Source organism: Onychomys torridus, chromosome X, assembly GCF_903995425.1.
Source record: "Onychomys torridus chromosome X, mOncTor1.1, whole genome shotgun sequence".
Taxonomy (NCBI): Eukaryota; Metazoa; Chordata; class Mammalia; order Rodentia; family Cricetidae; genus Onychomys; species Onychomys torridus.
This window is the reverse complement of record NC_050466.1, coordinates 117,967,025-118,111,203: the sequence shown is the minus strand read 5'-3', so window position 1 is coordinate 118,111,203 and position 144,179 is coordinate 117,967,025. Positions and strand designations below refer to the sequence as shown.

At 40.6% G+C, this 144,179-nt stretch overlaps 2 protein-coding genes and 1 pseudogene across 2 annotated transcripts; 1 reads left to right on the top strand and 2 right to left on the bottom strand.

Annotated features, from left to right (window-relative positions):
• Nucleotides 1-1,520: 1,520 nt before the first annotated feature.
• LOC118573636 (leucine-rich repeat-containing protein 14-like) lies at nt 1,521-4,264 on the top strand. Its single transcript, XM_036173912.1, has 3 exons — nt 1,521-1,810; nt 2,276-2,857; nt 3,751-4,264. The coding sequence occupies exons 1-3, from the start codon at nt 1,521-1,523 to the stop codon at nt 4,262-4,264; spliced, it is 1,386 nt and encodes a 461-aa protein (XP_036029805.1).
• A 33,099-nt stretch (nt 4,265-37,363) lies between these two features.
• LOC118574784 (protein sel-1 homolog 2-like) lies at nt 37,364-120,651 on the bottom strand. The gene is given in 20 exon segments (XM_036175663.1): nt 37,364-37,492; nt 38,212-38,346; nt 46,660-46,832; nt 49,527-49,601; nt 49,714-49,879; nt 50,966-51,114; nt 53,742-53,806; nt 53,808-53,821; nt 54,329-54,391; nt 58,754-58,831; nt 60,426-60,494; nt 70,348-70,489; nt 72,234-72,319; nt 72,406-72,465; nt 72,888-72,934; nt 80,028-80,030; nt 81,841-81,952; nt 81,954-82,008; nt 86,884-86,986; nt 120,570-120,651. Coding segments are annotated over 20 exon segments (1,806 nt in total).
• Nucleotides 120,652-120,701: 50 nt separating this feature from the next.
• LOC118574481 lies at nt 120,702-122,100 on the bottom strand (annotated as a pseudogene).
• Nucleotides 122,101-144,179: the final 22,079 nt, after the last annotated feature.

The following is a 144,179-nucleotide window of genomic DNA, read 5'->3' as shown; positions in this document are numbered from 1 at the left end:
GCCTCAAGAAAATGTACCACTTCTTTGTTCTTAAGTATGATAATTTTATCTTAGTCATCAAGTCATTTATCCAAGGACAATGCCATAATGTGTGTGAGATGCTGTAGCAAAGTACCGTATTAGGTAGATGATGAGCAAAATTAATTTTGTTTTCTTATGGTTTTAATGTTTTTGCTTGGAATTTTTCATTATTTGGCTTAATCATATTGTTTTAGAAGCTATCTAATTTAATCATGCTGTTCTGTTTATCAGTGTTGTGTAGGTCTTTCAGAGGGTTTGTTGTTGTTCCCGAAGTAGAAGAAAAATTTAGGGGCTTTCTGACACTTCCATGTGTTACAAGATTTTTAACCAACACCCCTCATTTTTATTCTTTTCCCACCATTAACAAATGTTCTTGAATGTTTCTCCTAACCACATCAATGTATTCTTCCCAAAGTTGGTGTCTTTTAAGATTGCAGTTTTAAACTAACCTCCATATCAATTATTTGATACTACTTTGATATTCATTGTTTATAACACATATTCATAATACATCCTGATGAGACTAAATTGTGATGTGTCCATACCAACCTCTAACTTACATGAATTGTTTACAACTGTGCTTTGCCACCCCAACCCTGGCGCTGATCCCAGACCCCAGAAGTCAGTACTCCATTATCAGACTATTTCTTACTTTCCACATGTGAGACAATACACAGCTTTGAATGGAACTGTTTTAAAGTCTTTGTCCTAAACTGTACCATAGTCTTTTGATTTTATGTTTTCTTTTTCATTTTCAGGCTTAATTCATGACTAGATTTTCCGTATAAGCTCAAGGTCAACTTTAAGTTTTCTTAACCATCTTCCTTCGTGTCTATCTTGTGCAGTTTTGGTGTCTTTTTCTGTCACAAATACAGTGATAGGAGTGAGACAAATCAAGGGCTAGAATGTAATTCTTTTTCTCTTTAATCACAATTAATTTGGTGTTTTAATATTTTATTTTTTATCACTTTTTTGTAGATTTACCTTTTTTCATTATTGAGGGAAAATACTAGAAGTCATGTAACTAAGTCACCCAAATTGTTTTCTGCTTACATACTACACATTTCTTTTCTTTCTTTTTTTGTGGAGAGGGTTTCTTTGTGTAGCTTTGGAGCCTATCCTGGAACTTGCTCTGTAGAATAGACTGGCCTCAAACTTATAGAAATCCACCTGCCTCTGCATCCTGAATGCTGGGATTAAAGGCGTATACCACCACTGCCCAGCCTCCTACCCATTTCTCATGGTGTTTTATCAGTATACCTTCTATATATACATGGGAGGGGGAATAGTAACACACACACACAAACACACACACACACACACCTTTATACACTCACAAGTCAATTTCTAATCTGTGTACATAGTAGATGTATCTAGTGTTGACTATCTGGTTCATTTATTATTTAAATTTCTACTTTGCTGGTGCTGGTTGTGAAGAAGAGACTGTATGTTTTCCCAGAACTTCTAAATGTTTCTCCTTCTGATTCAGGTTCACAAAGATGGATGCAAAGAACCCAAAGACTCTGTTGGATCTCGCTATACAGAGTCTGCTGAGAAATGAGTCTGTAGCAATCCAAGCTCTGCAGGATATGCCAAGAGACTTGTTTGTTCCCCTGTTCATTGCTGCCTTCGAGGGTGGGCATAAGAATGTATTGAGTGAGATGGTGAAAGTGTGGCCCTTTCACTGTCTCCATATTGGGTCATTAACTGTACAGAAGCCTCAACATGAACTCCTGAAAGCCATGATTGAGAATCTTCCAGTGCGTCCTTCAAAGAACTCTGCTTCTAGGTAAGATTGTGTAAGAGAAACCTGGAAAGACAGAAGAGGTTGTACCACAGCCTGCTACTCTCCCAGAAGGAGTAACAAGTAAATGCTGAAGATTCATGTGTGAGGCTGTTGCCCGCAAACTTGGTAACACATTAAAGACTGATAGTATTCAATGTTAATTATAAAATCTGTTACTGATTATATTCAATGTTCATTATGAAATCTGTTACTGGGGTTCTATTGATGGGTTTATGTAACAGGTGTTACATAAGAGAAAGACAGGAGCTTTAAGACTGGAGGGAGTCTAAGGTGTATAAAGGATTGGGGGGAGGAGGCTGAAATTTCATGAGAAACATTTGTTGATAGTTAATACAAGGAGTGTCAGCTATGATAAAATAATTAGTTCCTAGATGTCATTGTTGATTCTACTTGGTTTCATTATTGTTGGCTCTTTCTCAGGTATTCTATCTCCTCTTACCCCTACAGGATACCTAAACTGAGGATCCTAGATTTAAGGCAAGACAACGACTGTAAGACCACATGTCCTGTAGTCAGAACCAAGGAACCTTTCTGTTTTCATTCTTGTGCTTATTCTGAAAGCTCTATCCTGAAAATAGAAGGGCAGAATCATTTTGTAAATTCAGAGTCCATGATACAGTTCCCCAGGCCTGTAGAGTTACTAGTGGACCTTTCCCTAGATGGCTCCTTAGTGGAAAAGGAATTTTTGGTTTTGCTTATAAGTAAAATTAGGGAGAGTATAGGGTCTTTGCACATATGCTGTCGAGATTTGCAAGTTGATAAACTGAGTGACAGCAAATGCACCCTGAGTATTCTTGATCTCAACTGTGTTGGTCAGTTGTCAATTCATAGGGGTTCACTGAGTGATATCACCAATGTCCTGTCTCAGATGGACCACCTAGACAGCCTCAGTCTGTCTAAAGTCACTTTTAGATCTCTGAGTGGGAAAGTCTTTAAAAATTTCCTTGGTCACTTGCGACGTATGAACAACCTTAAGGAAGTCAGCCTGTCTTCATTCTGTCTCACAGGGCATCTGGACAGAGTGCTGAGGTAAGAGTTTGGGGTAGGGCCCTGGGTTTCCTGATAGCCTGTTGAGACAGCAAATAAAACATTCTTGGGTGTTCCTAAACTCCTGAAAAGCTTTTGTGCTTCCCACTTTGTCACTTCTGGGAATTTGAAAGTGGAGAAAGAATTACAAAAATTAAGCAGCCAGCAATGTACAGACAAGTGCAGAAATTAAAGGTGAAAAACACTACCCTTCTAGGTATGAAGAGGAAGAGGGATTGAGATGGGGGAAGATGTTTTGCTATAGTGTTGATGCACCTAATCAAAGATGCCCATAGTTCACAATGTCAGATCACTTTACTGATATGTGATCTCCAAGGCATAGACCATGAAAGTAGAGGTTGGTATTTAGGGACTGACCAAAGGGAATTTTCAGTTGCCTGCTCTTTCTGATCCCTCTCCACTAAAAAGGGAAACTGAATTCTACAATGGATAATGTTGTATATGAAGTGCTTTCAGTTTTTTTATTTAGTATTTATTTAGTATTTCTTAAAATTATCTATTATAATGCACTGTACACATTCTTAAGATTAAAAGAAATTGTATCTCAGTGTTGAAAACAAAACTTTCAGCCAGATATGGTGGCATGAGATATTAACTTCAGCTCTCAGGAGGCAAAGACAGGCAGATTCTGTGAGTTCAAGGCCAGTATATCCTCCATAGTGAGTTTCAGAACAACCCCGGCTAGATAGTAAGATCCTGTCTGAAAACAATTCTCAGAGGCACAAAACTGTTAAGTGAACTAAAGCTCACATTAACACATTAATACCCAATAACAATGCATGTTAAAAGTAGTTTATTCTAGATATAAAGTTGTGGATTTCCTTATTCAGACTTCATTCCTAAGAAGTTTTTTTTGTTTTGTTTTCTCCCTACAGAGTCCTGCCACCTGGACTGCATTTCTTGTATCTGTCATTCTGTGATCTTTCCTACAGAGACTTCAGGTTTATGGCCCAGAGCTCTCAGGCCTTCCGCCTGAAGATGTTGAATCTTAGCAACAACCCAATGTATTGGGATGATTTTGAGCCTTTTCAAACTCTTCTGGTAAATCTTTCTGGTACTCTTCGACATCTAGAGATAAATCATTGCCTTATAAATGATACTGCAATCTCTGTTCTTATCCCTGCCCTGATTCGTTGTACTCAACTCCGTGTCCTGTGCTTTGCTTCTAACCCCATCACAATGCCTATGCTTGTGACTATGATGAATAATTTAACACCCTTGAAGAATCTAAAATACGTGATTTATCCCATCCCTGTACATTGCTATGCAGTATGGCCTTTTCAGGGCAGTATAGACCGAAGGAAGCTTGCTCTTGTACAACTACAACTGAAGGTGATGCTAGAGCTTGCAGAGAGGGCTGACATGACCTGGATCACTTACTTAGAATAAATTTCACAGTCCAACACAGTTTCAACCCGATATGTACTACTTAAGTACTAAATGTTATTTCCTGGACACCCACACACAATATATAAGGTTCTTTACATTGTAGGAAATTACACATAGTGAACATAGGCATGTAACTGATTCCTACACAGAATAATTTAGAAAAGATAGAGGACTTTAAGAGTTCCAGTGTATCACTTGTCTACTATTGATATGTTTCATTTTACTGACCACAGTGATGTGCATTGCCTGTAATACAGGATGATCAAGTCCTAGTTTGCTCATCTCTGCCAACACTGTTTGGTTTGCTTGTTGGTACATCTCACAAATCAGAACAATGACAACCTTTCCCGCCTATATTTGTGGAAAGGGTGGTGGTTTTTGAAGACAGTGTTTTCATCCCCTAAGTTACTTTAGGCTGGTTTTGGTTGCTTTTGGGAATCTGTCAGGATTTAATAGTGAGGCCAGGAAAGAAAGATAGCAGAGGCTCTGAGGTTTCAATAGACCTTTCAAGAACATAAATATACTTTCCTGCTTCCTTGATGTAGGCCTGTTCTAAAGTTTCCACTACTTCTCATGAAGTCTTCAGCTGGCTATCCAGTCTTTGTCAGATGATTTTTTTTTTAGGTGGGATTTAGGGTCCTTGCCATAATATTCCCCTGCTTCCTTTAGTTCTCTTACTCCCAATTCTGTTAATCCTGTCATTTCCTTAGCTGTATAAATCATTCCCTATATATATTTTGATTCTTTTTCCATTAGATGTGCCCCATTTGGTATGATACATATTAGCCATGTGTGAGTACTAAGTCCAACTTATTTTATATTCCAGAACATAACATAATTATAAATTCAGTTTGTATATCCTAGACTTACTTAGAAAAGAGGATGTAAATTCTATAGTTAATAATTTATACAGGGCTAAGGAAATGCCTCAATCGTCTAGTTGCTTACCACACAAGCCCGCCTGTGCTCAGATCTGAGCATTGCATTTGTGTAAAAAGCTGAGCATCCAAGTGCACAATTGTCACTCCAGTGTGAAAATGTGGAGGAAGGAAGAGCCTTGGGACCATGTGGCCAGACATTCTAGCAAATTAGGGATACGAGGTTCAGTGAGAGATCCTGCCTCAGAAGATACATGTAGAAGAAAAAAAAACAGATACTGACTTTTAGCATATATGTGAGCATGTGCATGAGCATACACACACACACACACACATACACACACACACACACACACAGAGAGAGAGAGAGAGAGAGAGAGAGAGAGAGAGAGAGAGAGAGAATCAAGTGCACGCACCTCCTCCCACACATGAACATGGACAGTTAAAATATTTTACTCATATTGTTAATTTCTGGAAACAGCATTCTGCATCACAAAGACATGGTAAAGATATAAAATTAGGATTTGTTCCTTCCACATGTTGAAATGCCAAAACGACTATATTTCACTGACTCACTAACAGAAAGAGTAGACTGTAAGTAATCATTTACACATAATGTTTTCTTACTGAAATAAATCAGTAAAAGGAATGGATTAGATCCTTATATTGTTGTCTTTTTTAAGTGAGGTCATACTTGGTTTCAGTCTGACCATAGATAATTGAATTTTGTTTTCGGTAGTGATACTGGTAAATATATCAAACCATATTTTACAGACATTAGTATAATAGGAAAACTGTTCAAGATAGTTAACATTTGGTTTTTAGTATGTTTTTGGTAGTAACATTGTATTTCCAAGTTAGTAAGAAAAAGCATATTAAAGTATACTGAAATTTATGTGTCATTTCTTTTGTGATGCATTTCAAATTTGTTAATATTTTCCATAATGCTTGATTCATCATATAATGCACAAAATTTCAAAGAACTACTAAAATGTAAGTGCAGTGAGTGATTTACCTACATTGTTTCTAAGTTAAAAATTGTGGAGTTTTTGACACTTTGTATTAAATAATATACTAAAATTAGTTTTGCCTGTTTCTTTGAACTTTCTTTTTTGGTTTTCCTTATGGCTCTTACTATATATTCTCTGAGTAAGCTGGGATCTGGTGCTGTCAGAAGTACAGTTCTGACCGGTGTGTTACAGTGGCAGAATACTGGGAAGATGCAACTGGATCAATATTGGCATATTTGCTCTTTCCTCCATCCTTCCTCAGGTGCCATGTTTCTGTCAGAGACACTGCACCCTGAGGTGAACCTAGACCCTACAATAAGAGAGAATTTGGAACTCAATATTGTCATACTGACAGTGTGAATGATATTCTTGGAAATTCCTAGTGCAAGAAAGTGCTCTGGATACTTTGTTTTCAATAGATTTGAAAACTAACCTAAGGGAGTGTACTATGTTGCTTCTACATGGCTGTGGTAAAAACTGTCCAAAAGCAGCTGAGGGAGGAGAAGGTTTGTTTGACTTACATGTCCCAGTCTCAGTCTGTCACTGGGGAAGTCGGGGCAGGAACTTGAACAGGAGCAGAGGCAGAAAAGGTTCTTAGTGGCTTTCTGTGGCTTACTGAGCTACCTGTTTTATACAGCCCAGGACCAGTTGCCCAGGAGGCTCTGTCCACACTGGTCTGGGCCCTACCTCATCAACCATTAATCAAGAAAATGCCCCACATACTTGCCTACAGGTCAGTCTGATGGAGACAGTTCTTCATCTATGGTTCCCTCATCCTCCATGACTTTAGTTTGTGTCAAGTTAACAAAAAACTAACCAGTGCAGTTGACCCTGTTTACTTGACAAAAACATAACTACAGAATGGTACCTTTCCTTGTTTATCCCCAATAGCTCATGTGAATATCACAGTATAAAAGAGTATGACCTTAAAAATACCACAGCCTTTAATTTTTTCAGTTCATTAACAGTCCAAGATCTCTTTAAAACTTAAAAGTTTCTTAACTGTGATTTCCTGTAAAATTAAAAATAAGTTTATGAAAATTCCATAATTAAACCTATTATTTTGTGGGATGATTTTGGCCCTGCACCTCGCCTGGCCTGGGTAATGCAGTAGAGTGTACCCTGTTGACAGGGGCATTGGTGAGACACCCCAAGAACAAGAGCATGGGAGATCTTGCCCTACCCCTCATCTGCCATAAGATGGTGTGTGAGAGTGAGAGATGCCTTCCCCTCCACACTGCCCCGCACCACCTATGCCAGGAGGGAGAGCTGGCCCTAAGATCATAAGAGCAGGAGAGCTGTCCCTAACCCTCACCAGCTGTAACACTAGGGAGGGTACCCCTGCACCTGCCTGGGCAACACAGTAGAGCTGTCCCTGATGGTGTAGGTGTGGGACAGCCGATCCTGGGAACATGAAAGCAGAACTGGTCCTGCCCCTCACTCCTTCCTGAATAGGGTGAACCAGCTGGGGCAATGGCAGAGAGCTCACCCTGGTGGTGAGGACAGGGGAGAGCTGGCAGGCTGATCAACACGGTAACCATCATAGCCCAGAAACAGGGCTATGACTTAGCCCACCCCAACATCCACCTCATCTATGATCTGCTGGAGCACATGAAGGAGCCAGACCTGCAGATCCAAAGCTGCCGTATCTTTATGGCACAGGGCGAGAATATCCAAGAGGATTATCTGTGAGATCACTTACTAATGGGGAGGATAGGTAGTAATTCATTGAGCAGTTCATACAACATATTTTTAATATATCAAAACACAAGCACTCATGAGTTACTGAGAAATCATGAGAATATTAAATGGAAAAGAATAGCTTTCATGGAAGTTCTTTGCTGTAGTTCTACTAGTGGGAAATAGTGTGTATATGTGGGAAGATGTAATGTTTGTGGGATACACTAATGTATAAGAAGAGTGCACCATTCTATGAGAAAGAGACACCTTTGACTCATGAGAAAGGAACTGGACCCTGAGAAAATTATTTCCCTCTATAACATCATTTTCTCTAGTTTTTAAATTTCTGCCTTGAAGACACCAGTAATTTCATAATTTAAAAAATCACAGAAGATAATTTTGAGCAAATTGACACAAGTATTTTGGATATACAGATCTTCGGAAAAGCATGCATTGTATTCATTGTCGTGGAGGAACAAAGTAGGTAACAGCGATGTTTTGTTAGTTTGAGTGTACATGTCCAGTGTGAGTGAGGATTTGCTTGTGTCTCCTCCAGCATTATATATTCCCAGGTGCAGTTTTTCCCTCATTGCAAAAGTACCCGGGATTATCTATTTAAGTTAGATATTCTAGGAATGGATAAACATAAAGCGATCACATCCAGTGATTAAAATATTCATAAAGCTCAGACTGATACCATCCCTTCAAGTTCCTATTCTTGGTCTCACTTTCCAGACTACAGAGTAAGCTGTTCAGACTCTCAGAGGGAAAATCCTGACTGTGGCCACTAGGAGGCACCACAGCTGTTCCCTTTTGAGTTGTTCCCAGTTAAATCTCTTAAATGTTCACTGTAACAGTGCTTCTATGTGGCACATCTCCACGCATGCACGCACATTTAGACAGTTCTGTTTGCTGTTGACCCCAAATCTGCATTCCACTCAGGTTCATCTTTTCCTGCCTTGGTGCAGATTGAGCTCTGCACACTGTAGAGATTTCTCTCCTGAATTAGAGTATCAGTTCTCCAACATAACATCCCTTCACAGGCCTCTCCAAATGTGTCCAGTTACTGAAGTCCCTCTCTCTGTCTGCTCTGCACACAGCTGCCAGGTCCTGAACCAGTATCTCCATCTGCTTCCACTCACCCCTGCCTTCCCTGGCACATGCTGGTGATTCCCACCAAACTCCAGAACTACCTGACGTTTTGTAATATGGACACTTGCAGTATACTAGTGTGTCTCTACCATGTACTCTGGAATGAAGCTTGGATATTCTCCAATGGTCTATTTGTTGAATCTTTGTTGTCAAGGCAACACTATTGGGAGGAGGTAAGACTTTTAATAAGCAAGACTTTGGGGGAGACCCTATGCCATTGGGATCGTACCTCTGAAGGGATGGATAAAGGAAACCCAGGCCTGTCTCTTTGAGCCTATGCTTCCTGACCATGAGAGGGCTGGTTTTGATCTACCATGCACTCAACCAAATGGGACTGCCTCACTACAGGTCAAAAGCAACAGAGTCAAACTGTCCAGGACGGGAGGTTTTCACACTACAAGCAAAACAGCTTTTTGTTGTATAAGCCAATAGTCTAAGATATTTGTTACTCTAATGGAAACCTGAAGTACATGGTCTTCCCTTACACCTATCAGGATTTTCAGAATAATTAAATTTTTACTTAGGTGCACAAACTGAATTTTCTAGACAGTGTCTCCCTGTGCCCTCAATGGCCTGGAACATCTGTAGATATCAGGTTGGCCTTGAAGTCACAGATATCTGCTTATTCACATATTGTGGGTGTTAAGAAGTCAGGACAGGAGCTTGAGCAGGGCAGTAACCTGACTGAAGTCAGGGCAGGAACTCAAGCAGGACATTAACCTGGAAGCAGACACAGAAACAAAGAGCATGGAGGAAGCTTTCTTATTAGATCTGTGCTGTGGCTGTCTCATTAGGCTTTCTTATACCACAGAGAACCTCCTGCCTAGGGGTGGCATCCCCAGAGTGAGCAGGGCACTTCTCCATCAATCAGTAATCAGGAAAATGCCTCCACAGAGTAGCCTACATTCAGAAGGAGGAACTTTCTCAGTTGAAATTCCATGGCACAGATAAATAGAGCTCATGCTAAGAAGACACACATAAACTTACACTCAACATCTCTTTATGTTTTCTTACATATTTATGTTGTGCTTCCTCCACATGCACACATGTGCAGTGGTCTGAGGAAACTAGCAGGAGCTGGTTCTGTCTTTATAACATATGGGTCCAGAGGATTGTCAGGCTGGGTGGCAGGTGACTTCACACACTGAGCAGACAACACTGGCCACTTTCTGAAAGCTTTTAAGAAGTTGAGAATGACTTCATTTGTAAGACAGTAGACATATCTGGTTTGTGAATGGATAGTAAAATCCAAATTCTGTATGGTGAATTAGATAATCAACTTCTATTTTCATTTGTTATAGATCATGTAGTCGCCTGCTTTGTAAACATAAAGTAACTGTGGATTTTCTTTCTCAGCCTAAACTTCCAGAATTAACTGTTGAAAGTGCTGAGTCCTGAGTGTTCCACCAGGGGGCTCAAAGGGATCATTTCAATATTCACATTTCAGTTGGGCCTGACTGAGAGGAAGACCTTGGAAAGGGGGAAAGAACAGACTAGCAACAATCCTAGAATCACACCTATCATTTATTTTGACTAGGCATGTCAGGAATACTTTGAACAGGCCAGTCAGGGTAATTTCAGAGTGACATAAGCTTTGAAAATGTGAGCTTTAAAAAATTTGTATTTTTATTATTTCTTTTTAAGTTTTCACTTGCAAGGGAGGTATGCTACATGGGTAAAGAGCAGATACAGAGGGACTGGGAAATGAGTGGAATTGGAGTGCATGTTTTGAAATGATCAAAGAATCAATAAAAAGTGTTTTAAAATGTAATATAATGGAGGCAGGAGACATGGCCTGCTAGCAAGAAGCCTGCCAAAGGCCATACAGATTGTAAATAATATAAGCCTCTGTGTGTATACTTGAGTTGGGCCAGAGCAGCTGTGGGACTGCAGGTGAGCGATATTAGTCTGACTGCGGGGACCTGGCAGGACAGGAGGAACCTTTGGACTACACTTAGTGGTTAAGAGAGTACCAACTGTTCTCCGAGAGAACTAGGGTTTGATGCTCAGCACCCACATAGGAACTCACAGCCATCTGCAACTCTACTTGTAAGGAGCTGACACCTTCTCCTGGCCTCTAAGGGCACTTGGGTCACATGGTGCAAAACATACATGAGAGCAAACACCTACACACATATAAATAAATACATCTAGAAAAATGCACTAAAATGATGAGGCTGTACATACACTAGTCATTTATTTATAGGAATTCTAGAGACAAATTGTGTTTCAGGTTAGTGGCTCATCTTGATGGCTTAAGCAAGAGTTAATACTAAGTGGCTGGTTCCAGATAATCACTATGTGATAATTGATGTGGATACCTTCCCAGAAAGCCACTAATAGGTAAGATCATCCTTCTTGAGTGTCTTAGGAAGTCCTCGAAGCAAAAGGTGTGGTGGATCTCATTGACTGGAATGACTAAATTTGTATGCATCTCCCAGATGAGCTGTTGAAGACCATATCAAGCCATCATGTTTGTGTGGTCTTCTGATGTGATTCTCTGTGATATCCTGAGGCCAGACACTCCTTCCCACAGTTGTTAAACCTCTGTTCACTAGAGTTACCCAGAATTGGCTGGAAAGAGCAGTTACCTCTTCTCCTTGGTATCCAGGGAACGAACATATGGACAAATCTCTAATATGTCTATTACTTTGGCCATTAGCTTTGCAGCCTGCATCAAGCCAGTTAACAGACAGAAATTAATACACAAAAGCCATGATTAGTCTATGAGCCTATGGGGGCCATTCTAATTCAAACTACCACACCATTCCTCTCAATCTATCCATTATTCCCTAAACCCCCAACTTTGTGGGTTTTTTTCACCAACCCAGTTCAATTTGTGCTGCCCATAAATTCCTGGATGTGTGGCCTTCCACTGGAACATGAACATGCTGGACTTACCAGGGTCAACAGTCTTTTTGTTAATACAATATATTTTGATCATATTATTTCCCCTCCCCCAACTTCTTCAGTGTCTTTCTCTTAGAAATATACCTATATTATCATTCATTGTTACCTGCTTTTTCCCTGTGTTAGAGGAAGAAATGCCCTGTCCCTTCCTAAACTGTGTTTAGAATCATTGCAGGGAAGTTAAGTTCTATATTGTTTGCACAGGCATTTGTTAAAATAAGGAGATGCATACTGTGATGGTTCACATATTAGAATTATTGGGCCCTAGTTGGTGGAACTGTTTGGGAAGGATTAGAGGGTATGGCCTTTTCAGAGGAGGTGTGTCACTGCGATGCGATTGGGAGTTTCAAAGGGCCAGGCCATTCCCAGAAAGCTTTCTCTCTGCCTCATGCTTATGGATTTTTATGTGCATTCTCAGCTAATGCTCCAGTGACATACCATATCTGCTTCCATGCTGCCATGCTCTCCACCATGATGGCCATAGACTCTAACCCTCTGACAGTGCATGTCCCAAATTAAACATATTCTTTCTTTTTTTTTTTTTTTTTTTTTTTTGGTTTTTTGAGACAGGGTTTCTCGAGACAGGGTTTCTCTGTGTAGCTTTGTGCCTTTCCTGGATCTCGCTCTGTAGACCAGGCTGGCCTCGAACTCACAAAGATCTGCCTGGCTCTGCCACCAATGCCCGGCTATGTATTCTTTTATACATTGCCTTCGTCATAGTGTTTTGTCATGACAATAGGAAAGTAACTAACACACACACACACACACACACACACACACACACACTCACACACTTACACACACACACACACACACACACACGAATATATTCAGGTCAGGTTATTACCTCTTTTAGTGTGCATTTATTCTCTATAAAGATTAAAAGAAGCTGTGGAGGTTGGGAATTTAGCTCAGTGGTAGCGTGCTTGCCTAGCAAATGCAAGGCCCTGGGTTCGATCCTCAGCTCACACACACAAAAAAAGAAGCTGTGGGTAGCTTTCTTTGAATAGTGCTTTATCCATAGTTGGTCCATAGTTGGTAATCAGTGGGAAGAACTAGTCAAATTTGTGTTGTGTGTGTATGAGGGAGGAGATAAGAAACGTCATGGGGCTCAAAGGTTGCTATTAAACTGGATCTAGAGAAGTTAGTTCCAGGTTGTCATTAAATACCACTTGCATAAAGAATTTGATAAAGTAACTAAGAAGTTGGAAAATGTTAATAACCATACAATGCCAAAGAATGAGATTATACAAAATTTTCCTGTGTGTTGCTTATTTTTCTACAGTGAACAGTACTTTTGGGGTGGAGTTAAAGGAGGTGTCACAAGGTAATTTGGGTTATAAAGAAAAATTGCCATGATTTTTTTCTTGGTGGGATCCTCTTTGTCATAAATGAAATCTCAAGGCTCCCAGCCAGTGTTTTCTTTATAAGACTAAAGTTGTTAGTGTTGCAAGTGATTTGCTTTATATAAGTGAAGGAACCGTGGCCAAGAAAGGTTTAATGACTTCTTTAGAACACACAGATAGGACCAATCGTAGCAAAACTGGGACCAGGATCCAGATTTCCTTATGTACAAAGCACTATTGTTAATTTTGGTGTGCTTTGCAAACAATGTGGATATGGTTAGATATAAAAACAAATCTTAATCATGTACAAAACAGTAGAGGACAGGGTTGTCAAACATGATAATATTTTGGATGGAATGTAAATTTTAGGTGTCTGGATAAAGCTCTCAGTGAAAATTGGTAGCAAGAATAACACAGTAGGGAGTGATGATTAATGGAGGTTCCTTATTTGCTAATGATTCATTTGAGCTGAAGAAGCAATGTGATGTTGTAGAGGTGTTCATTTGAGATGGAGGCTCTGCTGAACAATGGGGGAAGCCTGCTAATTCCTGATAGTGCCATTCCCACCCAACAAGCCTTTCATTTTCATATCAGGAAATGGGGTGATTGAGAAAACGGAACATAGCAAGGTTTAATTATGCTGCCCAGGAGAGGATTTTTTTCTTGTTTTATTTTGCTTTTTAATAGTTAATTGGATGATGTCTGCTGAAATGGTCTGTGGACTGAAAGTTTTAAGATTAAATGAGTCCATTTGTTCACATTCAGAGAGCAGTTATAGAAAAATGAATGTGTGTTATTCTGGCAATACAAATATTATATTTTACTAAAGAGAAATCATTAACTCATATAAAATCAAATCTTTAATTTAAAAGGTTTTTGAGAAATGTTTTTGTGATTTAATATCTGCAATATTGGCACAAAAAATTTTCTATCATAAAACATGGCAGCTGTTACATGAAAAAGATCACATATTTAACTGAAATATCATTTCTTTAAAAGTGATTTTGATGAATATTATTAACTGAGAAAAGCTAAAATGAAAAGACTGTATACTGTGTGATTCCAAATATATGATATTCTGAAAAAGGCAAAGCTGTGGAGATAGTAAAAAAGATCAGTAGTGGGTGTGGTGATGAGTAGACAGAACACAGAGCAGCAGAAATACTTTCTATGGTACTGTAATGATGGATACCTATCATTATACTTTGCTAAAACCTGTAGGATGAGCATCACCAAGTGTGAGCCTTAGTGAAAATGATGGTAGTTTTATCAGCTGCAACAAATGCACCTCTCTGGTATGGGATGTTGGGAGCTGGGGAGGTTGTGCTCCTGAGGGTAGAGCATTGAGTATACGGGAAATGTTTTTATCTGGGCAATATTTCCATGAATTGAAAGTTACTCTGAAGAGTCGATTTTCTTTCAAAAGAAAAATAAATGAAATTAAATACACAAAAATGAATTGGAAATTGAACATTGCAAATACTCTAAGTATGTTAACACATTAAATTCATTGTCCAATCAATTTTTCAGCATTCACAAAGGTGTGGCAAACCATGCTCCATTTGTCCTCTAACTTCTACTTGATCTATAGGGATAGGACACAAATAGAAGGGTATCAGAGACCATCAGATTTAGGAGAGCTAGAATACACTCAGGATTTCAAATGTGATGCTTATTCACTGTTAGACATCATCCATGGTGTTTTTTTCCTTGCAGGTAGTATAGTTGAGAGTGAATAGTAGCCCCATATCCAAATATGTGTTCCCTCTCTGTCTTCCTTTTTTGTAAAACTTACAGCATTATTTCAAGGTTGACTTGATCATAGTGCTGCAGTCACACTTCTGTCTTCTGAGTTGGCAGTCACTGAAGCTGCAGCTACTCTCTCTCTTCTGGGACCACTTAGACAGAATTGGCAATCCATCTGAGGCAATTGATTCTTTGTTTTTAGTATGTGGAGCTACTTCTGGCAGGGGAGGAAGGTGGAATAAGAGATCCATGTTTCCTGTTGCTTCATATACTACCAAATCACCAGTGTTTGTATGAATAATCACCAAATGGAACAATAATAAAGGAGTAGGCTATGAAAATACCTTCTGCTAGTCATTATTTGAAACTTCAATATTGTCATGGATGACATTTTACTGCTTTTATGAAGTGTCCCAGAGCTATAAGACTAAATATATTTTATCTATAATCATTGCAGACTCCTAAAACATGGAACTGCACAATTATTTTATAGAGTCTCACATTTATATTGTTATTTAGGGCAGAGAGAGTTACTCTCTAGAGTAACTAAAATGGCTTTGGGGGTTATAATATTTATAAAATATAGTCCCATGTCTGAATCCCTTACTTTTTGTTCTAAATATTCTTAGTCATCAACTGTATTTTACTAACTCTTGCATAAAATGCTATTTTAGGGTCATTTTAGAGTATCTGTTTTGCATAATGTGTTATAATCATGCTTTAGTTTTGCCCAATACTAATAGTTGTTATTTGAGGTGACTGTTTCAAATTAACCCAGTGGCTATGGTGGGACACTTTGTACAGCCTTGGTGCAGGGGGAGGGGCTTGGACCTGCCTCAACTGAATGTACCAGGCTCTACTGATTCCCCATGGGAGACCTTGCCTTGCAGGAGGTGGGAATGAGGGGGTGGGTTGGGGTTTAAGGCTGGGGGGTGGGAGGAGGAAGGACAGGGGAATCTGTGATTGATATGTAAAATGAATAGAAAGTCTCTTAATTAAAAAAAAGGAGAAAAAATTGATGTTAGATGCTTTTAAAGAGGTTTTGATTCAGGCATTAAGTGATTTTTTTTTTTAAATTATTAACTAGACATGGTGGCATACACCTTTAATCCCAGCACTCAGGAAACAGAAGTAGTTGTATCTTTGTGAGCTCTAGTATAGTAGGTCAGGGCCATAGGGTCGAGGAAATTGGCTCAAACCAGTTGCCAAGGCATGCACATAACATACTTTCTTATGAGCCAACTTGAAGTCTGCCTGAGGGCCTAGCAACAGGCGCTGTCAGAGTTCCTGATTGTGCCCAGCCAATGAGGGATGACCATGCAATGCCACCAGACTGGGACAGTTTGGGTGCTGGGAGGAGGGTATATAAGGCCTTCTCTATTATTGAATAAATGAGTTTGTTGTTTGCCTTCAACTGACTCCTGATGTCTGTGTGGTTGACACCACACCTTTTCACCCCTTCCCCCAAGGGAGCCATTAGGATCCAGCAACACTCTAGGTTGGCCTAATCTACAGAGTGAGTTCCAGGCCAGGCAAGGCTATGTAGTGACACCTTGATAAAAATAAAAAAATATTTTATTAAAGCTAGACCTGGTGGCATAATCATAATCCCAGTACCTTAGGAAGTAAAGACAGAGGAATCAGTAGTTCAAGGTCATCCTCCATTACACAGTGAGTAGCAAGTTCAAGGCTAGCCTATATTGTTTATGAGACCTTGTGTCAAAACAAACAGAAAAAGAAGAGTTATTTCAGCTCTCTCATCTGAAGACCTTCAAATGCTGAGGTGCCAAAAGATGCTTTAAATTGCAATTGAGGAGTCCTCTTCCTCTTTCATCTTCTAGAATAGATTCCAATTCACAGATTGAGGCTGTTCTTTTTACTTCTGCCTTTTCTTCTATTCTTTGGGCAATCTTGGTGACATTGGTGAATTGGTAAAGTCATTTCTTATGTTCTGGAATTGAATGTTCTACTTCAGATACTTGAGAATTGAATGGCTTCTGCCAGCGCTGTGACAGCAGCACACAGCCACCTAAGTGGACTTTGCTGTGGAGACTTCAATTCAACACGGGCACTTGCATCATCCCGTTGCAGTTAATTGAAAGGTGTTTTGTGTCTTTCCACTATTTAAATGATCCACTTGATCATCTCTGCTATTCTTTACAGACAAAACAGATGTTGTCCCTTAATTCCAGAGAACTTCTTGTGCTTTAGATTAGGGGACTAACATTAGAATTAAACAGATATTCAGTCCCCATTAAGAAATGGTGTATGGATCTGCCCCGGAACTCCCATCTGGACCAGAGGTGAGTGCCTGGGGTTATAGTCAGAGAGGGTCCCACCCCTGGGCACCTTCCTGGGAGGACCTGCCCAAAGTGGCCCCAGTTTCTGGCCAATCTGCGGGCCCTGTGGGAAGGCTCCTCTTTTCCAAAACTGCAGGCAGACCCTGCAGTCTCCACACCTTGCCACCATACCCATTTGCCAGAGACCCCAGCTACTTCTTCAGACTCAGAGACCAGTCCCCAGCTCCCATCCACCCCGGAACTCCCATCTGGACCAGAGAGACCCTCTGGTGGACACTACAACCTCAATGCCTTGCCCCCACACCCATCTGCTGGAGACCCCACCACTTCCGGAGACTTAGAGACCAGTATCCAGCATTCCATCCTGCCCTGGAACTCCAATCTTGACCAGAGCTTCCATCCTGTCCTGGAACTCCCATCTGGACAAGAAGAGCTCCCATCTGGACAAGATAAGGAGATCCTAGGGACTTCCTGAGACTCAGAGTCCAGCCCCCAGCTCCCATCCGGCCAGCACTCTCATCTGGCCCAGTGCTCCCATCCGGCCCAGAGCTTCCATCTGGACCAGAGAGAGGCTCCCTAAATTTGTCAGCTCTGTCTGGACCAAATACACTGATAAGAACAAAAATGAACCCACAAGGAGATGGGCAGACTCCAAGGCAAAAGTACATACAACAAAATAAAGAGCAATACAGCATCACCAGAACCTAGCCCTTTTCCAACAGCTAGACCTGAACATCACAGAATGGAAGAAGAAGAAGAAAACATCCTTATAAGTAACATCATGAAGAGGCTAGAGCCTTATGTAGAAGAAATCAAAAATAAAGTGGAGGAACAAACAAAAAATGGGAAGAACGTTTAAAAAAAAACTAGAGGAAAGGACAATTAAAGTGGAAGAAAACAATAAGTCCCTGAAAGAAAATCAGGAAAAAACAAGGGAAACAATCCAAGACCTGAAGAGGGAAATAGACAAAATGAAGAAGACACTAGCAGAAGGAATGCTGGAAATAGAAAATCTGAGTAAACAAACAGGAACTTCAGATGCAAGTATAACCAACAGAATGCATGAAATGGAAGAGAGGATCTCTGGTGTTGAAGATACAGTAGAAGAAATAGATTCATCAGTCAAAGAAAACACTAAAATCAACAAAGTCATGACCCAAAATGTCCAAGAAATTTGGGACACCATGAAAAGACCAAACCTATGATAGAGGAAGGAGAAGAATACCAACTCAAAGGCATAGAAAATATATTTAACAAGATCATAGAAGAAAACTTTCCCAACTTAAAGAAGGAAATGCCTATGAAGATACAAGAAGCCTATAGAACACCAAACAGACTAGACCCCCCAAAAAGTCCCCTCGCCACATAATAATTAAACAACTAAATGTACAGAATAAAGAAAGAATATTAAGGGCAGCAAAGGAAAAAGGCCAAGTGACTTATAAAGGCAAACCCATCAGAATAACACCCGAATTCTCGATGGAGACTTTGAAAGCCAGAAGGACCTGGACAGATATAATGCTGACACTAATAGACCATGGATGCTAGCCTAGACTAATATTCCCAGCAAAACTTTCAATCATCATAGATGGAGTGAACAAGACCTTCCAAGACAAAACCAGATTTAAACAAAACTTATCCACAAACCCAGACCTACAGAAACCACTAGAAGGAAAATTCCAACCTAAGGAAGGCAGATACACCCATGAAAACACAGGCAATAGATAACACCACAGCAGTAAACCCCAAAGAAGAGAAGTACACACACACTACCACCAAAAAATAAAAATAACAACAGGAAAGAACAATCACTGGTCATTAATATCCCTTAATATCAATGGACTTAATTCACCTATAAAAAGACACAGACTAACAGAATGGATACGAAAACAGGACCCATCTTTCTGCTGCATACAAGAAACACACCTCAAATTCAAAGACAGACACCTCCTAAGAATAAAAGGCTGGGAAAAGACTTTCCAAACAAATGGTCTTAAGAAGCATGCTGGTATAGCCATCCTAATACCCAGCAAAATAAACTTTGAACTAAAATCAATCAAAAGAGATGATGAGGACATTACACACTCATCACAGGAAAGATCCACCAAGATGAAGTTTCAATTCTGCACATTTATGCCCCAAACACACGGGCACCCACATATGTAAAAGAAACATTACTAAAGCTTAAATCACATATAAAACCCCACACATTAATAATGGGAGACTTCAACACCCCACTTTCACCTCTGGACAGATCGGCCAAAGTGAAACTTAACAGAGACATAATGGTCTTAACTGATGCTATGGCTCAAATGGAGTTAATTGATATCTACAGAACATTCCACCCGAACAAAAAAGAATATACCTTCTTCTCAGCACCCCATGGAACCTTCTCTAAAATCGACCACATACTTGGCCACAAAGCAAATCTCAACAGATACAAAAAAATTGGAATAACCTCCTGTGTTCTGTCGGACCACCATGGTTTAGAGTTAGATTTCAACAACAGAAAAACTACAGAAATCCTGGAATCTCATGGAAACTGAATAATGCTCAACTGAATCACCAATGGGTTAAGGTAGAAATAAAGAAATTAAAGACTTCCTAGAGATCATTGAAAATGAATACACCACATACCCAAACTTATGGAACACTATGAAAGCAATGCTAAGAAGGAAATTCATAGCACTAAATGCCCACATAAAGAAGCTGGAGAAATCTCACACTAGTGACTTGACAGCACATCTGAAAGCCCTTGAACAGGAAGAAGCAAAGTCTCCCAGAAGGAACAGACGCCAGGAAATTATCAAATTGAGAGCATAAATCAATAATTGAGAACAGTACAAAGGATTAATTAAACAAAGAGTTGGTTCTTTGAGAAGATCAACAAGATAGACAAGCCCTTATCCAAACTAACCAAAAGACAGAGAGAGAGCATCCAAATTAACAAAATCAGAAATGAAAAGGGGGACATAACAACAGACAATGAGGAAATCCTAAGAAACATCAGGTCATACTTCAAAAACCTCTACTCCACAAAACTGGAAAAGCTAAAAGAAATGGATAATTTTCTGGATTGGTACCACATACCTAAGTTAAATCAAGACCAGATAAACCATTTAAATAGTCCAATAACCCCTAAGGAAATAGAATCAGTCATTAACAGTCTCCCAACCAAAAACAGCCCAGGACCAGATGGTTTTACTGCATAATTCTACCAGATCTTCAAAGAAGACTGAATACCAATACTCTTTAAATTGTTCCACACAATAGAAGCAGAAGGTATATTACCAAACTCCTTCTATGAGGCTACAATTACCCTGATTCCTAAACCAAACAAAGATGCAACAAAGAAAGAGAACTACAGACCATTCTCCCTCATGAACATTGATGCAAAAATACTCAATACAATACTGGCAAACAGACTCCAAGAACACATCAAAACAATTATCCACCATGATCAAGTAAGCTTCATCCCAGTGATGCAAGGGTGATTCAACATAAGAAAGTCCTTCAATGTAATACACCATATGAATAAATTCAAAGAAAAAAACCACATGATCATCTCACTAGATGCACAAAAGGCATTTGACAAAATCCAACACCCCTTCATGATAAAGGTCTTGGAGCAATCATGAATACAGGGAATATACCTAAACATAATAAAGGCAATCTACAGCAAGCCAACAGCCAACATGAAATTAAATGGAGATAAACTCAAAGCAATACCACTAACATCAGGAACAAGGCAAGGCTGTCTCCTCTCCCCATACTTATTCAATATAGTACTTGAAGTTCTAGCCAGAGCTATAATACAACATAAGGAGATTAAGGGGATACAAATTGGAAAGGAAGAAGTCAAGCTTTCCCTATTTGCAGATGACAAGATAGTAGACATGAGTGACCCCAAAAATTCAACCAAAGAACTGATACAGCTAATAAAAACCTTCAGCAACATAGCAGGATACAAGATCAACTCAGAAAAATCAGTAGCCCTCCTATATACAATAGACAAACAGGCTGAGAAGGAAATCAGAGATACGTCACCCTTTACAATAGCCACAAATGATATAAAATACCTTGGGGTTACTCTAACTGAGCATGTGAAGGACTTATATGACAAGAACTTTAAGTCCCTGAAAAAAGAAATTGAAGAAGATGTCAGAAAATGGAAAGACCTGCCATGCTCATGGATAGGCAGGATTAACATAGTAAAAATGGCGATCTTACCAAAAGCAATCTACAGATTCAACGCAATCCCCATCAAATTCCCAACACAGTTCTTCACAGATCTGGAAAGAATAATACTCAACTTCATATGGAAAAACAAAAAACCCAGGATAGACAAAAGAATCCTGTACAATAAAACAACCTCTGGAGGCATCACAATCCCCAACCTCAAGCTCTACTATAGAGCTACCTTAATAAAAACAGCTTGGTACTGGCATAAAAACAAACATGTGGGCCAATGGAATCGAACTGAAGACCCTGACATTAACCTGCACACCTATGAACATATAATTTTTGACAAAGAAGCCAAAACTGTACAATGGAAAAAAGAAAGCATCTTCAACAAATAGTGCTGGCATAACTGGATGTCAATGTGTAGAAGGCTGCAAATAGATCCATATCTGTCACTGTGCACAAAACTTAAGTCCAAGTGGATCAAAGACCTCAACATAAATCCAGTTACTCTGAACCTGATAGAAGAGAAAGTAGGAAGTACTCTTGAAAGCATTCCCACCGGAGATCACTTTCTAAATATAACAGCAGTAGCACAGACACTGCGAGAAACAATCAATCAATGGGACCTGTTGAAACTGAGAAGCTTTTGTAGAGCAAAGGACAAGGTCAACAAGACAAAGTGACAGCCTACAGAATGGGAAAAGGTCTTCACCAACCCCACATCTGACAGAGGGCTGATATCCAGAATATATAAAGAACTCAAGAAATTAGACATCAAAATGCCCAACAGTCCAATTAAGAAATGGGATATAGAACTAAACAGAGAATTCTCCACAGAGGAAGTTCAAATGGCTGAAAGACATTTAAGGAATTGCTCAGCATCCCTAATTATCCAGGAAATGCAAATCAAAATGACTCTGAGATACCACCTTACACCTGTCAAAATGGCTAAGATCGAAAACACAGAAGACAGCTTATGCTGGAGAGGATGTGGAGCAAGGGGAACTCTCCTCCACTGCTGGTGGGAATGCAAGCTTGTACAGCCACTTTGTAAATCAATATGGCGCTTCCTTAGAAAATTGGGAATCCATGTCCCCCAAGACCGAACTATAGCACTCTTGAGCATATACCCAAGGAATGCTCAATCATACCACAAGGGCATTAGCTCAGCTGTGTTCATATCAGCATTGTTTGTAATAGCCAGAACCTGGAAACAACCTAGATGCCCTTCAACTGAAGAATGGATAAAGAAAATATGGTACATATACACAATGGAGTACTACTCAGCAGAGAAAAACAATGACATCATGAGGTTTGCAGGCAAATGGATGGATCTAGAAAAAATCCTGAGTGAGGTAACCCAGACTCAGAAGGACAAACATGGTATGTACTCACTCATAGGAGGATACTAGATGTAAAACAAAGATAACTAGACTGCTACACAACTCCAGGGAGGCTACCTCATAAACGGGACCCTAGGAAAGACACAGGGATCACCCAATGACAGAGAAATGGATGAGATCTACATGAACAACCTGGAAAAGAGTGGGAGAAATGAAGGGCAAGGTTTGAGGGAAGGGAGGCTTGGGGGAACAGGAGATCCCAGCTGGATCAGGAACAGAAAGGGAGAACAAGGAATGGTTGACCATGATGGATGAGGACCACATGAGAACAGGAGTGGGCAGAGTGCTGGAGAGGTCCCCTGAGGTCCACAGTGATGCATCCTCTGTAGACTGCTGGCACTGGTTGAGAGAAAGCCTGATCTGACCTAGTCTGGTGATCAGATTGCCAAACACCCTGATGGTCGGGCTGGAACTCTTGTCCAGTGACTGATGGAAGTGGATGCAGAGATCCTCAGCCAGGCCCCAGGTGGAGCTCCATGTGTCCAGTTGTCGAGAAGGAGGAGGGACGGTGGGAGCGTGAATTGTTGAGCCCAGGATTGGAAAAAGCATGGGGATGAAAGGCCAGACGAATGGAAGCACATGAATTGTGAACCAAAGGCTGTGGAGCCCCCAGCTGGATCAGGCCCTCTGGATAAGTGAGACACTTGAATAGCTTGATCTGTTTGGGAGGCATCCAGGCAGTGGGACCCGGCCCTGTCCTTAGTGCATGAGCTGGCTGTTTGGAACCTTGGGCTTACACAGGGACACATGCTCAGTCTGGAAGGAGGGGACTGGACCTGCCTGTACTGAATCCACCAGGTTTAAATGAATCCCCAGGGGAGTCTTGGCCCTGGAAGACATGGGAATGGAGGGGAGGGGCTGGGGGAATGTGGACATGGGAGGGTGGAGGACTGGGGAACCCATGGCTGATGTGTAAAATTAAAACACAAATATAATTTTTAAAAAAGGAAAAAAAAAGATTTGTTTCATGGTATCAAAAAGCAATATAGATGCTCAGTAAAAACAAATCCAGACAAAAAATCCTCTGAATGGGTTACAGTGTGTTAAAAATATACATAGGCTCAGGAGTGAGAAGGGGAGGAATGTGTACAGTCATAGATTACCTTTAAAAGTTTCTATATATTTAAAGTATTGTGTTAATGCAGCTCATTAAAAATTTAATACATAAAAAAACAAAACAAAACAAAAAAAGAAAAATGTAATACTTAATTAAGAAATACAGAATAATAGTCATCTATAATAATCAAACTTAGTCATGTTAGATATGTTTTCAAGGTTATACATAGATAGATATATTTAGATAGATAGATGGCCTTCAAACACTTCAAAGACCTACAGAATATGTCATTTAATATGTTTAAGAACTTAAGGCTTTTTATGACAGTGAGACACATCTGCTCCTGACAGCATCAGTTTACTTCAGAGTAGATGATGAGCATCAAAGAAAATCCACGTGGAGTTTACTTTCCTTGTGGCAAAAGTTAGCCACTGGGCAAGAAACTGCTCTTGCTTCAATTGCTGACAGTATGCTGTCCAAACTGGACCAATAGGATGCAAAACAGCAATTGCCAAACTTTGTCAAGATAAGGTAGGACAGTCCTTCAAAATTTCCTATTTCTCAGAAATCTCTGTCAGATATACTAGGCCTGTAGGCCAAAGTTGGATGTCCCAATGTTACAGAAGAACCTAGCGTGACTGTCCAGGCAGCCAGATGTCCCTGTCACTAGCTAACATTTCACCCTTCTAGGGTCTTTGACAGAATTGAAGGCTAAATAGTCATCAAAGGTTTTCCTTAGTTATGATAAAAGGTAAATTAAGTATAAAATTTTAGAGTCACAAAGATAAGATAAATTCTCTAAATTTGCCAAATACAAATGGACTGGATATTGTAACTGTAATTCTTACTTAATAACTGTTTTGTTGTATATAGTTTTACTATGTTAAAGTTAAAATCTTCCTTTTTAAAAAAATTAGACAAAAAGGGGGGAAATGTGGAATATTTCTTTACACATATGAATATATGTTGCTATAATTGGTTTAATAAAGAAGCTAACTGGTTAGTAGTTGGACAGGATAAGGTTAGGAGAAGAACCAAACAGAGAATGCTGGGAAGAAAAAAATGGGTGCAGTCAGAGGAGTATTGAGCAGATGCTGAGAGAAGCAAGATGGTATACTGTAATGAGAAAAGGTACTAGGGTACTAGGCCATGTGACAAAGCATAGATAAGAAATATGAGTTAATTTAAATGTAAGAGTTAGCTAGTAACAAGCCCAAGCTATTGGCCAAGCATTTATAATTCATATTAACTCTCCATGTTGGTTATTTGGCTACTGGGGCAGGAAAACTCCACTTACAGATCACAATCAAAACTGCACACCCCATTCTAAATTATGAGCAAATCACGTGGAAAAATGATGCCTTTCTTCCTTCCTCCTTTTATTTTTCTTCTTTTGTATCTTAGTCATTTACACTACAATGACTCAAAATGTGATTCCTTTTTAAGAACAGGATTTTCCAAAGAAAGTTGTAAAGTTTAATTTTTGCTCATTTTAATACTTTTGAAAGTGCAAAAGTGAAAACAGAGGAGATAACAGTGAATACTATTTTCGATGGCAACATGAGAGGAGGATAGACTAAGATTAGGAAACGGTTCCACATTCCTTTAAACCTAGCCCTTCAGAGGCTGAGGCATAGACCACTAGGTCAGCTTGGGATACAAAGCTATAGCCTACCTTAAAAATGAAAACAAGGGAAACAAGAAAGAAAAAAGAGAATGAGAAAGGGCAGTGGTAAGGTTGCTATCCACTCTTTGAGTCAGGGAGTCCTTATCTGGAGGATGATCAGGTTGAATTCTGGTTTTCCCAGAGGAGCCAGTGAAGCTCAAGATCCAGAAAGCTGGAGGCTTCAGGTGTGTTGTGCTTCTAGAGAGGCCAGCCAGCACTTGTTGTTTCCCTTGTCACTGCCGCTGGAATCAATATTTTTAGTTTCATGTTTTTTTCTTGTTGGTAACATACTATTGTTAGGATGGCACATTTATTTTTAATGTGGGTTGATACTTTTTCTTAAAAATTTTTCTTAAAATGTGTCTAGAGGAGGTGAATACTTTTCTATGTCAATCATTAATAAGCAAAATAACTCTGGGAAAATAATTTCTTCTGGCCAAGCAAGGAATGAAGGGAAGACATAATTGGTGGGGAAACTTGTGATTCCTCAGTAAGCAAAACTTAGCATGATACCCCAGTCTCCCTCCCCCACCCAGCCTCTGTTTTATTTCTGACCCTTCCCCCTCTCCAATGAGTTACTTATAAGTTACAAAAAGAAAAATGAATTCTTGATACCTTACACTCCTTTTGTAAATGAAATTGTGTTGTCTAGTTCTGTATTTGTGAACCATTATAAACTTACAGTTAGGCTTTTCTTTTCCTTTTTTTTCTGTTTTTGGTTTTTTTGAGGCAGAGTTTCTCTGTGTAGCTTTGGAGCCTATCCTGGAACTCCATCTGTAGACCAGGCTGGCCTCGAACTCACAGAGATCTGCCTGCCTCTGTCTTCCGAGTGGTGGATTAAAGGCATGTGCCACCACTGCCTAGCTACAGTTAGGTTTTCATCTGGGACACAAACACACAGTCTTTGGTCTTCAACAGAGTTTTCTTTCCACCTACACTTTGAGTAGGGAAGCCTTCATTCAGAGGTGAAGCTTTACCCTTGCACAGTGTTTGTGGCTTTGTAAACTCATCCAACAGTCTCATTTTCCTAAGCAAACTGGAAAATGGAGAGGCCAAATGACCCAAACCATAACATTGTTCTTGTTTCCAAGGTCAGAGCTACTCAGTACTGCTCAGCCACAGCTCACATCTCAGTCCAAAATTATCAAGGACTTCTGGGCAATGCAACAGACTCGAGTCTTGGTTTTTGAGGCTTAAGTCAGAATTAAGGAAAGGAGCCAAATACCCCCAATTTGTAATCTGGGAGTCCGAATGTTCTGGGCTAGAGTTGGTGATGAGTGGCAGGGTATTATGTCCTGAAGTTGGTGGGTGCTACCAAATGTTTTTGGAAGTTTCTGATCATTGTTGCATTTTCCACTGTGATAAGACAGATAGACCTCTCTATAGTGATATTAGAGACACAGTTAATGTTGAGGCTCATGATCATAATAATATGTGGGTAGGAGAAGCAATTTCAAGAGGTTTGAGGAATGTCAGATGTTTTGAATGTGAAAAACAAGGACATTTGAAAAGGGACTATACACAGGGAACTTCTAGAAACAATGTTTCTTTAAGGAACAATGGCAACAGAATGCCCCTTCCTTCTGGAGTATGTAGAAGGTGTGGTAAGGGAAGACACTGGACCAATGAATGTAGATACAAAGGGACAGACAAGGTAATACTTTGCCTCAGTCTTTGGGAAAATCCCAGAGGGGCCTCAGGCAGGCCCCTACAGTGAATCCAGTTCAGACCTTTCCTGCAATTGTAGAGGAGACCCCTACTCAGAGCAGTTAAATGACCAAATGCCTATTGGAATAAACCAGGCTACTCAGAGTAATGGAACAACTGAGACAGAGAGAACAGAAAATTCAGGAGAAACCATAAAGAAAATTTTTTGGCAAACTTCTATAAATGAACAAAGACAAAAATTAACAATAAAAATAAATGGTGTTTTGTTGTCTGGTCTGGTAGACACAGATGCTGATGTGACCATAATTGCACCAGAATTTTGGCATCCATCTTGGCCTCTTCAGGAGGTAAATGTTCAACTGTTAGGAATTGGTGAAATGCCCCCCGTCTCAGTAACTTAGCCTAAGAAACGGCCTTGAGAGAGATAATTGGGAAAGTAACCTTGAGTCAAAGCAGGAGATATCAAACACCCGGCCTTGGGAGGAAAAAACCTTGAGTCAGAACAAGATATCTATAATTGGCTACCTGGCCTTGGAGAACAAACAGCTGCACATTTCTGAACATTAAAGATAGTCCCCAAGTTCACCCCGGCCTTATTTGAATTAACCAATGAGAACCCTGTAACTATGCTTCTCGCTTCTGTAATCGCGCTTCTGCTCCTAGGATCCTATAAGAAGTCCCCCTTCCCCTAGGAAGGCGCACAAGTCTTCCCAGAGACTTTGTCGCCCCAGGTACCTACGCATTTGAATAAACCCTCTTGCTGTTTGCATCTGATCCATGGTTTCGGCGTGTTCCTTGGGTTTGGGGTCTCTCCTGAGGGAAGATCTCCTGTGGGGGTCTTTCATTGGAACATTATCTCAAGTGAAACAGAGTGCAAGATGGCTTGAATGTATAGGCCCAGAAGGACAGAGTGGCAGATTAAAACCATATGTGGCTAACATAGCTATGAACCTGTGGGGTCGAGACCTGTTACAACAATGGAATACTCAGATTAACATCCCTCCAACCTCAGAAATAAATCATAAACTAGCACATGTTTCTGAGAGAAATATTAGAAGGTATTATTCTAATAAGTGGTCAACAGCCATCCATAATATACAAGAACAGGGCACAAAAACTGATCATCTTCCAAAGACACCAACAGCTCTACCTTTAAAATGGTTAACAGACAAGCCTGTATGGGTTCATCAATGGCCTTTAACAACAGAGAAACTCCATGCTTTAGAAGAGCTGGTAGAAGAACAGTTAAATGCTCAGCATATTGAAGAATCTACTAGCCCATGCAATTCTCCTGTATTTGTTATTAAAAAGAAATCTGGTAAATGGAGAATGGTAACCGACCTTAGAGCAATTAACAAAGTAATTCAGCCAATGGGCTCTCTACAATCTGGAATACCTTTACCTACTCTGTTACCTAAAGGATGACCTCTCATAGTTATCAATTTAAAAGACTGTTTCTTTTCAATATCCTTACAAGAAAAAGACAGAAAGATTTGCTTTCACGGTGCCTACTTACAATAATTCTCAACCGGTTAGAAGATTTCAATGGAGAGTCCTCCCACAGGGAATGTTGAATAGTCCAACCATGTGCCAATATTTTGTACAACAGCCCTTGGAAATGATACGTAAAAAATTCCCTAAATCTATAATTTATCATTATATGGATGATATTTTACTAGCTGACTCAAATGTACATACTTTAGAAAGAATGTTTGAAAAAGTAAAGAAAATATTGCCTTGCTTGGAATTACAAATTGCTCCTGAAAAGATACAAAGAGGAGATTCTATTAATTATTTAGGATATAAAATAGAGCTACAAAAAATTAGACCTCAAAAGGTGCAAATTAGGAGAGATCACCTACAGACTCTTAATGACTTTCAAAGATTATTTGGGGACATTTCTCATTCACGAACTATTGTTGAGGTAAAAAGTGATGAACTGAATAATTTGTTCAAAACCTTAGAAGGTGACAAGGACTTAAATAGTCCAAGAGAATTATCACCTGAAGCTGAGAAAGAATTGGCCTTGGTAGAAAAAAAAAGTACATGAAGGACATGTGGATCTTATTGATCCAAAGCTGGATTGCATTTTGGTTATTTTACCTTCTAGGCATTCTCCTACAGGAATATTAATGCAGAGAGAAGATATTATATTGGAATGGATATTTTTAACAAATAAACTAAATAAAAAATTAAAAAGTTATGTGGAAAAAATCTCTGACTTAATTTTGAAAGGAAAATTGAGACTTCATCAATTAGCAGGAATAGACCCAGCAGAAATTGTTGTACCTTTAACTAAAGAGGACATTGAAAAATTATGGACAGAAAGTGAACTTTGGTAAAGAGCTTGCAGTAATTTTTTGGGGGGAGAAATTAACAGCAAATATCCTAAAAGCAATAGAATTGATCTTATAAAGAGAGCTGATTGGATCTTGCCTCGAATTGTCCGTGAAAAACCCATATCTGGAGTTCAGACATTTTATACAGATGCCAACAAACAAGGAAAGGCAGGTTACAAATCGAAAATTTAAGTAAAGTGGTTCAAAGTCCTTATAATTCAGTTCAAAAATCGGAATTGTATGCTATTCTGTTGGTATTAATGGATTTTTCAGAACCTCTCAACATAGTTACTGACTCTCAGTATGCTGAAAGAGTGGTATTACATATTGAGACTGCAGAATTTATCCCTGATGCTTCAGAATTAACTTCACCATTTATTCAATTACAAGATACAATCAGGGAAAGGAGTCATCCTTTATATATAACTCATATCCGATCCCATACTGGTCTGCCAGGCCCTCTAGTACAAGGTAATGATAAGACTGATAAATTATTGATAGGAAATGTACTGGAGGCCTCAGAATTTCATAAGAAACATCATGTCAATAGTAAAGGTTTAAAAAAGGATTTTTCCATACCCTGGCAACAAGCCAAGGAAATTATAAAGAAATGTCCTACTTGTTCCTTCTATAATCAGACACCATTACGAGCAGGATGTAACCCAAAGGGTACTGAGAGGAATGAAATCTGGCAGATGGATGTGTTTCACTTTGCAGAATTTGGAAAATTGAAATATGTACACCATACTATTGATACTTATTCAGGATTTCAATGGGTGACTGCTTTGAGTTCTGAAAAAGAAGTTATGGCCATCATGGGTATACCTGCGCAAATTAAAACTGACAATGCTCCAGCATATGTCTCTATTAAAATGAAACAGTTTTTTTGCTTATTATGATATAAAGCACATTACAGGTATACCACATAATCCTACAGGCCAAGCAGTTATAGAAAGATCCAACAGAACTCTAAAGGACATGTTAAATAAACAGAAAGGGGTAACAAAAACCCCCAGAAATAGACTGCACTATGCTCTATTAACTTTGAATTTTCTCAATGCTAATGAGAAAGGAACAACAGCTGCAGAGAGACATTGGTTAATAGAAAAAAAAACTACAGAATTAAATTAGCCTATATACTTCAAGGATGTGCTGACCTCAGAATGGAAACCAGGGTATGTGTTAAGTTGGGGACGAGGTTTTGCTTTTGTTTCTGCAGGAGACGATAAGCTGTGGGTACCATCAAAATTGATAAAGGTTCAATTTGAACAAGAGAGACCTCTTAATTAGAGGAGGTGATATTCCATCAACCAACATGACCATCCAGTTTAAACTCACACTTATACCATTAATACATGCCTTTACATTTAATGAGATGTAACTTGCCAAAAGGGAACCTCCCCAAAATTAGTCTTGGGGAAGGGTTTTTGTTTTTGTCTTTTAGGAGAATGAAGGCTAAGGAATCTGAAGAACACTGGACAAATGAGACAACTGAAGAAAAAGGACAAATCATCTGTCCCAGGAAAAAGAGTAAAATGCCCTATTGGTATATCATCTACAAAATTTCACAAATCTTCCTAAATGTTTGTTTCTGCTCTTCTCTAAAAAATTAATACTCTTAGTCTTCTTATAGTCCCAGTTCAATAAAAGTTTAAAGCTGACTTTGGAGTTGGAGAATGGCTCTCTCCTCCTTTAAACTCAAGCATGTTGTTAAAAGGAAAAGGAAAACTCCCTGTATCATACCAGAAGAAAGAGCCATCTTCTGACATGGGACAGGAGAAAAACCAAATTAATTACTATTCTCAATTCTTTGATTCCATTCTGATTCTTTAAACTTTTCTTAAAGTATGAATTTTATATCAAAATTCAAAATTTTATATCAAAGTTTAAAACTTTGTTAAGATAATAATGGTCATATAGAGTACTAATTAATTCTAGAGAAAAGGCTTTGATTAGCTGCCTATACATGTCTTTATGTTCGAGTCTCTTTTCAGTTTTCTGCAGGAAATCACGGCCAGGCCTAACATCAACTGAAATCTCTAGGAAGAAGATGGGGCCCCACAACGACAATTCCATGTGGAAAATAATATCACTAAGCTGACAAACATCATCTACAGATCAGCTTCGGACTACAAAGTGCTTAGAGCAATTCTGAGATGGCTAGCTGAGATGATCCAGTTTCAAAGACTACTTGAATAAGGACTTGAGATAAACCCTGAAATTTGGCATTATGGATAACAAAGAATATAGTTATCTTTCCTAGGATTTGTCAATTAACCCAAAATTTTTCTTTTCAGAATAAAGACAACTTCACCCATACCTAGCAGGAAGCAATTTTAAGAATATGACGCCCACATTCTCAAAGGGGTGATGTGGGGTGGGTGGTATTTTGGTCTTTTTATGGGTTTTGGATCTGGGATAGTTTTCATTGTTTAGGAGGGTTGGTTACAAGTTGTTGTTAAGGGTTAGGAAAAAAAATTGTTGTTAAGGGTTAGGAAAAGGGCTAGGCAAATGTGCTTGTTAAAAAAAAAAGAAAAAGACAATTACTAGTTTTAAATACTTTACATTGAATTGGATTGTTTTATATTGTATACAAATTATTATTATTATTGAGATTGAGATTGTTAGAATATGCCATATACATATTTCTAATCTTGCTTGAGATATTGTATTTATACCATTCATTTAACAATGTAATGCAATTTGCTAATCCTTGAACGTTAGTATTACCAACTATTAGGATAGATAGAAATGAAAGTTAGTGGTTAGACATTACAATTGAACTTATAGTCATATTAGGTGTGCTTTCAAGATCAAACAGATGTATTTTAGATAGATAGGTCATCTTCAAACCCTTCAGAGATCTACAGAATATGGCATTTAAAATGTTTTAATAACTTAGGAATTTTTCTTTTTTGCTATGACTATGATACATGTCGGCTCCTGGCAGTACCAATCTACTTCAGAGAAAATATGGGCGTTGAAGAAACTGCATATGGAGTTAACTTTCATTGTGGCAAAAGTTAGCCACTGGACAACAAAGTATCCTCGAATCAACTGCTGACAAACAGGACAGACAGGACATGAAACCAAGGACTACCAATTCTTGCCAAAACAAGTGTGGTTGTGGCTTTAACAAAAGGCATCTTCTGAAGCCAGGACAATATGGCACCATCCCTGAAATGAGTGACCTTTGCACTCTGTAAAAGGTACCGTGCCCTTTTCTTTGAAGGCAGCTGAACAGGGAGTGGGCCAATGGCTTCTGATGTGCAATGGAACAGCAAAGGCAACAGTTATTCTTGAAGAGTAACTAAGCTCACCCTTCTCAATAGTAGACTGGCATTTAATAGAGGGATGCAGAGAAGAACGGGATGCTGAGATGAAGCCACATATACACAGTCAAGAAAAATGGACAGCTGAATTGAAGAAAAAACATCAATAATTTCCAGAATTTAAAATCCTGAATCATGACATGACACTAATGGAATTCAGGTGTTTCTGGCACATGGACTGCTCTCACCAAATGTGAGGTCAAACTGTTGACCTTATATACATCCTAGTTCACAAATGAGTCTGTCAGATACGCTAAGCTTATAGGCTGAAGATGATGCCCCAACACTGCGGAGAAACCTCGGGTGACTGTCCAGGCAGCTGGCTGTTTCTGTCAACTTACATTTTTTTTTTTTTGGAAGCTGCTTGCATGCACTTCCTGTTTTTATTTTTTATTAGGTAGTATTATTTCCTTCTTGGGTCTCTGAGGGAGTTGAAGATCAGTTAGTTATGGTTATAATTATCTTTGTTAAGGATTTCAGAAAAACTCACTAAGAGCTGTAAGTGTATAAATTTGAAAGACGTTATATGACAGTTCCATTAGCAATATAAGTTAGGATCGAAAGTGAATCAGGTACATTTTGGACTTACCAAAATAGGATAGATAATGGAATTATTTTCTCTGAATTTGTCAAATGCAAATGGACTAGACATTGTTTAGGTATTTATTGTTTGTATACATGGTATATATAGTTCTTGTACTTTTGTGTATAGTTTTTCTTATATTAGTTATAACTTTTTCCTTTTTTATTAAAATAGAAAAGGGGAAATACAGTGATATTTTATTTGTATTGAAATGTGATTTTATTTGTATGTTAATAAAGTTGCCTTGAGGTCAGAGCAAGCCAGACAAGAAGCTGGGTGGTGGTGGTGCACGCCTTTAATCCCAGCACTTGAGAGGCAGTGCTAGGTAGATCTCTGTGTGTTCAAGGACACAGCCAACATGGCAGACACACACATTTAATCTCAATACCAACCATAGAAGACCTGGAGGTCTGTACAGACAGGCAGTGATGAGGAGGTCATGTGGCTGGGTTTACAACCAATGAGAAAACAGAACAGAAAGTCTATAAAAAAGACAGGACACACAGAAGTAGGTCTCTTGCGGAGAGGAAGAACAGCAGAAGCAGTGAAGGGTAAGGATTTCCGCTCTTGCACTGACCTCGTGGTTTTTAACTCTGCAATTGGTTCTGTGTTTCTTATTTAACAAGATGGTTATATGTACACCTCTCCCCTAAACTTCAGCTAAGTGAGAAAAGTCCTAAGGGAATCACTGAGGATGTTTAATCTGCCAACTTTATGTTAGAAAACAAAAACAAAACAGAAGAATGCTTAACAGTCTGTAGAAAAAAGAGCTGACAATGTTCCCCTTTGGAGTAAGCTTTCTTGAGGTGGTGGTGGGTATCTGGATCTGCGGTATAACATTTGGAACATAGAGGTCATAATGGATTTGGATGTGACACAGCCTAATGATAGGGAGAGGTGAGGCGTGTGCTAGAGGACAGAACAAAAGAAAATGAAAGCAATCAAGAGAAACCAGAATGCCCTTGGAGTCAAATGCCTGTCTACCAGCAGCAGGGGTAAGGATGCAAACTCCTCCTTTCAGCAAAGAAGCAGGATGAATAACAACATGGAAAGATCAGTAGCTTTTCTAAATACTAGTAACAAATGCTCTAAGAAAGAAATTGGGAAGACACTTCCATTCACAGTATCCCTAAACAATTAAAATCGGAACAACCCTAACCACGGTGGTGAAAGACCTGTATTACACTGACTCCTTGTCTTGGTCTCTGCTTTGGGGAGATGGGAAACAGAAGCTAACGGGGTGGGCCTGGCCATTCGCCACACTCCTGTCCCCCTCTGTCAAGGTTCCAAGCTATAGAAGACTAGCCGCATTTTGTTCTAGACACATTGTTCACATTGGTCAGTCCATTCTGCTGAACCCTCCAGAGATAGAACTTGCTCTCTGGGTAGCACCAGAATACAACAATTCTCCTTTAAACACCCTCTGCTAATGGCTGTGAGGGGTATGGGAGCCCACAAAGGTTTCCTAGTGAGATCTGAGCTTGCTTTACCCAGTAGGGCTGTATTAAGGGGTGGCTTGACCATGTGTGTGGTTACCAGGTGATTGGAAGGGTTTGCACTTGGCTGTGCTAGGGGGAGGTCTTTTGCCTCACCCCTTGGCATTCCTATAAAAAACCCTTTAGAAGAGACAGAAGGGCCGGTGGAGGGGGCTGATAGATATTGATCTGGGCCCTCCCAAAGCTATCCTATGTTTCTGTTTGTTTCTCTCTTCACTATATTTCTATCTAATGTTTTTTTAAACCTCTCTCCTCAAGAGTACCCCGGGGGGAATGTGGGAGCTGGTCTCCCACAGAGGAAATTAAGGAAACATGGGAAAGGAAAGGCTCACTCTCACCAGCTGAAAAAATCAAGACTGTCGACACAATTAGCAACATGTTCTCTGAAGATTTCCTATGTGTGGATGATATTATTCTCATGTAGAGATACTTAACATTAATAACATTAAAATAGCAATCAGCCATGCTAAGGCCCTAGTGTGTGTGACATTTACTCCTTTTCTGATATTTTCAAGGAATCTCACAAGACTTTTGTTTACAATAAAAATACCCTTTCCTTTGAACCCAATGATCTAGGATATCCTTATCAGTAGTAATCCTATCCAACACACCCCAAGAAGGATCCCATGATCCCCTTCAAGCCCTTAGTCACCCTTCAAATATGGGAATTCAGAATCCACCAAAATCATTTATGGGTCTATGTAAAAACAATGAAAGGCAACTCAAGAGGAAGCTCACATCCACCCTCTTAACTCTTGCATTTAAATTTATGTGAAAAATCTATTTTAATAAATTCCAACTCTGCTGCATACTGTCTCATCCTGAAATCCTTTTCTATGAAGTTAGGAATCCTGGTAGCAACTGAATGGAGGTCTCATAACTCCTGAGGCTGCAGGTGGCAGCAGCATAGAGCTGGGTCTCAGGCCCTACGGCTATTGATTTGCACTATCTGGAAAAGAAAGCTGATCATTGTTCTACGTGTCCATAAAACAGGAAGAAAAAAACATTCACTTCACAGACTGTCTGGGAGGATGAAGGCAACTAACACAAGAAAATCCTAGTCACACTGTGGGGGCACTGACAGTTGAGTCTTCTCTCTCCATACACCATACATTGCAAGCTTCCTGAGGACGAAGACCAGAGAGAACTCATACTGATTTCTCATGTTCTTGGCAGGGTACCTGGGACACAGTCAGTGCTCAGTGGATCATTGGATTGGAGGAGTGAGAAGCACAGAAAGCAGCTGTCCTGCCTCCATCCCCTCAGCCTTTCAGTGCTTTGAAAGTAAACCTGTTGACTCTGACTTCCCGCAACCTGTTTGCCCAAGGCAGCGGTTCTAACCTGTGGGTTGAGACCCTTTGGGGGATAGAATGACCCTTCACAGGGGTCACCTATCAGATATACTATATATCAGATATTTACAATTCATAACAGTAGCAAAATTACAGTTATGAAGTAGCAACAAAATAATTTTCTGGTTTTGTGGGGGCGGGAGGTCACCGCAACATGTAGAACTGTACTAAAAGGTCAAAGCATTAGGAAGGTTGAGAACCACTGGCCCAAGGGCTTTGTCTAGGGCACCACCTGTCTGTGTGGGAGCTTTGTGTCCCCCAAAGAACTCATCAGTAATGACATCTGTAAATTCCCCATGTCAACTGTCTAAGATAGGTAATGTCCCCTTGTCCTGTAGATCAGGAAACTAAAGCTAAAGATTTCAAAAGTAGCTAGAAAGTCACAGAGCTAGGATTCAAGCCCAGCCTTCAGCAGAGGTCATGGCCTTCTCCTCACCCACCAACCCCCTGCTTGGTCTTAGGCCCCTGGCTTGCCTGTTGGGAGCCAAAGAAGTGAGACATTTCCATTGGTGCCCAGGAAGCCGACGCCCTCTTCCATTTCTGCCACACTTCCCCTTCCCAGGCACGGCCTGCTGTGGAGTACAGTTGTTCATTAGAACTTCAGTTTGCTCCCAAGATCATCCCCATGGAATCTATTTGTGTAGTGTCTACCTGTCACCGTCTCAGGCATCTGTATTCCCACCTTCCCCGAAGTCACCCTTCTCTTTACTTCAGTATGTGTTCTAGAGGCAAGACACCCAGCCTGCTCTCTCAAAAGGGGAGGACACCTTTGTAACCACACGAAGATGGTGACCTTTATGGAGGTCAGAACTAGATGACCAAGATGACAACTTTGTGGCAAGTCTTAGATGACTTGTCCTCAGCATCCCGCTATGGTCCCCTTAACTAAGCAGGAAGTCTGGAGTTGTTTCTCTGGGGCAGTTCTTAAGCTTTATCCACTCTCCATCAAGCCTGTGGGAAATCTGCGGCAGCTCTTGATTTGGATGAGGAAATTCTTTATTGGGTGAGGATAGCTTGACATAAACCTGTGAAGATCAGCATGGCAATGATTAGGCCAATCACAAATAAATCCCAGTATGGTCCGACAGTGTTTTCCAGTTTCAGCCATTTCCATCTTATGGTGAACTGCTGGCAAGAGGCATCCAGTCAAAAAAAAGGAAACAATCCCAGCACCTCACTGTAGTCAGAACCACTTCCCCTCACAAACCTACCACTACCACCCTACCCTCAAGCCATCTCCCGGCTCCCTTCCATCTTAGAAGATGTGATCTATTTCAGGGTGGAGCCCATACACAGGCTGAATTACCACCATTAAAATAACCACAAAGATGCATAAAATGTATCTGGACAAGATGGTGGCACTTGTCTGTAGTCCCTGCACTGGGAAGGTTGAGGCAGAAGGGTCTCAAATCGGAGGAAAACCTGGGTTACATGGTGGCTTCCAGGTCAGCCTTGATGATATCATAAGGCCCTGTCTAAAAAAAATTAATTTCTACTCTTAAGAAATACAGCTCTCTGTGGCATCACTTGCAGCCTGCCATATGCTTACCAGTCTCAGATTTTGATGGCAAGAGCCATGTTTTGAACAAGTAGATATAGTACATCCCTGCTTACTCTGAACATGGAGTGTGCAGAAAGAGTGTCTGCTGAATTAATTCACTGGTTGTACTACATAGTGTCAACACATACTCAACAAGCAGAATTGCTGTATTGCTGTGTGGTAAATACATGACTTTGCATTCTACTTATCAAAGAAAAGTTAACTAAAAAAAAAAAAAAAAAGACTCCCTTGATAAGCCTCATCACTTTGTCCCAGAGTGTCTTATTCAAAATCTATTTGAGACAAACATATTAAAAAACAGAATATCTCGGAGCAAATGCATAGTTTCCAGTTTCAAAAGGGCAAAGAACACAGGAATGTGAGCATCTGGGCTTGTCTGAGCAGCCATGTCATACAATCTTCTGGCCAGGTGAATATCCTAGAAAGGAAGCAGTCCATCCCCATCAGGTACAGATACGTGAGAACCAGAAACTGTTGTTAGAAATGCCACAATTTCTGTTTGGTAGGCAGAATGGGTCCACAAAATTCTCCACACCCTCATCATGCCTGAGCAGGAGAGGGAAATAAATTAAAAGTATGGGAGGAACTCAATTTGCCATACTGGATGGTGGGATGTGGGAGTCACATGGGAAGAATCAGAAGCAGCTCAATGAGCCAACAAGGCAACAGGGGGTTTGGTCTTAACACTTCAGGGAACTTAATTCACTAACAATCTGAATAAGATTGAAAATGCATTCCTCCTCACTGCCTCCAGTATGGAATTATTAGCCTTGACTTTAGTCATATGAGATCATAAGCAGAGTCAGGCCATTTAGACTGTTGATCTAAAGAGACCATGAGAAACTAAATGTGCTGTTTTTAGAAAGGACATTTGTGATAGAAAACTAACATAGGCCTCAAAATCCTTTCTTATTATTATCCTGGGTTAGTTAGCTCCTACTTGTGAGCAAAGAACTTTAGGTAATTGTAAGTACAGATCCCTGAAATAAGTGTAGTTAGCTAAATAATAATCACATATCTCCATAGTATGAATCATGGAATGTGGTTATCTATATCTCTCCAGGCTCTTGATAGTCTTGGACTATCTGTTCAAAACTAAGTTTAATAAGATGCTTACTGCACAGTAGGGTTTCAATAATTCTTACAGAATGAATGGGTAGGCTATTTTATCTCCCAGGTTGGAATCTGATTCCTGAATGATATGTTACCGTATTCTTTTGGGGCTTTTTCCTCATTGAATATGCCAAGGTAGAAAATTATTTTCTTTATTTTCCAACTACTTATGACTTATGTTTTATTTTTATTTTGTTTGCTTAACATCGATGAAAAGGCTTCTAAAGAGTATTCCTTTAAAACATTTTTTTTTGGTTTTTTCAAGACAGGGTTTCTCTGTGTAGCTTTGTGCCTTTCCTGGAACTCACTCTGTAGCCCAGGCTGGCCTTGAACTCACAGAGATCCCAAGTGCTGGGATTAAAGGTGTGCACCACCACCGCTTGGATCCTTTAAAACATTTTTACATTTATTTTGTGTGTATGCATACGTGCATGCATGCATGTATGTGTGTGTGTGTGTTTGTATGTATATGTGGTGTGTGGTGTGTATATATGTGGTGTGGGTGTGTGGTGTGTATATGTGGTATATGTGTGTATGTGTATGTGGTGTGTGTGTATGTATGTGTGTGTGGTGTATGTGTGTGTGTGTGTGTGGTGTGTGTATGTGTGGTGCATGTGTGTGTGTGGTGTATGTATGTGTGGTGTATGTGTGTGTGTGGTGTATGTGTGTGTGTGTGGTGTGTATATGTGGTGTGTGGTGTATGTGTGTGTATGTGGTGTGTTTGTATGTGTATTGTGTGTGTGTGGTGTGTGTATGTGTGTGTGTGTGTGTGATGTGTATGTGTGGTGTATGTGTGTGTGTATGTGGTGTGTGTGTATGAGTATTGTATGTGTGGTATATGTGTATTGTGTGTGGTGTGTGTATGTAAGTGTGTGTGTGGTGTATGTGTGTGTGGTGTGTGTGTGTATGTGTGGTGTGTGTATTTGTGTGTATGCATGTGTGTGTGTGGTGTGTGTGTATGTGTGTGAATGTATATGTGGTGTATGTGTGTGTGTATGTGGTGTGTGTGTATGTGTATTGTATGTGTGGTATATGTGTATGTGTGTGTGGTGTGTGTATGTAAGTGTGTGTGTGGTGTATGTGTGTGTGTGTGTGTGTGCGTGTGTGTGTGTGGTGTATGTGTGTATGTGTGTATACTATAGTTCTCAAGTGGAGGCCAGAGGCAACTTCCAGGACTCTCCTTCCCTCACGTGTGTGTCACACATTGAACTAGATGTCTTTCTGTACGCTGTGAATATGTGTGGTTCCCACTGGATAGTAAGTAAAACTGCATTGGCCTATGACAGGGCAGGATGGAGCCAGGTGGGGAAAATGCAAAAGAGATAGTGAGGGAAGAAGGGTGGAGTCCAGGAGCAACAAGATGCCAGCAGACCGGTAATGCCACGGCCATGTGGCAACGTGTAGATTAATAGGAATGGGTTAAGATGAAAGAGCTAGCTAGGAAGAAGCTGAAGCCATGGGCCATGCAGTTTGTAATTAATGTAAACCTCTCAGTAATTATTTTATAAGCAGCTGTGGGACCTGCAGATGGGAGAGATTCCTCTGGACTGCTGGGCAAGGCGGGACCAGAGAAACTTCTGGCTACAGCGATCAGGCTTGGTGGCCAGCTCCTTTACCCACTGAGCTGTCTCCCTGGCTCGGGAGTATTACTTTTAAAGTGTCTTTCCCAGAACTGTGTTTTTGTTGGGCATCTATGGATTATGGAGAGTTTTTTCTTTTTTCCCCAGAAATTCACTTTGTTTTTGGTTCTGGGGATTGAATTCAACACCTCATACATGCTAGGCTACCAAGCTGCATCCTCAAACCCAGGTGTCTTGTTTAGGTTTCAATGACCCTCGGGGCCTCTGCTAACCCTTTTTTTTCCATGTGAAGTCCCTTTGGCTGTGTTCTGCTGATCATTTGTTCCTCTCTCTGCATTCCTTCCCTCCCTCCCTGACCCCCTACCGAAGCAGGGTCTTACTCTATGACCCATTCTTGGCCTTGAACTCACAGTCTTCCCAGACAGCAGCCTCCTGAAGGCTGGGATCACAGGTATGTGCCACCACATCTGGCTCGTTCCTCAAAGACTTCTAAAGCTTCGAGGTCCGCTAAATAAATTTGTTGGAAGGAAAAAAAATGCTCACCTAAAGTACTTAAAATTCAAGATATTGGGACAAATCTTCCTAGCAAGAGAGAAAAATAAACATTGTAAACTGTAGTCTATGTCTTTAATTACAGTCTATTCAGTGTGTGTTCATAGGCCAGTGGGGTGCACCTTCTAAAGCCGTATCAGCCCACATGTGGAAGGCATATTGACTCCAATGACATGGAGCTGGGCAGCTTTTGTCAATAATCGAGGTGTTCACTTACTGTTTTTTGGTTTTATCATTATTATGATTTGTGTGTTTGTGAAAGTATGTGTCATGTGTGAAGGCATGTGTGGAGTCATGACAACTGGTATTGGATCGCCTTACATTTTAACGTGAGTTCCATGTTGCCAGACACAGCAAGTGCATTTACCAACTGAGCCACCTCATTGGCCCTTGTTTTTGATTTTTGAGATAGGAGTTCATGTAGCCCAGGCTGGCCTCGAACTCACTACATAACTGAGGATGACCTTGAAGTCCTGATCTTTCTGCTTCTTACCTCCCAAGTGCTGGAATTACCTGTCTGTGATTCTTAAACTAATCATCATTAATTTAATTAATGATTAATTAAATTAATCATTATTAGTTTATTTCTTGAGGCATAGGAGTCTCCATTCATTTATGTGATCTGGAGTTTAAAAATGGCAAGAAGTGCCTATAAGTAAGATGGGCATACATGCTTTGTTCAACAGACTTTGAAGTTCGGAGAGGGGTGAGATGGGATATGAAAAATCTTCCTTTAAAATTCCAGAAAAAGAAATTTTTGCATGCTTCTAGCTTATAAGGGCAACTCAAATAAAGGAATTTTCATTGCTAAACTCTGGAAATGACTCCTCATTCCTTGAATTTACTTAGCAAAAGGTTCACACCACTTTTTTTTGATACATATTGTTCTGAGGATATCCAGGACTCAGTAAACAAGTCCATCGAATACCTAATCAGCTTAGACATAACTTGTACTCTGTACATGAGAGAGTTTACTTTAAAGTCAGTGGTTCAGGTTAGGTGAACTAATCTCTGACTCTTCTCAAAGAAGATGTTCTAACTAAAATATCAGGTGTGCCACAGTACTGCTTAATGTGCTCATATGTTCAAAATGGCTTCTTACGGGCCCAAGAGGCAGACTTCTCTGACAAGGAAGCATGCTATACAGGTTCTTCACGCCCAAATATTTTAATAACACCAAAGATTTCCTATACTAAAATAGACCATGAGAATAGAAAAGTGGTTGCTTGAGTAATTTATTTTCATTTTCTTATGATTGTATCTCTCAGAAATTAGGGGAAACTGATATTACAAAACTGAATAGGAAAAAATCACCATAAACCCTCCAGTGCAGCGGGAACTACTGATAATATTTTATACATATTCTTCCAGCAGATGATATGCTTTTCCCAGAGGGCATTGTAATCTCTTTGAAGATTATTTTGTTTTGTCCCTAACCCCACTACTTCATAATGTGAACAATCACCTGGTAAATATATAGATGAGCGAATGAAAATCAGGTCATAACATGGCATTCTAGAAGTAGGTATCTTTTAAACCTGGGAATATATTGAAAGAGTTGAGGGGGGAGGAATATATTGCTTAGAATATATTTCGAAGGAAAATGGTATATGAGGCTGTTGTTATCAAGAACAGTTAAGTCAAAGAAGGCACTGAATTTAAAGAAAGAAGTCTAGGATTTATAATGCCAGTAAGGTATTTTCAGATTGTGTGTTTGTCTCTCTGCATTGCCTTTGGGGAACAGTAAAGGAGTTACACTTTATCCACAATAACATAGTAATGGTAGATGAATTAAGTATTCCTTAAGGTAATGCTAACACTTGTAACAAATACACCCGCCAAATTCAGGGACATAATACTGAAATGTTTGTTTTTACCTTTAGTCAACACTTTTAACATGAATGTTCCTGGGTGGTGGAGGATTTTCTTCACTGGTAATTAAGGGACTCTTTCCATTAAGTGGTTCTGCATTTCCCCAGAGCCTCTGCTTTCTGTTGTGTTCCATCAACAAAGTGCAAAGTGACTAGGAAGAAGCTCCATTTACTTACTGCCTGCCTTAGCACAAGTGGCACCTTTCACTTAAGCTGTTGAGGAGGGGGACACATGGATGCAAAGGATGTTGGAGAAAGTACTCTAACAAGGCAGGCGTTCCTCCAAAATTATTCTAAAGACCAGAGATTATAATCTCTAGTAGGCAGAGTTATTTCTGGTAGAAACGTAATGGGAGAACATCAGAATTGAAGGCACCACGTAGCCTTTGCAACAGACCAACACGATAAAAAATTCAGATCTGATCCAGAGTAGAGACACTTGGAATAGCCAGTAGGAATGGACAGCAGGCTTTGTTCTTGGTTAAGCTTCTGAAATAATTTAAAAATATAAACTGCAAAAGAGTCTCATAGTAATTTTTCAGCTGAATGCTTGCGTTTTTTAAGTTCCTACCCTCAGTTAATTTTACTAACCTTCCAGCAAAACAGCCACCATCTTCATCAGGGGAGCTGAGTCTGCTGGCGGACGATCCTTGTATCTGGGCTTGTATTGTTGATACTCCCTCACAGCAGGAGTTGGGGAGGCTCATTGGGCCTTCAATTTCTTATCCAGCTGCTTCTCACAGCCCTTTGTAAGTCTGTCCTATTTGCACGTGGCCACAGGGAGGCGCTAGAGTATACAGGCTTGGGAAGCTCAGGGGAAGGGGTCCATCTTTTCAGCTATGGAGAAGCCAATGTCCATACTGGATAAAAACTTGCCAACGTGGCTGCTTTGGGGTCACCCACTGTCCTGTCAGTAACTCATGACTCATGTTCTGTAAGTAAAGCCCTCCCCCCGCCCCATTAGTTTCCCAGGGTGAACTTTGGAGGAACCTCATCTCTGGCAGAGAAGGGATTTGGGAAACGAGGTGTTGTTCTATCTTCCTACAGCGATGCAGTGAGTCCCGACCCCGAGTTTATTATCAAGCAGCCCAATGAACTGAGGGGCTTCTCAGTGAGGCTGTTAGGATAAGTTGTCTGCGTTACCTTAGGTCCAGCTCCAGCGTATGTTCCCAAAGACAAAAGAGGGCACCAGAGGCTTGTATTTTGACACTGACTCCACAAGAGTTGATGGATACCTCACTTTCATTCCTTGAATTCAAAGTTTTACCAAACATGGTTCCATCAACCTTCTTATATTCTCAGAGACCCTCTGGAAGTGACTCATTTTTCTCACTGGTTTGCATGAAGATTTAGGGTAATAAGAACTGGGAAGTGCCGCACTGAAGAAATGCGACAGTATGTGATGATAAACACTAGAAATGCCACGCTCCTAACACCTTTGTAACAAGTTTGGGGCCTGAACTTGTTGGGATGCTTATTTTTGAAAATTAGAGTCACTTCATTAATTTGCCTGAGATGATAAAAGTTTGCCCTAAACACTTGATTATTTTTTCTAATTGCTAACTGAAGAGATTAGGAGGACAGAACAGAGTGATCTCTCATCAGCAAACTCGAAAGTCCAGACGGAGGTCAAGCGAAGCTCCTGATTTCTTTCTTTTTTTCTCTGTGGTTTTTATTTGTGCCCCATCCCCACCCCTACCCCACCCACCTCTGGTTTTTAATGGAGATGCTTTCTGTCAAAACAACAACCAGAGGAACAAACGAAGATCCATAAGACCTCCAGTGAGGAAAGTTGATCAGTCTGATCACAGTGAGCCACCTGCGAGGGGACCCTGGCAGGAAAGACCAGAAAAGGGCCTGGAGAGAAGAGCCTGTGGCTCTATTTCTAGTGTGGAAGTGGTGTCCCAACAGCTGCTATCAGAACAGTGAAGAAAGTGCACAGCACAGAGGTTCACTGGGAGCTCTGGGGGGAACCAAAGCCTCTGGGTGAAAGCTGGGCCCTGGACAGTATCTTGTTCTTTCCTGCCATCTTGGCCGCCTGTCATGAGAGGATGCTCCATTCTGCCTCTGGGGGCGCAGGAGAAAATGGTCTCACTGTGGTGAGGAGGTGGCTGTTAAGAGAGAGTCCTGTTTTGAATCACCCTAGGTAGGAGAGCTAACTTAGTGAACACACTAGGTGGGGTCATCTGTACACTTTCTGTAAACAAGGCCTTTCTTGGGTTTTGGTGTTTTCTAGGAGGAATTATGAATAAAAGCTGAGATCATATTGAAACCGTAGCAGCTGTTCAAATTCACTTCTGATCTAGATGACATCATTCCACATACTGTTTAACTCCAAGGCCCTTTCACACAGGATGGTTCATTTCCTTCTCTAAACTGGGGGATAGGCCAGGTATCATTAGTTCTGTTTCACTGATGTGGATGGCAGTGGGAAGTGGGAGGTCAACGAATGACATCCGGAGAAATCCCCAACTGAGCCACTTGCTCCTGTGTGTTTTACAAACAGGTAGCTCATGTCTGCTAGGAATGGGAAACTGGGCTGGATTTGGAGTTGGCAGGAGTTTGGAGGCTGGTGAAAAATGATCAGGCAAAAGCAGGCTGCAGGGAGGTCAAGACAGTGGTGTCTGCATCACTCGGCAGTCAGGCCTACAAAGCATTTGGCTGTCGAAAGCAGGGCTGGGCAGTCCTCAGGGAACTCCCTACCAGTGATTCACAATCACTAGTCCTGCTGGACCAAACAAGAAAACACAGAGAGCCAGTAGTGTTTCACCCTAGAAATATTTAGGAATAGAAACACCGTGGAGAGAAACATGCTTTGTTACTAAGAATGACTTTTGTCAGTCCCATTTTTTTTTCCTGAAAATGTTTGGGATCAGATATGCTTTGCATAAAATTCTGGATCCACCACTAAAGAAATTCTGCAAGCTTGGCCAAATGACTTTATATACGAAGTGTAGATTCCTGATGCACACAAGGGCAGAGTGCTTACCTCAGTATCTCTGTCTGTCTGTGTGTCTGTCTATCACACCTAACCAAAACTGGTTAATATTGGCATTTAACATACTAGCCTCCTCCATTAAGACTTATAACACATCTCTGCCTGATTGCACCCACCGACTCAAGGGTTTTCCCCAGTAGCATTGTACTGTTAGCTCGCTTTCATTTATGAATATGCCTTAAGCCAGATGTGGTCTCTATAGTCTCTTAGTTCTCTTTAGAGTGCCCAGTATGATGTTATGGAGATAATGGCTGCCTTCAGAGATGTTTCTGGATTAATAAATGCCACCTTAATCTATATATTGGGCCTCACTCCACCTTGCTGTTGTTACTGAAAGTTTAGGAGTTGGTGGAGATGTCAATGCATAAGTCATGTCAGTGAAACAGTGGAGAGGAATGTATGAACTAGATTGGTCCAAATTAGATTTCTTCCACTCATTAGTTATGTACTTGGTATAAATGAGGATATGAAGGTAATAGGGTAGTTATATATGTTAGCATGGGGGAGAGGGATTCTTTTCTTTCTTCTACATTGATGACATCAATGAAATTCCAAACATTTATAACTTTCCTCTTCTCACACAGCTGTCATTACTAGCTTGGAACCAATGCAGTTACCTTCGCCATACCCAAGCCATGTTCATACATATAGGCCAGATTGAACATGGCTTGAGCACTGTGATGCTTGTCCGCTGCGATGCTGTAGTGTGTGGCTGCTGTTCCATAGTCTTTCTTAGTCCCATAACCATAGTAATGGTAATCTCCAATTTTGACTCTAGCAAAAGCATTCCCTGCGAGAAATAGCAGAAGGAGAGAAGAGTAACCCAAGTGATTCATGTATAGTCCTCAGTAAATCAACCTAATAAGCTGTAAAAACACCGAATACATACACTTATATACATGTATATAATGAAATATTCAAAATCTCACAGTTCAGATTACATATACTACATGAAACACAAGACACAAGACTCGAGGCTAAGTAGTCTTCATTGTAGGCTAATACTCATGATTATAATGTTCTGAAAGAAATGATGAACTACACAAATTTATATTTAGAGACAGGATGATGACTCTTGGAAAACTGGATCCTATCTTTGCTGCCCTTGGAACCCTTTCTAAAACTCTGCTCCCATGTGACAGTGGCCCCATCAGGGCAAGGCAAGAACTCCAAGGCTCTTAATTACTGAAATTGTTCTGGAGCCTAGTCTGGCACTTGATAAACATTTATGGAATGATCATGCTAGGATATTTTTAGAAAATGCCTTACCAAGAGGTAATTTAGGATATTACTTTCTAGTAAACATGGATATGTAGATATATCAAGGAAAGAGTAAATCACATTACTTTTAAAGATTTGTGGCATCGTTACTTTGAAGGCCACTTAGAAATGGGTTCTAAGTGTGTGTATGTATCTCAGGAGATGGCGATGCTTCTATTTCCTAAAAGAATGTCAGTTGAAAGGATGAGGGAAAATTCATGTTGGACATTTGTCTCAGCTGTGGCCAGTGTTTCACAACATCCAGGCTTTCTTGGAAAATGGGAACTATGTATATTAGGGTCTAAGACATGTCTTGAGATACAGGACTTCTTCAGAAATTCTTTCTCAATTTGGCCCAGTACAGTGGATTTTTTTTTATAGTTATACCTTTGGGTAACAAAGTTCCTCTAAACTTCTAGTGTCCCCTGTTAAAGCACACATACTTCAAAGACATGTGACACCACAAGCCATCTTTGTTTGCATCTGGGCAGAGGTGACATTTTGAAAGTTTCAAGCTGATGAAGACATTAGGTTTCAGATTTTGCTTCCCACATAATTAACACAAAATCTATAGGCAAGTAGGAGCAAGGGCTGATGGGGACGGCACTCAGACAAGGGTAATTATAGAGGCCACTCCAACTCTAATTATGTTCAAAGTTATTATCCTGACCACAACGTTCCTTCTTGGCCATAGTCACAAACGGACGGGACACTTGTGTATTCTTAAGCTTTTCAGTTAAGAGCATGATCCCTCAAGAAACTGAGAATGGAGGACAGTGAACAAGCCTGTCCTCAGAGCAACAGTACCCTAACGAGTGTCTGTGGCAATTCCAACAGGCTCCTGGTTAGATCTGTTGACTAGAGAGAGATTTCTACTGCAATTCCACAGATGCAAGGTGGTTCTGAGCCCTGATGTCTCAGTACCCTCTTCATATGAACCAGCTGCTAAAAAAGCATTAGTGACTAATTGGAAGTTTTCATTATTAGATTTCCTACCTCTTGGGAGCCAGTCAGCAGCCATAACTTTGAGATGGGTATGTCTGACCTTTTTGCCACGATGATTTTGAGCAACCTGGCACAACCTGGCAAGCGTGTGTGTGTGTGTGCGCGCGCGCTTATTCTATTGAATATTAGTGTCTCCTCATTTTCAGCTTCTCTTTTTTTGGGTCCAATTTCCACACCATTTCCTGGCTCGAAATAAATGTGTATTTGTTGCAACTGAGCTGATTTGCCATGGGTGAGAGTTTGCTGGCATTGTTTTCTCACTCCAAATAAGGTCTTTATTGCATTTTACAAAATATAGAATTTCTCACTAAAATTGCATTGGTGGCTTGTTGCTGTCTAACCAGCTCAGCTGGGTCTGTGAAGGCACCACTGTGGGGTTTTCCCCTCTGCTTCCTTTTAGCATCAGCTGAGAATAATTTTTTATCCTATCATTTCCTGTTAAAAGGGACGATTCAGCCTTAACAGGAGATGATTTCAGGAAACCTAATTGGAAATCAAATTGCTCTCGTATCTCTGGAGCTCCTCACACATCCGAATGCCAACAGGGACAGCTGTGCACCATCTCTCTGGTTTTAATACTATAATTTTTTTGGGGGGATGGGAAGGGCCACGGTGATTCAAATGCCACCTGGCAGTACTGTTCTGAGCAATGATGGTGTGCATTCCTTACCACATGTGAAACCAATGGGTAGGAAGGCCTTGAGGATGCTGAGAAAGGAGCTTCCCACTTTTTTTCTTTCTTTCTTTTATATTTTAATGTGTTCTTGGTGAGAGTAAAGATCTGAAGTGTGTTGTCAACAGCTCTGTCTCACTTTAGAAGAGAAAAGTCAAACATAGTTGACACAAAATTAATTTTGCCTACAGACTCATAGAGACACAGGTCACATCTCAGGTTAGCTCAGTAAACAACTCAGCAAATGAATGACTAAAGCCGGATGAAGAAAATTGTTTTCTTGAGTAAAATTATCATGTTTCAAACAACAGTTCTGGTACCATGGAGACAGAGACAAATTCCTAGGGCTTGCTAAACTGAGGGACTTTGAGACTAATGAAGAAAATGAATTCTCAGAAATGACCTCTACCAGCAGTATAATTTGAAGTGCCCTCGGCTTGACACCCTGGTACCTCTGTATCTGTGCCCAACAACACAACTGAAGCATATCGGATGAATAGTCATGGATATGGTCCAATTATGTGCCTATTTTGATCTGTTTTATACCTTGAATGGCGGCTCGGTTCCATAGTAGAAGTGCCATTGGATACATCTTCTCTTTTCCCAGAATTTTAGCCTTTTCTAAAAGAAAAAGAAAAAAAAAGAACTATTCCATTTAAAAAGGCTTAAATGAGGACATAGTAAGCCATTTTTGCATATGTATGGTTGGGGAATTTTGAAAATTGTATCTTACTAGATTCCAAAATGAATGCTGAATTGCTTTGAGCTACTTCGTATCCCATTTCTGCAAGTAGTGCATACTGAATAAGAGAAGAGTCTACATCGCCATCCTTATAGGCAAAGTACGCTGTCAGGAATTTCTCAGCCCAGTGGCCTAGTTCACAGACACCTTTATAGAGCTGAAGATGGAAAGAGAGATCAAACAGGCTAGTTAGCTTCATCCCACACAGTGATCTGTGATACTCATCTCCAGCTTACTCTGGCTGAGCAGGCAAGAACTTTTTCTAAGATTGCCTGGCTTTTGAAAATTATTTAGAGTGAAGAATTAATACATCTATAGGCACACAGATTCTCAGGGTAGTTTTGTCTTTAGCAAATTGCTCTCTGGCTCCTTTTAATTTGTGTAATAAACTTTCCTGGCTTGGAGGCTATCTGATGGATAAGAATATCAGTTTGGAGGGCTTTGCTGATGATAGTGTCATTTTACAGGCACTGATGCTCTGCATGGAAGAGGCTACAGCTGGTGTGGAAATGAGAAGGAAGGGGAAGTCAGTGCCTGAGGGTATAGGTGACATAATGGAGAGGGAGGTGTGCAGAGCTCCATGGGGACAAATGTCAACTTAGCTGAATAGCCCTTATGTAACCAAAAGAGGTTAGCCATACATAATTCATTAGGAAGTTGGCAAAGGAACAAATCTAAAGATAGATTATTAGCTGGCAGCTTTGGAGACGAGTTTCATAGGGACCAGATTGCAATGTAGAGGTATTTATACTGGTGCAGCAGACATATTTAATAAATCAATGAAGGGCATTATGGTCCTAAAAGCATTCTTTTAAAAAGTACATTACTGGCTCAGGTGGAAAGAACCCACTTTCTCAATTGTCACCCAAATCATCAAAAATATAAAGACCTGTTTTCTGGGAAGGAGTGGGCTATATTTTCTAGGCTAAATCAAGCCTGCCTTTCCCAAGTAGTGACTCCCAGTCTCACTGGGAGTGCCAGGTTGCTCTGGTGGTTTGACTGAAGGCTGAAATAGAGCTTCTAAACTGAATCCAGGGGCTAACTCTGACTGTGCTGAGGAGCCAAACTCTAGAGAGGAAGGGGTCATTGCTCTCCTTCTCTCTCCCAATTTAAGTTACATTCCTGTTTTTCCTTCTGTCAGGTGGTAGTGTTCATTGCCAACTGCAAGAAAAGAGTGCTAAAACAAAGACAATGCCCTACTCTGTGTAACTAATGGAAGAGCTGTAAAGAACCCCGGGTTTACCTCCACGGCTGTTCTGCATGATCTTAGCACCCCTGTTCCAGATGCGTACATCTCGGCTAGGTAATAAATGGCAAGAGGCTGTCCACTCTGAGAGGCCAAATAAAAATATTTGAAGGCAAGTTTATAATCCTTCCATACTCCAGAGCCAGCTGCAAATTAAAATTCCTTTAAGTCACTCACTTAAAAAATGTTCTCTGGATATAATTGTCATAGTGATACCCACAAGTCTAAACAGGATGGGAAAAGACCAAGAACTGTAAGTAAAACTACATTAGGTTCACTATTTTTGGGACAAGTGGCCGAGTTACTCCATAACCCAGTCAGAAAATTAAGAAAGAAGGACTGTTCAGTTTCATGTGCATAAGGAGACCAAGAAGTGTGTGATTATGAGAGTTTCTCTTTGATCGTACTATTACTCTTTCTCTGTCTCTGTCTGTCTGTCTGTCTCTGTTTCTGTCTGTCTCTTTCTCTAACACACACACACACACACACACACACACACACACACACACACACACACACACACTACATGTAGATCTTACCCAGCCACAAACACGGAACAGGCAAATCCCAGGTCCAGGAAGAACAGCCCTGTCTGAGCTCATAATTGGAGGAAGGAGAGGCAGAGGCATTTGGTGCTGGGCAGTCAGTAGATCTCTAACAGGAGAGGTTCTTGGCTCAGTTGTCTTATTACTCTTATTAATCTCTTTCTGAGTCATTCCCATCTAGGGACTTCACTTGCAAAAAAGAAGGACCTTTCCCTGGATCAGCTTTACATTCCCTTCCAGCTCAAAAGTTTTTTGGCTTTCAACAGCCGTGCCACACAGGAACTAAGCTGGAGCCATGGCTCAGCCTGGCATGGTGGCACACACCTGAAATCACAACACTCTGGATACTATGGAAAGAGGGCCAGTGTGTCTAAGGTAGCTCAGACTACATAGTGAGTCTCTATGTCTAAACTGATAAGTAAATAAATAAAACTTGAAAAAAATTAAAAAGAGCAAAACTTCTGGTGACAGATCACTTGGAATTGAATCCCAGCCTGTCTGTGTAGTCTTGGATAAGATGTGTGGCCTTGGTATGACTCATTCTGTTCAGCTGTAAGCTGTGGGGTACCCATATGTTAAGAGAATACAATGAACTGGAACATGTAAAGCCATTACTATTACTTTTTTCCTAGATGCTCGAGCAATAGGACAGATCTAAACTGAGGGCTTGGAGTGAATTAGGAGAACACAGTGTCAAACATATAATACAAAATAGGCCCTCTAGAGCTGGACCACAGTGGCAAATGTCAGCAGACTTCTTGACTAGATTTGATTTACTTGAGAGAGTTGGCTGTTGTCCAGGCTCCATCTCGGCCATGATGGACTTGATGAAGGCATGTTCAGATGTCTGTGATTTGTCCTGACCACTCACTCTTTCAAAAAATGTCCATCACTGTCTGAGGCCCCTTCCCCTAACTACCTTGCTTTTGATCTAAGAAGGCAGTAATTTTTGCCTGTGAACTAACTGAGGGCAAATCCACCTTATCTTCCCTTACTTGTCCCTCCTTACCATCCTACCCCAAGTTTATGTACCTGTATTTTCACTTGCCTTCCAGTGCTGCAAGATGAGAAATCCCACTTCTCGATCAAGATGCTGAGGCCTCCACCTACCTGGGATCAATACAATCTTAACGCCACCAACTTTTCCCAGAACCTCCTCTTAATCAATTATAATTATTTTCATGTCCCTCATCATGTTATAAAAATTCCTTCTTTTATGTTGTTCCCTTAAGTTCCTTTTCCCTCTTAGAGATACATTTTGGAAATAATAATTTTCTTCTTTCTCACCTTGCATTCACACCCTAACCCCGCTGTCAACCAGTCCTCATTCCAATAAATACAATAATATCACCAAGATTCTCCATATTGACCAAGCAATAAGGATACTGAATCATTTTTCTTTCCTTCCCTCCTCATTCCTCTCTCTTCCTTCTTTCCTCTCCCTCCTGTGTTTTCACTTCCTTCTCCTCTTCTCTCTGCTCTTCCCCCAACTCTCTTCCTCTGCTTCCACTACTCTATCATCAGACTTTGTGCTACATTATCAGTAAAATGTACACAGTATCTGCAAAGTTCTGTCTTTTCACCCTTTTGGATCCCTGTCAACCCTTCTCCCCTTCCAGGATTTTGTTCTCTTTGACAACCATGCTTTTTTGGCTTATCCTTTCAAGATGCCAAAAGGGATCACCAGATTTATGAGCATAGCCATATCTCCCTTTTCTCACAGTCTTTCTTTTTCCTTTGCAAGCTCAACTACTCTTAACTTACACCTATACGTTTATGTCTCAAATCTTTCTCCTCAGCCTTGACCTCTCTTGTGAGTGCCATCGTTACTTCTGCATGTGTATGTATGCTGCTATCACAAGAACCTCAAAGTTATATATATAATTTTATGTGCATTGATGTGAAGGTGTCAGGTCCCCTGGAACTGGAGTTATGACAGGTGTGAGCTGCCATGTGGGTGCTGGGAATTGAATCCAGGAATTGAGCCATCTCTCCAGCCCTCGAACCTCAAAGTTAACCTAGTCAAATGTGGGCATCCTGCTTCTGTATCTCCTAAGCCTTTCAACTAATGTCCAAGTCTTTAGGTTTCTTTAAAGCTTTCTTTAAACTGATGCCTTAATGTTCTTTGTAAGCCACTCACAGCAACCATTTGATGCTTGTTATATGAGGAGAAGATTTACTAATGCATCCATCCTTCTAAGTAAAGTAGCTGTATTTGTGGTACCTACAGCAGTACATGTAGCCTAGCTGGAACTGTGCATTAGGCCATCCCTTCTCTGCAGCTTTCTGGAAGTGCTTCACCATAATTCTGCAAGATAATTGCACTTATTACTCAAAGTTATATGCATAACTCCATGGTAACAACCACTTTCCAGCTTAAGAGTACTGTCAGTGTCCTATAGGCTAGTTAAAATAGCACCAGAAATATAATACATTTTCATTATTATATTAGATTCCATAAAGAAATCATTATGTTATTTCATTATAAATTGTATTTTTCTATATTGGTAGTTGGTTTTTTTAGGTGAGGGAAGGTCACTCAGAAGACATATTAAGCTAAGAAGATAAATTTCTCTATCAGTCAAATCTTCAGGAGGCAGCTGTTTCGACACAACGTGGATGCTATTCTTGTCACAGGTTAGTTCCTCTGTCTCTTTGGCAAAGATGTTACTGAATCATTTCATTCTCTGTCAGATACACTAGTTTGTCTAATAAACAATAAAAACGAATTCCTGTACACGAATGCATAACCATTAATGTTAACTGCGAAAAAGCTAGAAATATGTTGAAGGGATGGCAATGTTATTGAACTTACCACAGGAACACCTTTTCCATGAAAGTAAAGGAGACCAAGTCCATGAAGACCAATTGCATTGCCCTAGAAGAATTGTAAAAATCTGTGATAAGGACAATTACTGCAAAATCAATTCAAGTATTTCAAATGCACCCAGTAAGAAATGGCCAAGGCCATCATTGAGGAGGATGGCAAGTCATTCGGCCTCTCTAGGCCCTTTCACACCTTCCTTTAGTCACCCCTTTGACTAGAACACAACAGAAGGAAATGGAAGTTAGGTTTTTATTTCATCCTTTCATTGAGTACTTAGTACTTGCTTTGTGGGTGATTCCATAAGAGGCACTGGGCAGAGTAAAGGTAAACTCTGCCTTGGAGGTCATGGACTCCTGGGTTCTGAGCCATATCAAAGAAGTGAGTCACCTTTCTTTCCCCTTCCTTCCTTCCTTCCTTCCTTCCTTCCTTCCTTCCTTCCTTCCTTCCCTCCTTCCTTCCTTCCTTCCTTTCCCTCATTTCAGTTGGTTTTGTTTGTTTTAGAGTTCTTACCAAATAGCCCAGGCTGTACTCAAACCTACAATCATCCTGCTTCAGTGTCCCAAGTGCTAGGATTATAGGCCAACACCGCCAAGCCCTGTTATGTGAGTCTTATTCCTTAGTCATGCTGAATGTAGTAAGTCTTGAAGTAAAATAAGTTGAGAATGTTGTGGACAGATGAAATGGGGGCACTTGACTGTTTGGTTGAGTCTAGGAACATGGGAGAATCAAGGTACCATGGTAGTGACATTTGAGCTGAGACTTGAATGATGGATTCATTTTCTAGAATGGGAAGGTCTATTCAAATGATTGTTACCTAATTTGTCCAAAGGGAGTTGACATCAGTAGCCAAATAACATTTCAGGACATTGGATTTCAGTGTAACCACTGCTAACAGTTAATAATTTATTATTATTTGCATATATTCTGTTATGTGGTGTATGTTTATTCAAATTCAACTGCTAATGACATGACAAATGTCTGCCTGATGCTAAATTACCATTTCTTTTTCTCTTTTATACTTAGAACTCTAAAAATGGGGTGCTTTCAATATGGGGAAGGCAGTGCTCCATGAGCACATGTTCTAGTATATCGATATTTAGTGTATCAGTACTAGGTGAAGGGTGAGCCTTAAAATGACAGGCCATATGGCTCAGGGTAAAGCTCTTTGGTGTGCAAGTAGAACAACCTGAGTCATAGCCCTGGAACCTTTGGAAGCCATAGTTTCCTGAAAGTGGTTCTCTGATCTCCATATGTTGTGGGATGCATACACATGCATCCATGCATGCACGCACACACGCACACAGTGACTTTCCAATAGAGAGTTCCATCTTTTCTTCTCACTCCTCATGTCTTTTGCCCTCTGGTGGCTGTGTAAGAAGCCAGAGCTTGGCCACTTGGCTTTCATTCATCAGATCTGTTTTATAGGCTTACAGACTTTCCTCAGGAAGATAAATTCTGATAAAAAGCTCTCCAGTGTCTCCTAACAACCTAAATTTAGTTCTGTGGATGCAGCCAGAGCATGCCCCGGTGATCTTGGAAGAGCACAGAAGCAGAGAAGGCATATTTTAAATACCATCTCAAGAATCCCAGCTTTGAGCATGTGCATTTCAAAGGAAGGAATATTATAAGAAAAAATCCTTTGGATATTCCATCAATATTAACTACATGGCATAAAAGCCCCCCCCCCCCGTTTGTTTTGTGTTGGGTATTAATCCTGAGGTCTGGAACCACACAAACATTCTGTAACTGGGCTATATCCCAGCCCTTTTTTCTCTTTTCTCTTCCATCCGCCTGTGGTTTCTAGTGGTCACCATTACTCTGCTCTGGAAACAATAAGACCTATTGTGATGGATGTGGCAAAGTCTAGTGAGTCTATTATCTAAGAAGCGTCATTCAAACGTTAAAAAAAATGAGAGGGCAGGGAAAGAGAGGAAGGACAAAGGGAAAGGACTATAACAGCCAGAGCAAACTTTCTTTCTCTCACTGGTAACTCAATGGTGGTGAGCCCAGAGCACCTATTTAGAATCTTAGCACGGAGTGGCCCACTCTGACTTCTCCATGCTCTGTGCTGGTGATGTAAGGAGTCGTTGTAGGATGCTGCCCTCCGAGTGTGACAGCTGTTACCTTCATCATCAGAATGGCTGTGGCTGCTTGCAAGAGACCCTCACAATGGGGCCTATTGATGTTTCGTCATAGAAGAAAGGGGAGTCATTAGACTCTACGTGAGATTCCAGATGTTTCCTTTGACACCCTTCTTTCTAATGTATGGAATTCTGCTTCATTTGCAGATCTTGTGGTTTGGGGTCTCCCTGGAGTGTATAGCTTATGCAGCTAGATGAAGCCATTGTCTGTGCTGCACTGTTTTCCAGTGGGGTAGCTTGCTCTAGGGTCATCCATGTTCCTCTAAGTCAGTGGGTCTCAACCTCTAAGTCATGACCCCTTTTGGGAGTTGAACAACCCTTTCACACGGGTCACCTAAGGCCAACTGGCATATCAGATATTTACATTACAATTCATAACAGTAGCAAAATTACGGTTTTGAAGTAGCAATGAAATGCTTTTATGGTTGGGGGTCAGCACAACATGAGGAAGTATACTAAAGGGTCATTAGGAAGCTTGAGAACCACTGCTCTAAGTCACCCTTGCCCATGCTCTATAGGTAAGCCAGTAAACTCACTGGTGTGCCAAGCTGGATTTGGTGGAACCATCCTTTGCTCTGTTACTGAGTCCTACCTGAGGTGACTTGACTTGGACAAGTGGTAGAACAGGGGAGAGGGAAGCAAGCCAGAGGGGACCTGCCTTGACAGCAGCTGCTGGCTAGCTCTCTGCTCCCTCTGTTACCACACAGGACAGTAATCTTGCTCAGCTCTTGCCATTTTAAAAGCAAATCCAAAATTATATTTTCATTTGCCAACATGGTAACAAGGTTTAAGGGAGGTAGATCTCACATGGATTAGCATGATCATGAACCACAAAAAATATTTGATTGTCTGTGGTGGTTTGATGTGACATTTACTGATTTGGAAAGTACTTTCCGGGATGACCAAAACATATGTGTAGCCAACTTCCCAGTACAAATACAACCTCAAGGTGATGTAAATGGTTTTTATACTGTTTAGAGAATAAGAAACGGCAAGAAAATGTCTGTACGCATTGCGTTACAATTTTTGGATTTGTGATTAGTTGAATACATGCATATGGAATATGGTATACAGAGGGTCAACTGTCAAACCCTTTCTGTATTCCCTCATAGCTGCAAGCTATTCTGCCTTGGATATGATTTGAGGTTCACTCTACCTAACTAGATCCAGCTTACAAAAGACAACTGTTAATGTCCAGCAACTGTTATATGCCAGGCAATGCTTTCATGGTTTGTAATAGGACAACATCAGGCAAATCTTATATTCTGTACTTACTGATAGAAAAGTTACATAACTTATGTCCACACTTGGAGAAAGTTGAAGGAATGATGCTCAAGCCAGAGAATCCGTGTTCTTCATCGCCTTTCCTTGGTCACTGGCCCAACATCCTTCCACATGGGCTGCTGGGGCTCTAGTCTTTAGATAAACTGTCCCCGAGGAAAGCTGGATGGTGACTGCATTTGTCTTAACCTTATTGCAGTTAGTGATTAGTGTGTCCTCTCCACTCCTACCCCTACATTTCCTGTTCCCAAGTCATGGCTTCCTCTACTGCTCAGGGGAGAGGGAAGCTGCATTTCTGTCTAGCTTCCTGCTGGCTCCAGCAAGGGTGGCTGAGTCACTGTCCTTTTCATTTACCAAAAGACAGAAGACAGGCCATATCCCTCCATGCTCCAGCTCAGTACTTTATTGCTGATGATATACTCCTCTAGGACACGAAAGTCCTTTCTTAGGCTTATTGTCAGGTCCAAAAGAAACTCTGGACCAATGGCTACCCGTGGTGCCTAATAGCATACCAAAGTGAGTGTATTAGGTTCTCTCAGTTTATTGCAAATACCCGTTACAGAGTCCATGCTGGCACCCTGACTCCTCCCAGCTCTTCTCACCCCACCCCTACCCTAAACTTCTCCAGCTCATGGGCTTCCCTCCCCACAGCTTCTCATTCCCATATAACCCTGCCATTCTGGCCACATGCTTGCTCTCTTGATCTCCTTTTGTCTTCCTGTCTTTGCTCTCTTTCTAGGTTCTCCTTGCTCGCTCGCTTGCTCTCCCCTCCTCCATGTCTGCTCTGGACTCTTCCAGATGCCTCTGGCTGTACTCTCCCTCATATCTACAGTAAAAACTTTCCCCTCAACCGGATCTTGGAGTGGTCATGTCCTCACTTTATACACTTATCATAGGGGCTTAGGATTTTGAAGTCAATTCTTGGGCATCAGTCTGCTTGAAATAGAAGCCAGTTATCTTATATGTTCAAGGTGGTGGGCTGAGAGTGTACCTTGCTGGCCGCCATGGAGAAGTATTTGAAGGCAGTGGCATTATTTTGTGGTGCAGCAGTATTTCCCTCTAAGTACATCTATGGATAAAAAAGAGGATATCAATAGGAAAATCATTTAAAAGTGATGCACTTATTTAAAAACTAAATAGCAATAATGATTGCCAGAGCATTGTGAGTATAATAAATATCACTGAATTATACATTTTAAAGTAGTACCCATTATCTTAGTTTTATGTCAAGTAATAAAGCAGAAGAAACCAATGTCACCTACTACACACACACTAGAGTGATGTTGCCCCAGGACAAATGGACCCTATTTATGTTTTCTCATATTTCTTGCATCTAAATTACAGTCTGTAGCATTTCTAGAAGCAGGGTACTCATTCCCATGGTAACTAATGCAAATCAGGTACAGGGAGCCAAAGCAGCCTGGGGAGTGGAGAAGGCAGTGTCTTTATGGGAGAGAATAGCCCATCCCAGGAGGCATAAGGGCCGATTTTGACTTTGGTTGGTGTAGAACTGTTTCTCATTCCAGGGTCTGTACCAGTCTCTAATGACATCTAGCCTGTTACATGTTAGGCCTCATAGCTACTCTCTGCAGAGAAGTTCAGGCCAGGTGTATTGCAAGGTTCTGTGAGTGCCTCAGATAAAGGCTGAGGTTCTAATAGTCTTCTTCCTGTCATCTCAAGAGTACCACCCACTGGCTGCAGCTGAGTGCCTCTTCAACTGCTGGTATAAAAGGGGTCTTCAAGTGTGCTCACACCTTACCCTGCATTCAACTAGCTGCACTAGTCAATTCTTAGAGTACATGCACACGTGCATGCATGTGCATCTGTGTGTATGTGTGTGTTTTATTTATTTATTTGCAGTGCTAGTGATTGATTGGTCCTTGTACATACTAGGAAAACACTTTGCCACTAAACTGCATCTCAAGTCCATTTCTTAGGGGTGTGTGTGTGTATGAGTGATATGCATGTGTAGGCCCAGAAATCACATTGAATGTCTTCCTTGATGGATCTCTACTTTATATAATTTATTATTATTATTATTATTATTATTATTATTATTATTATTATTATTGCCAGAAGTAGTGGTATATGCCTTTAATCTCAGCACTCAACGGGCTTAGGGAGATGGATCTCTGTGAGTCTGAGGCCAGCACTTGGTTTATGCAGCAAGCTTCAGGCCAGTCAGGGCTACATTTTGCATGTGCATGTGTGCATTTGTGTGTTGGGGCAGCCATATTGCTAGCATGTATGCCACAGCAGGACAGTTTTGTTGAGTTGATTCTTTTATTCCACTTTCGCGTGGTTTCTGATGATTGAATTCAGATCACCAGAATTTCCCAGCAGATGTCTTACCTGCTGAGCAATCTTACTGGCCCTTCTACCTTACATTTTTAGGCAGGGTCTCTCACTAAGCCCGAGACTCACTGATTCAGCTAGACTAGCTGGCCACTGAGCTCTGAAGATCTGCCTGCCTCTACCTATTCAGAACTGAGGTTACAGACCTGCATAACCATGATAGGCATCTTTTTTTGGGGGGGGTGGTAGAGATTGAAGCCCAGGTCTTTATGCTTGACAGCAGGCCACTTTATGAATCAAGACATCTCCCAGTCCCCGTGTTTCTAAGCTTTTAAGGAAATATCAAGTACTGATGAACTAGAATGTACCTTTCCTATAAATGCCATGGCATTTGCGCTCCCAGCCTTTGCTGCCTTTAAAAGGTAGTATAGTGCCTTCTGGAGAGAAAAGGAACAGTATTATTGCCAGTCACAAACACATTCTATAAACTGGCTCTTTGAACCAGATTTTATTCATTCAATATGCATTCAAAAGTATCTATGAAATAACCACTTTGTTTAAGGCACTCTTCCAAGTGTTATTTCAACTATAAACCTGAAGAGTGGGAGTGTGTGTGTGTGTGTGTGTGTGTGTGTGTGTGTGTGCGTGTTCTCAAAACAGGGCAAATATATTTTATATACATACATACATATATATATATATACATATATACATAGTTTAAATGTACAACTTTTTTTCTTCTCACATTTGGAAAAGCTGGATAGGCATGTGGCTTCATAGTGAAAGATGAATCTCAGCTATAGATTTAAATAGTTCAGTATTTGGAAAAATAGGCTTCTATGTACTTATTTTGAGATAGTTTGTACTACAGTTGGCAGAATCCTGATGTTTATAAGGCAGAATAAGGCCAGACACATCCAGCTGCTTGCTGAGACCATGTCTTTGTGTAGAGGTCAGCTTCAAGACAATTTATTTGAATCAAAATGAAGGAGAACAGCAAAGCCTCTGATTTCTCTAAATAATAAGATTAAACATTCTAGAATAATCTTATCTCTTACTGCTGCATTCTCTCGGCCTCATCTTGACTTTCTAGAAAGTTCCTGAGTAATAAAAGTGACCAACCACAAGAAAGAGACCTAAAAACAACTCTTTGTTGTCACATTTACACACAATTCATCTGTTTGAACTCAATGAGTCTATTCTTTACAAGGTCTTAACTAGATTAATGTGCAATTACCTTCTCCCTCACAAAGAGAAGAAAATATTTAGGGAAGAAATATGGACAAATCTTTTGTATGTAAATTGGCTCAAAAAATGTTGCCACTTTATTTGAGAGCTATTTCCATATTGCTAAGTCAGTCTTGTGGATGTAAGTACAGATGCACCTTTGCTGGACTTCAATGCATCATCTCTTTTAGTCTCCATTTGTACTTTAGAGAATTTGACTGACATCTGCTACATGCCTATTGGTGTATTAGGTATTATAGGTCATTCATAAATGAACAAAATCCTGGTCCCTTAGATTTCATATTGCTATAAGGTGCACCAGATGAAAAAAGACATCAATGATGATCTATTGTTGACCCTGAATATTATAGTATTAAAATACCAAGTAAGATTTTCTCATTGGTGAAATAGTGGCATGACTGTTGGGGGTAACCAACACCTTTCTGATTGGATTTAAGGCCAGCTCTACAGAAGAAAATTCATGGCTGATACCGTTAACTTGACCAAAAGCCTACAGCTAGAGAGGTCATAGGCCCTAAGAGAGAACATATTACTTCCTTCATTTTGCTAAATGACCATATTATCAAACTATTTTCTAAATAGTTATGTTTCTATACCTATAGATTAGTGCTACTGTTAACCTTGGCCATAGAAGTTTCATTTTGCAGGGAGTTAACAGTACAGAGACTCATGGTTACCAAAGGCATGTGAATAAATCATTGTTAAATGCTCAGCCCTAAATGGAACATCTCTATCATTCCCTATCCCGCACCCTCTACCACTGGCTCAAGGTACACCATGGCAGAGGAAATGAAAGAATGTGTGAGCCTTAAGAATGGGGAGAAGAGCTGTGAAATGCTGTCTTCTTAACATGACATGACTATTTCACTTATGAATTCACAGCAGCTGTGGTTACCTGAACAAGAACTGTATAAGATCAAGCCAGTCAACATTACAGCATGGGATGGCACAGAGCCTTATATGGCGTTATTCCTGGTTTAAGAGCTATTGATAGTTTAAAGTGTTGGGGAGTATAGAGTTAAGTTTCTTTGAGGGTTTGGCCACTGGGAAGTTGCTAATATCCCAGTGGATGGCTCCACAACCATGTGAATGTAGGTGGCACTAACTGGACTTAGTGTTATTTATACATAGAAGAATTTATAACTATCTCTATATATGTATATATGAAGAGAATGTGAGGCGAGAGAGGGAAGTATTAGGGGAAGGGGTCTGGAAGAGTAAGTGGGGTGTGAAGTAGATATGTTGAAGATATATTGAATACATGTGTGAGTGTATCAAAGAATAAATAAAATTATTTTAAATAAAACATGGTTCCTACATTTGCTACCTGACAATGATGCTGAGAAAAAAAAATGAACATATGTTAATAGCACTGAGTAGGTGAGATAAAAGGAATGCCCCCAAATAATTAGATGGGTAGAGAATGGAAGAAGAATATAGGTTGTACTGTTTCCTAACAAGTGTTTATATAGCTTCTCTTCCTAAGTTCTCATATTATCATTATAAGGAAGGTACTGTTAATATATGGTCCTGTTTAATGACATCTGAAGTCATGCACTCAGTCTATATATTCCATAAGAGAACTGAATACATTTTCTATGTCCTTGGAACTCTGTCTTCATGGAATAAAGGGGAAGACTAAAGTGATAGAAGCCTCACTATATTGAGGCAGTTGGAAACCAGAGGAGTGTCAAGAGAAAGAGAGTCTTCATTCCTTTTGGAATGTCTAAACTGCCTAAGAAATCATCATTGTTTCAGTGTGGCCAGAACAGAATACCCCAAATCTAGGGCTTGTAAAAGTAAATGGAGGCTTTGACTACTGAACTAAGGATTTAATTTTAGAAAATAAACATCATTAGATATTTACAATCATTGGGAAATCTTGAAACTAAAAATTTCTGGACTAATCTAAGTGTTAGATAGGAGAAAATTAAAACTATGTGTGATTTGCAAAATTAAAAAACCACACAGGTTTTGAAAAAGGGCTTTTAGTATAGAGGCTTGTCCTATCCAAATACTAACCAGACCTGGCCCTGCTTGGGTTCTGAGACCTGGTGAGACTAGGTACATTCAGGTTGGTCTTGTCATAGACTCTGTAGGCCAGAGCTAAGCATACACCAAAATAAGGGTGTCCGCTGTGCAAGTCACATTATCCCTAGGTTTGATTTCCTCATTTAAATTCTCCTCCTCTGTGTTCTCCCAGTATTCTGGTCTGTCCCTATAATGTCATTCCCCTACCAATTTATCTGTTTGTCTCCTTCAATGTTGGATCCTCTGTACTGAGCATAGTGTCTTCATATACTAAGCATGCATAAAATATTTTTAAAATCAGCGAATGAATATTTATGAATCTTTAAAACAAGGGACATGGACTTTAAACATTATGAGATATCTTGGACAAGTATTATGGTCCTAAAATAAATTCAAACCCCATTTTAGTAATTTGGCTCTCAATTAGTTTGCAGTAGAAAGTTCTGGGAAAAAAGGTTAATTCTGGGAAAAAGATAATTTGAACTTTAAAAAGGATATAATATACTCAGAAGCAAGTCCTGAAGTACCCAACCCTTGGGAACAATAAGATCCCATAAAGTTTAGGAGATTTGGCAGCTTCTCATATAGCACTAAGTGATAGGACTGATTCTACTCCACAGTCAGGCTACCTCTACTCCACTGCCCTGACTCTCTTCACTGCCAGGCTTTCTCTACTCCACTGCCCTGACTATGTTCACTGTCATGGCTTCCTCTAATCCACTGTCCTGACTCTCCTCACTGCCAGGCTTCCTCAACTCCACTGCAAAGATTATCGTCACTATCATGATTTCCTGTACTCCACTGGAATGAATCTCTTAATTGTCATGGCTTCTTCTACTCCACTTCCCTCACTCTCTTCACTCTCATGGATTCTTCTGCTCCACTGCCCTGACTCTCCTCACTGTCATGGCTTCCTCTACTCCACTGCCCTGACTTTCCTCACTGTCATGCCTTCCTCTACTCCACTGCCCTGATTGCTTCACTGTCAATCTTCGTCTACCTCACTGCCCTGACTCTCCTCACTTTCCTGGCTTCCTCTACTCCACTGCCCTGACTCACCTCACTTTCCTGGCTTCTACTACTCCACTGCCCTGACTCTCCTCACTGTCATGGCTTCCTCTACTCCACTGCCCTGAATTTCCTCACTTACCAGGCTTCCTCTACTCCACTGCCCTGAATCTCCTCACTGTCATGGCTTCCTCTACTCCACTGTCCTCACTCTCTTCACTGTCATGGCTTGCACTTCTCCACTAGTGTGTCTCTCTTCACTGTCATGGATTGCTCTACTCTGCTGCTTTGTCTCTCTTCACTGTCATGATTCCTCTACTCCACTGCCCTGACTCTCTTCACTGTCATGATTCCTCTACTCCACTGCCCTGACTCTCCTCACTGTCATGACTTCCTCTACTCCACTGCCCTGAATCTCCTCACTGTCATGGCTTCCTCTACTCCACTGTCCTCACTCTCTTCACTGTCATGGCTTCCTCTACTCCACTGCCCTGACTCTCTTCACTGTCATGGCTTCCTCTACTCTGCTGCTTTGTCTCTCTTCACTGTCATGATTCCTCTACTCCACTGCCCTGACTCTCTTCACTGTCATGATTCCTCTACTCCACTGCCCTGACTCTCTTCACTGTCATGGCTTCCTCTACTCCACTGCGTTGACACTATTCACTGTCATGGATTCTACTGCACTGGCCTGACTCGCTTCACTGTCATGGCTTCCTCTAGTCCACGGCCCTTACTCTCTTCAATGTCTTGGCTTTCTCCAATCCACTGCCCTGAATCTCCTCAATGTCATGTCTTCCTCTACTCCATTGCTCTGACACTGTTCACTGTCATGGCTTCTTGTACTCCACTGCCCTTACTCTTGTCACTGTCATGGCTTGCTCTACTCCTTTGCTGTGATTCTCTTCACTGTCATTGCTTTCCCTAATCACTGCCCTGACTCTCCTCACTGTCATGGCTTCCTCTAATCCACTGCTCTGTCACGATTCACTGTCATGGCTTCTTCTACGCCACTGCCCTGACTCTCTTCACTGTCAGGCTTCCTCTGCTCCACTGCCCTGACTGTCCTCACTGTGGTGTTTTCCACTACTACATGCCCTGACTCTCTTCACTCTCCTGATTCCTGTACTCCACTGCCCTATGTTCACTGTCATGGTTTCCTCTACTCCACTGCCCTGTCTCTCCTCACTGTCATGGCTTCCTTTAATCCACTGTTCTGACTCTCCTCACTGTCATGGCTTTCTCTACTCCACTGCCCTGACTCTCTTCACTGTCATGATTCCTCTACTCCACTGCCCTGACTCTCTTCACTGTCATGGCTTCCTCTACTCCACTGCGTTGACACTATTCACTGTCATGGATTCTACTGCACTGGCCTGACTCGCTTCACTGTCATGGCTTCCTCTAGTCCACGGCCCTTACTCTCTTCAATGTCTTGGCTTTCTCCAATCCACTGCCCTGAATCTCCTCAATGTCATGTCTTCCTCTACTCCATTGCTCTGACACTGTTCACTGTCATGGCTTCCTCAACTCCACTGCCCTTACTCTTGTCACTGTCATGGCTTTCTATAGTCCACTGCCCTGACTGACCACACTGTCATGGCTTCCTCTACTCCACTGCCCTGACTCTCCTCACTGTATGGCTTCCTCTACTCCACTGCCCTGACTCTCCTCACTGTATGGCTTCCTCTACTCCACTGCCCTGACTCTCCTCACTGTCATGGCTTCCTCTACTCCACTGCCCTGACTCTCCTCACTGTCATGACTTCTTCTACTCCATTGCCCTGACGCTTTTCACTGTCAGGCTTTCTCTACTCCACTGCCCTGACTCTCTTCACTGCCATGTTCTCCTCTGCTCCACTGGGCTGACTCTCCGCACTTTCCTTGCTTCTACTCCTCCACTGCCCTGACTCTGCTCACTGTCATGGCTTCCTCTACTCCACTGCCCTGTCTCTCTTCACTGTCATGGCTTCCTCTACTCTACTGCCCTGTCTCTCCTCACTGTCATGGCTTCCTCTACGCCACTGCCCTGACTCCCTTCACTGTCATGGCTTTCTATAGTCCACTGCCCTGACTGCCCACACTGTCATGGCTTCCTCTACTCCACTGCCCTGACTCCCATCACTGTCATGGCTTCCTCAACTCCACTGCCCTGACTGCCCACACTGTCATGGCTTCCTCTACTCCACTGCCCAGTCTCTCTTCACTGTCATGGCTTCCTCTACTCCACTGCCCTGACTCTCCTCACTGTATGGCTTCCTCTACTCCACTGCCCTGACTCCCATCACTGTCATGGCTTCCTCTACTCCACTGCCCAGTCTCTCTTCACTGTCATGGCTTCCTCTACTCCACTGCCCTGACTCTCCTCAGTGTCATGGCTTCCTCTACTCCACTGCCCTGACTGTCCTCACTGTCGTGTTTTCCACTACTCCATGCCCTGCCTCTCTTCACTCTCCTGATTCCTGTACTCCACTGCCCTGACTCTTCTCACTGTCATGGCTTCCTCTACTCCACTGCCCTGTCTCTCCTCACTGTCATGGCTTCCTCTACTCCACTGCCCTGACTCTCCTCACTATCATGGCTTCCTCTACTCCACTGCCCTGTCTTTCCTCACTGTCATGGCTTCCTCTACTCCACTGCCCTGACTCTCCTCACTGTATGGCTTCCTCTACTCCACTGCCCTGTCTCTCCTCACTGTCATGGCTTCCTCTACTCCACTGCCCTGACTCTCCTCACTGTCATGGCTTCCTCTACTCCACTGCCCTGACTCTCCTCACTGTATGGCTTCCTCTACTCCACTGCCCTGACTCTGCTCACTGTCATGACTTCTTCTACTCCACTGCCCTGACTCTCCTCACTGTCATGACTTCTTCTACTCCATTGCCCTGACACTTTTCACTGTCAGGCTTTCTCTACTCCACTGCCCTGACTCCCTTCACTGCCATGTTCTCCTCTGCTCCACTGCCCTGACTCTCCGCACTTTCCTTGCTTCTACTCCTCCACTGCCCTGACTCTGCTCACTGTCATGGCTTCCTCTACTCCACTGCCCTGTCTCTCCTCACTGTCATGGCTTCCTCTACTCCACTGCCCTGACTCTCCTCACTGTCATGGCTTCCTCTACTCCACTGCCCTGACTCTCCTCACTGTCATGACTTCTTCTACTCCATTGCCCTGACGCTTTTCACTGTCAGGCTTCCTCTACTCCACTGCCCTCACTCTCCTCACTATCATGGCTTCCTCTACTCCACTGCCCTGACTGCCCGCACTGTTATGGCTTCCTCTACTCCACTGCCCTGTCTCTCTTCACTGTCATGGCTTCCTCTACTCTACTGCACTGACTCTCCTCACTGTCATGGCTTCCTCTATGCCACTGCCCTGACTCTCTTCACTGTCATGGCTTTCTATAGTCCAGTGCCCTGACTGCCCACACTGTCAGGGCTTCCTCTACTCCACTGCCCTGACTCCCTTCACTGTCATGGCTTCCTCAACTCCACTGCCCTGACTGCCCACACTGTCATGGCTTCCTCTACTCCACTGCCCTGACTCTCCTCACTGTCATGACTTCCTCTACTCCACTGCCCTGACTCTCCTCACTGTCATGGCTTCCTCTACTCCACTGCCCTGACTCTCCTCACTGTCATGACTTCTTCTACTCCATTGCCCTGACGCTTTTCACTGTCAGGCTTTCTCTACTCCACTGCCCTGACTCTCTTCACTGCCATGTTCTCCTCTGCTCCACTGGGCTGACTCTCCGCACTTTCCTTGCTTCTACTCCTCCACTGCCCTGACTCTGCTCACTGTCATGGCTTCCTCTACTCCACTGCCCTGACTCTCCTCACTGTATGGCTTCCTCTACTCCACTGCCCTGACTCTCTTCACTGCCATGTTCTCCTCTGCTCCACTGGGCTGACTCTCCGCACTTTCCTTGCTTCTACTCCTCCACTGCCCTGACTCTGCTCACTGTCATGGATTCTTCTAATCCACTGTCCTTACTCTCTTCACTGTCAAAGATTCCTCTACTCCACTGCCCTCACTCTCCTCACTATCATGGCTTCCTCTACTCCACTGCCCTGACTGCCCACACTGTCATGGCTTCCTCTACTCCACTGCCCTGTCTCTCTTCACTGTCATGGCTTCCTCTACTCTACTGCACTGACTCTCCTCACTGTCATGGCTTCCTCTATGCCACTGCCCTGACTCTCTTCACTGTCATGGCTTTCTATAGTCCAGTGCCCTGACTGCCCACACTGTCAGGGCTTCCTCTACTCCACTGCCCTGACTCCCTTCACTGTCATGGCTTCCTCAACTCCACTGCCCTGACTGCCCACACTGTCATGGCTTCCTCTACTCCACTGCCCTGTCTCTCTTCACTGTCATGGCTTCCTCTACTCCACTGCCCTGACTCTCCTCACTGTCATGGCTTCCTCTACGCCACTGCCCTGACTCTCTTCACTGTCATGGCTTTCTATAGTTCACTGCCCTGACTGCCCACACTGTCAGGGCTTCCTCTACTCCACTGCCCTGACTCCCATCACTGTCATGGCTTCCTCAACTCCACTGCCCTGACTGCCCACACTGTCATGGCTTCCTCTACTCCACTGCCCAGTCTCTCTTCACTGTCATGGCTTCCTCTACTCCACTGCCCTGACTCTCCTCACTGTCGAGTTTTCCACTACTCCATGCCCTGCCTCTCTTCACTCTCCTGATTCTTGTACTCCACTGCCCTGACTCTCTTCAATGCCGTGGCTTCCTGTACTCCACTGACCTGACTCTCTTCACTGTCATGGCTTCCTCTACTCCACTGCCCTGACTCTCCTCACTGTCGAGTTTTCCACTACTCCATGCCCTGCCTCTCTTCACTCTCCTGATTCTTGTACTCCACTGCCCTGACTCTCTTCAATGCCGTGGCTTCCTGTACTCCACTGACCTGACTCTCTTCACTGTCATGGCTTCCTCTACTCCACGGCCCTGACTCTCCTCACTGTCATGGCTTCCTCTACTCCACTGCCCTGTCTCTCTTCACTGTCATGGCTTCCTCTACTCCACTGCCCTGACTTTCCTCACTGTCGTGGCTTCCTCTACTCCACGGCCCTGACTCTCCTCACTGTATGGCTTCCTCTACTCCACTGCCCTGTCTCTCTTCACTGTCGTGGCTTCCTCTACTCGAGTGCCGTGACTCTCTTCACTGTAATGGCTTCCCCTAGTCCACTTCCCTTACTCTCTTCACTGTAAGGTTTCCTGTTGTCCACTGCCCCATCTCTCTTCACTGTTAATGGCTTCCTTTATTCCACTGCCCTTATTATCTTCACTGTAATGGCTTCCTCTACTCCACTGCCCTGACTTTCCTCACTGTCGTGGCTTCCTCTACTCCACGGCCCTGACTCTCCTCACTGTATGGCTTCCTCTACTCCACTGCCCTGTCTCTCTTCACTGTCGTGGCTTCCTCTACTCCACTGCCCTGACTCTCTTCACTGTCATGGCTTCCTCTACTCCACTGCCCTGACTCTCTTCACTGTCATGGCTTCCTCTACTCGAGTGCCGTGACTCTCTTCACTGTCATGGATTACACCACTCTGCTGCTATGACTCTTATCACTGTCATGGCTTTCTATAGTCCACTGCCCTGACTCTCCTCACTTTCCTGGCTTCCTCTACTCCACTACCCTGACTCATCTCACTTTCCTGGCTTCTACTACTCCACTGCCCTCATTTTCCTCTCTGTCATGGATTCCTCTAATCCACTGCCCTGTCTCTTCTCTTTGTTATGGCTTTCTCTTCTCCACTGCCCTGACTCTCTTCACTGTCATGGCTTGAATAAGCCCCTCCCAAAAAAACTGGAGTTAGCAATGTGACAATACAGAAGTGGTTTGGAGAAGAGGGGGTATTCCCTCCCCCCTTCTCTTGCAAAGCTGGTCATTTTTGATCCCCCTGGCCCTCAGACGGAGCCAGCTCTCAGGTAACTGTAATGTTCTGAGACAGTGGTCTTTTCTGTGTCCATTACTTATATCTGAACATCTCTTTCTGCCAAGTACTCATTGTACTGGTATATGTCCCAATCCAAAATCTCACTGTTGGAGCTCAGATTTTTAGGTCTTTCAGTTAGTCTCACTTTTTCCTCTGGAATTCCTTCACTTTTTTTCCAATTTCTTGGCAACTGTGAATAGAAACATTCCAGAAAATGGAACACCTGGCCTGCAATAAGTAACAGTTAGCTTGGGGAAACATGGTTAGACTCTTTCTACCTAGGTTGTGCAGGAATCTGGACGGCTGACAGGGAAGAGCCATAGGAAGTAGGGACTTGCTGGGTTTTGTTTATTTGGATGTTAAAGACTGTGGGAAAAGTCTGTACTTGCCTTTGAAACTCATATAATATTATAAGCATAGACTCTTATGAGGATATGGGTGAGGGAATTCAGCAGAGGTTTTAAAGGGACACCCATTGATCCCCATGTGCTAACTTTTTCCAGGATGGGCATTGCAAAGTAAGAATAAGGTCTACTCAATTATTCCCTATTGACTATCTGAGAATAAATACAAAGATACATTTGCTTGAATATCTCTAACAAAGTGTATGGTTGAAATATATACATAGCAATTCTATTATCATTAAGCATATGAAAAATGATCTTATCATAAATAGCATCTGAAATTCAACAGTTTTTTTTTTTCAAAACTCCTTGCCCCCAGGTGTCTAAGATACATGTTTAGATGTTATTGTAAATACAGAAGTTAACCTAATGGATTCAATCCACTTCTAGGAAAACCTTCATTTAGAACTGTATGTAATCTCTCTGAGTGGCGTTACAAGATGGAATGTGACATACAACTCTGAAGAGCCTCTGGGAACACAAACTACCCCACACTTTATTTCTGTAGTCAAGAATTGTGTGGTAGAACAATGGCTGAACCATGGAGCGATCCCTCCTGTGTGTGTGTCTTCTATTTGTTTCATTAGAATTTCTTTCTCACTTCTTTATTTTTTTGAGACAGGGTCTCTTTATATAGCTCTGGCTAGTCTCAAACTTGAAGTGACCGTTCTGTGACCAGATACAGAGTTTACAGGTTGTGATGGTTTAAAGGAAAATGGTCTCTTGTTGGAGCTAATATAGCCTTGTTGGAGGAAACGTCTCACTGTGGGGGCTGGCTTTGTGCTCAAGCTACACCTAGTGTGGACACAGAGACTCCTTCTGCTGCTTGTGGATCAAGATATAAAACTCAGTTGGGGGTGGGGGGTGGTGGCACATGCCTTTAATCCCAGCACTCAGGAGGCAGAGCTAGGCGTATGTCTGTAAGTTCGAGGCCAGCCTGGTCTACAGAGCAAGATCTAGGAAAGGCACCAAAACTACACAGAGAAACCCTGTCTCGAAAAAAACAAAACTGAAAACAAAAACCAAAAACAAACTAAAAATTTAGAACTCTCAGCACCATGCCTGCCTGCATGCTGCCACACTGCTTACCATGATGGTATTGGACTAAACCTCTAAAACTGTAAGCCAGCTCCAATTAAATGTCTTCCTGTATAAGAGTTGAGGTGGTCATGGTGTCTCCTCACAGCAATAGAAACACTAAGATGCAGGCCCATACCACCATACCCCCACTAGGAACTTTTTAACGAACTATCCAACATTATATAGGTTAGAATTAGGGGAGTTCACTCAGTATTTATGTTTAAGAAGCAAATATTATAGCAAGGCATAGTGGTGCACAGCTCTTGGGAGAAAGAGGCAGGTGGATTTCTATGAGTTAGAGTCCAGCCTAGTCCTACATAGGGAATTCCAGGTCAGCCAAGGATATATACAATGAGACCTTGTCTCAAAACCAAACAAACAAACAAAAAAACCCAACCATCCAACCAACAACTGCCCCCCTCCAAAATCTTATGAGAATTACTCACTATAATCTGCCACTTTCTTGTAATGATTTAGGGCAACTTCACAATTTTGTAGAACATTGATTCCTGACAAATATCTGTACCCCTAAAACACAAGCATAAATATGTGTTAGTATTTGTATAATGCTATAGTTACAATACATCTACTTTGGTCTAAGAATATTTACAAACCAGAATCATCTGGAACATCATGCTTCCTCCAGCACTTCCAAAGGTATAATATATCAGTGCCTAAGGTACAAGAAATACAATTATATTGGTTTCCTCAATTTGGAACTCAAGTCAAGCACTGTTTTTTCATTTCTACCCCAGTAATGAACTGAAAACCATTTCAAAATAAACCCCAAGTTTCAATCTTTTCTGTTAATATGGTTTCCATTTATTGGGGGTTACCAGGGTATAGAGTCTGTGTTAAAGGCATGCCATATGGCATTTCATTTTATCATCTTAAATTCTATGAAGTAGATAGTATCTACCTTCAGTAAAGAACCTGATGTATGAGACTTCAAAAAATTTGTGGCAGATTACTAAATTTCTCTGATGAATGGGTACTTTTAATACAACAGTAAAATGAGCCTCTCTAAGAATAAATTCTACTCAATGTTCCTTTTAAATAAGTAAATTTTGTTCCAGAAAAAAAGAGTTGACTTTACCTTGGCTTGATCATATTCCATTCCTATTCCATAAGAAGATAAAAATCCTTGTGCCTAAAGGGCATAAGAAAACACAAAACTGAGTCAATTTGTTTCATCATTTTTATCTACATATTTATTTTTTAAATTTGTTTAATGTGTGTGAGTGCTTTGCCTGCATGTATCTCTGTGCACCTAGTGCCCTCAGAGGTCAAAAACGGGGCACTGGATTCCCTGGGGCTGGAGTTATAGATGGCTGGGAACCACTATGTGAGTTCACTGCAAGAGCAACAAGTGCTCTTAACCATCTAACTCCATAATTTTTATCTATATTGATAATGGATATCTTACACATATATTTTTTTGGGTTTTTTTCTAGACAGGGTCTCTCTATGTAGCTTTGCACCTTTCCTTGAACTCACTTGGTAGACCAGGCTGGCCTTGAACTCACAGAGATCCACCTGGCTCTGCCTCCTGAGTGCTGGGATTAAAGGCATACACCACCACCACCCAGCTACACACATATTTTTTATAATAATTTATACTGTTATTTATAATACAAAAAGTGCTTTTATTGGGAGGATTATATAATATGTGAAGCTTTGATAATTCTTGTTGTACTTTAGAATAAGATATAAAAATAAAGTATTAAAGTCAGGCATGGTGGTACACATCTGTAATCCCAGGAGGCTGAGGAAGGAGGATCATGGCATCTAGGCTATCCTAGGACACACAGAAAGACTTTGTCTCATAAAAAAAAGCAAGCGAACTAGAAAATATTATAAACTTGTGGTTGATGTATGTTTTCCTTTGTTGTAAATAAAATTTTCCTTTGATATGTGTTGGAGTCTTCCAGAGTCCAGCTCTGACCTGTCTAAGAGTTCTTCTGGAGAGGAAAGGGGAATGAGGAAATGATAGAAAGATAGAAACAGACAATAAAAAAGACAGACACAGGGCAGCTTCCAGAAGGCCCTGGGTCAATAACCCTGTGGCCTTGAGGTTTATTCCAAAGGGCTTTTTATATAATTCCAAGGGTTGAGGCAAAGACCACCCCAATTCAAGATCAGAGCACAACATATAGCCAATTGTAGACCCTTTAAAACACCTGGTAGCCACACCTGTGGCCAAATCATCCCATTATGTAGCCTTGCTGGGTAAAGCAAGCTCAGATTCTCTACTTTGAGTACAGTCTTACTAGTGAGCCTCTGTGGTCTCCCACAAATATAAGCTTTCTTTAAGCTTTCTCTCCTTTTTACTTTTTGTGATGTAGTGATTGAGCCCAGGACCTCATATATATGTGCAGGGCAATGCTCTACTACTGAGCTATTTCCCCATCCCTAATTTAAGTATTTTATTCATATTTTAAAAATAAAATATAATTGACATAATAAAATACTTAAATAAAAATATACTGAATAAAGAGTGGCAAGATGGAAATATTGGAAGCCCCTGCCTACATCCAACACAGTATGCCATCCAAAAAGCTTTTATAGAAACCACAGAAACAAGTTAAATCAGTACATCAGTGTGACGCACCAAGCGAAAAATGGGATTCAAAGCCCACATAGGCAGCTCCCAGATGGTTGGACCTATGATTTCCCACATTTGCGATGGTGTGAAAGCAATATGTGCTCTATAGAAACTGTGTTTCAAATCTGGATTTTGTTATTTCCTAGGCTAGTGGCATGGCATACTATACTCCTAGGACATAGGGCAGAAGCAGCAAGCTGCAGTTCCTGGTCAGATGTGATCACAAGGGTGGACCACTCTGTGATGTTTGTGTTGGTAAGTTATAGTGTTTGGAAGGTGACATGGGCTAAGTGCACTTCAACTTGTGATATTTTCAATTTCTTATTGGCTCTTTGACATTCATTTCTTCCAGCAGCTGTCTATCAACCCTTCTCAGTTCTTTTTGGGCCACTTCTGTAGTCTCCAGGCTTATTTTTTCCTGTTTCTTCTTCATCTGCCATCATTATCACCCCCATCTACCATTACCAAACTTGCATTTATATGTCACAGAGTTTATAAGGATGCTGTCAAATGTCAAGCATGTTCATCAAGCTTCAATAATTCAATTACCCCAGGAAATGAGTAATTGTATTACATTTTCAAGGATAAAGAACCCTGTTACTTTTCATTTATTTGTGTGTGTGTGTGTGTGTGTGTGTGTGTAGGCCAGAGTATAATCTCAGGAGTTCCTCAGGTATCATCCACTTCTTTTTGTTTATTTTGTTGAGGCAGGACCCCTTAACTGGCCCAGAACTCAATAGGTCAAGTTACACTGGTGTGGCTGGCCAGCAAGCTACAGGGCTCATCTGTCTGTCTTTACCTCCCTAGTGTAGGAATTAGAAGTTCATGTCATCCCCCCATCTTTAAAGGGGTTCTGAGCTTAGAACCCAGATCCTCATCTTTACAGAGCAAGCACTTTCCAAACTGAGCCATAACCCGAGTCCTGTGTTGCTTTTGTGATTAGGAAATTGGACTCTAGGAGTTATGTTTTCCCTTCCTAATACATTAGTGTAACTTCTGTCCTTTACATACTCTGCACACTGATCAAAGGCCCTACTCTGAAAAATCTTCACATTCTTCTTAGCCTCCTCTTAAAGAAGCTGCGCCTTGCACACTCATTGCAAGGGGAAAGCCCTGGGACTCCTCTGCACCTTGGAATGTGTACTTGAAATGGTTACACTGGCTCTTTTAAAAGATGCCACTAGCCACTTTTAGATTTAAAAATTTTCCTTCAACTCCTGGCAATTCCTGATTCTGCTCAGTTTGGAATCTAGTTCAATTATGCAGAAACTTTGACAGTAAACAAACATACCAACTTTAAAGAGAAGGTGTCATTTGGGCTTATATTGAAGACTCTCTACAGAGTGCATCATTTTGGGCCGAGCTCAGCAAACATGTTAGTCTATCCTTCAGGAAACTGTGTAAACTGGTGAAGTTTTGAAGTAAACTGGTATTAAATTTCTACTCTGCAACAGGGAAGGGGCAGTTCTCTATACAAAGCTCACTGAAAATGAAAGGACTAGATCACGATGGTATCACCCTTGGGTAATCAAACCAGGGTCATGCTTCCTCCCTCTTTAGTGGAATAATGACAATGAATGACAGGCTCTGCAGTCAACCCGTTTTTATTATTTTTATGCTTCTTACAGCATTCCAGGACAATGGAGGAAGCTGAAAGGCCTTAAGGGCTGTCACTGGGTGGACTGTGACGAGGACTGCCCTTTCCTTTATGCTTGGGTGGGCATTGCCATCTAACAACTTCATCACCATCCACTTTTAGTGGTGTTTGTCTTTTCTTTTTGGGATAAGGATAAGATAAAACTAGGTAGATCATAAAATGATTAAATCTTAACCAAAGAAAAGAAATATTTTGTGAGCTGAGAGAAGAGTGGTGACATCTGTGACTCTCTAGAAGTTTTGAAGGTCATATTCTGCATGCTGGCTTCTCATAAGACTCGATTCTGAATTCCGCTGGTTTGCTTATGGCATTCAACACGGGTAAATGTCTGGGATTTACTGTGCAGGCTTTAGCGTAATGGATATTTTACCGTATTTTAAAGTAAATCACTTGGGGTCTGCAGTAACAATTTAAAAATCAAACATCTCTCTGTTTGCATTTTCTAAGAAATTATTAAAGGAGGAAGAAGATTAAGCAATTTCCCTCTAATTACCATACAAAGCTAGAAAACATTTGTGATCATTACTTTTGGCTCAAACTACATGTGAAAGCAAAGTGTGAATCAATTGTAATGAGTAAGTCAGATACACAATACAAAGCCATTAACATCAAAAACACCCAACAGAAGCCTGAAATCATCAGAGTGATTATTAGATTGATACTAGAGATGATGTTTTCAGCCATTACCTGGTGCTAATGACTGTAATCTTTCCAGGAATCCCTTCAACCCTTCAAATTCACAATGGAGTACTACTCAGCAGAGAAAAACAATGACATCATGAGGTTTGCAGGCAAATGGATACATCTAGAAAAAATCATCCTGAGTGAGGTAACCCAGACTCAGAAGGACAAACATGGTGTGTACTCACTCATAGGAGGATACTAGATGTAAAACAAAGATAACTAGACTGCTACATAACTCCAGGGAGACTACCTAGAAAACAGGACCCTAGGAAAGATCCAGGGATCGCCCAATGACAGAGAAATGGATGAGATCTACATGAACAACCTGGATGACAGTGGGAGTAATGAAGGGCAAGATTTGAGGGAAAGAAAGCTTAGGGGAGCAGGAGATCCCAGCTGGATCAAGAACAGAAAGGGAGAATGAGAAATAACAGACCATGATAAATGAAGACCACATGAGAACAGGAATAGGCAGAGTGCTCGAGAGGTCCCCAGAAATCCACAATGATACATCCTCTGTAGACTTCTGGCAACAGTTGAGAGAAAGCCTGATCTGACCCTCACGGTCGAGCTGGAACTCTCATCCAATATCTGATGGAAGTGAATGCAGAGATCCTCGGCCAGGCCCCAGGTGGAGCTCCAGGAGTCCAATTGTGGAGAAAGAGGAGGGACTGTAAGAGTGTGAATTGTTGAATCCAAGATTGGAAAAGCACAGGGACAAACAAATGGAAGCACATGAATTATGAACCAAAAGCTGTGGAGCCCCCAACTGGATTGGGCCCTCTTGAACTGTTTGGGAGGCACCCAGGCAGTGGAATCAAGACCCAGTCCTTAGTGCATGAGCTGGCTGTTTGGAACCTTGGACTAACACAGGGACACTTTGCTCAGCCTGGAAGGAGGTGACTGGACCTGCCTGTATTGAATCCACCAGGTTTAAATGAATCCCCAGGAGAATCTTGGCCTTGGAGGAGATTGGAATAGAGGGGAGGGGATGGGGGAAAGGTGGGGGTGGGGGCGGGAGGGGGGAGGACAGGGGAACCCATGGCTGATGCGTAAAATTAAAACACAAATATAATAAATAAAAAAGGAGAAAAAATTGAAATAAAGAAAGAAAATGTGGAGCCGTTGCCATTGAGATACAATTATTTTTAAATCACAGAACACAGTAAAACATCACTCACATCTTTCTCTTTTATACATCTGTGGTAGTTACGATAGAAAGGATTTTCATATAATCTGTGGTAAAACTGTTTTGAATTGTATAGTTAAAGAAGTGTGTATATTTAAGTCCAATGACTTAAAAAATTACATTTGTATGTGTATGTGTGTGTGTGTGACAATAAGCATGTGTTTTAGGTGTTTAAAAGACCACTCCTGGTAGACAGTCATATCCTTTCACTAATCAAACTCAGGGTTTGGGCTACAGACAGGCACCTTTCCCTGATGAGTCATTTTCATGGAGACTACTCTCTCTCTGTACACAGACAGACAGACAGACAGACAGACACACACACACACACACACACACAGATTATATTTTCTCTCTCTGTACACACACATCCACAGACACACAGACACACAGATACACACACTAGAGAGAGATTATATACTCTCTATATAATATATACACAGTATATATAAAATCACATGTATTATATATAAGAATATTGTTATTTGGTCACATTTCCAGGTTCTTTAGGTGCATTTCTGTCCTCCCAGTTACCAGAAACATTTCTGACAATCCATACAGTGTTCCTAGATTAGGCTAGTTTAAACAGCAGGCCAACAAAGATGCTCCTGGCCAGCCCTATTAGAGAGCTGTTATCAGGATGGTCTGTGGCACAAAATCTCTTCAACTGGCTGTTCTTTGTACAATAAATCAATGAATGAATGAATGAGTAAATCAATTGCTAGGGAAGTTGCTAGAGGTAACCATGATAGATAGATAGCTTTAGTTCAGCCTCAATTCAGCTGCAGTCCTTGAGACTTCCTATTCATCTTTATACAAATGATCTGTTTCCTAATCCATATGGGGTCAGCCTGAGATTAAAGGAGTAGCAGGATGTCAGAAAAGGGGTAAGTGGGCTTTGCTAGAGGACTTTTACCAAGCAATAGTATAACATGTCACAGTTCAACAGCATGACTGGAATTTGCATATCAGGTCAATGTCAGCCTCTGTTGGTTAAGTTTGTTCACACGCATTCTCTCTTCTGGTCTTCCTTGAGACCAAACACACACATACTGGACAGATAACCTCACTTTTACATCTGAAGAAACTGAGACTCAGAAGGGACACATCCCAGGGTTGGGGTAGTGTTGGAACCCATGGATAAAACAAGGACTGGCTGACCTAAAAGACAGAGCTGTTGAGGTGAACATTGTCACACACCAGAATGCATTAATGCCCTTTAACATTTGCTAAGAAATCTTGAAGGTATTATTTACTTCTTTCAGCAGCTTTATGAAGTGCACACGTTATTACCAAGCTCCTTTTTAGGTCTGAGAAAACAGAGATTTCAAGACATAACTTCTTTAGGGATACCGAACATGAACACAAGATGGAAAAGCTATTAGGATGCAGGACCCAAGGCCACATATGATCGAAAATGGTCTGGGAACTCCTGCTGTGCTACCTCACTGTGGTACCTTGCAGCCTGTGTCTGCGTGTCCTAGAGTTTCCCATCAGTGCCTGCTTCTCTATAAAAAGATGATCATGGCAATTCATGGCCAGCAGTTGTAGCTTAGAGCTGTCTCCTCTGCTACTAGGTTTGCCCTAGAAAATTATTTTCTGATTAACTTTAAAGCCAATGGCAAACTATTTGATGAGAGTGCAGTCTGGTTGACTTAATTTGTATGTGCATTGAAAATAAGGAAAGGAATTAGGTGATATAAATGGTAGGGTCATCCAAAGTTTGTATTTTTGGTTAACCAAACTCTGAGATTTAACAATTCTTGTATTTTATTAACATTCACGGTTGTGTCCACTGTGTTCTTTTTATATATAACTGCAAGAATTCCATGGAGTTAAACACAGTATCCACCAACATAAATTAAGATCATATGGATCTTTAAATAATGACATTGATCTGTATGTATTTACCTAGAAAGATATCCATGGTATTAAGTGAATAAAGAGCTGGCTAGGGAGCAGCAAATATATGTGGTCTCATTTTAAAAACTATCTAGTATAACAGTTCTAGAAGTATAATAGTGAGGACAATCATTTTTATAGCTTCACTCTGTCTAACTGAAACTGTGCCTGTTAGCAGTCACTAACCCTCCCTATCTACCCACTTCTCTCTTCTTTTATAATGAATGTCCATGATGTTCCAGGCATGGAATTGAACTCCCCACAATAACTCCATTAAGCCATTCATGACTATAATTCATTCAAATTTACATTTTTTGGTCTCACTTTGCTAAATGTCAGAAATACACTATTGAACAAGTTGCATTGTCCAATGTTTTATAATTACGTTAATTTTATAGATGCAGATTTAGAGAGATTGCCCTATCTATCATGGGTATTTGGTTCAACTTCTTCTGGCTCAACTAAGCATACAGTTCCACAGGAACCACATGGACCCCATTTGCCACCAGCCATATTCTGGAAGGATTGGGGCAAATGAACCACAGTGTGCCAGTGGATAAGTGTCAAGCCTTCCTTAGCAGTGTATACAGTCTTCTAGAAGCTGCCATCCCAGATGCCTCAGAATGTGACTCAGATGCAAGGAGAGGAAACCTATGTGGAGAGGATGTGAAAACCAGCTTGGTGTAAATACTTCTTCCCCACATAATGACTTCACACAGACGTGGGGGTCTCATTGAAAGGTTTACCATCATCAGGCTCAATAGTTCATTCTAGTATCTCCCCCTCCAAAGGCAATTTGCCAGTCAGAGGCCATTTCCTTCATAAGGCATGCTAGGTAAAGACACAGTTCAAATTTTATTCTTATCATGTTACCTGGGAAACAGAATTGGAGTGTGAACCAAAGGTCAAATTCCCATGCAGAAGAAGGGGAAAAGGTTTTTGTTCAATAACTAGCTTATTCACTAAGCAAGCATAATGGTGCATTCAAACTGAATCTGACTCCATGCCTATTTCCTGTACTGCATTGGATAGTAACAAGAAAGGTCTCTAGTGTACACCTTTTAGGTGACCTTACTTTTGTCTTTGTATGTTCTGAATTCTTATATTTTTGGTTTTTGGCTAATGGTGTGAATTTTGTTTGTAAGTCAGACAAAAACCTTTTCATAAAACACTATAGCAACATAAAAGCATGCCTTCACTTTATATTAAGGAGCTGAGACAAAATGATGTGTGCAGTTGCATGTGATGAGGGCGGTGTAAAAAGAGAGCCGCACAGAGTGAGAGGGCAAGTGAAAATACGTGGCGGTCCTCATAATAGCTGAGCCAGGGGATTGACTCCTGAAGGTCTTTGTCTCTATTCTCTCTCCACCTCCTACCTCTCTCTTGCTATGCAGCCAAGAATGACCTTAAACTCTGATTCTCCTGCCTCGACCTCCTGAGTGCTGGGATTGTAGTATGTACCACCAAGCCCTGTTTTATACAAGGCTGGAGCTAAAACTCAAGACTTCATTTGTGCCAGGAAAGCACACTACCAATGGAGCCACTTCCCCAGCCCCAGGTTTTCTGATTTTTTTATGAAATGGTTATTTTATTATTGGAATAAAGTAAAACACATTTATTAAAATAGAAAAAGAAACGCACTTAGCTTATAAAAGATTTGAAATTAAAAGTCAGGCAAGCATTACCTTAAGATTTTGTTCCACATTTCTTTCAAAGATGAACACATTCTATATATATTTTAACAATGTTTGGATTCAGAGGTCTTGTGTCAAAACATATACATGGATAGATGGGAAGGTAGACTAGAGAACAGCTCTGCTCTGTTCCTATGAACCACACAGTTTATCCCAACTTCCTGCTGTACTCCTGCCTGGACGCCATTTCAGTGTGTTCTGAGTGGCCACAGGTCTGGGTCCTTGCAGAGTGTGGGGGTATTATTTCTTCTCCCCTTTCATATGTTTCTGTTAATTGAAGATGTAGCTATTGAAAAAAATTTCATTGTCTTTCAAAACTTATGTTTTGGGCTTTGTATGATCCTTCTTTAGCCAAGGACTCATAGAACTGGATAGCTGCTGTTGTATTTTGCGTGCCAAAACTTCCAAACAGCAAAGCATCAGCCATTTTTTTCCATAGCTTTCAAATTTCCCATGTCAGCTGCTCTGGCAAAGAGTATGTAGGCTCTGTTTTGAGAATGTAAAGTCAGGAAGTCAATTAGTGAAAGTGAAAATTTCTGCTCCCTCCTTTGTATGTCTTTCTAGCAGGTAAACCGTGGTTGTCACTATTAGTAATGATGCAGCTTTGCTGAAATCCGTTATACCTCTAGACCAATAATTTCCTTCTATGTCAATCAAAGATTTAAATTTCAAAGCTGTCTGACAAATTATGAAGCCACCAAAAATGGGATATTTATGTAATTTATACCATGTGTCAAGCCTATATACCAACTAAAGTGAAAAATTAAAGACTTATTCTAAAGCAGTGAGATCTTCTATGGTCACTTACATTATTAATAAGCATTTGTTTTATAAAATAAATTCCAAAAAAATATAAGAATTTTCATAATTGAAATGTCACATCTAGGAAGTCCATATCACAAGAATGTTGATAAATTTATAGTCTAAAATAATCTTCAAAAGCAGAACTAGTTCTTCAACACAGAAGAGCCAGACTGTTTAGAAAAATAACAATCCAAACAAACTTTAATGGGTGGGGCTTTAGTATCTAAGTGCCAGGTTCAAGACCTGGCTCCACCAATTGCTAGTTGGAAAGCTTTAGTCTAACTTCTCCATTCTTTCTTCAGCCATAACACTGGGATGGTTGTAACACCTACTCAAGGCTGCTGTGAGATGACCATGTGGTATGCTTGGCATAGGGCGTTATTTAGCTAGTACTGTTAGGATGATCCCATTGATTAAAATTTTATAGTGTAATAATTGTTCTGTAATTAGGTGGCGAATGGTGTGAAATTTTAGTGGTTAAAATACAGACATTGTAAGATTGCCTTACACTGCATTGTCACCTGATCTGTATTGCACACAGTGCCAGAAGGCATAACAAAGCCCAAACATAGGTCAGAGACAGAAAATGTTTTGGGGATTTGTTCTTACTTTTATAACATTTCTTTGGTAGTACAAGATCAAAAAGTATTACCCATAATTTAATCTTGGTTCAAATATAGGAACACACAGACACACAGAGACACAGACACAGAGACACAGACACAGACACAGACACAGACACACACACACACACACACACACACACACACACACACACCAGTCTTTGATTCCAATTTAAAACAATGTAGAGACTTAATTTTATGCACAACCTATCTATACCAATGCTAAAGTTGCTAGCTGGCTAGAGTAATATAGGCTAAGGAAAAAGACCCTCAGGCAGAGAGATATCCAGTTAGGCACTGGATTTCTGCCTGTCAAATAGAGGGTCTGTACTCCAGTGGAACAAGCTGGAAGCCAGAATGTGAAGAAAGAAATCATAGTCAAAGGAAGCTAAGATTCTAGAAAGCAAAGAACTGGGGAAAAGGTCACAAAGGTCAATGTGATGACTTAGTCTTGATTTTCAACTTGACTAGATTTAGAATCACCAGGGAAACATTTCTCTGGGTGTCTGTAAGAGAGCATTTTCTGAAAGGTTTAACTAAGGGTGAAGCCCCATCCTGAATCTGCGTGGTACCATCACACAGGCTAGGGTTATGGACTGAATAAAGAGGAGAAAGCAGGCTGGAAATCAGCCTTCATCTCATTGTTTCCTGACTGTGTGGCCAGTTGTCTCGTGGTCCTGCTGTGTGATTTTCCTGCCATGGTATGACCTCAAGCTGTGACCCCATGCAAAGCCTTCTTTAAGTTGCTTTGTCAGACATTTTGTCAAAGCAATGAAAAAAGTAACCAATTCAGAAATGTGTACCAATGTATGAGGCCATTGATATGGCAAACGTGACTATGCGGCTGATGGTCTTTTAGAACTTGTCTGTGGGAGGAATGTGGAAGAGCTGAGAAATATGTGCTAGAGAAGCCCTAGGATGCTATAAACATAGCTTACTGAGCCATTCTGGTGGGAACTCTGAGTGCACTCTCTCTATATAAGAGAGCATTCATGTTATATATTTTGGCTTCAGTTTGCCCGTGTTTTTAACTTGGGTGACACTGAACTAAAAAATAATAAACTAGTTTGTTTGGTTGATGGAATTTTGTATTAGGATCACATTTAGACTATGATCTAAGTTCTCTTATTTAGATGAACAATGGGAGAGAAAGCAGAAAAATATGAAAAGCAAGGAACTTGGTAAGGAAAGGATTGGAAGCAAAAGAATTGTGAACAAAGATGGTTTGGGTTGAGTTTCTGTTGAGTTTCAGAAGAGACTTTGGAGTTTGGATTTTTGAGCAGTTAATAACTCTGAAGACTTTTTCAGTGATGGACTAAATGCAATTTTTCATGAGTTAAACACAAGACTTTAGGGAGCAGGGATGGAATGTCATTCTTTAAAAGGGTGTGTTTGGGAGACAGCTGACAAGAGGAGGCTATGTGACAGTCTTGTCAAACTGATGCGAAGGAAACACCTCTGGGTGTGTCTTAGAGGTTGTTTCCAGAAAGAGTTAATTGAGGACTAAAGACCCACCTTGAGTATGGGTGGAGCCATCACATGGGCTGGGCTCCTGTATGGAATAAAAGTGGGAAGACAACTAACTGATCATCAGCATTCTGGTTCCCGATTGGGGACCAGGCATCTCACAGTCCTGTTCCATCACTTCTTTGCCAGGATGGACTGTACCCTTGACCTATGACCCCAAATACACCCTTCCTTAAATTGCTTTTGCTTTGTCACATTGATGAGAAAAATAACTAATACAGTTGATAAAGACAAATGTCTAGGACCAAATATAGGTACTAGGAAGAGAGCCTGACAATTGAGAAACAGCATCCCTGGAGACTTCTGTCACCTGCTGCTACAAAACCCTACAGCCTACTGGACTGAGGAGGGTACTGGCAAAGAGGCAGCAGCAGACTATGAAACAAATCTTTGTAGAAGTCTTTAATCCCATGAGCAGGGGTGGCATGATGGCTTTCTTATTAGGAAAATCCAAAGTCATAAAAGAGATCCAAGAAGCAGAACCCAGGACCAGAGAAGTTGCTTCTGACTAGGAAAGAGTAAGAGCTGAGTTGCAGTTCCCAAGAGGAAGAACAATGAGGAGAATCTGGGTCACGTGGACAGACATAATAAAGTGAGCAACTGGCATCATCTGTAAAGGTTGCGGTGCTGGCTGCTGAGATGGGTACTAGGGAAGGAAGGTCCAAACGCTTCTCCAGGGCTCACCAGTCACTTGCTGTGGAGAGCAGCTTATCTTCATCCCTTCTTTCTGTCGAGGAGTAGTTCTTGGTGAAGGACCAACCCTAGGAAGAATGCATGCAGAATGCAGACATGGACAAGCCGAAAGGCTTAGTGCCATTTCAAGCTACATCATCCTTATGCTGGGAAGTGACAAAACAAGGCGGTGGGCTGGAGAAATGAAATGATTCCCCTTTCTCTGGTGGTGTACACTGTAATTCTCCTCTCCACTTTTCTGCATCTTAGATATGATGCAGAATACAGGCCTGCTTGACTTAAGGACAGGATGCATTATCCTAACAGTACAAGAACTTTTGCTTAGCATTCCCATAAACCCCTGGATGTCTTGCTTTGAGCAACTCTGGTTTTCTGTTTCCCAGTGCTCAGAAGGGTCAGGAACAACTCATAGATGCCCTTCTGCTGCTGAAAAAACAAGCTGCTCTTCTGTGACTTTTGGGCAAGGATTGGGATGAGGATAGCCTGGGCAAGAATAGTCTGCTGTAAAAGCTCCTGTGCTGGTGGGAGATTTGCTCCCAGGACTGCATTTTCCCCTGTTGTCTATACCCAAGTGGAAGGATCCCTTCAATGTGAAGTGGAACCATTACTTGGGACCTTCTAGGAGTGTTTTTGAACTATCAGACCAAATCTAAATGATCCCTTGACTCGACAGGGACTTGACTAGTGAGCTACTTATCTCTTGCCACTCTCATACTGCAGGCTGAGAAACCCAGCCCAGCATTTGTTTGTTCGTTCTTTTTAAAATTGTGTATATGTGCATGTGTGCGTAGTGTTGCACATGTATATGCACGTACGTGTGTGTGTGTGTGTATGTGTGTGTGTGTGTGTGTGTGTGCATGTTGAGGTCAGATACTGACATTGGGAGTCTTCCTTTGTTACCCTCCACATTATTTTTTTGACGCAAGGTCTCTTGCTGAGCTCTTAGAACCACTTAACTAGACTGGAAGCCAGGGACCTTGGGGATCTGCTTGTCCCCAACCCCAGTGCTAGGGTGACAGGTGTGGGTCACCGTGCTTGGCTTTTACTCAGGTGATTCAGATTCAAACTTGGGTTCTTGTGCTCAGGTGGCAGGTATTCCACCAATGGCTGTCTCCCTAGCCTCAGTCCCAGGGCTTAAAGGGGAAAATGAAGTAACACTTACCTTGCCAAACTCATCTGCGAACAAAACAGTATCATATGTATTAAAGTGCTTTGAGGGCGGTGGTGTTGTAAACCTTTAATCCCAGCACTTGGGAAGCACAGGCAGGCAGATCACTGTGAGTTCGAGGCCAGCCTCGTCTACAAAGCGAGTTCCAGGACAGCTAGGACTCTTACACAGAGAAACCCTGTCTCAGAAAAAAAAAAAAGTGCTTTGAAAGCCATAGGTCTATACAAATACTCAGTTAGAATAAAGCATGCTAAAACACAAACCATTTTATTTCATTTGAAATTTCTTACAATTAGAGTAAAAAAGCATTTTTGCTGAATTTGCCTATCAGTCACTTAAGTCTGCATTTTGCTTCATGGAAAGGAATCCCAATCTCAATACAACCCTCTTGCTTGTTAAAGGGATCAATTTGGGAATCCTTAAGTAATCATTGAACCCTTTTAAAAGCAAAAGCTGATGAACAAATTGAACTAGATTTTCTGATTGTCTAGTTATTTTTTTTTTCAACCTGGAAATTTAACTTGGCTAAAGGAACTAGACACTTACTCTGTTTTCTGTTTTTGGCTTTTAGACTCCTGGAGCATTTTGTTGCCCATCTTAAATGATCCATCTCCTTTATCTGGGATACTTTTCTTGGCTTGCTTTTTGACTATATGGGGAAAAAGGGAATAAAACCCAATATTATTTCTATTTTTAAATTTTGAGAAGCAATGTGCTGACTCTGTGCAAGCATTTTGTTTTGAGCTCTGCGACTCCTTTGTCCAGTATTTGCATTTCAAGTAGGTCATTTGGTATTATCCTTAGCTCAGGGGCCTGGACAGTAGAGGAAAGAGATGCTTCCAATGGAAGGAGAGGTGTTCTCAGCCTAAGAAAAGGATGTGGGCTTCTGCATGCAGAAGGTGAGAGGTCTCCCGGTTCACCCTAGTCAGAGGTAGGATCCGAGGTGCTGTGTTCTTAGTCCTGGCTGTCAATGCCTTCCTTGTCTGTGCACTGGGTCCATATGCTTAGAGCCCTGAGATTCTACAAGGACATGGCCCAGGTGTCTCCAGGACTACCAGAATGGGCACAGGAGCTGAAGAGGCAATTGTCTTGCAAATTTTTCTTCGTGTAATGCTTCTGCCATTCCTTAAAACCTTCTTGAGGGGTTGGGGATTTAGCTCAGTGGTAGAGCACTTGCCTAGCAAGCACAAGGCCCTGGGTTTGATCCTCAGCTCTGGAAAAAAAAACCCTTCCTGAGATGCATCAAGGTGTCTCATGAGACTTAAGAAAAATAAATTATGTTTTTCTAACATTTATGCAACAGTAATTTAAAAAAAAACACTATTACTTGGTTTATTGATAAGGAAGCTAACTGGACAGACTCCTATTTCCCACCCTTCAACTCCTTCTCTTTGTCCTCTCCTTCTGCTCTCTCTTCCTTTGTCTCCAAGTCCATTACAATACACAGTGAAGCCTGATAGAAAAATAGAGCCTGAAGCCCTTTCCAAGGAAATGCATTTGGGATTTGAAGCCTCATTATCAGGAGCACAAAGAACTTTAAGTGGCTCTTTTTTTTCCTCCCAGACAAGATAACAAGAGATGTCTACTTTAAAAAGTAAAAAAAATAACCAAAAAGTAAATTTTAAATTATTTTGAAAGCTTCAAGTTATTCAAACAGTTCAGAAACACCAGACATTTTAGCATCTAATTTCTGCTTTGAGTTATATGTTATCTATACTCACAATTAAAAGGGAAAAGTCATAGAGGAAAAAAAACCTGACTAATCTGTGTATAGAATAGCAATTATTGATATTAGCATGCTTTCTTTCAAAGCATGGGCATACATTCTGGAAGATAGACTATAGGGAATGATTTACCATGAAAAACTTTTCCCTAGGGCTGTTACTTTTATTAGTAATTATTTTGCCTTCCCAAATGTATTGAAATACATATTTTCATGACTATAGCAGGGTTCAATTTCCAGATAAAGTTTTATTATTATTATTATTATTATTATTATTATTATTATTATTATTATTATATTTGTGTTTTAATTTTACACATCAGCCATGGGTTCCCCTGTCCTCCCCCCTCCCGCCGCCACCCCCTCCTTTCCCCCATCCCCTCCCCTCCATTCCCATCTCCTCCAGGGCCAAGACTCCCCGGGGGGATTCATTTAAATCTGGTGGATTCAGTACAGGCAGGTCCAGTCCCCTCCTTCCAGACTGAGCAAAGCGTCCCTGTGTAAGCCCAAGGTTCCAAACAGCCAGTTCATGAATTAAGAACAGGTCCTGGTCCACTGCCTGGATGACTCCTGAACAGTTCAAGCTATTCAATTGTCTTGCTTATCCAGAGGGCCTGATCCAGCTGGGGGCTCCACAGTGTTTGGTTCATAATTCATGTGCTTCCATTCATTTGGCTATTTGTCCCTGTGCTTTTTCCAATCTTGGTCTCAACAATTCACGCTCTTACAGTCCCTCCTCTTTCTTGACAATTGGACACCTGGAGTTCCACCTGGGGCCTGGCTGAGGATCTCTGCATCCACTTCCATCAGTTATTGGATGAGAGTTCCAGCATGACTGTTAGGGTGTTTGGCCATCTGATCACCAGACTAGGTCAGATCAGGTTTTCTCTCGACCATTGACAGCAGTCTACAAAGGATGTATCATTGTGGATTTCTGGGGACCTCTCCAGCACTTTGCTAATCCTGTACCTATTAAACGGGACCCTAGGAAAGACACAGGGATCACCCAATGACAGAGAAATGGATGAGATCTACATGAACAACATAGACGAAAGTGGGAGTAATTGAAGGGCAAGGTTTGAGGGAAAGAAAGCTTAGGGGAGCAGGAGATCCCAGCTGGATCAAGAACAGAAAGGGAGAACGAGGAATAACAGACCATGATAAATGAAGATCACATAAAGTTATCTTCTTGATGCTTTAATTTTGTTCCTATGATCTGAAGGTTCCAAACTTGGGAAAACATAGTAAGGAAATGATTTCAGGAGGCATTCTAAATTTGATGTGAGGCAGACTACTAGATAGACATCAGAAGAAAGCAGAGGTGGGCTGGGGAGGGAGAGAGAAAGAGTGGATGAGATCAACATGGTGGGTCAAGACAACTGCTCACAGTCCTTTGCTTTGTTATTACAAAATAATAACAGTTCTGTCCATATAATCAGCCTTGCAAATTTGCCTGCTCCCATCATGCATCTGGTGTAAAGACACATCCAAAACTCTCATACAAGAACAATAAAGGGGAGGAGGGTTTGAACCTTATTCTTGGCAAATCATGACCCAGTCCTGGAATTCCTTGTTGCCCCTGAACACATATACCTTAATTTCTCAGTAATCCTCTTTGCCATTGAAGTTTGCTGATAAGGCCAAGCTACCCAAAGTCTGGGTAATGTGACTCTAGAGAAACTCATACCCACCTCTTGAGAACATGTTTTTTGTTTTGTTTTGTTTTGTTTTGTTTTGTTTTGTTTTGTTTTTGAGGTAGGATAGAAAGACAGGGGAAATAAGGGGACATGAGAAGGGAAAAGAGACCCTTATTCTTGAGTCTGGTTGACATTTTTTTTCTATCTGAGAACAAGAATTAAAGCAGCTGGGCATGGTGGCACATACCTTAAATCCTAGCACTTGGGAGGTAGAGGCAGGTGGTTCTCTGAGTTCGAGGCCAGCCTGAGCTACAGAGCAAGTTCAAGGATAGCAAGGGCTACACACAGAAGCCTTGCCTTAAAAACAACATGAACTGGTCTACTCTGGTAATCAGATTGGTGAATACCCTAACTGTCATCATAGAGCCTTCATCCAGTAACTGATGGAAGCAGATGCAAAGATACACGGCCAGCCGGGTGCCAGGCTGAGCTCCAGGGGTCCAGTTGACTCTCAACTACTTCACAGCATCATGTCTGCCTGCATGCAACCAAGACCCATCATAATGATAATGGACTGACCCTCTGAATTGTAAGTGAGCCACCTCAATTAACTGTTTTCCTTTGTAAGAGTTGCTGTGGTCACGGTGTCTCTTCACAGCAATAGAAACCCTAACTAACAAAGAAGCTGGTAGAGGGACAGGAGTATTGCTGTGATAGGCCTGACCATGCTCTTGTTTGAAGGAATGTGGACTTTGGGACTGTGGAGTACAAAAGCAGTTAGAATGCTTTAAGTGCTGCTTACTGGGCCATTCTAGTAGAAGCCTGGCAGACAGTGGTACTGAGTGTGATTTAATGAATTGTGGGGGCCTCACCCAAGAGTTTTCAGAAGAGAAGAGTTTTAGTATGTTGCCTAGAGATTGTTCTTGAGATATTAAAGTGACTGTCTTTCTCCTTTGTCCGAAGAGTCTTCCTGAGGCTAAAGTGAAGAGATTTAGATTAATTCCATTGGCGGAAGAAATCTCAAAACAGCCTGGTATAGACTCTGGCTTGTGCTTATGAGTGATAACTCTAATGGAGATTCATAATGAAAATGAATGAGCTGAGCAGGATAAATTACAAAATGCAAACTTTGAGGAGAGAAAGAGCATCAGGAAGTGGAATGGACCTAAATCTTTTGTTCAAGGAAATAAACAGATTAAGAAATGGAATAAAGGGAGTGGTGACCTCAGGTCAAGATCCCACTCAGCTAAATTTCTAACTTGTGGAAAGGAACTAAAGAAAAGCTTAGAGCCTGGAGTGGTGGTGTATGCCTTTAATCTCAGTACTATAGATGCAGAGGCTGATGGTTATCTGAGTTAAAGGCCAGCCTAGTCTACAGAGCAAGTTTTAGGACAGCCAAGCTTAGGCAATAGAGGTAACAATGAAAAACAGAAAGCTGATGAAGATGTAATTGAATGAGGGGCTATGTTCTAGCCCCAGCAAGCAGCAGAATTTGGCAGCTTTGTCCATGTGGTTCTGGTTTTAGAGCTGAGGATAGAAGAAAAGGGCTATGGAATTTGCCCCCAAGACTAAGGAAAGCTGCTGAGGCCAGGCATTTGTCAGAGGTGTCCCTGAATGGAGGTCTAGTAGAGAAGTCATTGTGTGAAGCTGTGAAGTTGAAGCCTGGATTGCCCTGGAGACCCCAAGATGTTAGAAATGCCAGTCTTGATATACCTGCTAACAGGGTGTGGAACCAGCCCAAGAGAAAGAAGTGTGTTGCAGTGGACAAAGCTGAATGAAGCTGGAGATCTGAAGAGTATTTTGACTTTAAGCATGGAGATGCAGAGTTTGGAGTTTGCCCAGCTGGTTTTCCATCTTGCTTTGGTCCAATATTTCCTTGCTTTGCTCCCTTTCCTGCATTTTGGAATGGTGATACATAACTTCTGCCATTATATGTTGGAAGTATGTGATCTGCTTTTTGGTTTTTATTTTTACAGATAATTACAGTTAAGAGATTACATGAATCTCAAAAGAGACTTTGTACTTGTAAACACTGTTGAGATTATGATAGACTATGGTGACTTTTAAAGTTGGTAAATGCATTTTGCTTTGTGGTATTGTTACAAGTTTATGGGGACCAGGGAGTAGAATGTGGTAGTCTGAATGTAATTGGCCTCCATAATCTCATAGGGAGTGGTGGTACTCTTAGGAGGTGTGCTTTGTTGGAGTGGGTGTGGCCTTGTTGGAGGAAGTGTGTCTCTGTGGGGGTGGGCTTTGAGGTCTCTTTTTCACTCAAGCTTTGCTCAGTGTGACACCGACACCATTTTCTGTTGCCTGTAAGTTGTAGGACTCTCAGCTACATTGCCAGCACCATATCTGCCTGCCTGCCACCATCCTCCCCGCCATAATGATAATGGACTGAGCCTCTGAACTGTAAGTGAGCCACTCTAATGAAATGTTTTCCTTTGTAAGAGTTGACAGGATCATGGTGTCTCTTCGCATCATTAGAAACCCTAACTAAGACAGTTGCTTTTATAGAGACAAAATTCCTTTTATATATAGATATTTCAAATAAGCATATTAAAATAGCAATGAACTGTTCCTAATGTCTGAGCATGTATGACCTTCAAATGAGGTCTTATTTCTTTCCAACACATTTTCTGGGAATCTAACAAACAAGACTATTAATTTTTGTTAACAGTGAAAACATTCTAACTTTCTGTGCAACGCTGATGATCTTAAGCTTTATTTTATCAGCTGTAATCCCAGGCCATGCAATTCTGGGGCCACATTATTAGCTCAGTAACTGAAAACGAAAGGTTCTTTAGGAATCCTTTGAGATTTAACTTTAGATGCCACCAAAAAATGCTCTTGTGGCTATTGTAAAGACACTGAGTGTGACTCCCTCTTGAGAGGGTCACACTCACACTCAGGTGTATCTTCTCCGTTCCCTGAGCTTCTCTCTTCCTTGTTTAAATCTATATTAAACTATCTTCTCAATAAACTCTGACTCTGCATCATACTGGTTCACGTTGAAGTTCTTTTCTGCTATGAAGTTAAGAATCAGGGCCGAGCAGTAATGGCACACGCCTTTAATCCCAGCACTTGGGAGGCAGAGGCAGGCAGATCTCTGTGAGTTCAAGGCTAGCCTTGTCCATAGAGTGAGTTCCAGGACAGCCAGGACTATTTCACAGAGAAATCCTGTTTCGAAAAACCAAAACAAAAAAACAAACAAACAGACAAAAAGAATCCCTGGAGAAGAGGTCTCTGAAAAGAGCTCAGGCTACCATAGGCAGCTATAACATGGAGCTGTGTCTCTGGCCTGTGCTTCACTGATGTTGCTGCCTTCACTCTGTGTGGTGGTTTGAATGCCCCCCATAGGCATGTTCCAGTTCCAGTAAGTGTTGGAACTTGGCAGCTTTTGCATATTGTTAGAACTTTAGAATCAAGGATAGAAGGGAGGGGTTATGGAATCTCCCTCTGAGACTAAGGAAAGCCACTGAAGCCAGACATACATACATTGGGGTGTCCTGGCATGGAGGCCTAGAGTGGCCATTGTGTGAAACTGTGAAGTTGAAGCCTGGATTGCCTTGGAGACCCCAAGACGTTGGAGATGCCAGAGTCATGGGATACTGGCCTAGGAAAGCTGCTAACATGAGATAGAACCAGCCCAAGAGAAAGAAGTGTGTTGCAGTCATCAAAGCTGAATAAGGTTGGAGATCTGAAGAGCATTTTGATATCAGTCATGGAGATGCAGAGTTTGGAGTGTGCTCAGTTGGTTTTTGTCTTACTTTGGTCCAGTATTTCCTCACTATGCTCCCTTTTGGAATGATAAAGTATATCTGTGCCATTATATGTTGGAAGTGTGTGATCTGCTTTTTTATTTTGATTTTACAAGAGGTTACAGTTAAGAGATTGCCTATGCATTTCTGAAGAGACTTTGAACTTCAGACTTTTAAATAGGGTTGAGAATGTTATAGCTTATGGGGACTTTTGAAGTTGGACTGCGTGCATTTTGCTTTATGATATGGCTGCAGGCCTTTGGGGACAGGGAGTGGACTGTGATGGTTGAAAGAGAATGCACTATTAGGAGGCATGGCTTTGTTGGAGGGAGTGTGTCACCAGGGAAGGGCTTTGAGGTTTCAAATGCTCAAGCCAGACCCAGTGTCTCTCTTCATGTTACATCCAGATGCAACTCTTGGTTCCTCCAGCAATGTCTGCCTGTGTGTAGCCATGCTTCCCATCATGATGACAGTGGACTAAACTTCTGAGCTATAAGCCAGCCCCAATTAAATGTTTTCCTTTGTAAGAGTTGTCATGGCCATGGTGTCTCTTTACAGCAATAGAAACCCTAACTAAGACACTCTAAACAAAATCTTGCCCCCATTCTCTACTTTGTCTTATTTTTAATTCTTCCTCTGACAGTGATAAGAACCTAGAAACACCAGATAAATGGCTCTGTTTGGTCTCTTAGTCTTTAATACTTCTCCACTATATGCTGCCAGCAACAGATTTAAAGGGCCTCCTTGAGTTTGTAGTTCTCTGACTGGCCAGTCTGTAGGTGACTGCTCTGCCCTGATGAAAAAAAAAAAGAGGCTTTCTTATGATAGGTGTTCTGTTACATTTTGCTGCTTTGACAAAAATACTCTGACAACTCAGAGAAGGAAAAGGTTTATTTTAGCTTATAAGTTTTAGTCTGTGATTGAAGGAAGTCAGGGCTGGAACGTGAAACAGACACCATGGAGGACTGCTGTTGCTGGCTCACTACCAGGCCTATACTTAGTTAGCTTTTTTTTTTGTTTTAGATTTTATTTATCTTTAGTTTTTGTATATGTGTTTTGCCTGTATATGTGACTGTGTACTATTTGTATGCCTCGTGTTTGCAGAAGTCAGAAGAGGGTGTCAGGTCCTTTAGAACTGAAGTTACAGATGGTTCTGAGCTACTATGTAGGTGCTGGGATTTGAACCTGGGTCCTCTGCAAGAACAAATTCTCTTAACTGCTGGATCATTTTTCTAGACTTTAGCTAGATTTCTTATATAACTGAGGACCACCTGTCAAGGGAGTGCTGCCACCCAGAGTGGAGTTGGCCCTCCTATATCTATTAAGGCAATCAAGATAATCCCCCACAGTTGAGCATGGTGGCACATGCTTTTAATTCCAGCACTCAGGAGGCAGAGGCAGGCAGCTTTCTGGGAATTCAAGGCCAGCCTGGTCTACCATAGCAAGTTCCAGGATAGCCGGAACTACATAGAGAAACACACACTCTCTTCCTTTATCTCAAAAACAAAACCCAAAGATAGTCCCCTCAGACATGCCCACAACATATCTGATAGAGATAATCCCTCAATTGAGACTCTCTTCTCTGTTGACTCTTTTTTTTTCTGCTTTGTAAATAACTCCTATCATCTCTTAGCCTGCTGCAGGAATAGATCTCCACTCCTCATGTATTAACTATGCTTGCTGATTTTGGCTCTGTACTTGGCCAACATGCTAGCCCATTGTGTTGGGTTACAAGGAATTAGTTGAGAAGATGACCTAGTAGAAGGCAGGGACAGATGCCTTCAAATGAAGCCAAACCTGCCAGCACCTTGGCTTTAGAGTTTGGGTCCACAGAACTGCAAGAAAACAATTATTTCTGTTGTTTAAGCCTCTTGCTACATGGTATTTTGTTATAACAGTGCTGGGAAACTCCATGCTCACCCTGGATTGCATGGAAACAAACTGCTTCTTCCCTGGGGGAAGAGACATGCCCAAATCACAGCATGGACTGCCTGCCAAAGGTAGGAGGGACTATAATGTTCTACGGTCTCTCTAGGTCTCCAGCCTGGAACGCTGCCTTTGTAAGACAACTGCATTTCCCAGTCACCCACTTCTGACAAGGTTTGCTTTTTGAGATTATAAGTAGGCAGTGTAGCTGGTAAACTTCCCTGTGTTTGGCAGTTCCTGGATCCAGATGACCTTCCTATGGATGATGGTAATTTTTGGCTAATATTGCTGACCCTTCAATTTAATTGCCAACTTTCCTAATTATGTTCAAGCCATATATATATATATATATATATATATATATATATATATATATATATATATATATATATATCCTTTGAAAGGACACTTAGGTGTGCCTATCTCTTGAGTCACCTGTACACACTCCTGGCCTATCATGCCTTTATTCCATATATCCCTTCAAAGCTCCATCTTCTCCAAAAGCACTTTGCTCTGCCCTTTGCTACATTTTTCCTTCTTTTTTATGTTTAGCCACAGACTCTAAAATCTTAACATCCAGATTATAAGCAAATACTTTGTTAAGTTACCTAGAAAACCTACAGAAAAAGGATAATAAATTATTTCACATCTCAAGTTATATTTACATCATGTATTATGCAAAGGATCATCAAGAATTAAAGGGATTGACGGATGAGCCAGGAGTCACTGAGTCTGACCACAAATCAGGTGTATTCACAAAGTGACAAGAGATAAAAATGGAAGGTTCTTTCCCACAGCAGCGAAACTCTCTCACAGCGACTACTGTGTCCTCACTAATTGTAGTTGCATTTAATACGGAACAACTTCAGCCTCTGATTTTCAGGATTCACATCAGGAAAATTCTTCACATTCATGCTTGTGTGTGCCAAGAAGACAGAATATTGTCAAAGGAGGGAGAATAATGATCTGTTACTAAAAATAACATCCCATCCAAGAAAAAAAGTGACTCAGCACAGGGTTTAGCAGATAAAGATGCGATTAACTAAAAAAAACACTTGAATAAGACTAATATTACTGCAATATTATACTTGATTATTTCCTGTTCATTGTCATCAAGCACTGGAGGAAGTGTTAGCTGTAGGGAAAAATACTCCCTTTCTTCAAGCATCTATGAAAGTAAAACTTGAGATCAGGGATCTTATTACCTAAAACTCTTAATTCAGCTAAATATGTTTTATAAGATAAGATTCAAACAATATACAATAGCAGGCATGACTACTTATAAAGCAGTTAGACAATTCTCAGTGCTTATATTTACTAATTCTTTCACCGACTATGAGAAGGACTATCATTCTCATTTTAATGCTGAGGTGGTGTGGACACAAAGACGTCTGGCAGCTTGAGCAAGGTCACTCAACTGGTACACAGTAGATGACGGCTCAATTCTAGGCAGTGTGACTCAATCTGTGCTCATGTAGCCACTACTTCTTTAAAAAACAAAAGTTTTGGAACACCATGGGCATCGTTTCCAGGCATCTGAAACAGGAGGGGCTTCAGACTGAATTAACCACCACTTTGGGAGAATGGCCTAAGTTCATTTGCATGGAACTGTGTTGACTTGACCAAGTTTTTCAGCAAACAGTCGGAGAGATAGTAAGGTGTGGGCTGAGTTCCCTGAGAAGCAGATGTCGAAAGAGTCGTGTTTAAGAAGTGCCTTTGGGTGTCTGAGTCTTGCCTATTTCTCTCTCTCAAAAATCAAGCCTGGCTCCCCAGCCTAGTAGCTGGAAATTAACCCTGTTAATAAGGAGAAGGAGAATTTAGAACTCTGAGACCAAGCTCCCTTAAGTTGGGCATTTCCTTCTCATCCTTCCCCCAACACATAAAATTGATTTAGGTCCCTCAAGACATACATAAGACAGACAGTCTTTGAGGCCGATCCTTAAAGATCAAAAGAGAAAAGAGGTCTTGCCAGTGAGTGATCCAAGACACAGTCATTCTTTCCCTCCCAACCTCTCCCTCTGTGAAGTGTCCTTGGACCCTCATCTGGGGAGAAGTTGGATTGGGCAGAGGAAAATCCTGAAGCAGGTTTGATTAAAAAAAAAAAACAAACAAAAACAAAAACAAACAAAAACACTTTGCAGGCACCCCACAGGGTAGTTTGGAGCAAGAGTAGCCTTAGGACTGTCCCAAGTATGGTGAGATGATCAGGGTTTTATACTCCTGGTCTGATGGCTGTCAGCAGTGGCTACCAGTGGAAGGGCCAGCTGTCTATACATAGCTGTCTGGTTGGGAATACTACCCCATTAGGGACTGGCTACTGAAGGCTATCTGTAGACTGTAGCCTCAGCAACTGGGGACATGTTCTTCATTAAAGGAGTCTTTGCCTGGCATTTCCCAGTGTCTGTTGCAAATATTCAAAAAGTCGATAAAATAGAATGCAAATGATAAACTTAGCCTAGCTGCTTTAGATTGTAGAAAGGAGAAATAGGAATGTCTAAATTGGTTTTAGATGAGCTGTAAACTACCCTCCTCCAACCAAGGCCGTGGTAGTGGCTGAGGATGATAACTAAAATGTATGCTGATTAATCCCACGGGAGGCAGGAAGGAACACGAGAGCCAGAGCAGGCTCCAACCACTCCAGGGCTCAGGCTGGCTATTGACTTGTCTTGCTAACAATTTACTAAGGATAATTACTTTTTTAGACTTAATTTTATCACAGAAGAAAGAATTAGCTGTTGAAGTCACAGTGTTAAGGTACTCTGAGGGAAACCGCACCATTTTTTAAAGATAATGCCTGTAAGAACATCACATTCAACTGTAAAACATCACTCAAATGTGCTCTAGAGGTTTTTTACCTTTGAATAGCACCTATAATATAGCATACTTCAAAGAAAATTCTGAATTTGAACTCCGTTCTGAGACCATGTCCTAACTGCACAGAGACAAATTTTGACACAATTTAATTCATCAAGTTTTTTTTTTTTTCTGTTCATTCTGAGCATATGGTGGATACTGTGCCAGGAACAACATATCTTGCTTTTAAGTAATGGGTATGTAACTACTCTTTGTTATATTTGAGAAATTCGGAGTTAAAGAACAATTGGCAAGACTGAAAATGAGTCATTGCTCTGTTTTCAAAGCGTGGGAAACCGTATGCACATTCTAGAGACTTTGATGTTAATTATTTCCATCTCTAGAACAGAAGCATTTTGAGGCTAGTTAGGCTGAGTTTTGTTTCTTGTTCTGATGGACTCAGTGCTCTGGGGAACAGCACTTGTCTAGAACACCTGTGTCTCATTGTGAAGCTTGTATCCTGTGCATGGGAATGTTAAATGGGGACTGAAGAAGGTCAGAATTCCACAAAGTTTAGAGTGAGCCTGTAATCACGTCTAACCCCCATGTTACTGCTTTATTTTCACAGCTTGTAAAGTTCAAATTTTCCCTTTAGAGGAGATCTTGCCTCCACAGCTTCCTCTTGTTTAACTCCTGATGTCCCAAGTACTGTTCTTATGCTGTTTACAGTTGTAGGGAACACAAACTGATAAGGGCCAGTTTATATTAAACAACCTGGTGCTGTTATAGATATCTGGCACTGGCCAAGGTGGCTAATGATGGGCTTGGGTGGGAAGGGGTATAAAATGGTCACAAAATGGCTAACATTGGATATCTGCAGAATATTAAATACACCAACAGTGGTATATAATCTGTCACATAACTATTGCTGGCAGACTGGCACTTAAGTATGCATTTTATATAAATTTGGCTCTGAAGTCAAAGACCAGGGAACCTCTGCCCTCATCAGCCTGCCTATGTGTGTGTATGCCTGTCTGTGTGTGTCTGTACCTGCCTATGTTCTACCCAAGTGTGGTGGTGTGTGTCTGGGTACCTGATGTTCTATGTGCTGCCTGCTTCCCCCCACCCCCAGTGAATAAGCATGTTTTATCTGTCTATGACTTCTCAAAATCCCTTCAACCTCCCGTCTCCAGTGACCATCCTTCTCTCCTGACATCACCACATACCACTGACTCACAGGGAAATGCAACTTCTTTTTGAGTTATTCTAAAAGAATTTTCTCTTTATGAAGCAAGTCTGAGAACTGCAGACTTAAGATTTCACAGAACAGAAAAAGAGGCTGATATACCCCAGGGATTAAAATAACTTCTTTGGTTATCTCAGGCATGGATGATTTAAAAACACAACTTGTATCTCCCAATTTGGGGGTTTATTGGCACCTCAACTTAGCACAACCACCATGTTCCTGGGTCCAAACATTTCTCCATATTTTTCTGTGTAATTCTTCTCACCTTTTCACAAACACTCTCTGTATCCCAGCCTGGGATACTGGAAACCCTACCCAAACAAACAAACAAACGTGAAGTCTCAATGCTGCCTACACATGAGCTGAACAAGGATGCCGCCAATAGACATGCTAACATGAAAAGGGGAAGGTCAAGAGGCCTCAACCCTACAGAAAGAACTGTTGGAAATTAAAGTATGCTGCATGAAGGAGAAACAGTCTTCCCCAGGGAACAGCACACCAATTGCTTATCTAATACCACTGGTCAGCCCTGAAAACATATACATACAAGTAACATCATACAGACTATGCAGGTTGTATTTATATACTGCATACACACACACACACACCACCACCACCACCAACAACAACAACAACAACACCAACAACAATTAAATGGAAAAAACAGAGGCCATGAATTGGAAAGACAAGGTTTGGTGGGAGGAAAGAGAAGAGGGAAATGATATTATAATCTCAGAAAATAAAAGCATAGGTTGGGCAGTGGTGGGGCATGCCTTTAATCCCAGCACTCGGGAGGCAAAGACAGGTGGATCTCTGTGAGTTTGAGGCCATCCTGGTCTACAGAGCAAGATCCAGTAGAGGCACCAAAAGCATGCAGAGAAACCCTGTCTCAAAAAAAAAAAACCCAATCAATCAATAAACAAACAAGAACCCAAAGTAAACAAGCAAAACCTCTCAATCCTCTCCCTGGGTCTGCAAGAAAGTGTCTCTCCTTGAAGAACTGGCATCAGCTGATAGCAGATTCCTGTGTCGGGTGGGAGAGGGTCAGGAGCAGATGTTCATCTACTTTCCTATCCATAAACACTTATTAAGGCAGCTTCACAAACAAAGACATGCATGCCATTCAACATATTTCAGCAAATACAAATTTCTCAACCTCATCACATTTAAAACTCTATCTGGATGATCAGGTAAATATTATTCTGGAGATTTATAGTGGACTACTGTGAGTTCTTGGCTCTAAATTTGGCCCTGTATCATTGACTTCTGTAATAAGTCAATGAGATGACTCCATGGGTAAAGGCTTTCAATTTGCCATGAATACATTATATCTTCACTGTGCTCTGATGTCAGAAATAGCAATAGTTTTTTTTGTAGAATACAGGATATCATGGTTAGTAAATCCAACTCCACCCACCACAAGTTGACCCTGACTAGCAGGAGATGTGAGGGGACTAAGATCATTGTGGGTTCCATGTAAGTTAAGAACTTTATAAGAAAGGTGTGCATAGAAGAATAGCAAGGGCCTGTATGACCCAGTGGCTAATCTCATGTACTTAGATAATCTCATGTCATCTACTAGGAGTACCAAAAATGATGTGAGACTAGATGACCTCTGACATTCCCCCTTTAAGGCTCTGTAATTTCACTTTTAATTTATCATATGTCAATGATATGATAAATCCCTTCTAGTCCATGTTTTAATTTGCCTGCCTAAAAAGCCAGTGTGCTGGAAGCCCCCTGAGTGCTTTTCTTGTGAACTCCTTTCGACAGTTTCTGGATAGGTTAGGTCAAAAGGCAACCGTAGAGAATATAAAGAGTATGCAGAGAATGAGATAAGGGTAAATACTCCTTGGCTTACCAATCTGTGACTCCGTAGCCTGGCATTTTTTCTTGACCTAGGGTCACAATTCTGTCACAGAGCTTCTCCAAGCTCCTCCTTTTGTATTCTCAATTCCAGTAGTCACTACTACCCTGAGGGCCTTTGGAGCTTTAAGATGACAATGTTACTCCTGCTACTAGTCTAGGGAAGCTTTGTGGTTTCACTACATCCAGTTTAAACCCTTAGAAAAGGCCCCTGTTTTAAATTTCTCTCAAATGACTCCATTGGAAGGTGCCATTTGTTTCTTGCCAAAACAAGGGTATTGATATTTTCAGGTTCTATCTAGAACTATCTCCTAGCTAAGCAGCAAACCGGCCTTTTGTGGGTAAATATGGGGTGAAATACTCTTGACATATTGCACTTTTGAAAATTTAAATATCTTTGTTAAAGCAGGACTTTGAGAAGGAGCTGAGTCTGGGTCAATAAGAAACCTTCCGGCCTCCAAATGGATTGTTCCCTCTGGAATCCCACTGATTCCAGGTTCTGCCTCTTGCTGTTATTAGCGGTGAGGCTTCTCTGTGTTTATTTCTAGCAGAACAATACAGTTCTCATTTCTAGAAATCCTGATGAAGGGATAGGGTGGCTCACAAAATGGGGCTTCTCATGTGTACTTGGCAGCAGTACCTTGAACAGACACCAGTGACAAATGTATGCACACAGACACCAGTGACAAATGTATGCACACATCCTGGAGTTCCAGAGGACAATAATACATTTCTCTAAAGTCAACTTTCACTGTTCAAAATGTGAACTTTTAAGTCTACTGAATACACAGTAGCTGTTCTTGGTAGAGTAAAAGTATTTTTCATTATTTGTTCTCTTTTAAAACTTGCAAATGAAAGTCAGTTTGGCTGTGGTGCACACCTATAGTCCCAGCACTTGGGAGGCAGAGCCAAGGGGAATGTCTGTGAGTTCGAGGCCAGTCTGGTCTACAGAGTGAGATCCAGGACAGGCACCAAAACTACACAGAGAAACCCTGTCTCGAAAAACCAAAAAACAAACAAACAAACAAAAAAAAACCCCAAAAACCAAAAAAAAAACCAACCCAAAAAACAAAAAACAAAAAAACCTGAAACCCAAAACCTTGCAAATGAATTTGGTGCTTAGAAAATTGCAACATGTTTATCAAATAGTTCTGCATCTCCACAAATGCCATTTGAGAAGCATGTAATCACAAAGTTTTGGAGAGAGTGTTTGATTGCATAGCCCATGCTGGCTTCAAACTCCCAGCTCTCCTGCTAACTGCTTCTGAGTTCTAGATTACAGTTATGTGCCTCTGTGCCTGGCAAACGGGTTTGCTCTTGTCAGCCATCTTTCATGATAAGTGTTAATATCTTAGTGGCTAAGAACTAGAGAACTCCATCACTCAACTGTTCAGGTTCACATTTCACTTTGTGAAATAGCTTTGCCATGTTAAGCTCTGATGGCTAATTTCCATCATTAACTTGACAGGGTCTAGAATCACCTGGCCTCTGGGCTTGCCCATGAGATATCCTCTAGACTAGGTTAATTGAGGAGGGGAGGACCCAGCCTGAATATGGGCAGTACTATTTCTTGGCTTTGGGTCCTGGACTCCTTAAGAAGGAAGAAACCAGCATTGCTTCCTGACAGTGGATTCAGCATGACCAGCTGCCTCGGGCTCCTGCTGCCTGATTCTGCCCACCATGATGGGCTGTCCCCTTGAACTGTTAACTGGAATAAACTCCTTCTTCCTTCCTTCCTTCCTTCCTTCCTTCCTTCCTTCCTTCCCTCCCTCCCTCCCTCCCTCCCTCCCTCCCTCCCTTCTTCCTTCCTTCCTTCCTTTCTTTCTTTCTTTCTTTCTTTCTTTCTTTCTTTCTTTCTTTCTTTCTTTCTTTCTTTCTTTCTTTCTGTATTAGGTCAGACCTGAAAGGAATCCCTAGTGCTGTCAGCCACTTTCTAGTCAATGAAAATGTAAAAGGCTGGGAAGTGTTATCTTGGTACTGGGAAGCCAGAACAGGAGCTTCCTGCATGCCTTGCCTTCATGAGATTATCATCACCAGGCAGGAAAATTTGGGGTCACGGAAAGGGAGTCTTTTACTCTAGAGTCTATAGTTTCACTTGACTTTTAGCTGAAGATCAGGTATTCTAGCATATTCCATGAAGTATCCCAGTATTCTAGCTGGCAGTATTGCTCAGTATAGAGAGCCACCTGCCTTTGATGAGTTGGGTCCCTAGAACCTACATCTCATGGTGGAAAGAGAGAACAATTCTCACATACACACAAGCAGCTACACACACACACACACACACACACACACACACACACACACGAGAGAGAGAGAGAGAGAGAGAGATCCACATAATTAACGTTTACTGTGAAGTGTTTTGACACAGAGAAAAAAATTCCTTCTATTATAAGATATATTTATATTTATTATAAAATTTTTTCTATTAGGAATGTTAAGATAGCAACAAACCAGGCTTAGGGCCTGAGTGTATGACCTTGAATATGGTCTTTCTTCTCTCTCAGTTATTTCCTGGGAATCTTACAAACAAAATTATTGACTGTGTTTACAATGAAAATATCCAAACTTTCTGTATCCCCGTGATCTAGGTTTTACATTATAAGCTACAATCCTCTATAGTGTGCCCAGGAACCATCCCATGATCTCAATAAATTTCTTTAGAAACCTTTGAAGGTAATTTCAGACACCACAAAAATCATATATAAATAATATATGTGTATATGTACTATTATATATGTGTGTATATTATATATATATGTATACTGTAAAGACAGCAAAGGTTGGTTTTTCTTTAAGCCCACTCCCATAAGTAGCTGCAGGTTGTATCTTTCCCTAGAGTGTCTTTCTATTAACTCTTGTGCAAAAATCTATGTTTAAAAATCTCCTGATAAACTGTGACTCTGCTTCATGCTGGCTCATCCTGAAATTCCTTTCCATGGTGAAGTTAAGGAACTGGCTTTACCTGAGTGGAAGTCTCCAAATAGAAGTACTCAGGATGTTGCATGGGGCTGTGCTCCCTGCCTGAAGAACCACTACTGACAGAGAATATGCAATGCTACTAAAAGAATGCTATTTAAAACATCAATGCAAAATAGTGTTAGGCAGTGCTTAATCCCAGAGCTTAGGGGAAGGAGGACAGAGGTAAGTGTGTCTCTGAGTTCTAGGCCAGCCTGGACTACAGAGCAAGTTTCAGGATAGCTAGAGCTATATAGAAAAACCCTGTCTTGAAAAACTTAAAAAAAAAAAAAGTTCTAGCATCTAGTTGAGGAGGCAGTATGAGCTTGCCTAATGTCTGCTAATGCCTCTGATGGCCTAATGTCTCGACCTCCTTTTTCTATAGTGTTTTCTGAGTCGTTTTTCCTCTCTCATTCCCTCAAAGCAAGTAGAACAGTCAGCTGGGACAAGCATTGGAAAGCCTTTCTATGATTTTCAGACATCAAAAGTTGGGAGCTACAACTGTGAATAAAAAGTCTCTACCTTTCAAAACATTATGTTCTGGTTGGGAAGATAACAGCCAAGTGATAGAATGAGGTTTTAAAAGTTAGTGTTATTGAATCTTGGGGGCCTAGGGACACATTTTCCTGTGAGTGGACCCCTGTGGGAAGAGACAGAACTAGTCATACAAATGTCTCACGAAGGAGAGGAAGACAAGGTCAGGACACCCAGAGGTGCGGGAAGACAGTGCAGCTGAAGCTGGTGAGTGGTGGCCCATGAGGCAGAGGGGCGGCTCTGAAGCCAGGACCAGGGTTGTGTATGGTGTTCCCCATGAACAGGAGACCTGAGCCAAGGAGTGTTCGTCAGTGATTGGTTTTAATTTCCAGGAGTCGCTGGTTGCTGTCGGAGAATATTATGTATTGGAGAGAGCCTGGGGTAAAGAGGAGGTCAGTTGGGATAAACCAGGTGCGAACTGAAGCTGATGATGGAGGAGTAACAGAGGCCGGGGTCTGGGTAGGCAGGAGCGTTTGCATGGAGGAGTTTCTGTTGAAGGACTTGGGATGTGTACTTTATCCTGTGAACGGAAAACTGAAAGGGGGAAGAAGTTTGTGCAAGTCTGTTTTTAAACTGCCAGGGAGTGTTTTCGTCAGACGGAAGCTGTGTTGAAGAGTTCAGTTCTCCTCACCTTTCCCACACCCTCTTTACTCTCCTGCATCGGGAAGATTCACAATGGGGGAGTTCTTCCGAAATATCCCATGGACACATCCTACCCAATTTAGAAGCCCTTAGCCCACAGCCACAGCAGGATAAAATCCAGCTCCTCTGTCTAAATGCTAATATTGATCTCCGGAGTCTTCCTTTTTGCAGTAGCCCTCCCACACACATGCAGCCATTCTGGGCAGTCTGTCTTACACTCACTAGTCCCTAAACAATATAGGTCTGTCCCCACTTCCTTGTTCTTGCCTATGTATCTTCCATTGTCCCTTGTTACCATTATGCCTAGTATCTCTCCTGTCTCAAGACCCAGCTCTAGCTCCTTCCCAGGGCCATCCTTATGGCCCTGTGGCCCACAGTGACCTCCTTCTGAACTTGTGATACTTCCTTCTTGGACAGTACTAATGTGACATGTATGTTTTTTAAGACAAGGCCTCGAACTCACAGAGACCCATCTGCTTCTGCTTCCCCAGTGCTGGGATCAAAGGCATGCACCATCACTATCCGGCCATAAAATGACATCATTTTATATCATACATTTCATGCTTTATTTACTCAGTTTACTATACATTTTGTAAATTTCTTAGTGTACTTTTTTATTTAAAATATATTATCTTGAGTAGAGGAGAGCCAAATAAAAGTATAGATTTATATATTTCACGGTAGTCCCTCTTCCGTTAAATCTCAGGCATACTAGGGAATCTTGTCACATGAGAGACTCAAATATTGATGGACTCTGAGGAAAAGAAGAATTTAACTTGCTCTACATTAAATCCTAAACTATAGCTAAATTATAGTTTGTTTGTTGTTGTTTTGTGCCTACAGATGTTTCCACAGCAGAATCCTGTCTTAAATACTTGGATAAAAGCAAACAAAATATGTAGAAATACTCCTAGCATTCTGAAAAAGCCTCTATTTAAAGAATCTGGCCACTAGAATTGATGTATTTCCATGTTTTGTCTAAAAGATAATTGACTTTACTCTGAAAAGCACACAAATTTTACTTATTCAAATTCCCCATCCTAACTGTCCTTACCTCAAGGTAAAAGTGCCATAGATTTTTACATAGATGTTATAGATAATATGTTATATTTTATGTTCAATAATTAATCTCAGTTTATCCACTCTGTAAAATGGGTATAATAATACTGTCCATTTCAGTAAGTATTGTGAGACACAAATAAGTTGATGCCTGGGAAGAGCTTTGTATATGATAGTCAAGTACTGGTTGTTATCAATATTTTATTGACCATATATTTCTGTTTAAATAAAAGTTTCTGTGTCTCTAAACCTCCAGAATGCAGGTCCTATAGCTGTTTTATTTGCTCTGTTCATCAGTGAACTATGTCTTGAGCCAGAGAAATTAGTGCATGTTATTCGATAAAAAACAAAACAAAACAAAACCACCACCACTACCAAGAAGAACTACTTCCCTGCAAAAAGCAGAGCAGGGCATGGTGACACCTTTAATCCCAGCACTCAGGAGGTAGAAAAAGACAGATCTTTGTGAGCTCAAGGCCAGCCTGGTCTACATAGGGGGTTCCAAGACAGCCAGGGCTTGTAGAGGAAGCTTATCTCAAAAAAAACAAAACTGAACAAACAACCAAAAAGAAAAAACAAAAAACAACCACTACCACCCCACAATTTTCTTAATAACTTAAGTAGAATAGTTAAATTCTATTTGGTAGTAATTGCACTAATTTTAGCCAATAATATTAAACAGTAATTTTAACATTTCAAATTGCTATCTGGGCTGTGTTTATTTGATGCTGAAAATGTCAGTTGGGCCACAAATCCCACATTTATTGTTTAATAGAATTTCATAAAGAAAAAAAAAACCATGACTAGTGACTGAAGGGTTGTAGTAGCCTCCTTGTATAGCTTTTGGGAGTCAATGAATGTGAAATAAGCAACTCACTGCCCTTTAGCCATGATTCCTTTGTTCTAAGAATTGAAGAGACAATGGCAAGAGGGGCTGAGATACTTGCTGCTCCTTGGGAATTTCCATTAGCTTGTGAGAAAAAAAATAACAATAATCAGTAAAAAAAAAAAAATGATCAGGTTAGTTTCAGAGATCGATACATGCTGTGAAGGGAATTAAACAAGACACAAGGGCAAGGAGGGAACGGCCCTAACTAGATTAGACAGGGTGCCTTGATGTAGAGGTGACTTTGCAGCCAAAAAGTTAATGACAAAGAGTAGTAGTGAACAGATACGGAGGCAGAGCCTCCCCAGCAGAAGGAAAAGCAAATGACAGTACCCCATGTGGGACCAATCAGTTATGTCTTAGGAACGAGAATGAGGCCCTGACTGAGTGTGAGCTAAGGAGAGAATTACAGAGCACAGTCACATAGGGAGGCGGGGGTTCTATACAGGAGAGTAGGGAGCTGGGGTTTCACTCATGCAGGTAACTCTCACTGCACAGTTCACAGTGACACACTCTGCTTTACACTTTGCAAGGACAGTTCTGACTGAGGTGAGCAACAGACTGCAGAGAGAGGGAGCAGGGAGAACAGTGTGGAAACTGTAGCAGGCGACTGGGTGAAGAAAGGCGTGACGCTGATGAGTGCAGAAGCAATGACAGGAAACTACACGGGCAGACAAAGGATGCTTCAGAAGTAGCACAGAGAGGAACCAGAGAGGGACTGGACGCAGACGCAGGAGAAATGACAAAGTCAAAGATAATCTCTTGCAGTTTTGTTTAACCAACTGAACGGATGAAGAATCAAGTTACAGAGAACAGAGAAGAGTGGAGGCAGAGATGCATTAGTGAGGGACTCAGACCCTCCCTGTCTTCCTCTGCATGCTTGTAATGCATCTGAAACAGTGGTTCTCAGCCTTCCTAATTCTGCGACCCTATAACACAGTTCATGTTGTAGTGATTCCCAGCCATAAAATTATTTTTGTTGCTGTATCATAACTGTAATTTTGCTACTGATATGAACCATAATGTAAATATCTGTGTTTCCTGATGGCCTTAGGTGAAAGGGTTGTTAGGCCCAAAGGGAATCATGACCCACAGGTTGAGAACTTTTGGGCGTGGCACTATACTCTATATGGAGAACAGAAATTGTTTCTCAAAGAGTGAGTCATGCCAGCAATCACCACTTCTTGGCTCAGATACACTAAATCATGTCTCACAAATACTTCCTGGGAAAAGAGTGGATGCGATGTGAAGTAACAGCTTACTGAAGTCATTCATGAGGGCAAATGAGTGACATAGCAAGATGAGACCAGTCTCCTTCATGAGTGGCCCCGGTTTAGGTGGATGCATGAGATGGCAGAAAGAACACAGGCTGTGGCCACTGGTTCGATAAGAATGAGGAGATGAATTTCAACTTCCTAGTGTGTACAGATGGAGATTCCATGTGCCGTGTTTAAGCCATCATATTTCTAAAGTATGAACACTTGCATTCCAGATTTCATCAGAGAAAGGCCAGTGTATGCAACAGTAGTCAGGAAGAAGAAGAGAGAAGAAAGTGGCATTTTCTGTAGAAGCACTTGGTTTCTCTGGACCACTGATTCTCAAAACATGGTCCTGGAACAGCTGCCTAGGCATCACCTAGGAGTAAGGGATGCAGACTCTTGGCTCCACCTTAGGTACAGAAGCAGAAACCCACTCTCCTGTGGTCTGACCCATCTCCCGTCAGAATCTACTGCCAGGTAAAGATACAGAGCTCCAGCTCTGGGCAGAAGTGAAAGAAGGTTGAAAGCAAAAAGAAATCAAAGCACACGAATAAAGTAACATGGAAATGTCACTTATCCAACAATGACGATGCGCGTACACATAGCACATAGGCAAAACTTGCAGAGAGCAGATGCTATTTCTGTTAGGGCTTTCAATCAAGAATTTAAACTGTATCAGATCACCCTTTCTCTAAGTCTTAAATACATGTATACATCATGTGTTTGACAGAAAAGGAAGATGGGTAATTCTGAACATCAGACTCTATTTTAGCAGCTCCCCTCTCTAAAGTAAAAATTTTATCTTTGAGTTGCTTAAATTGAAGAAAAGGGGCTTTTGGTAATCATCTTAGTGTTCCTCATTTCTCTAGACTATTTACAATTAGGACTAGAAAATGATCTTAGGATATGTTGCCTAACATGACTAAGGGTTTTATTTTAGCAAGGCAAATATGTTAAATGCAGTAAGTACCACTATCTTTAAAGAAAATGCCTACTCCCCAATAGAGAACAAATAACTATTTTTTTTTAATGCCTTCCTCTTAGACTTCTGGGAATGATGGCAGACAAGAAGCTCCCTCTGTGTGACCCAGGTGAAGAGTCAAAATAAAAAAAGATGGCTCTCCTCCAAAAAGAAAAAGAAAAGGAGAACTTTGGGAAATCACAGAGGTAGCGATAGGCTACCCCCAAACTACAGAGAAAAGGATGGGTGATGCAAGGATGTTAACTGAGCTAACAGTTCCAGTTCAGTGGCTCCCTGGAAGTGAGAGGGGGATTCTCATTCAGAAGGTAAAACTCGGAGCTTTAATGAAAAGAGACTGGTGCCCTGCCCTTAGGGCAGGCTCACAATGCTCCTACATTGTAGATCCAGTTAGGAGGATTTTTGTTTGCTTGTTTTATTTTTCTTGTCTCTTAAGAGAAGATTTTGCCAGGCAGTTCTAGCTGGCCTGGAATTTCCTATGTAGACCAGTCTGACCTTGATTTTCCTGCTGCTGTCTCCCAAGTTCTCAGATAACAGGTATGTGTGATCATGCCATATAAGTCGTAGATATTGCTGAAATGGGGATTCCTCTAGCAAATGGGTCAGCAGAGAAGAAGAAGGAAGAAGAGGAGGGGGAGGAAGAGGGGGTGGAGGGGGAGGAGGAGGAGGAGGAGGAGGAGGAGGAGGAGAAGAAGAAGAAGAAGAAGAAGAAGAAGAAGAAGAAGAAGAAGAAGAAGAAGAAGAAGAAGAAGTCCATTTTGTCACTTTGTACGACTTGGAGGCAATGATTGAATGTCATCTATCTCAGTCTGAGTCAACTTGGGGAGCCTGAGAGCAGGGACCGACCACAAAGGAGGGACCCCAGGATGAAAGTGCTGTTAGAGGCAGCTGTGGAAAGCTGGAAGGTTGGACACTGTTCAGAAGAGAAGTATGCAGCAAAAGATACCTCTCAAACAGCAAATAACACAGGGAAAGGTAGCTTTACCTGGGGGGTGGGGGGCAGGAGCAGATGCCACCAACTGCCACTAGTCCTGGAGTTTGATAGCCCTGAAGTGGAGAGCAACAGAAGAAACAACCTCTGGAGCCCCCTATCTGCCATTCCCTGCCATAGAGGCCCAGACTTGGAAGCTCAAGCTGAATTCTGGACACCCACAGCTGCATCCCTCTAGTAGGGTGAATCATACATGGGGGGGGGCATAGAACTATGAAGACACCTATGCTGATGTACAGATTTCAGTGTTGTGAGACCCCCCTCATTATAATAGCCACTACATGTGATACAATTAGAGGAGTCTTAGGAGGATGGAAGAACCTGGCCAGCCCACAGAAATGAGGCCAGCACAGGACCCTTCCATATAAAGAAGGAAAACTGACAATACAAGACAATTCTGGTGACCATTGGTCACTTGTCCAAAGCAGGTGCAACAATCTAGGCCACAGGAAGGCTAAGAATCCATGAATTCAAATGGTCTCTCCTCACTCCTGTGCATAAACTAGCCATCACTCAGTTCTGATGCCCTAGAAGGAGCTGTGCCAACACTTCGTGTTTTTTCCCTTCTCCTTTTTATTTATTTTTGGACCCCCTATGATCATCCTTATCTGTTTTCCTATACTTTCAGCAGGGTTTTTACTTTGTTATACTTTAAATTTTTGTGTTTCTATTTTCATTCCATTTATACATTCATCTAATTTTGTGCATGCATTCTTTCAAGCATGTACAATATTTTCTCTTTTCTCTGCCTCCCCTCATCTTTGTGAGTCTCTTCTTTTGTTTTTTCATTACAGTCTTAGCAGGATTGTGATGTTATCATATTACTTTTCATTAAAAAAGAAAATTCTTGGGGTTTTATTGTTTTATTTCTCTTCTTACATTTATCTAATTTTGTTTCTGAATAATATTTATTAATGGAAATGTTTGGGTTTTGTTTTTTAAATTTTCTGTACTATTTCACTTTTCTCCCTGATAATATTCCTCTCTACTCCTCTTTTTCATTTCCCTTACTTTTACCTAGTATGTCTTCCTCTAGTTACCCCTTTTCTATGCCTTCTTTCTTTATTTCAGTCATTTTACTATTTCTACACTTTTAATAATTTTTAAGTCCATATCCTGTTCTACAGTAGTTTTGCAATTTTCTGTTTTATGGTTTTTGGTAATGTATTATTAAGTTTTAATTGATTTAAATGTATTCTTGTATCTTGTACAGTTTGATTGTGTTGCTGTTAGAACTGCTTTCTCCTCTGAGTTGTACTGCTAATTGAGACCTCAAGAGTAGACATCTCAAGAAGCTCCCCAAATAATACTAGAAAAGATATCCAAACCAACAGATCAGAAAATCACAATGCAGACATACAAGAAACATGAAAAAACAAGGCAACATGAAGTCTCCAGGAGATCATGATTCCTTAAGTACTGGATTAAAAGATTGTAAAATAAGTAACATGCCAGATAAATACTTAAAAGTTTTCTGGTAAAATTGGCCAACCATGTCAAAGAGGATTCAAATGAGCTGATAAATTCAACCAAGAACTGCTGGGGATGCTGTGAATGTGGGGCTCTGATTGATTGATAAATAATTCCAATTGGCCAGTAGCCAGGCAGGAAGTATAGTGTGGGCAGGATAAGTAGAGAAGAAAATTCTGGGAGGTAGAAGGCTGAGTCAGGAGACGCTGCCAGCCGCTGCTGCTATGAGAAAATGTAAGGTACCAGTAAGGCACAAGCCACATGGCAACTTATAGATGAATAGAAATGGGTTAATTTAAGATATAAGAACTGGATAGCAAGAAGCCTGAGCCATTAGGCCAAACAATTTAAATAATATAAGCGTCTGTGTGTTTATTTGGGTCTGAGTGGCTACGGGTCTGAGCGGGACTGGAGAAAGCTCCAACTACAAAGGATCTAGAAAGGAAAGTTAGCAACATAGAAGAAAGGTGAGCAAATGAATGAGAATGTCAGGATGATATATGAAAAAGTCACTGATGTGGAAAATGTCAGTAAGATATGTGAAGAAAGTCACTGATATGGAAAATATCAGTAAGATATATGAAAAAGTCACTGATGTGGAAAATATCAGAAAGATATATGAAAAAAGTCACTGATGTGGAAAATATCAGTAAGATATGTGAAAAAGTCGCTGATGTGGAATAAAAATCCAGCAGCAACAACAACAATAAAAACACAAACAAATAGAAACATGGGAATTTAAAAAAAATCAATGATTCAAACAAAAATACAGTGGAAAGCATCAGTACTTGACTGAGATAGTCAGTAGAAAAGCTGTCAGAGATGGAACACAAGATCTAGAAAATACTACATTCAAAAATCAATAAAGAAAAAAAAGTATGACTATAGCATCCAAGAAGTCTGAGATATGATCAAGAGACTAAACCTAAGAATCTATATTGCTGTGGATATCACTCTGTGTAAATAAAGTTCTGATTGGCCAGTGGCCAGGCAGGAAGTATAGGCAGGACAAGAGAGAAGAGAATTCTGGGAAGTAGAAGGTTGGGGAGAGACATCACCAGCTGCTGCCATGAAAAGCAACATGTAAAGACACTGGTAAGCCACAAGCCATGTGGCAAAGTATAGACTAACAGAAATGGGTTAATTTAAGATAGAAGAAGCAGATAACAAGAAACCTGCCATGGCCATACAGTTTGTAAGCAATATAAGTCTCTGTGTGCTTTCTTGGTTGGATCTGAGCAACTGTGGGACTGGCGGGTAAGAGAGATTTGTCCTGACTGGGCCAGGCAGGAAAACTCTAACTACACTATATGATGGAAGAAGGGGTTGAGGAAAACTCATATCGAGTAACATCAAGCTTCCTCTGATGTTACTCCTATTTTTTATTTCGCCCTCTTTGTGTGAATATCCATCTATTTCTGAATTAATGTTTGAAATTAATGTGTTTGAAAACAACAGTCTCTTCCAGGGTAATGTATAACATCTGAGGTTGTACAATGGGACATGAATAAGTGTTGTGAATGTGTGTGTGTGTGTGTGTGTGTGTGTGTGTGTGTATCACAGAACTAGAAAGGGGTCCAGGATAGTGGAGGAAGAGATCTTGAGGGGTAGGGAGAATGTAGTAGAATACTTATGGCCTGAAGGCAGTGGTGGGGATATTTAGGATGTAATGACAAAAATCAGCAAGGAGGATCTATAAGAGATAGGGTAAGTCAATGAGGACATGCTAGGAAAAAACTACAATGACACATACGTGTGACAAATATGCAACAAAACCTGTTATTTTGTACCCTAACAAAATTTTGAATAAAAAAGGACAAATAGCTTTCTTTTGGCAAAGCAGTTGCTGATCATTTTATTGCATATTTTCATGCTACCAATGTGCAAGAGTAAAGTGAAAACAGAAAGACCAGAGCTGCCCTTCTGCCTCATCTCCGTACATTCCAACAACTGAACAAATATAAAGGGCTACAGATGTGTACTGCCCTATACTGGACCAGAACAAATGGATTGTGGGAAACAATGTTCTAGAGGGTACCAGGGCAAGAAGTGCTTAGGAGATAGCCAGATTCCAGTTAGAGATAAAGGGGAAGGTACTATCTGGAAAAGTATGATTCGAGATGGATGGTCTGAAAGAGACCAAATGTCCAGAGGTTGAAAACTCCAGGGATTTTATGACCAAGCCTTGAACAGTTGGAAGCACCTTTAATTAAATGTGTACACTTTTATTGTATCTATCACATGCAAAGATGGGGCTGGAGAAAGCTGAATAAGATACCATATTATACACCAGAAGCTCAAAGAAGTGTTATCAAACAGAGGTCTGGAAAACATAAAATAACATTTAGAACCTTTTGAAAACTCTGAATTAGAGCTACTGTGTGGTACATAATAGTCATTGTGTCTGATGAATGAATACACTGAACTCTTGTAATCCTAAGACTCTTACATTTTTAATGGGCTAGGCTATTCCCATTTTCAAGTTGTGGATAAGCATTTGAATAACCAATTCTACACAAAGGCATTAAGAAAAATGAATAGTACATGTGAAGGGATCTAATAAAGTTTAAAATATTGTATACCTATGAGGATACAACTCCAAATATAAACTCTGACTACATCATAAATCATGACTTTGGAAATGTGCCTTTTTCAAAAGTGGAATTATTTATTGGACTGTGATGTTAATATCACAATAAGAACAAATGACGTTATGCGAGTTGAGAAGGGAACTGCTCCATGCTGAGGGCAACACTGCTGCCTCCCCACGTTGGAGTGTTATTGGTTGTGATTGTTGCCACAGTGGCCCATCAATCATGCACTTGAGTTGTTCTTTTAGCAGGCCTTTGTGATTCCCTCATACTACTATTCTATCAAACACGCAAGAGTTTATCACCTCTGTGATCACTGTTGTTTTATTACTTTGTTTTTTATAACTTGGAGAAAAATTCACCAAGTTTAGCCCTAGCTGGCCTGAAACTTGCTATGTAGATCATGCTGGTCTTGAACTTGTGGCAATGCTCCTATCACTACCTCCTGAGTGCTTGGATCAGATGCATGTGCCATCATGCCTGTGTTTGTCTTTCTTTAATACTGAAGGGAATAATACACAGAGCTTTTTAAAGTACTGAGTCATTAACACAAGAATCATTAACTTTAAGCCAATGGTTCTCAACCTGTGAGTTGCGACCCCTTGTGTGTATGGGGGGGGTCCAATGACCCTCTCACAGTGGTCACCTAAGACCATCTGCATACCATATATTTACATTGTAATTCATAACAGTAGCAAAATTACAGTTATGAAGTAACAATGAAAATAATTTTGTGGTTGGGGCGGTCACTACAACATGCGAAACTGCATTAAAGAGTTGCAGCATTAGGAACGTTGAGAATCACTGCTTGAGAGAAAGAGAGAGAGAGAGAGAGAGAGAGAGAGAGAGAGAGAGAGAGAGAGAGAGAGAGAGAGAATATGTGAGTGTTCTCGGGGCAGGGTAGATAGCTTTTGTGGACTGCAGCACGTTAAAGTCAGAAAGAAAGTCCGAAAGAGAAAACTAGGGAACAAACAGTATTGATTTGGTGGTTTTGTTGTTGGAACATTAGTGGTCATTGTCATGAAAAGATGGCCCAGACCTTCCTGTTCTGCAATGGTGGTGCAAATGGTGACAATATATTCAGCAAGGCCAGCTCACTTGGTTGTTAAGGAGCCATGAAACACTGCCCCAAGCTTGGAGCTAAGTCTTTGGCCTTCAATCTCTTCACCTCTTAAGTCTAGGTTCTACGAGGCTGTTTTAGAAAACATAAACCAAAGAACTGGGAGAGCTACAGTACACCGACAAGCTGACTTGGCACACTCCTCCTTTGTCTTTGATACAAAGGCAGTGTGTTTGGTACTTTGAGTATGTTGAGAGCTCCTGGAGAACCATTTAGGGTTCTTTCTTGCCAGGGTTATACACTGAGGATAGGTTCCTAACAATTCTAGGCAATGAGAGGACATTTATGGGTCAGAGATACATCTGCATCTTGAGCATTAAGAGGTTTCAAGCAAAGGCATGTCTGCAAATGATTTACATACAACCCTAACACTATTCACTGGGCTGAGAGTAGAGTGAAGAATTGAGACCTTTCTGTTTAAACACTGAGGGATGCAGGCCAGCCAGAGCCCAGGGAAAGGCTCAGACAAGTGAACAGTCTTATCTGAAGGAAGAAATACTACCGAGTGAGAATTTTTCAAAATAAAAATGCAACAATAGCTAATTATCTCTTTGAGAAATTTGGAGCATGCTGAATACACACTATTATCAGTGCCTATAATCAAAATTTTCCATTGAAAAAATGATTTAGCAAAAATATTTACCTGTGTGGTGACATTCATTTCTTTTTGTTTTTTTATTATATCTTTCTGCTTCAGTATCTGCAATATACAAAGCATTTCTATAAAATTTGAAGACATCGAAAACATTCACAAAACGCAATTTCTAGTTTAAAAACTTTCTCGGAGTGTTAGAGCTTGCATTGTAACTCTTGAGATGCTTTACAGTCCAGAGTTACTAATGAGATGTTAAAATAATCCCTTTGTTGATAATTTTTAAAGCTGTAATCTACTTCAATGAAGTGTTTAGAAACCAACCTAAGATGCATGGGGTCTATAAGTGATAGCACCGGATACAGTCATGGAAAGCACTCTGAGCTGGTTGTTTGTTTGTTTGTTTGAAGCTGTTTGTAAGTCACAGAGGCTTAGACAGTTGACTAGAGGAAGCCTTTGAGGCAGTGAAGGAAGAGAGTAAAAAAGAATTAAAAATTTACTTTATTCAAAGGGAAATAGAAGAAAAGCTTTGGAAACCCACAAAGGCAGCAAAAAGGTAGGGAAAATAACAGGGAAAAATACATAAAACACAAGATGCAGACAAGCAAGAACCTGAGGAGGACCCAGAAGCTGCTTCCAAAGGGAAGCCTGTTGGAGGCCAGGCCTCCCTTCTCACTACAAGCCAGGCTCCCAGGAACATCAGCTCCAGTGGCCGGTGCAGATGAGACAGGGATCACACTGGTGGATCAGTCAGCAGGAGAAAGATAACATTTTGTCGTGACATACCGCTCAAGGGCTGCTGAACATGGCCTTTTTTTCCCCGTTTTACTTGCATATATTAATTGTATGTAATGGTAGGTTTCACTGTGACACTTTCACACACACACACACACACACAGTATTCTGAGCACATTCACACACATCTCTCAACCCTTTCTTGCCTGCCACCCAGTGCTACTGCTCAGCCCTTTATCTTTCCCAACCAGTTCTTCTATCAATGGACCATTGTCCTCTCCCTCCCTCTCTCTTTTTGTCTCTCTTCCTGTCTCCCTCTCCCCCTTTTTCCCCCTCCTCCCCTCTCCCTTCTCCCTCCCTCTTTTTTTCCTCCCTCTGCTCTGCCCCCATTTCTTTATGATCCACTGAGTTTAATTAGGATGTTCAGAGGAGCATAGTTGATTAAGGAGTTATTTACATGAGCTAAAATAGTGCTACGTGATTGAAGGAAGACAAGGCCTTTTAATTAACTGTATTTATATCTTCATGGAGGGATGGCATCTCATGATCCCCTCCTTCTTCTGTGACAGAATGTTGATGGGCCAAGTCTTATGCTGATAATCTTAGCTTTTGAGAGCTCAACTGTGGCTCTTCTTGGTTATCTATTTGACTACATCTGGAATTAACCTAAAATACACATATACCTGTGAGGGATTTCTTTTAAGTAACTAAATTATTTGAAGTTGGAAGACCCACTTCTAATCCAGATCTCTGAAGTGGGAAGGTATAACTTTAATGCAGATCTTTTGAGGTGGGAGGGCCCACCTTTGTTCTGGGCTGTACCTTTTGCTGGCAGCCAATATAAAGGACATGGAAGAAGGAAGCTTTCTCTTTGCCAGCTTGCTCTCACTGGCAAGTCCATTTTTTCACTGCAATTATGGCCTGCTTCCTTGGAATTCTGGTATATACTGAAGAGCAGCTGAGAAATCCAGCCTCATGGACTGAACAACTACTGGATTCTTGGACCTTTTATTGATAGACAGCCATTGTTGGACTAGCTGAACATGGCCTGTAAGCCATTTTAATAAATCCCCCATATATATATATATATATATATATATATATATATATATATATATATATATATATATATATAATTATTCTATAAGTTCTGTTCTTCCTCAAGAAACCCTTGACTAATACAGCAATACTACAAGGCTGTGCCATGGTCTATACCACTTTAAGAGAGAAACTATTCTTAAAATGTTTTTTTTATAAATATAAAACTATCTATTCTTAAAAACTGAGGTACCTTGAAGACCTGAGACCAGAGACTATCCAGAGGGGGCCTGCTACACCTTCAGAGAGAGCAAAGGCCAAGGAAAAAAATGCACCTTTACCATACAGGAAGGCTGAATATTAACGGGCTGTGTTACATTTAATTTTTATTTATGCTTTTGTTATTCAGGTTCATACATTTGGATAATTTTGTTAAAACATTTTTCATTTGGAGAAAATGTTTTTTTTCCTTAGTTTCTTTTTTGATCTCTGTGTTTCCTCTTCCTGCCTATGTTTAGTAGTATTTTAACCCTATTGGCTTTAAATTTGTAAATAAATTTTTACTGTGTGTGTGTGTGTGTGTGTGTGTGTGTGTGTGTGTGTGTGTGCGCCACAACGAATATGAGGACTTAGGAAATGTTCAGCTTTCTCTTTTCTACCATGTGAGTCAAACTCTGATCACTAGCGCCTTTACTCAATGAACCGTCTTGCCAGTCCCAATATCCTTTCCTTTATGTATATTCATTGTACTGTGTTACATAGGGATACTTTCTTCAAATTATATATTATACATTGAATATATTCCTTCCCTGCACCCCACCTTCCCATTTCTAAGCTTTCCTCCTCTATTTAGTCCCTTGTTCCCTTAGACAATTTTGCTTCTACTTTAATGTCATATATACATACACATATGATTTTGTGCATTTACATCAATTCTAGGGACCACAGATGAAAGAAAACATACAATGTTTGTTTTCTAGGACTGGCTTATTCACTTAACATGATTACTTTCAGCTACATGCATTTCCTTGAAAACTATATTCACTCTTTGATACTGAAAAAAACCTTCATTGTACACACATACACACACACACACACACACACACACACACAAATTAGAAGGTAGGATCTACATATCAGAACAATATGCAGTATTTGTCTTTCTTTGCCTCAGTCATTCCACTTAATATGCTATTTCTACTTTCATAAATTTTCCTCCAAATTTCATTATTCTTTTTTCCCCAATGTCCATGATGAGTTTATTTCATAGGGAATCCTCATCCCACCCAACCCCCCAAAAAATCCCATGATTTTCTCAGATACCACACAGTGCCTGGCACTTTGAATTTCTCTTTCATCACAGCATATATAAAAAGAAAACAAAAAAAACATTAAAAATATACTCCTTAAATTAGCAGATTTAAAAGGAAATCTTGAATCAGTGTTATGTTATGCTTTGATTAAAACTATCTATAAACCAAAGTGCATTTGTATAAAGATAGCAGCATTTCTATTAGGGTATAGGTTATTTTGCTTTATTGTGGTCTTTTATCTCGATATTAAACTTTTAAAGCTTTCTTCATTAAGAGTCATTCTTCTGCAATACATAAGTTATTGATCCACTGAATTTCTGAACCAGTTTTTTTTTTTTCTGTGCTTTTCTGCTATACATCATTATACAAATGGTACACGCCTTTAGAGCAGGCACAGTCCCATGCTGCACTTACTGGAACTTAGGACGAGGGAGAGCATATGAAATGACAGATCAGCAGTCTAATCCTTTGGCTCATCTTTTTGAAGAAATCACCAGATGAAACTTACAAATCACTGATAAATTCATCTTTTTGGTTAACAAGCAGATCCATTTGGTACATTACTGCTTCAAATGCAACACTGCTTTAAAATGACCGCCCTCGTATTCCCATCTTGCTGCTCAAGGATGCCACTGTTTGTAACTGGTGTAAGAGGACAGGATGATACAGTAAGGAATGGAGTGGATGGTACAGATTAAAACGAATATTTTAGGCCTAATTTGTTTTTCTGCACAACTACGAAAATATGTACCATCTTCAAGATAAAATAACAAAGAAACACATAATTTTTTGTTATGAAATACCTATACAAAATTTTAAAATTTACACCATCTGAGCTGCCAAGGAAGGTTTAAAAAAGTATCTTTTTTTCCATACATAAAGCTTCCTCTCATCAGTAGGTCCCTAAGAACTTAGGTTCAAAATGTCCAGCACTCAATAGAGGGAAGAGAGCCGTAATTCCCCTTTCTGCTCTCTCTAACCCCAACATAAGACAAAAACGAAGGTCAGATGTTGACAGTAGTGTATTCTACTTATTATGAACAACTGAAATTGAGAAACAATCAGGATGGGAGGCTACTGACACGTGGAGTGCCTGAGGGATGCATAAGGCACTTTGTGCGAGAGCAGCATCCTGGCGCAGGGTGGTGGACACGGGCTGCGGGGGCTCCTCCGTCGGCCGGACGCACAGGAACATCTCGGACAGCAGAGAAGACACAGCAGGTCGAACTCGGGTGAGTGCTACCCCTACGTGGTCACTCGGTTAGTGGCGTGGTTGACCTCGTTTTTGTTGGAATCCAGTCCTTTGGCGGTGTTCCTGTCGTTCCCTAAGTTCTCCACCGTCTTTTTCATGTTCTTCAACTCCCCTGTGTGTGGAGTGGCCCGCCTCTGAAGTGTTCTCAATTTCATCTTCATCCTTTTCATCTTCCAAAAACCGGATTGCACTGACTCTGTGTACCATGAGGTCATTCCAGGCATCCTCAGAGACGTCATTCACCAGGCTTTCCAGGGCACCACAGTGAGGCAGGCTGTCTTGGGAGATAGGTTCAGAAGGCAGCTGAGGAAGTAAGTAAGACACAGGTTAAAATCTTCTCCCCTGTGGTGCGGTCGGTGTCTGTCTGGAACGTGAGTAGAGGCTGGGACTGGTTGTCTGATAACCACAGGGCTTTTAACTTCATAGTCGTCAGAGACAAGGGCAGGTGACGCAACCTGTTCCCTGCCACATCCAGGACATAAAGTTCCATGGCCTGCAACACTTCCGCTTGTATTCGAGTCAGTCTGTTGTCCCGGACACAGAACTCAGTGAGGTGGCAGCATCCTCCAATCTCTTTTGGTAAAGACACCAGTTTATTTCTGTCTGCATTCAAGTTGTTTAACTCCTTAAGTTTTCCGATGCTCTTAGGTAAAGTCAGGAGACAGTTTTCTGTAAGAACTAATTCCATGAGATTTTCACAATCCCCAACTGCTTCAGGCAACTGTGTGAGTCTGTTCTGATCCAGCTTCAAGATTGACAGTTTCTTTAGTTTTCCAATGCCATCAGGAATTGTTTCCAGTAAGTTCTGGGAAATGACTAAGTCTATTAAAGAAGTCAGGCCACTGATTTCATCAGGAAGTCTTTCCAACCTGTTTTCAAAGACATCTAAGCAGTGCAGGCTCTTCAGATTGCATATTTCCTGAGGTAATTCAGACAGTTGATTTCCATCCAACCAAAGATCCTTCAGATGTAGGAGCGCCCCAATTGATTCTGGCAAATTATAGATTTCATTGTTTCCTAAATCAAGTTCTTCGAGTCTCCTCAGTTGGGTGAGAGAGTCAGGAAGGTACGTAAGAAGATTCTCTCTCAGTTCCAGTGAAGCCAGGTTATAGAGACATTTCGAGACACATCAAGCTCTACCAGCTGAATGAAGTTTGCTATTTCCGGAGGGAGCCGCTGAATTTCATTGTCACTGAATCCAAGCTTTCGTGATTTAACTAGCTGGAAAAATTGCTCGGGGAGCTCCTGGAACTGGTTGGCACCCAGCAGCAGCTCCTCCAGGCTGCGGGCATAGCGGTAAATCTCCTCGGGGACATAGACCAGCCAGCAGTGGTGCTTGTCGATGGCCTCCACATGATGGTTGCACTGCCACAGGGGAATGCAGTGGAACATCACCGCCCCCGCCGCCTGAGCCTTGTCCCGAACCACGGAGCCCGGGGCTTGGAGCCTGCTCTGCCCGGCTGCCCCGCTGCTCCCCACCCGTGGCCCCCTCTGCGCTCCTTGCTGGCCCCAGGCTCACGCCTCGCAAGGGCCCTGAGGAAGTCAGGAGAACCCTCGCCTGCTTCCCGCGCCTTCGCCTTCGCCACGGCCGGAGCGCGTCCCCTCCCACCTCCCCCACCCAAATTTCATTATTCTTTATGACTGAGTAAGATTCCATTGCATATATATATATATATATATATATATATATATATATATATATATATATATATATATACACATTTCATTATCCATTTATCTTTTGATGAGCATCTAAGTTGTTCCATTTCCTTTCTGCTATGAATAGAGTAGCAATAAACATGGATGTGCAAGTATCTCTGAACTAGAATATAGAGTTATTTGGGTATATGCCTAGAAGAGGTATATCTGGGTCACATAGTAGTTCTGTTTTTAGTGTTTTCAGACCCTACCAATGAATTCCATAATGGCAGCACCAGTTTACTGTGAATAAGTATTGTTTTTAACTAAATCTAAATTATTCAATTTTAGCAATAAAGACTTGGGAGCTAGATGCCAATGTGAAAGCCCAGCTAGCTCAGTTGGTAGCACATGAGACTCTTAATCGCAGGGTCATGGATTCAGCCCCACTTTGAGTGCCAAATGTTGTTTTTAACTAAATCCCAATTATTCAGTTTTACCAATAAAGACTCAGGAGCCAGATGCTGGGATGAAAGTCTACTGGCTTAGAGAGGTAGAGAAACTACCCAACTGAACTTCTACCTCTGCTGACAACCCAGAAAGAGCTTTCTCCTATGCTGGCTAAAACAAACTCCTCCAACTGGATGTCCCTCCCTTCTACTTCCTGTGCATCTCTCCTCTCCCTGCCCCCCATCCTCCTGAATTGTTCTTTACACTCTATAGTAGTTTTCCTATCAACTGGCTGCTTGCTCTGCCTCTTGATCTACAGTTGATTTTATTTAATCCTGTGTACAATATTCCAGTAGAAAGCTGTTAGATTAAAGGTATGTGCTACTAGGGCTGAGCAACACCACAGCCAGAAGCAAGTTCCTCTAGTCAGCAATACAATCTCAGGGTTCACAGTGTGATCAAATCTCCTGCAACAAATAAGGGTTCCCCATTCCTCTCTATATCTTTGCCATCATCTGTTGTCATTCCGACAGAGGTGAGGTAGAATCTCAAAGTAGTTTAATTTGATTTTTCCTGAAAGCTAAGGATGATAATTAAGGACACTGAACTTTCCCCCCCACATGATCCTTGGCCATTTGTATTTTATCTTCTGAGAACTGTCTGAACATTTTATTAGCCCATTTATTGATTGGGTTGTTCTTAGATGTTTGAGTTTTTTGTATATTCTAGATACTCTATGTACGAGGTATAGGCAGATAAATTATCTCCCATTCTTCAGACTTTGTCTTCAGTTGATTGTTTACCTTATAGCCTTTTCTTTCACAGGTTCCATTTGGATATTGTTGGTCTTCTCTGAGTGACTGGAGTGTATTAAAAAGTCCTTCCTGTCCATGAACACACCACCCTGAATATGCTTGATTTGGAAGCTAAGCAAGCTTAGACCTGATTTGAGCTTAGATGGAACATTGTCCTATGTCTATATCTTCAGTGTTTTATCTATAATGGTTTTAGAGTTTCGGGTCTTATATTAAAGTCTTTCATACATTTAGAATAGAATTTAATGCAGGTAAGACGTAAGAACTTCAGTTATTCCCTATTTGCTATAATGTTGGCTGAAGGATTGCCATGTATAACCTTTGTTATTTTGACATATGTACCTTCTATTCCCAGTCTTTTCAGAGCTTTTATTGTGAAGGAATTTTGTCAAAAGCCTTTTCAGCATCTATTGAGATCATCATGTGATTCTTGCCTTTGAGTCCATTTATATGATGCATTATATTTACTGATTTGCATATGTTGAACTATCCTTATATATATGGAAGAAAGCCAAGTTGATGATGAACAATCCATTTGATGTGTGCTTGAATTCTGTTTGCAAGTACTTTGGTGAGAATCTTTGCATCTATGTTTATTAGGGAAATAAATTTATATATTTTTTATGTCTTTATCTGGTTTTTGGATCAGGGTAATAATGACTATAAAAATTTAATCTTCATAAGTTTGTGTATATAGAAAATATAGACTATTTTGTGTATGTAGAAGATAAAGATACTTTTCTTTGCTGTTTATTTTTACTTTTATCCTATTATTAGAGAGAACACAATAGATTATTTCAATTTTCTTATATTTCTTAAGCTTTAGTTAGTGTCCTAATATGGAAAGTTCCTTCTGTAGATATCTCTCATTCCATTTGATCTATTGTAATTTAATCAAAAAATTTCTCTTTATTTCTTGTTAACAAGACATACTCATCAATGAGAATCAGATATTTAAATCATCCATTATTATTGTGCTGAGACAAATCTGGGTGTTTATATAATGTTCATGAAATTAGGTGCACAAGATTTGGTGGGTATATATTCAGAACTATAATATCCTTTTAACAGATTGACCTTTAATCCATAGAAAGTAATCTTATTTTTTAAATTAATTTTATTTGAAGCCAACTTTTTTCAATTATTAAAACAACAACACCTATTTATTGTTCTATTTGCTTAGAATACTTTTCTCTATCTTTTCATCCCAAGGTTGTATCTGTTTTTGATGATAATGGCCATTTCTAGGAGGCAACAAATAATAGATCTTGTTTTAAAATCTAGTATGCTGATCAGTTTTGTTTGGTTAGAGAACTGAGGTAATAAGTATTTAGAATTGTTACCAAAAGGTATATATTGTTCATGTCTTTATTAATTTTGTAGTGGTTAGTAGTTTCTTGTTCCTCATTTTCTTAACTACTGTTCCAGCACAGTTTCCTCTTTCTTGTAGCCTTATGGATGTATTCATCTTTCTCATCAGTCCAAAGGACTTTTTTCAAGAATCTTCTGTGGAGATTACTTGGTCATAAATTCCTTTAGCCTGCTTTTATATTGAGATTATTGCTTTCTCCTTTAATTATGACAGATCATTTTTCGGGGTATAGCAATCAGGGTTGACACATCAATCCAAACACTTCAGGCTTTTAAAGTTTTTGCTGAGAAAGCTGTTATTGAAATGTGCTTTTATATGTGATGTTTCTCTCAGCTTTCAAAATACTTTGTTCACTATATTTAATGTTTTAACTACAGCATATGACCACATTTATTTGATTCCAGAGTTCTGTGGCTTGTTTAGCATATCCAAATCAATAAGTATAATTCCCACATAAATAAATGTAAGGACAGATATTACCTTATCATCCAAGTTGATGTACAAAAGACTTCTGACAAAGTTCAACAACATCCATTCATGATAAAAGAGACCATGAAGAGGTAGAACATATCTCAACACAATAAGACTGTAGATAACAAACTCATAGACAACAAAATACTAAATTGACAGCATTTCCTGTAAGATCTGGAATAAGACAAGGCTGCCCATTATCTCCATTCTTATTTATTATAGTACTTGAGTCTTAGCTAGGGCAATAAGCCTGATATTAACCTTAATCACAGACATACAGACCATTGAAGTAGAAAGCCTACAAATAAACTCATAAAGTTACAATCATCTCATGTTTGACAAACGTGTAAAAGACATACATCAGAGAAAGATACTTTCATTGACAAATGCTTCTGGAAAAACTAGATTCCTACATGTAAATGAATGAAATTTGTTTCATAATTTATCTTGCACAAAATCAATTCAAAATGGATCAAACACCACCATAGTATAAGATGCAAAACTCTGGAATTTTTAGAAGAAACATGGATAAGGCACTTCAAGGATTTCTTGAATAGGAATCTATTGGGAAATACCACAAGAATTCTGATTACAAAGTGAGTTCCAGGACAGCCCAGACTACTTAATGAGATCCTGTGTATATATATAAAAAATGAGAAAAAAAATCCTTGTCTAATCTAAGCATTAGACAGAGAATTAACATCCAGGAGATATAAAGTATTGCAGAAATTAATCAAAACCCATATACCAGCCAATGAACAAATGTGCTAATGATCTGAATAAACAATTCTCAAAGTGAAAATTACAAATAGTCAATGAATTCTTGGAAATGTGTTCAACATCCTTAAAAGAGAAATTCTTAATTTAATGAAAATGTCTTGGAGATGCTACCTTACCCCAGCCACTACAGCTATCATCAAGAAAATAAATGAAAATAAATGAGGGCAAGGAAGTTGAGAAATCAGAACCCATATTAACTGATGATAGGAATGTAAACAGAGAGAATCAGTACAGATATCATTTAAAAAAAGAAACTGATATAGAACTCTCTCTCTCTCTCTCTCTCTCTCTCTCTCTCTCTCTCTCTCTCTCTGTGTGTGTGTGTGTGTGTGTGTGTGTGTGTGTGTGTGTGTGTGTGTGTAATGAAATTAGAATGAGAAACCAGAGGAAAAGAAGTGACTGATGAAACACATGCAGTAAGAAAGCAGAACGGGACTAACTAGGGAAAGAAAGGAAACCAAGTGGAGGAGAGAAGGCAGTGAGAAAGGGAATAGGTGAGGACAAAGTATGACACACACGTCTTTGTGGAATATTATTTTAAAATGTGTTACATTTGTTTATACTGTGGAACATTTGCTTTAATGATGCAAAGATGTGTTGCATTCTTTTTTTTTCCCAAGACAGTGTTTTTCTGTGTAATTTTGGTGCCTGTCCTAGATTTCACTCTGTAGCCCAGGCTGGCCTTGAATTCACAAAGATCTGCCTGGCTCTGCCTCTCGAGTGTTGAAATTAAAGGCATGCATCACCGCTGCCTTGTTGCATTCTTTTATGTTGCATTTGTTCAACTTATGAAGCTGTGTTACTGTGCCAGTCTAAAACACCTAATTGATCTAATAAGGAGCTGAATGGTCAATGGCAAGGCAGGAGAAAGGATAGGAGGGCCTGGCAGGCAGAGAGAATAAATAGAAGGATAAAAAGAAGGATCAGGAAGCAAGAGAGATCAAGGAGCAAGAGAACAAGGAGAGGAGAATTCTAGGGGCCAGGCACCCAACCACACAGCCAGCCATGGAATAAGAGTGAAAGTAAGATATACAGAAGTAAGAAAAGGAAAAAGCCCAGAAGCAAAAGGTAGACAGGGATAATTTAAGAAAGGCTGGCTAGAAATAAGTCAAGCAAAGGTCAGGCATATAAGTAATAATAAGACTCTGTGGATTTATTTTGTAGCTGGGTGGTGGTTTCTTTAAAAGTTTCTGCCTGCTGGTGAGCCCTTGAGCAGTCAGTATGTTAAATAGGAACAAAAAATTAAGTAAAAATGCCTGTCACAGCACAAGCATCAGCATTCTAGAGCTCTAGGAGGGTTGAGTGCAGTTCCTGGTCATGTACCTCCCACTGGGCCTCGAGCTTGGCTTTCAGGACCCAAGAGCAGGTGGAGCTAGCTGAGGGCCATGTGGGGGATTCAGGTGTAGCTTAGCAATTTAAAGTTTGCTTATGTGGTCAAAAAGACTAGAAATTTGTAGTAAAAGAGGTCCAGTTTGGAAAAAACCTCTAAACAGGTTCCTGTGTGTTTTTAGTGTACTTAGACTTAAGAAAGAAAAGAAATTGGGTATAAGCAGTTATAGAAAGAAATAGGTTTTTTTTAAGCCTTTAAAGAGACAGTAAAGTAATATAAAAGAAAAAAAGCCACATAAAGATGGGAAATACACAGGGAGTCTGAATCCTGTATAGTATTGTGTTAATTTTGAATTTTTTGATTGCTGATGGGCAAAAGCTGCCAGGAGACATAGGAGTGTGAATTGGACTAAAAATATTGAACCAACATAGATAGTTTAGGGATATCTTAACTTTAAAAAAGAAGTCAAATGTTTTGTCAAATAGAAATCAAAAATGCTTTGGAGAAGAGGTTTTGCTTTTGTTTCCACAGGAAACAAGAGGCTGTGGATTCCTTCCAGGTTAATATGGTTTGATCAGGGAAGAACTCCTGAATCTTGACAGATGATATATATCAGCAAAGGTTACTGCTGGTCTTCCTAGGATCTGGTCATTATCTAAAACTTTTCTCAGGGACTCCTAAAGATGTCTTCACCCACAGAAAACAGAAAGCAGTTTGGGGAACACAATGCCCACATTCCCAAGAGGGGTGTAGGAGGCTTTTGGTTATTTGGTGGGTTATGAATGTTTGTTATCATTTAGGGGAATATAGGAATATATGAATGGTAAAAGGGTAGATTTTAAAGTTAAAAAATATCTATTAATTGCAAATATTTTGCATTTGTATGAACTTTTGTATATTATACCAATTTAAGGTAGTTTTTGTTACAACACACTGTATATATGTTTCTACTCTTGTTGAAAGGACTTTTGTATATTGATACACATTTAAAGTAATTTTTGTAACAACATGCTATATATATGTTTCTACTCTTGTTGAAAGGACCTTTGTGTATTGATATAAATTAAAGGTTATTTTTGTTACAGCATATTGTATATATGTTTCTACTCTTGTTTAAGGCATTGTACCTATGAAGTTCATTTAAAAAATGTAAAGTTTTAATTTGACACATCAGCCATGGGTTCCCTTGTCCTCCCCCCTCCCGCCCCCGCCATTAAAGGCTAGGCTCACAACCAAAAATATAAAAATGTAAGGTAAAGTTATAGTTTTTTAAAGCTATTATTATAAACTATTTACAATAATCAAGAAACACAGTTCAGTAGTTAGTCATCTATAATAATCAAATTTGTAGATATGTTAGGTATATTTTCAAGATCATACAGAGATGTATTTTAGATAGATAAATAGCCTTCAAACACTTCAAAGACTGATATACTTTGGCATTTAAAATGTTTTGTTAACTTTATGCTTTTTGTGATAATGAGACACATCTTCTCCTAGCAGCACCAATTTACTTCATAAAAGAATGATGGGCATTGAAGAAACTCCATAGGAGTTTGCTTTCATTGTGGCAAGATTAGCCATCTGGGCAAGAAACTGTTTTTGCCTTGACTGCTTGACTCTGTGTTGTATAAATTGGACATGCAGGAGGACCCACAGGAAAGTGACTGCTAAACTTTGCTAAAACAGGTAGACAGTCCTTCAAAATTCCTGTTTCACAGAAGAGTCTGCCAAACATTGTGCAGGACATAGAGGAAAGCGACTAATGAACTTTGTCAGTACAAGGTGGGACAGTCCTTGAAATTTCCTGCTTCACTGAAAAGTCTGCCAGATATTCTAGGCCTATAGACTGAAGATGGATTCCCCAATGTTGCAGAGGACATTTGAATAACTGTCCAGGCAGCAGGATGTCTCTGTAGTTAGATAATATTAATTACTTCTGTGGCCATTGATGGAGTTAAAGACTAAATAATTAGAGTTACAGTTTTCCTTAGTTATGATAGAAAGTAAATTGTGTATAAAATTTTGGAGTCACTAAGATAGGATAGATGATGGAGTATTTTTCTGTAAATTTACAAGACACAAATATACAAGTATTGTAAATTAATTCTTACTTGATAACTGTTTTTTTATATACAGTTTCATTATGTTTAAGTTAAACCTTTCATTTTTATTTAGACAAAAAGGAGGAAATGTTGTAGAATATATTTGAAGATGTACTACATTTGTTTATGTATTACATTTGCCTTGATGCAAAGATGCGTTGCATTCTTTCATGTTGCATTTGTTTAGCTTATGAAGCTGTGTTACTGTGCCAGTCTAAAACACCTGAATGGTCTAATAAAGAGCTGAATGGCCAATAGCAAGGCAGGAAAAAGGATAGGAGGGGTTGGCAGGTAGAGAGGACAAGTTGAAGGAGAAAAAGAGGAATCAGGAAGTAAGAGAGATCAAGGAGCAGGAGACTAGGAGAGGAGAATTCTAGGGGCCAGCCATCCAGCCACACAGCCAGCCATGAAGTAAGAGTGAAAACAAGATTACAGAAGAAAAGGAAAAGTCCCAGAGACAAAAGGCAAATGAGGATAATTTAAGTTAAGAAAAGCTGGCTAGAAACAAGTCATGCAAATACTAGGCATTTATAAGTAATACTAAGACTCTGTGGATTTATTTGGGAGCTCAGTCCAGGCTCCCCAAAGAGCCAAAAAGCAGAGTAAAAACAACATACAACATATGTCTGACAATGAGTGATAAAACTCATTGCTTTGTATGCTCACCAAAAACATCAATAAAAATAAGTTACAAGCCTATAGCAAAATGAATACATGCATTTGAAAAAAATCAAATGCTGAGCTGATTTCTACCATGTAAAAGCAAATTCCACAAAAACAGGGAACTTTAATTGGGTTACTCAATAACAAATATTTTAGACAGAAAAATTTAAGCTAGAAGCATTGAAAGAGGCCAAGATAACACTACAAGACAATTTTTTCAATATATCTCTATTAAACAGATATATCCAAATGGCATACTTATTTATTGATCACCTATAATCTGCTTATTTCTGAAATGGAATTTAATTAAAATGTATCTATGTAAATAAATGACATCTAGCATATATGTTTCTATGTTTTATATGTAGTTTTTGAAGACTGAGTCTTGCTATTTAGCCCAGGCAAGATTCCAAGCCACCACTTCTCTTACTCAATTTCTTACTCAATGCTGAAATGCCATGTCTCTGTTGCCACTCTTTCAGTTTTTAATTCCCCTCTGTTTTGTATTGTAGTCCTTGGGATTGAACCTGGGGTCTTACACATGCTGGGTAAGCGGTCTAGCACTCAGCTACACCTCCATTCTTAAATTTCATATTTTCATTGGCTCATCTGTAGGTCAGAGGGATACTGAAATTAATATAATTAAATGACATGGTATAATTTGAGAAAGGCCAGCTAGTATTGATTACACTAGGATTTTAATTGAGAAAGTAATTTTCAATGAATTCTTAAATCAATTTTTGATAAATATGTTCATAGGAACATAAATCATATATATACATATATATATGATATACATACATAATGTTATCTTTGGTATATATATACCATATATATGTTATTTTTGGTGTACTGTTAGGAATTAAAAAGTTCAGTTATTTTACTTTTATTTGATACATTATAAAACTGATCCTACATATTTCAGTTTGTTGGCAGGGGCCTGTGACCAATCTATTTGGGAGGCTGAGGTGGAGGACTCCAAATTTTAAGGCCAACTTAGGAAAATTAGTGAGAACTTATCTCACAATAAAAAATAAAGAGGACTATAGCTCAGTGGTAAAATGTTTGCCTAGCGTGTATAAGCTCCAAGGTTCAATCCCTAGTACTAAAAACAAAAATGAGGATGAAAACAAAAACAAAACCCATGTTTTGTGAAATAAAACACACATGCATGTGATTTGCTCACATTCTAGAGACATAAGGATTTGATATAGGACAAATATAGGTAGTCATAAAAAAAGTTATGAGATTTTACTTTAAAAGCACATCATAAATTTCCTTATGTTTTCTCTATGATTGCATTTATTGGTCTAATATATTTTAGCCTTCTGTCACTGGTGAATTTCACTTATTTTCCTCCAATAGAAGCAAATCTATTAAAATTATTTTTGACTGAAACATAGATATGTATTTATGAGGTTAGATGCTATGTTTTGATCCTGGTATCAAACTTGTGGTCACATGTTCTGTTTATTTTGTGAAATAGACTGTATAGGAACTAGTCACAGGTTATTTGATATTTTGCCCCTTGTCAAGTTACATAAGGAACTGGTAAATTCTAACCTAAATTAAGCTTCACATGATGATAAATGTAATATTGAACATACTGTTGTAAAGATTCTATACAGTTTATAAAATTATGTATATTTGGATTGCTCCTTAGATGAACTTTTCTCTATCCCATTTGTGGCCAATGGAGGGCCATAAACAGTTTGCAAGTCAAGATGACATCATTGTTCCCCACTCTGCCTTTAAATCTAATAAGTCCTCATTTTCTGCCTTTTCCATTAAGTTTACTATGAAAATCAAGTGAGATAACCCATGTATATTGCACCGTGTTTTATATTTGATGCATTACAAATTTCAATTTTATGATATCTAATTTGTTTTTAAGACAAGGTCTCTTTGTGTAGCTTTGGCTGTCTTAGAACTAGTTATGTAGACCAAGCTTGCCTCAAACTCACAGAGATCTGTCTGCCTCTGCCTCCTGAGTATCAGGATTAAAGAGGATTAAAGGCATGCACAACCATAGCCTGGATGGATATCTAATTCTTTAATGAATTTAAGATAACTGGAGAGATAGTACTGGTTGCTTTTGCAGAGGACCTGAGTTCAGTTCCATGCTGTGGAATAATACTTGTGTACACTGTAAAGATTTTTCATTCAAATTGGTTAAATAAAACACTGATTGGCCAGCAGCCAAGCAGGAAGTATAGGCAGGCTGACTAAACTAAGGATGATGAGAAGGAGAAGGTTGGAGGTAGGAGTCACTAGCCAGACACAGAAGGAGCAGGAGATAAATGTGCCATGCTAATAAAGGTACCGCCACATGGAAAGGCTTAAATAGAAATATGGGTGAATTTAAATGTAAGAGTTAGCTAGTAACAAGCCTGAGTTATCAGCTGTGCATTTGTAATTTATATTCAGCCTCTGAGTCTTTTATCTGGGACCAGGTGATCAGGACAGGAAATGTCCATTTAGAGTTCCATGCATCCACATGTGGCCCACAAACATCTGTAACTCCAGTTCCAGGGGATCTGCTACCCTCTTTTGACCTCTACAGGTGCTGGGCATGTATGTGGTGCACATACATACATACAAACAAAATACTCATATACATAAAATAAAACTTATTGAAAAATACATCTAAGGTAGTAGTTTAAAAAAAGATTATGGGAAATAAAGCTTTGTTAGTGACTTCATAGTTTCAGACATTACTGTTTTGCTTATTACTAGTCTTGTCTCAATGACTGCTTTTATTCAAATTACTTATATTCATGTATAAGAAATGATATGCTGTGACTTGATATTATAGTAACAGTAAATGCCTAGTAATTTTAAAACTTCATTATTACAGCTAGAGAAAAATGCTAGGAAAAACAATGTGACTTGCTAGATTCCCATTGTCATTTTCTGCAAAGTACATGCAATATAATTAGACCTAGCTTGACAGAATGTACAGACACAGAATACAAAGTACAAGGTATCATATGTGCTTGAGACAGAGGACCAAATTATGGATATTAAATGGAATAAAATTTATATTATAAATTGGGCCAGAAAATCTAACTGTCAGTGAAGAATAACATGAAAATTACAGGGCTAAAGTCAGTTATCAAAGGGAGGATAAGTGTATCTGAGAGAATTACTGGAGTGGGCTGGGGTGGGAGAGTATGGCTGAAGGCATTAACTCTTCAGTAACTTAAGAAAATAGAGGCAATCAGTCATTGTCTCCAGCAGAAGATGGACAATTAGAACACTTAGCACTTACTAAAATGTGATCCAATTTTCCTCTCATGCTTTTAGAGTCTTACCTCAGAAAATGAAACTTTGATTGGCTATTAGGGAAAACATTCTATTGCAAGGAATACAACCCAGTTACTGTCTGATTGGTTGTTATGTATCAAGTGAGAAACCATGGCAATTGCTAGCTAGGTGCTGGGGGCCCCACATCATCCCTTCTTCCTGCATGAATGCCAACATCACCACAAATCCCAACACTGTGGGAAGAATTTGCTGTGTTTGGGAAGAAAATGCCATAAATTTTACTCCTGGTAAATGAGATTCTCATTATTAAATTCTGTTTTAAAGATACATTTTGTACAACACATGATACATTAGAACAGCAGCCTACCATCCATATGTGCATATACCTTCAAAAGTTTGATGTGTAGTTAGCCTTGGAAGGGAAATAAAACATCACTCAACTCTAGAATGGAATATCTAACTACAATTTATTATATGCCAGATTCTTTATATATTTTATCTCCAATATGTGTAACAAGCCAGTAAAGGAGTACACAGGAAATATCTGTGTTCATATTTTACTGTTAGGAAACTGATGCTAAGTGAGAATCACCAACGTGTCTAAAGCCAAGGCCAGAATGAGATTCTCATACAAGTCTGACTCTAGATGTCTCCTACTTTCTGTGCTGTTGTGGCTTGAAGCTATCAAGGGATCCATACTAGACTGACTTTACTTGGGGAGATGTAAAGCAGCTCTGCCTCCAGCCTCACAGCCACAGAATGGAATCATGATTTGACAGTGAGGATTAAAGATGTGCCCAGTCATTGAGCTAACTCCACTCTGTTTCTTATTTCTTCAGTTTCATTTCCTTCCTATTGAGTTCCCAGATTTTTTTCCTTTCCTACATTGAACTTGGATCCTAGGACAACAGTCATAATTAATAAACACCTTAAGACAAAGGACTGAAACAACCCCCACAGGAGACCTTGGCACCAACCTAGTTGCCCACAGTAGATTCCAAGATCTCAGAGGTGAAATCCCACCACTGCCACTGTCTTTCCTGGATGTGCTGCAGAGCCTGGTCTACTGGATCTCTCTGCGGCTAGGCTTTTCCTCTAGCTAGCTCCAATAACAAGACCAGTTGAAAGCAGCAGCAAAGGCTTCCTCAGTCTATAGAATTATAGGGAGAAGCCAATCCTTGATGTTTCAATTCACGGTGATTTGGGTTGTTAGTGTAGCAATTTGAAATTGAAACAATTGTTTCATCTGCTATGGAGCCTCTTAAACTCCCAGTTCACAGAAACAAAGGGTAGGTGGTAGTAACGTAAGTCACACCAACACTTTAACATAATTGACAAAAGGATTTGAGGAAAATAATATCTCAAAGCATTCATTATAGTTCTTTACAGAGTTCACCCCATGGAGAACCTCAACACACACCATCTCCTAGCTCCACCATTGGCTTTGCCCAGTATAAACTCATCTCATTTTTTCTTCTGGTGTTGTCTAAATCTAACCTTTATATTTTACTTTATTTCCAAGACCTGCTTTTCTTTTTTTTTTTTCATTTTTCTTTATTAAGAAATCTTCTAGAGTTGGGGGTTTAGCTCAGTGGTAGAGTGCTTGCCTAGCAAGTGCAAGGCCCTGGTTTCAATCCTCAGCTTAAAAAAAAAAAAAAAAAGAAAAAAAAAAGAAATCTTCTACTCACTCCACATAATACCACACACGGATCCCACCCCCTCCCTCCTCCCACCCCCAGCCTTCTCTCCCAAGCCACCCCGCATCCCCACATCCCCCTAATTGAGGTCTCCCATGGGGAGTCAGCAGAGCCCAGCACACTGAGCCTAGGCAGGTCCAAGACCCTTCCCACTGCACCAAAGCTGTGCAAGGTGTCACACCACAGGCACTGGATTCCAGAAGTCTGCCTATAGACCAGGGACAGATCCTGATCCCCCTGCTTGGATGTCCCCCAAATGGTTCAAGCCAAACAACCACCAAGACCTGTTTTTCATACACCTCTCCTTGGTAGCCAATTGCTTAATTTTATTATTCTCCTGAATGGTCTTACTCTTCCTTGAAACATTTGTGTTCCCTCGATATAAACAGTCTTGAACAGAAACAAAAATAAGAGACTGATGAAAGTCCGCATCTCTTCACCTTTATCCTATTGTTACAGGCCTAGCCCTAACATTCTCAAAGGCTAAGGAACATGAATGAAGGTGCTCATGTATTTAAATGTCATCAAATACTTAACTGTGGTCAATAAAAGTAATAATCAATTAAATAAGTGTATTTGTTATCCCCATCACTTGTTAATGAATGTTTTTTACAAACCTGGAAGACAGGGTTCAGGTATAGAATCTTTGCAATCCTTGCTTGTGGGTGAGAATTTGACAGCATGAGAAGAGCCAACACCAGGGCTCTAGTTGCAACCTGTTTGTCCTCTTCCAAAGATCTCTTTCTAAATGCAAGGCACGCCTGATTTCCACATTACAATTGCTTTTTCAGTGGTCCATAACGACCGCTCTACTGACCTTACTCAATGACATATCATCTCTGTTATGCTTTAAAATCTCCTTTCTAGACTTTGTGTCACACACAAAGTCTCTGTATCCTTACACCAACCTAGACAGCTTTCTTCTTTTCTTGCCACTATTCTAGGTTCACTCTTCTGTTTTATGCCTTCTAACGATCATGCTTTCTCAAACTCAGGCCTTAGTTCTTTGGTGTGATCTAAGCATTTACCTTGGCCAAGCAGAGTTTAGAGTGGACAACTGAAGTGTAAAGAGGACAGGAAACCAAGAGAGAGTAGGTAATATGCTGATTACAGGGGTCAGAAGACACTTAGGAAAAAGCCCTGGGAGAGAAAGACCCTGTACTAGTTGTCTCTCTGTGTTTCCTCACCCCCAATAAAAGCCTGTCTTCATAGACTGAGTATGTCAGCTGTGTTTGAGATTTCCCACACTGCTACCTGCCTTTGGATTTTTCCCCCTGCCTTTTAATTTTTTAACTGGCAGAGAAAACATACCTGACCTATCACCTCTAGACGATAATATTTGTTGGATTTCTTTTCGAGATTTCTTCTGAGGACTCATTAAAATGCTACCTTGCCAGCACATTACGTTCCAAGGTTACACATAGTTGTCCAATGGCTGCCTTGTGTTCTGGATCTTTACCGTGGTCCAGACTCCTTAGACTGACCTGCCTCTGAGGCACTCTGATTGGTGTCTCTTTCTCATTGGCACCTGTGTTGACTGGGACCAGCTAGAGCATCTCCCCAACATCACTTAGGGAGATCTCTGAGAGGGGGATGTTGAGGGACTAGGAGTTAGACAGATCCTTGATAGACAATCAGAAGGGTAGAGGGACCATGACTAGGTAATAAAGATGCTGGCATCCTCTTCTCCAAATGGCCAGCAACCACGTGGCCAACATGGCTCGCTTCTTCCTCACCCTCCTGACCTGAGACACAAGCCTGCCAACTACAAAGACCTGTAGGGCTTTTTTCCTTCCTTCTTATAGGACTCTGGACAGATCAGAACATATTTGCATAACAGTTGTGGGCCAATCATCTATTCTGTCTTTGCTCAAGCTAACCAACCCTAAGTTAGGGGAGGAAGACCCTTTAAAGATGTAAAAACCTGAGCACTCCAGGAAAGACTGGATTTTTAAGGCTCTCAAATGCCCTATTTTGCTTTGCAGAGGTATTTCTCTATCTATATGCCTCTGTGTGTGTGTGTGTGTGTGTGTGTGTGTGTGTGTGTGTGTGTGTGTGTGTATTTCCTCAATACTAATAAAAGCCTGTTTTCACCAGGAAAAAATATGCCACATGAATGAAGCTCTAATATCTGAAAAGCAGAAAACACAAGTCATGCAAAAAGGAATTGATAGAAATTAATGGAAAACTTAAGGCTCCAAGGAAACCATAACAGAAAGTTTATGCAAGTGCAAGTCAAGAAAGGGTCCAGGCTCCAGCCCCATCCAGCAGAACAACTTGGTAGCTTTAGCCATGTGGTTTTGAATTTAAAGTTAAGAAGGATACAGGAGAGGGGGTTATGGAATCTTTCGCTGAGGTTAAAGAAAGCTGCTGAGGCCAGGTGTTTGGCAAGGCAGTCCCTCCACGGAGGCCCAGAGAGGCCATTGCGTGAAGCTGTCAAGGTGAAGCCCGGATTGCCTTGAAGAACCCAAGATGTTAGAGATGCCAGATATCTGACAAGGCAAGCTGCAGACAGGTTGTGGAACCAGCCCAAGAGAGAGAAGTGTGTTGCAGTCAACAAAGCTGGAAGGAGTGGGAGATCAAAGGAGTCCTTTGACATCAGATATGGAGATGCAGTGTTTGGAGTTTGCCCTGCTGGGTTTCAGTCTTGCTTTGGTCCAGTATTTCCTCACTATGCATCCTTTCCTCCCTTGTGGGATGGTAACATTTATTCTGTGCCATTGTATGTTGTAAGTATGTGATCTGCTTCTTGATTTTGATTTTACAGGGGTTACAGTTAAGAGACTGTCTTGAGTCTCAGAAGAGACTTTGGACTTTTAAACAGTTTTGAAACCGAGACAAACTATGGGGAGTTTTGAAGTTGGACTAAATGCATTTTGTGTTATGACATGGCCACAGGCCTATGGTGGACAGGGAGTGGAATGTGGTGGTTTGAATGAGAAAGGCCCCATTAGTTTATAAATTTTCATGCTTAGTTCCTAGTTGATGAACTATTTTTGCAAAGTATTAGGAGGTGTGATCTTGTTGGAGAAGATGTGTCACTGAAAGGGGAATTTAGGCTTCAAAAGTCCATGCCAGGTCCTGTGTGTATCTCTCTCTTTGCCTACAGATTAGGATATACAGCTCTCAGCTGCTGCTCCAGCGCCATGCCTGTCTGCTTTCCACTATGACGATTATGGACTAACCCTCTAAAATAGTGAGCAAGCTCCTAATTAAATGTTTTATTTTATAAGAAGAGAAAAGAAAAGAAAAACACAAGTTATAGGAGAATCCATCCAGATTGGCATAGAGGCTAATGGAGATGACACACAGGAAGGCGTCTAGGTTGATGGAGATGAGACACGCCAAACAAAGGCAGTTCTAAAATCTGGGCACAAATCCTAAGAGCAAATCAGGCTGAAAATAAATGAGTAGAGACATTCAGAAAAATCTAAGTTACCGGAAATGGGCTGATGACTGGCAAGACAGTGTGGTGAGAAGTGTAAAGATGGGTTGCAGGCGAGTCCAGGGAAAACTCCCCAAAGGGACATTTTGTGGCAATGGAAATTCAGCTTTCTGAGGGAAGTGGAGCGTAAACCAACCTCTTTTCATTTTGTGCTGCACTCATAAGTAAGATAGTTGCCTCACAGATTTAGTTATGATTGATCTAATTTACACATACCCTCAGAATAATTCCCCCTCTACAGACACATATCCACTTAAAAACCCATTAAGTCCTTGTTGCATAAAACACAAAATCCCTCAGTTGACCTCTAGTTTCCTTCATTATAAATTTTAATCCCATATTCATAGCTCCCTCTAAATCCAAATAATCTCCACTTCATTAGTTACTGGTTCCACCATTGAAAGTTTTTTCTTCCATTTATATAATAACATTTTATAAATATAATAAAAATGGATGAAAATTATTGAAAATTTCCATAAAAGGCCATGTTTCTATGTCTTTTATGCATTTGATTTGTGAGCCACTTAACTTTGGATATCACCAAGAACGATGCTCAGAAAGGGTATGTCCTATCTCAACTGTATAAACCTGGGTAAGTTTTTTAAAGATCTGAGCTTCAGTTTCCTTTCAGCTGGGAACACCTGCCTTCCCTTGAAATTGTCTATTCACCCCTTAAAGTATACTCATAGAACAGAGTAGAATCAAAGTTTGGAAGTATCTGGTGAAGGCGAGTATAGAATTCAAGGCAGCAAAATAATATCAATTCTCTTCTCCTTTCTTCTCCTTTAAAAGTGACCCACCTTTAAAAAAAAATCCTGTGCTGGAGATCAAACCCAAGTCTGCCTTGTGCCAACTAGGCAAGTGCTCCACCACTGAGGCACACGGCCAGTGTCAAGAAGACCTACCTGTCTTGTACATGTGGAATTAGCACTTGCACAGACAGCACCATCCCCTTACCTTGACTTAAAAGGAAGAAGCCTTACTTTGTAAGCAGGGGAAGCACCTGCAGCCAGGGGTTCACCTTTGTTCCATCTCTTGTTCTTCCCATCACAGCGGCTTCCAACTTCCCCTTAAGCCCCTTGCCTCACTGACATACCACATCTAAAGCTGCAGGCCTTTTCAACAGAAATTTAATTGTAAGGATCGACAGCAACTAAAACATTGTTAACAGAGGTCTGGTTACAGTACATGGACTGCTTTCTCCGTGGTCTGGACTCACTCCTTCTCTAGCAGAATTTCACAAGCCTCTTTACCCTCTTTCTGATAGGAAAAAGTGCCATCTTCCTGTCCGTCCCAGGAGTGAGATTCTCCTCGACATCTAGTTCTGTGACTCTGCTACTCACAAGGCCAGAGCCCTTTCTCTTTCTCAGGTCTCTTGCAGGATTAAGTGATGCTTATTTTCAACCTTCAGACACGACTACATTATCTAGATGCTCATCACAATAGTGCACTAGCTGTAGCCTCTATACTGCAGAAGTTGCTCACGTAAGAGACGTCTCTCTGTCCTCTCTCTACAGGAGTGATTTATAATAAGGACACCCATAACCAGACCAGACTTTGGAGTAATCAAGGACTATGAAGACAGCTATTAAAGAAATTGATACTGGTAACAAAAAGACCTTGATAATGAAAATGCTAGTAGCATAATAAATGTGTTGAAGGATAAACACATTTAATGCAGTAACTATAGAATTGATAATGGACGACTGATGGAGTTACATCAGTTAGTACAGTAATATGCTGTGTGTTTCAAAAAGTCTACAATTTAATGTTGGTATCTGAGAATGGTATTTTAGAAACTTTTTCTCCTCTACTGCTTTCTTCAAGTACAAAAATGATAAAATTCCTATAGAATAAACTTATTGGGGGAATAGGCTAACAGTGAGTGAATAGGGCTTTTATTTATTTTGATTTATATACATTTTAATTGAATAGACAAGGCTGAATAATTCCCTCAGCACTGCTGAAGACTTTCCTTCCAGAAGACTAATTGCTCACTGTACATGCCAGTAAAGAGTGTTAACAGCAAACCTGCAAACATACTTGGATAATGTATACAATGTACCTGTCATAGTTCCTAATATATAATATGCTTACAGAACGTTAGTTTTATTAATTCTTGCTTAGATGAGAAGTAACTTGATAGTAAATTACATATAAGAAAATATGGTGGAGATGTTAACTGGTTCTTCTCCCCTAATATTTCCTTGTACTGCAATCCTTTTCTCTATTCAGCCTGGGAGTTGTTCATTGCTTTAAAAAAATAAACTTGATGCAGTAGAAAGAACTAAATGTGTCTATAGAATGTATCAAACATAGCACCAAGATAACAGCAAGTCTTTCTGGGAGCCATTCCCCATGTCAGAGAAGACTTGCTCAATTAGGAGAGAGGGGTGAGGTGGACTAGAAGTAGAGAGTCATTTTCACGATGATAGCCTGAAATTAAGTTAAATAGACATTCAATTCCATTATTAACAATTTAAGAAAGTCATGTGTGCTTAGTTTATTGTGCATTAAAAATCTGAAGACTTTGTTAATGGTGAGTGTAAAATGTGACCCATGCTCTAGGTATGGAGCAAGAGAGCTTTTGAGTGGAGACACTGGTGTTTTACTTGAAAAGGTGAAACTTTGCAGTTGATAATTTACAGTTCCAGGTTTAAAGGAGAATGGAAACACCTAAGCTGTGTGTGTCGGTGTCTTCAATGAGAAGTGACAGAGGTAGGATTAAAAGTGAGTTAGATAGCACGGTTACACTCTTATTACCTGGGTTGGAGTGCGCTGCCCTTGGTTGCACTTCACCAGGATGCAGTCAGCTCTCAGAGCTCGGCCTAAACAGAGGACTTCATTCCTCCTGCAGGGCTTCCTGCTCTTTGCCCGCCTTATTTGGAAGCTGTCCCTGAGCCTGCATGCCTGACTTATCTTAAGTGTGACCGTGGACAGAGTTCCCTACAAATGCTCTCCCCATTCTGCCCATAAGATAATGAGGTAGTGTGCTCCAGTTGTATGGTAAGACCATGCTGCGGCCAAATGCAAATTAGGTGATGCCCCAGCTGCTGTCCACACCATATATATATATATGGTGTGTGTGTGTGTGTGTGTGTGTGTGTGTGTGTGTGTGTGTGTAAAACTTTTTTTTAATCAGCGTCTCACCCTGGCTGGCCTGGAACTGTGTCCCCAAAGTCACACTGAACTTGTTGCAGTCTTCCTCAGCCCCCTGAGTACTGGGGTTGCAGGCATGAGCCACCAGTCCCGAACCGAATAAGATTTTATTTATTCCTTACCAACATCCCCTAGATCTCGCTCTATAGACCAGGCTGGCCTCAAACTCACAAAGATCCGCCTGCCTCTGCCTCCTAAGTGCTGGGATTAAAGGAGTGCGCTGCCGTTGCCACCACCGCTGCCACCACCACCACCTGGCATAATGAAATTTTTATCTGAATTTGTCAAATGATAATGGACTGGACATTGTTCATGTAATTCTTGACTGTATATATTGTATATACTTATTGGATAGTTTTTCTTGTATTAGTTATAAGCTTTTTTAAATTTTAAACAAAAAAGGGGAAATGTGGTGGTATTGTGTTCCCCAAAATATTGTGTACCCTAATAAACTTATCTGGCGTCAGAGAACAGAACAGTCACTAAATACAGAGGCGCTAGAAAATGGTGGCACTCACACCTTTAATCCTAGCATTCCAGAGGCAGAAATCCCTCTGGATCTCTGTGAGTTTAAGGCCACATTGGAAACAGATAGGCATGATGACACTCACCTTTAAATCCCAAGAAGTGAGCCTTTAATCCCAGGGAGTGATAGCAGAAAGCAGAAAGATATATAAGGTATTAAGACCAGAAACTAGAAGCTTTTAGCTGGTTAAGCTTTTAGGCTTCTAGCAGCAGTTCAGCTGAGATCCATTTGGATGAGGACTCAGAAGCATCCAGACTGAGGAAACAAGACCAGCTGAGGAACTGTTGAGGTGAGGAAGCTGTGGCTTGTTCTGCTTCTCTGATCTTCTAGCATTCACCTCAATAACTGGTCTCCGGTTTGATTTTATTAATAAGATCATTTAAGATTCCTGCTACAGTCAATTAATTTGTTCTTAAAGATTTCTGATGTGTTATATAAATAAAATCCAGAATAAACAATGAACAAATGAACAATACAATTTCAGGCTTGTAAGAGAGTTGTCTCCACAGTGCTACCATTTAACATGGACAGAAACTCTTCATGTCTTCAGTTATTTTGCTTTTATAAGCAATATTGCAATGGGTAAGATAGACAAAAATAAGTGGACTTTTATTACATTTTATTTATTTTGGTGTGTGTGAGCATGGCAGGCACTTGGAAAGGTCAGACGACAAGTTGAAAGAGCCTGTTCTCTCCTTCCATCATGTGGGTTCCAGGGACTTAACTTAGTTGGCCAGGGTTGGTTGGCAATGGCCTTTACCCACTGAACCATCTCACTGGCCCAGCAATGGTCTTTCTTCACTGCATAGTGTGTTCAAGTATTAATAGCTGAAGCCCAGTTGGCATTCCCAAAATTTTATTCTGCTTTCTACTTCCATATATGGAATACTCAAATATTCATTGTTCCCCACTTCAATCAACACTTTTTAATTGGTTGCCAGTGTATGGACACACTAATGGCTCATTGTTCTTTGTCACTTGCACACTCACTCACAGGTCAAATACACGGGAGAGCCTTTGTTTGCTTTTCCACACAACTGACAGATCATTTGCTTATCTTTCTATCAGCTAAAAAAAATTCTCCCACACCTCATATGTGTATACTATGTATGTATTTGCTTTCTATACTTTTAATCCATCTGAGATTTTTTTCTTGTGATTCGGATGAATTGGAATATTTCTCTTAAGTGACTGGACAACTAGTCACTAGCATTCATTACTGTCCATCTCTTATTCACAGAATTGAAAACCCCTTTTTAGACATTATTTTCCCATCATGCATTGGTCTGCTTTTAAACTTTGCCTCATTTTCTTGGTTTATTTGTTTGTTCTTCTGCCAGTACTCTAATTACTCTAATTTTATAATTGCATGATTTAATATCTGTTTATGAAGGAACATTTCTATGTACAGGTGTGTGCACACGTGCAGGCACACACACACTCATCCTTAGTGTTCCTCTTCTTTTTTCTGGATTCTAAGAATTTTATTTCCTAGGTGAATTTAAAAAAAAAAAAATTAGTTAAAAACCCATTGATACTTTCATTATTAATGTATTGTATTTTTATGTTAGTTTACAAAGCCCTGGCATATTTAAATTGATGTTCACTCAAGGTATATTAATTTATCCATAGCTTCTATTTAATTTCTTCAGAAAAAAACATTGTCCTTCATATATATTGTTATATCTTCAAGTTTATCCTGAGATTTTTAAAAAAAAATATATAGTTACTATGGAAGGACTTTAAAATGAGC

Coding starts and splice junctions, on each gene's coding strand:
- LOC118573636 (XM_036173912.1), top strand. CDS start 1,521: ATGGATGCAAAGAACCCAAAGACTCTGTTGGATCTCGCTATACAGAGT. Junction 1,811..2,275: donor TCAAAGAACTCTGCTTCTAG/GTAAGATTGTGT, acceptor TTACCCCTACAG/GATACCTAAACTGAGGATCC. Junction 2,858..3,750: donor CATCTGGACAGAGTGCTGAG/GTAAGAGTTTGG, acceptor TTCTCCCTACAG/AGTCCTGCCACCTGGACTGC.